A 144,179-nucleotide genomic window follows, 5' to 3' on the forward strand; every position below is an offset into this window, starting at 1 on the left:
ACATCAATGTTTATAGCAGCTCAATTCACAATAGCTAAACTATGGAACCAACCTATGTGCTCTTCAACAGACGAATGGATAAAGAAACTATGGTATATATACATAATGGAATACTACTCAGTCATAAAGAGAAATGAAATTATGGCATTTGCTGGTAAATGGATGGATCTGAAGATTCTTATGCTAAGGGAAATCAGCAAGTCCCCAAAAAACCAGAGGTCAAATATTCTCTGTGATATGTGGATGCTAATACACAATGGGGGCAGAGGAGAATAGAAGTTCAGTGGATTAGACTAAGCATACTAAAGGGAAAGGTGGGAGGATAGGAATAGGAAAGACAGTGAAATGGATCTGATATAAAGTTTCTATGTGTGTATATATGTAGATACACACATGAATATACCACAGTGAATCTCCACTTTATGTACAACCACAAGACTAGATCTTAATGAGAATAAGATGTACTCCATATTTGTATAAATATGTTAACATAAACTCGACTATTATGTATAACTAAATATTGCAAAATATTCTTTTTTCTTTTTGGTGATAGAAGTCAAACACAGAGTCTCATTCATGCTAAACATATGCTCTGCCACTGTACTATATGTCCAGTCCCCTCTTTTTCATTATTTTTAAAATTAAGCCATCCTAGCTTTTACTTTATTTTAAATCAAGTACTACTTAAGAGCTTGTGTCTTTAACTTTTTATGCTAACATATATCCATACTAATATTATTTGAACATAAGGTATACTAAAAAGGGTTCTAAGTGTTTTACATGTGGTGAATAATTTAATACTCAAAAGAGCTCTAAGATGTAGAAACTATTATAATCCTTATGTTACTGATTAACTAGAGAGAAGACAAGTAACTTTTCAAGATCATAAGACTAAGCTAACTCAAGAGTTTAATTCACAACCACTATAATTATTACCTTCATTTATGACTACTGGTATTAAATTATTAAATTGGTTTATAATATCTCTATCTTCATGCCTTTATTATTTATGAGTGGCCAAAAAATTTAGCAATTTTTATAAATGTTCCAACATCTTAAGAAGATAATCATGTTCTTATTTATAGACAACAAAATATTATATACACATGTATGATACAGAAACATGTATATTATTTTGCTTTGATGTTATTTGTGTGCAAATACATTCATGTCAACTGATAATTGGCATTTGATCAAGTTTTTAAATTTCTGTACTGTCTGTATTCTGTTAATAGGATCCCAAGTTCATAAAAGTTTGTGACCATACCCATGGATTGTATTTTCCCTATGTGATGTTTCTCTTTATGAGGTGATCACCTTCAATTTTAGTTTGCCTAATGTTAATATACGCCTTTAGTCCGGGACCAGATGGGTTCTCAGCCGAGTTCTACAAAACCTTTAAAGAAGAGCTCATTCCAATACTTCTCAAAGTATTCCATAAAATAGAAGAGGAGGGAACCCTCCCAAACTCATTCTATGAAGCCAATATCACCCTGATACCTAAACCAGACAGAGACTCATCAAGGAAAGAAAATTTCAGACCAATATCCTTAATGAACATCGATGCAAAAATTCTCAATAAAATTTTAGCAAATCGCATACAAAAACATATTAAAAAGATAGTGCACCATGATCAAGTGGGTTTCATCCCAGGGATGCAAGGTTGGTTCAACATCAGGAAATCAATAAACGTAATTCACCATATTAATAGACTTAAAGTCAAGAATCACATGATTATTTCAATAGATGCAGAAAAAGCATTTGATAAAATACAGCACCCCTTCATGCTCAAAGCACTAGAAAAAATAGGGATAGTGGGAACATTCCTTAACATTGTAAAGGCCACCTATGCTAAGCCCATGGCTAATATCACTCTAAATGGTGAAAAACTGAAAGCATTCCCCCTGAAAACTGGAACAAGTCAGGGATGCCCTCTTTCACCACTTCTATTCAACATCGTTCTTGAGACTCTGGCCAGAGCAATTAGACAAACCAAAGAAATTAAAGGGATACGAATTGGAAAAGAAGAACTCAAACTATCCCTGTTCGCTGATGACATGATTATATATTTAGAGGAACCTGGAAATTCCACCAGAAAACTCTTAGAACTCATAAGTGAATTTAGTAAAGTAGCAGGTTACAAGATCAATGCCCATAAATCCAACGCACTTTTATACATAAGTGATGAATCTTCAGAAAGAGAAATTAGGAAAACTACCCCATTCACAATAGCCTTGAAAAAAAATAAAATACTTGAGAATCAATCTCACAAAAGAGGTGAAAGACCTCTACCATGAGAACTATACAACACTAAAGAAAGAAATTAAAGAACACCTTAGAAGATGGAAAGATCTTCCATGTTCTTGGATAGGAAGAATTAATATTGTCAAAATGGCCATACTACCTAAAGTGCTATACAAATTCAATGCAATTCCAATTAAAATCCCAATGACATACCTTACAGAAATAGAGCAAGCAATTATGAAATTCATCTGGAAGAATAAGAAACCCAGAATAGCTAAAGCAATCCTTAGCAGGAAGAGTGAAACAGGGGGTATTGCAATACCAGATCTTCAACTCTATTACAAAGCAATAGTAACAAAAACGGCATGGTATTGGTACCAAAATAGAAAGGTAGATCAATGGTACAGAATAGAGGACACGGACACAAACTCAAATAAATACAATTTTCTCATACTAGACAGAGGGGCCAAAAATATGCAATGGAGAAAAGATAGCCTCTTCAACAAATGGTGCTGGGAGAATTGGAAATCCATATGCAACAGAATGAAACTAAACCCATATCTCTCACCATGCACGAAACTAAACTCAAAATGGATTAAGGACCTCGGAATCAGACCAGAGACCCTGCATCTTATAGAAGAAAAAGTAGGTCCAAATCTTCACCTTGTTGGTCTAGGATCAGACTTCCTTAACAGGACTCCCATAGCACAAGAAATAAAAGCTAGAATCAACCACTGGGATAGATTCAAACTAAAAAGCTTTCTCTCAGCAAAGGAAACTATCAGCAATGCGAAGAAAGAGCCTACAGAGTGGGAGAATATCTTTGCCAATCATACTTCAGATAGAGCACTAATCTCCAGAATCTATAAAGAACTCAAAAAACTCTACTCCAAGAATTCAAATAGTCCAGTCAACAAATGGGCTAAGGAAATGAATAGACACTTCACAGAAGAAGATCTACAAGCAATCAACAAACATATGGAAAAATGTTCAACATCTCTAGTAATGAGAGAAATGCAAATCAAAACCACCCTAAGATTCCATCTCACCCCAATTAGAATGGCGATTATCAAGAATACGAGCAACAACAGGTGTTGGCGAGGATGTGGGGAGAAAGGTACACTCATACATTGCTGGTGGGGCTGCAAACTAGTGCAGCCACTCTGGAAAGCAGTGTGGAGATTCCTTAGAAAACTTGGAATGGACCCTCCATTTGACCCAGCTATCCCACTCCTTGGCCTATACCCAAAGGACTTAAAATCAGCATACTACAGAGATACAGCCACATCAATGTTCATAGCTGCTCAATTCACAATAGCCAGACTGTGAAACCAACCCAGATGCCCTTCAATTGATGAGTGGATAAAGAAACTGTGGTATATATATACAATGGAATATTACTCAGCCATAAAGAATGATAAAATTATGGCATTTGCAGGCAAATGGATGAAATTGGAGAATATCATGCTAAGTGAGATAAGCCAATCTCAAAAAGCCAAAGGACGAATGATATCGCTAATAAGTGGAGGATGACACATAATGGGGGGGAGGGAAGGGTTAGTGTTAGGGTTAGAGTTAGGGTTAGGGAGGGGGGCAAGTATGGAGGAAGGAAGTACTGCATAGAGGGTAAAGAGGGGTGGGAGGGGTGGGGGGAAGGGAAAAAATAATAGAATGAATCAAACAACATTACTCTATGTAAATTTATGATTACACAAATGGTATGCCTTTATGCCATGTACAAACAGAGAAACAACATGTATCCCATTTGTTTAAAATAAAAAAAAATAAATATATATAAAAAAAATATATGCCTTTATTTTAGTTTGTACTTGCCTGGACTAGCTTTGTTCATAATTTTTGTCTAAAATTCTCCTTATCATTTTAGATGTACTTTAAAATATTTTCTTTTAAATTTTTTAGTTCTGGGGAGATCGAATTCAGGGCCGTATGCATGCTAGACCTGTGTTCCACAACATCTATTCTACATCCCCAGCCTTATCTATACTTCTTATAAGCATTGTATGACCAGAATTTGGTTGAGCAGGGTGGTTCAATCCACTCATTTTTACCATTATTTTCATGCTTTCTAAGTTATTTTGTGATGACAGTTTTCTATCCATTCCCCAACTCCTTATCAACTTTCAGGTTTTTATCTTAAATCATTTAAACTTTTTCAGTTCCAGGCTCCTATGACATTTTTCCTTAATTGTCACTCCTTGCTTTTAAGGTTCTTAACAGCATTTTAATACTTTCATAAATTACATCATTATTGCAGAAGAGACTGCTGATTTCCTCTCAGCTATCTATGTTACTATTTTTCTCCAATTTCATCTACAGTGTCACTGAACTCGGTTAAAATACTTCATATCCTGTCTTCCCTGAAAATAGAAATGGTTATTTGGAGTTTCCAGGAAAGTTCCTGAGGCGGGGAGAGGCTGATGTCATATATGACATGTGCCTTTCTGTCCTTTCTTCCTTTTCTCCTTGCTAAGACTTGGGCATAATAAATGCAGTGTTAGTGGCCACCTTGCCCACAGGGCAACCTGGAGCATGAAGACCTTTTTGAAGGATATGAGCCTGGTGTCCTGAAGGGCCTGCATGCCAGTCCTCCCCTGCCCTGCCTGCTCTGAATTACAAGTAAGTGAAAGACAAGGAAACTTTGGCTTTGAGCCACTCAGTTGAGCTTCTGTGTCTGCAGTTAAAACTTAACCCTATCTAATAAATGATCAGTTTTGATTGGATATTGTAAGCATGTATTCATATATGAATGTTTTTGTTAAGGATTGCTACTCAGCTCATTTCTTGTTGTCTTTATTTTCCCATTTTAAGATCTCATTTTGCCACTTTAGGTGTAAATAGTTTTAAAACTATTTTCTATTCTTTTTGATTCATAAAATGTCCCAAAAATGTCACCCTTTGGTTTGACACATTCTGGATTTGACACCCACAGACCACTGACTTCTCTTCCTGCCTAGACGCAGTCTCCAGAAAGGACTCAAGAATTACAGGGTGGCCCCCTGAGAAACAGTAATCCAAGTGTAAGCTGTACCACTAAAGAGCTTCTAAGTCTTGGACCTAGGACAGGTTTTAATATGAGACATCTCTGTATGTGTATAACATGAGAGAAGAAAATGTGGCTTCCATTCCTTCTATTTAAAGTAGACACACACATATACTTACATACTCAACGAGAGAGAGAGAGAGAGAGAGAGAGAGAGAGAGAGAGAGAGAAAGAGAGAGAGAGAGAAACAGACCCTCACAGCCCACACTCCTATAGCAAGGCCACCATTAGCCAGGGAGCAGCTAGCAGAGCAGGCTGCAGGCCAGGTGGTGGCAGATTCTTGGCTGTAAGACTAGCCGATTGGCAGCAATGTCTGGGTGCCTGAGCAGCAAATGCCAGAAGGAGGGGGTGGGGTTATTCACTGGCGGAAAAGGAAGGAGACACCTCAAGGAGTGAACTTGCACAAGTGGTCACAACTCAGCCTTCCCATCCACACATACAGAATAAAACCATGTTAACAAGGAGGACAAATCTGCAAAAGTATTTAAAATACCTACTACTCTTGAGCTACTGGAACTGTACCTCTGTTAAAATGGGTGATGGCTAGGATCCATTGTAAATAGAATTAAACATTAACGTGATCTCTCTTATTCCCCAAATCTTCATCTAGATATTAAATCTCCTGTTGACTTTCCAGCCTCATTGCCACTGCCTTGGTTTAGATCCAGATTATGCTTCTTGAGAATGAATACTTCTATGAAAACCAATTTAAGATCTAAACTTACAACATCCAGCTCTCAAATTCATTGGCTACAGGGCTATTAATACAGTCTCTAGAACACAAGCTAACCATGTCACTGCTTTGGATAAAATCCTTACATTGTTCCTTATTATGTAACACAAGTTTCAAGTTTCAAGTTTCCTTGAATATAGTAAAAAGTTTTTTACTGTCTACCTCTTCCCATCCATCCCACGCCATTTCCTGCCAGGGCCCCACGTTCCTTTTAAATGATGTGCAGTTCTCTAGAGGGCTCATGCTGCTCCACTCTCCACACAATATAGAGCCATCCCTTCTGTGCATAGTGGTCTTCCTCATTGTGCCTTTAAACTGCAGCAAAACCTTTTAAATGCCACCATCCTCTAAGCAGAATCAGAAGTTTTATCTTGTCTAATCTCTGGCACCTCAAAATTGATTTTTAAATTTTGTTTAACTTCTTCCCAACAAAAGCATTAGCTTAATGTGGGTAGGCATTTAGTTCTTTGATCTGTATATCACTTCTTAGTACAGAGTTCACATAAATAGTAAACATTCAATTTTTGTTCTTTTAAGAGCAGTGTCTCACATTGTTCCTAACACTTTCCAAAAGTAAGTTAAATAAAGCACAACCCTGGACAGGGACTTTCCATTTATTGATTTACTCAGGAAATGTTTATTGTTAATGTGACACTTGATGGCACAGAGGGTTTCTTAATTCCATCTGTGGGTCTTGAGATATGTAACGTAGGGAAACTCTTTGGTTGTGACCTGGGCAGAATAATTTACCCAGTCTTCAGGGAAATTTGGAACCAGAACAATCTCTTACACTGAGGCTATGTTTTGGGAAATTGGGATCAAATTCTGCATTTGTGTCTAACCAGTATTTTTATAGTTCCAACTCTCTCCTTGTGATAAAATTAAGTGATATTGAAAAGAAACATTGTATATATGTAAATGTATCTGGAACTAACTTTCATTTTTGCTTACCTTTCATCTCTTTAAATTTTTCCAAGTACTCTTGGTTCTTGTGCTTTCTAACAGACTTTATTTATATTTATTTTTTCCAAGAATCATTTTAGTGCCAAATACAATTTTAAAAATTAAAATGCAAGGCAATGAAGACAAATAGAGAAGGAAGGTAGGAAAATAAAGTGATACTAGATGGAGATTAGCACATACAGTATTGCCCATGATATCGTTTATATTTGGAAAGGTGGGAATGAGTAGGTTACAGATCTGATCTTTCCAACAGGCAATTTGAAAAGTGAGCACAGTTTGAAAAAACAAGGCATTGTACAATGGTATTAAGATGAAAGCAAGAAAAGTACAAGTACTCTTGGTGCTAAGTCTAGGCAAAATTTCTCCTTACAAACTCCATTATTTCATTATAGGACTTCGGAATGCCATGAGCAAGGTCCACCAACTTTTAGGTAAATGTAGTAATATGTTTTTAGGACTCTTCTTTGGATGTAATGCTTCTCCAGAGTGCTAACATTCTGTAAAAGTACACACACACACACACACACACGGACACAATTCCACCTAAGGTTAATATAAAGATGGTTTTGAAGTAGATGGAGAGACAGGGAAAAGAAAAAATTGATTCCTTGATCTACCACAGAAAATTCTCCAAAGAGTCTTGTCATAGATTTTGTTTCCCGTCATAGATTTTGTTTCCCGTCATAGATTTTGATATGCAAAAGTAAATTCTGTAAGTTCTTTCATTGCCTCCAGTTAGTTTCTGAAAAGTCATAAGGAAGTTTTTTTTTAAGTAAGTTCAAAGTGACACCAACTGGTGGTGGGAGAAAATGTTTTGGTTTTGCTTATAACTCTTTTGGATCAAATATTGCTAGTTGTGCATCTATAACTGGGAAATTGTGAATTATGACAAAACCCTGGGATGCAACTATGTTTCTAAAAAGGAATGGAGACTTACAATTTAGCTCTTATAAAAATAGAATTATGCTGACATTTTCTAAACATTAATAAGCCAAACAAGGACAATGGCTTGAATAGAACACAGCCAACTGGAGTCAGAAGCGGGCAGAGAGGCCCATGGACTGGAGACATCTTCTCCAAGATACAGGAGAATCTTGTCTAAGATAAATGAGTGAATGGTTGACCTCCCTAGAAGCCCAGGTGATAAATAAATGGTTAAATGCCTTACTGTACAATATAAGTCAGAATCAGGGTTTCATCCCAAACCAACAAAACTCATACATCAAGGGAAGGGTGTCAGGGAATCTTCATTTTTAACAAGAATCTCAGGGTATATTGAAGCAAATAAAATTGGTAGTCCCTGCCAGGGACTATCATTCTGTGCTTTGTAATTTAGTCATCCTAAATTCATCTGATTTAAGTATTGAATTAAATTTAAAAAAAATAGTTATTTAAAGAAAGTGACAGAACTCAATGTTTTATCCCAATGGAAAATTCTATTAAAAGAATATCTTAAAAGACCATAGTTCTTAAAATATCAAGTTTTAGAATCAGTATAAGCATTATTAGCGGGCCTTCCCCTCACTTTTTAGCCAATAAACAGCTGGGAAGATGGTTTCAGTTTCTTGAACAAGTTACATTCAGGACTCTTTTTGACTTTCATGTAGCGGTCGAACAAAAAAGTGTGAAAGACTCTGCTATAATACATAGAGTGCTATGAACTTTTGGAACAGAGATTTGTCTTCACAAAACAAGGGAGATATTTCTGTTTTCATTCTTCTGAACTCCACCATCTTGTTTTATTTAGGTTGTGTTCAACATAAGTCATAATAAGAGCACAATCTTGGGGTAAGAAGGTAAGGAACAGTAAGCCCCTTTTAGGAATATGACTCTAACAAACTTGGGGTAGCATTTGAAATCCAATATTCAGCTTCTATTGATAAAACCAAACAAACTTCTTATGGATAATACATCCTAAAGTCCTAGAGTAGATTTTCAGGTGAATAAAGCAGGATTTTTAGAATTGGTGGACTGTGGATACAAGAAATGATACAAACTTTGTCAGGAGAAAGGTAGATTTCTGATACAAATATTTTAATTAATTTAATCAAGTCTTACCAATTTGGAGAAAGTTCCTCCCAGAGGAGGACAAAATATAATATACCCAGTTTAATAGTTAAATGAGGAGAAGTTCTGCTACCTTTTCAAGATGTCAGAGTAGAAGGAGGTAAATTCTACTTTTATAACAGCTCTGGGCAAAAGGAATAAAACCACAGGATTTACAAAGTAAAAGAGTACCTACTGACGATACATTTAAAATGGATACTTCACTATGTAAGAAAGTTGAATAAATGAGGAAATGATTAATAAATACTAAAGAAAAAATGAGGTGAACCTATTCCTGCATCCACACACACCTAGTTAAAAGCAAAGATTGGGAAATAAGTAAAGATTGTAGAGGTTTTTGCAAGATTGATTTATGCATATTTGTGTCGTCTTAAAGAACATTTGCAAATAATAAAATTATTTTCAGGGTAGCTTCTAAAGTAAGAGAAAAAATTGTGTGTGTTCAAGACAGCAGAGATGGGGTGAAGAAAGTGACATGATTCATGTCTCGGTAGACTCCCTTCCGGGAGGTTAGGAATCTGTACACAGGGGAAACTGGCAGTTCTGAGGCCCACCTAACTCCCCAAGGACTTTGTGGCTTGCTTGGACCTTTTAATTTCAGTGCTGTAGAAGAGTGATCTCTGTGTTGTATTAAACTGACATGATCTTCATTAGGAGAAAAAAAGTAACAATTTGTCTGAAGTATACAGTGTCTACAAATTAGTGCAGTACCACTCATGGTCTTGCTTTTCTCTGGGTAGGGAAGGAATTCCAGAATAGACCTTGTTATCAAGGACCTTTGATTCAGAGGTATTATTGACATGTACTTTTAGAGTAGTTAGACTATTCACGGATTTTTCCTTTTCATTTGTTCTAAATTCTATAACCATATGAAAGTTAGTAAAATTAAACTTAACAAAAATCAATACAAAGAAAAAAATCTTGTGGGATAATCTTTTTAGAACAGCAGAGATATGGAACCTGGATATTTGTAAAACAGTGAGGAGAACTAGTTACCAGATTAAAAGAACAGAGAGTGAACTAGATAAAACAGAGAAATTGCCAAAATGCTGAGATATGAAATAAACATACATTGTGAGATATTTGCAGACCAATGAACTGTGTTGAACCATGCACACACACACACACACACACACACATAAAGATTTACAGTTGCAAAAAGTTTACAGTTTTTGAATGTGTGTGTTGGTAATGCTCTAATATGAGTGTTTTTTCCCATTCCATAATGGATGTTGTGCATGATCTGGACACAGTTTAATAGACAAAAGTTCTCCATTTAAGTCTTTTAAATTTGTGCCCTGTAAAAGGGAACATCATGTCTTTTCTGAAGATATCCTCGGCGTCACATTAGTAGTAAATGGAGCTTCGGGTTATTATGCACTATCAGGAGTTTCCCAGTTCCACAAGCACTTCGGTTATTTCACACTTCCCTGGTAATTAATATATTGCCTTAAACATTTTAAAATGCATTATGAATTTATCATGTAATAAATAACATTTTAAAAATAAGTATTATCTGTTACTACATAGGGGCTGGATCTATAAAAAGTAATGTAATTGATGTTTTGATTCTGAAGGTGTTGCAGGCACCTCACACACATATACCCACTGACCTACCATGGCTTTGGATCTAAAACTGGAATCCTTTCCAGTGTGAGGCAGCAAGCTTAGCTGGGACTTGGAAAAGACACTGGATACATCTAAAAGTCCATGATGAACATTATTCTGAGAATCACTGATATTCTGGGAAGGAAATAAATGACTTGACAAAACGTAAAATTGATAACTTTTCTGTTGTAAAACATAGTTGTTTTTCTTTTTTTACTTTTTCCTTGAGTTCTGCTTCATTTGTTCTCAAATTTACTGCTTGCCAATTGTTGTTAAGAAATAGTGAAAGCCTAAGGTCATTGAATGGTGTTGGACTGAAGAAAGGTCCAGGAACTCCGTAGGGCACGAAAAATTGCTAAGAAAGATCTGTCAGTGCTGAGCTTGGGGATCAGCCCTACAGGCAATGAGTGAGAAAGCAGTGAAAGGAGGGTGGGACCAAAGAGGTGCTCACTTCTCCTTCATGGCCATTGCCTGAATCAAGGCCAATTTGCTCCGATCTCTCCTCAGGGCTGGTTCAAGGGAGAGGTGGTTAATACCCGCTGAGTGATCATCCATTGCTCAGAGCAAAACATTCTCACCACTGAAATAGCTTGACTTCACTATGAAAAAGTTCACCTACTCCTGGGGAATAGCCCTAAACTCCAATCATATCTCCCTAGGAGTCAAGTATTTATCTTGCCTGACTACTTTACCTTTGAGAAAGGTTAAAATTAAAAGTGTTGAATAAGAAAGGACCTTTAAAATTAAAATCCTTGGCACTTGACTCTGAAATTTAACAGAATCATTTAAAACTGAAAATAATTTTTTTTCAAAATTCATCATTGAGTTTAAAACAGTCTTACATATAATGGCTTAGAACAATTAATTATGTAAATTGAATACATTTACATAATATGATAATAAATTGAAAATCATGAGGTTGTTTCCTCTAAGACAAAAGCATATTGAACCTCCAACTCAGAATGAAGGCTACAAAATTTAATGCTTTATGTATATAACTTCATATAACTTTTAAGAAATATTTCTGTGTTAATCTTAACCTTTATTATAATACTGCTCTTAGAAACAATATTAAAGATCTTTTATATCATGATTATCCCTGGTTATATAAACTTATTGGGAAAAATATTTTGGTCATTAAGTACTGCACCAGAGGATTTAATTTGATCCTTAACTGCAAAGATTTGACACTAATTATGAGCAAATATCCAATTTATCTAATCAACAACAACAACATTTTCATACACTAGAGAGGGCAGTGTGATGTGATTATAGAATTCTCAATATGATTTTTTTACTTAAAAACCACATCATGAGTACCCTTCACAGCAGCAGATGTGTAATCACCTTGGATTTGATAAGACATTTCTTCATGAAGACAGTACAATCAGGCATAAATAACTCTTAAAAGTATAAGATAATTGTTGAGCAATTGACATGATGTTACACACATGGGACACCATAACTACAGGAACACATTTCATGGAAAACTAAAAAGACATTCTAACTTCAAAGGTTATAAGAAAAAACCTTAAAGAATAAGGATACGTGGCAAACTGGGGGCATCTTTTGCCCCCTATCAATAGCAGTAGTTATCTAGAAGACAAATACTTTTGAATCTTGAGAGTAAGTGTATTTCATGCCTTTGTACTTCATTTTCTGTGGTAAATAAAGTAATAAAATTGACAAATTAACAGTATGTCCCCTGTTTATATATTGGCTCTAAAAATCTATTATTTTGCTTCATGCAATTTGAGAACCATTAGAACATAACCTAATGGAATTATTATGTTTTTGTTTGAGTTTTGACTTGTGACTTGGAGGAAGTAGAAAAGTCATTAGTTGTGAAACTAACTTTCATTTAAAAGCTTTCTAAATTGTAATAACTAGCCAGATATTTTTGAAAAGCAGTTGATTATTATTATGATTTACATAAATATCAAGTGCAAAACATGATATTATTACACTAGTATCAAAATACTAATAACCCTCCTTGCAATTTGGATCAAACAAGTTTGGGGATTTGCCATTTTGAAGTTTCAGATTTAAGCATATTCAGAGTACATTTTATGAGGATTATCTTAATCTTCATTACAACAATGTACACTGGAAGTGAAACTCAATATCATTGTGTCTAACGCTTTGCAATTAACTTATCAATAATTTGTGACAGGTATTTAATATCCAGGAAACTCCATGTTTTGTGAAATTTAGAAGTAATTTTTCTTAAAAACTGGGTATAATCTTTTGCCTTGAATGACTGAATCAAATATCAAGGTTTTCATGGTTTGGTAGAAATTCAGAAATAATGAAGTTCAAACATAATCCATATTAGGTAAAATTATTATCCCTATTGAAAACAAAATTTCAGTGACACAGGTTACCACATTAAGTTTTGGAAATGTAGCAGAAAAAAGAGAGATACATATTCAGTGTATAGCATAAAATGGTCCCAACACAATCTTCATAAGAAATCTTCTCATTTGTGTCATTAGCACATAATGAGGTAAGTAGTTGACCCTTTATTCCATCACATTGGTAAGGTTTAGGAACACCTGTTTCTTTACCATTTGTCCTCTTAAGGTATCCATACAAGTCCAGCTGTCTTAGGAAATTCCAGGGTCCACATGTTGAGAGATACACACATGGTCTATTATTCCTTTCCCAGAGTTTAAGTACTGGCTTTATTTTATGATTTTCCTTCTAGACAATGGTAATTCTAAAAAATCACCTGCTTTCACAAAACTTAAACCTTAATAAGTAAAACAGGGGATTTGAAAGTTTTAGTTAAGAACACAAGTCATCCAGATCACTATAATGCATAAAAGTGCCTGGACACCAGTCTTCTTTCACGTTGCACTTATAACACAGTGGCACTTGTTTTATAAACCATTATCTCTTTGAGTGAGATGACACTGGTGAGGTTCAGCATTGACACTCAGCCTCTTCTTTCAGACCTCCAACCAGGTTGACAGTAGTGACGAAGATGGTCCCTGTTGTAGATACCTGTGCAGTAAGAGACTTTATTTCACATGGGCTAATAAATTGATGCCAAATGGTATCATTTATAGCAGTGGTTCTCAAATCTTAAGGTGCTTGAAAGTCACCTGTCGGTCTTGTTAACACACAGATTCCTGGGTACCACCCCCAAGGTTTCTGGTTCAGTAATTTTGGGTTTTGCATGTTTAGTAAGTTCCTAGGAGGTGCTGATGCTGATGGCTCAGGAACCACACTTTTGAGAATGACTGATTTAGAGCGAAGAAATTCTGATTTCTGATCAGTCATACAAATGCCACCTCTCAGAATTTGTGTTTGTCTCTCTGTCTGACTATCCATCTTTCTTCCTCTCTCATTTTTTAAAAAAATCTCCTTTAAATGGTAAGAACTAGGTAATAGAGTTTAAAATATTCACTCTTATTCTGAGCTTTACTTTGCTATTAAGGCATATTACCAAAGTTATTTGAGATTATTCTCAAACCAAAGTGCTAACTTTTATTACAATCTGAAAATTGCAACTCTCCTTTCATGCAGCATACGTAAGATAAAAAATTCTCACACGTACAAAATACCTGCTTTCACTGTTAATGGGGGGAGGGGTATTTAGCAATGTAACTTCTGTAAATCTGTATAAAAGGGTAGTTTTTGCTTTGAGTAGGAAAAGGCACAAGGTAACAGAATTCTAAATTCAAAAGATTATAAAACAAATCTGGATGCACTGCTTTTCTTTGAAAATGATGAGTAGGGCAAAAAAGAAAAAGAGAGAGAGAGAGAGAAGATAATAAAATACTAATTATCTTCTAAGAAAATATTCTGTCCAAATCTTTCTCAAATATCTTGTTTCAATACAATCAGAAGATCTGCTATGAGATGAAGAACATCATTTCATGAACCCTTCTTCCACTTTTAATGTAATTTCAAGGTGAATATTTGAATCAGAAGATTTTTGAAAAAGAACAAATTTAAAATGAGTATTGCAGGTCTATTATCTATGCTCTACTCCTTTAGTTTGTGTGTGAATTGACAGGAAGGCTCTCTGTTCTCCTAACTACCAGGTTCAGTGGTAAGCACTGACATAGTGTAATTAAATGTATGGCCCATTTTCTGATGAGGACCTCCTCCTTGGTTGTGCCAAACATTGGATAGCATCCCCGTGAGTGATATGTCTGTCCTTTGTACTCTTCAGCATGTCTCCCTGCCTAGACTACAGCTCTGTTGAAGGCACCCACCTCTTCCATATTCCCTGTCACCTAGATTTTAGCTTATGATGAATGTTAAATGAATGTTAAAGTTTTACCTAAGAGATGGAAATTATTATGTATTAGGAGTTACTACAATTTTAAAATATTAATCTATGGTTTTATTGGTCATATGTTGGGGAAGAAATATTTTCAATGGTAAGGTTATAAACCTGAGGAAATTGTATCAATGAGTAGTAAACTAGTAGAAAATAAAATTTAATGGTATTTATTTTATGTGGTTTTGAAAGATATTTTTAAAATTTTAATATAATACTCTATATATTCTTTTAGATGTCACATTGAAGTATTTTGAGTTTTTTTAAAATGAGTTTAACAGTATTTTATGTGATTTTGATAGTTTTAAAGTTTTCTAATGTAATATTCTAGTTTATATATATTCTTTCAGATGACACATTGTATTGATAGTATTTTGTGAGTTTTCAAAAAAATACTTAAAAATATGAAGTCAATTAACATTTGTCAGTTGTTAGTTGAGAGTTAATAATTGCTACTTCTTTAACCAAAAGAAAATCACTGGATAATATTTGGTGATTTATAACAGCCAATCTGAATGTGTGAGATTAAAATAACAAGGGATTATAAAAAGAATTAGAAATGTTAAAACATTTAATTGACTCAAGTTCTAATACATGAAGCTAAAAGTCAAATAACCTGAAATACGTTCAGTAATGTTAAACTGCTAACACGTTCAAGTCAAAAGTTGAGAAATTATTTTAAACTCACTTTTTTTTTATTTCCAAAGAGCAATAAGTTGTTTTTTAAAAAAATGAATCAATGAATAATTTTAGCTTCAGATCATTATGGTAATAAAATTTCTGTTTACAGATATTTTAAAAAAGAATAGTTTGACTCAGGTATCCTCGTCATATGAATAAATATTCTACCAGTTTTGCAGCGGTCCTGCCCCGTTGGCTGCTGGGAGTGTGCTTATACTGGTGAGCACAACTTGCTCTGAGAGTTTTGAAACATTATCAAAGTTGCTGATCTGTGTGGTCAGGGACTTCCGGCTCTCTGTGCTTGTCCGTCCCCTGGTGAGCCGATCCTCCTGGCGATTGTGAACTCCAAGGCAACAGCAAGAAAATGCAGCTTTAAATTCCTCCCGAAATTTTCCTGGCAAATCAGGGAGAATGAAAGAGAAAGGAATTATGCATAAACGTTTCAACAAATAATGCATAAGGTACAACCGAGTGACTCCCCTGAGCCAAACTACCAAACGACGTGCAATGTTCTGCAAAGATGGAGAAAATGGGAAACTTACTATTGCAAGTTTGGTAGACTCTTGTAACAATGAGACTTTTCATATGTGACGCTCACAATTCGTTTCATTCTTTTTACTCCTACCTCATGTATTTGTGAATTTAATTGTATTGAATGATAAAATTATAATAAAAACGATCACCTATAGAGGCATAACCAGATACCTGATAATTTCAAAACTAATGAATGCCATGTCATGTGTTGCCCAAACTATACAGAAATAACCTCTGCAATTATATTCTAAAGAAAATACTACTAACACACAAAAATTCAACAAAATATCCAGAAAATTTTACTAAAACAGTAAGTTTCATAATTTACATTAGACAGAACAAAGTACAAAAGGGGGAAAAATCTTTAGAAGTAGTATCTCCGTATCTAAATTACTGATGGGTAAATGGAAAGTTATGAATGAAACAATCCCTTTTATTAGAGTGAATGATAGTGCTGGGAACCATCATTTCTTCTCTCTGAGCCTGAGTTACTCTGCTAGGTTACCAAGTCGTTACATGAGAAGATGAATGCTAAGGTATCAGGACACCCAAAGTTTTCAGCAATTATTGGCTGTCTTCCCTAACTCAATCTTAAACCCATACCAGGACATTGACATGGCAATAAAATGAATTATTATTCTTCCATGTAAAAAATATCCTATATTTAGACAACAGGGTAGAGAAGAAGACAATGTAACCAATGAAAACACAATTCTAAAAGGTAGGTAAAATAGAAAACGATAGTTATTTAAAATAATTTTTATAATTACATTGATTCTATAGACATAGAGTGAATAATTTATAGATGCGTGTATGTGTGTATTGTTTACCTTATGTGTTATTTATGAAGAATAGTTTTGTGGTCAGTGAGACCAGACATTTCAGCAAAGGAACAATAGGGAAGGTAAAACATACAAAAGTATTTTGTATGGTTGTAAATCAGAAGTTTAAAGTATGACACACAAGATTCTGTGTTATTCATTTTGTAAAAAATTTCACTGCCTTCCCATTTCAACATTTCTTCAAGTTTTACCAAAAAAAAAAAAAAAAAAATCACTCAGATAATTTTATCTGAAACTGAAGCAAATTAGGTCAGAGAAAAATTTGTCTAAAGTAGCAACAAAGCTCTTCATATACTTCAAGATTGTTCCAAACCTTTTGGTTACCAGTCCCTCACCCTCTATCAGAATTATGGTTTATAGAAGAAATAGTTGAAAACTCACCACTGAGAAAATTATAAATAATGGGGTTTGCAGCACTATTGGCATATACAAGCCAGTGTGAGAATGTAAACCAAGCATATACAGTCTCTCTGTCTTCAGAGTGGGCAAACATTCCAAATACTCTGTAGGAAAAGAAAAACAGAAAATCCAGAGTGGTTCTGGCAGGCACATTTTAAATAATCAATTCCAAGTTGAACAGGGCCCTTGGTAGAGGTCTAACTCCTAGTCCTCAGAGCAGGTATTGACCACAGATAGTTTTATGACAGCAGAATCCTTTAGAACAGCGTCAGTACCTGAACAGAGACACCATGGCACAATCAGTAAATGATAAACTGAGTAGAATCAGAGAAAGGGGTCTCTCCTTCCTGCAAATAGCAAATGCAATACATTTTATGGATAAAAATACAGAAGTTAAATATATTTCCCCTTTATTTTATTTTGTTTCTAAATAAGTTGAACAATGTTGTGTTGATATTCACTGTAGTATGATTTAAAAAGCATTCCTTTTAAGTACTACTTTTTATTTGCATTTGTGCCTTGATCAAAGTATTGTATTTCTTCAACTCTGATAATCCAACCCTTGCTGAAATTTGGCTTCTGGGACCTCCTTTTACTCAGAGCAAAAACTATTTTATGGTAGGCAAGATTCTGATAATTTCTTAAGATTCATGAATTTTTATATTTTTTTATGTATTCTAAAACCCTGAAAAATATTTCATTATCATCTCATAAGGGGATATTTTAATATTTGTTCCATTTTTAGAACTATCTCCTCCAACAATTCTATTCACTTGCCTACAACTTTCAGCTACTGTAAATATACAGGTCAAAGATTATGATGTATTTACTGCTGGAGGCACCATTATTAATTTGTGACTTGTGTCCTATCCATGTTTTCTTTTCCATGAGAAGGTGTATGATAGAAATGTGTTTCTAGAACAAAGTGATGCTCTACATTGTATTGGAGTTTTATAAAAACACAATAAAGGGTAAAATAATATGAACGAAAGGAATTCATAACGTATTACAACCCTCTACCTCAAAATCTTTGCAGGATTAGACAAATCAAACTGCTTTAAAGAAGTTGGTTTCGACTTATCAGGCAAAAAGTTAAGTTTCAAGGAAAATAAGCTAGGACTTTTTTGTATGTGAGAGAGAAAGAAAAAAACATTTAATATTCAGGGCAAGCCCAAAGCTAAGTATTTTAAGAAAATGTATGTGGTGAAGAGAAGAACGATTTTCAAGATTCTTTTTAAAACATTTTAACTTTGTGGAAAAGAAAACGCTCGAAAGCTTGAAAATATTTTAAATTGAACTTGGACTTTTTCCTTAGAAAGCTATTTGTTTTCCTTGGATAGGATGATATTTAACTCAGAAGTATAAGATAAATATTACTGACAAGTAAGTATTTGGAAATAATGAAAGGAAAAGGTACAAGTGCTGAGATATAGGAAATTCAAATGAACAACCAAGAGAGCAGTAAATCCACTTTTTGTTGAATTTTGACTGGGTAATAGAGGAGAGGGAGAAAGAGAGAGAGAAACCAATCCATTATTACAGCACATTTGCTTATAACATTCTTAAGAGCAGAACACAACATCTAGCAAAAGTTCAGAATAAATTTGTATGGGATTTCTCTGAGCAAGAAAAATAAGAGGGGGTGGATATGAAAAGATATGGAAGTCAAAACAATTTTCATAAGCTAGCATATGACTCAAGGAAAAGCCACCAAAAGTCTTATACATTTAAGGTTGTGACGGCTGTAAATAATATTATTGAACAAAAGTTTATTTTCCATTTTTTCTCTATTGAAAAAACCATTAGGCAATCAAAAACAAGGGCCAAAGAGAATGAGAAATCTTTGCAGCTGGTTCTACCACCTTCAGTCTGGCTCCAGCCAAAGCTGCTGCTCTCCAGAGTCCCCAGCTGTGAGGAATATGATATTGACCCTGAAGCAGGAAAAAGAGCAGCAATTCAAGGTTAAGTTTGAAGTCTATTATAAACAGAATTAGTATAGCCTTGGGACCTGTCTATTTGCAATAGTTTTGCTAATTCCCAATAAAGTTGACTGGTCATGAAGTTCATAGTAGACCACTGCCTCTGCATTCACTTTTCATGTCATTGGTCCATTATTTCAACTTAATAGTTGTGTTTGCAGTATAACAAATTCTATACTTTTCCCCATTGAAAAATATGTGCTAATTTTTTTATTAATATTCAACTTGAGCAATCGATTTAAATGGATTTTCTCTTCGGAGGTTAAACATGCAGCATATAATATCTGCTTTTACTTTTGTTGTTTAGTGCCTCAAACAAAAGCTTATCTTTTTATACTTGTGAGAGAATTTCATCATGATCATCTATGTCTTTGAGAATAAGGTTTTGCAAAAAACATTTGTTCTCTAAGCTGTAAATGAGTTTTTTGGTTTTTTTTGGCATTAGAACTTTTTCTACATCTAAGGTTTAGCAATTAGCTTGAGGAGGTTAGAGGAAGATCTGTTTTATGTCTGCCATTCAACTGAGAGTCTGCATGAACAAGAGCACATGTCAAAGAACTCTCAAAGGATATTCGCCTTACCTGCTGGTAACAACAACATAATTAAGTCATCTGGCCTGACAAGGTATCTAGGCAGGCAGGTGAGATTTTGGTTTTTGCAAAAAGAAAAAAAAAAAAAAATCTTAATTAAAATGTCAACTTCATTTTCAAATAGTAGATGTCCTTTACCTCTTTAGTACATTAAGGATGCTAATTGGAAGATAGCAAATTGCAAACACCAAAAGCACCACCATCAACATCCTCGCAGTTTTCCTTCTGGCGCGGATCTGCTTGATTTCAGCGGCCACAGCGCTAATCCTGGACTTGGTCTGCTGCCCTGGCCCTCTGGGCTGAGAAACCGGCTGCAGAGGCTTCCATTTTCTCTGAACTACGGATGATGTTCCAGGAATCTGAAAGGAAAGGGAATCCTTTATTGCTACTTGGTTTAGGAAAGTTCCACTATGGAGAAGTCATTAGAAGACACAGGAAAGTGTCCCAGACGTTGGCTGTCTGGGAAGTTTGAGCGCCTATTTCTCCAGAGAATTTGCTAGGTTGAGTATGTTCTTGGCATTCATTTAATCGAATGCCAAATAGGTGTTTGGGTGGGAAAAAAAATTAAAAATAATTTTGTCGAAGTGTACTAAGAACAGCAAATGGAAAACATATCTTTTTGTAAGAGGAAAAATAAAAACTGGGGGTAAGAATGCTAAGGAAAGGGCAACCATATCATCCCACCAGGATTTCTAGATTCAGATGCCTTGCCTAAATTTAAAGAGGAGAAAAACCTAGCAGGTAAAGGAAAAAGTAACCTGAATGGGTTTTTCATGCATCAATACTGCCATCTGCTGCCAGAAAGAGAGAGAGGACTTAATTACCTATTGCTTTTGTTAGATTTTTGTACTTCTCAGGTTTGGACAAAGCAAATCTTTGGGAAAAATGGAAAACAAATTATTCTCTGTTGTTTACTATTTTTAGTTATGGAATTGTTTGAAACCAATTTTTTGGTTCAGCCTTTTAAAATGCACACAAAAAACACTGAGAATCCTTTGTGGTCTTATATTAACATTTGAAACAGCTAGAATTTGAAACAACAGTGACACAACTTGTACTTTTCCATTTCTTTTCAAAGTTATTTGATAATACCAGGGAGTTCTGCCAAGTACAATATTTTCTTAATTATAAGCTCATGAAGATTGATAGGGTTTAGTGAGCAAAACAATAAAATTCAGCATGCATAATTTTTTTTAAAGAGGAAATTGTGCCAACAAGCACACCATACGGCTGTCTTAGTTCTATTAAGATTATTCAGCTGTTGCTTTTATCTCTGTGCTGCACGCCAGGACAGACCAATGTGTCCCTGTGGTCTCTTAGAATGAATGTTAGATGGATTCTGTTGCTTTTTACACCAGAAGATCAAAGTCTGTTAGATAATCTTTAATTGGAGCTCAGAATTTTACTTTGATGTCCACACAGCAGAAATAATACGATGCTCCCTTTGACCATCTTCTCTCTTGAAGAAGAGGCAAATGATGCTAATGAAAATATGAATTTAAATAGAAAACATCTAATAAATGATTTTCTCCTAACCGTGTATGTTCTGTTCTGTAGACTACTCATTTTGCTTTGTGGTGGAACAGCTCAGTCTTTTCTTCCATTGGTTAAAGGAAGATAGCAGTTGAGAATCCTTCCTCTTTTGTGACTCTAAGAATTAACTTTTTAAGCAATTGAAGTGAAGCAGCAATGAAAGTTGGAAAGTTCCAGAACTGTAGCATGAAAGCCCCCAAAATGCCTGCTAAATGGTCTTGAACTATTTTCTAAATGATCTCAGAGAGAGCATTTAAACTTCTGTGATTCTATTATTGAGTGTTCCCCTGAAGGAGAGAACCAACAATCTGCATCTGATGATTTTAGCAACTATCAGAAACAGTTCCCATAAAGAGAAACTACCACTGGGGGCACAGTTATGGTCCCAGCAGTCATTAAAGAAAAGGGTTAGTGATGCCCCTTTCAGATCATAACCTAAATAAAGGACAGAAAAAAATGTTCAATCCTGCAACTCATTTTGAGAACATATACCTTTCTCCATTGATAAGCTGAACAAAGAAATTGAGTATCTAGAGAAACTTGGCATAAAATTAATTAGGAGTTACTGACATTAACTGAGCTTCAGGAACTATGAATAATTGTGGGTAATTCTTAATGCATCCCTAAACCGGATTTTAAATCTCATTTTATAGGTTTTGATTAACCAGATACTGAGAAGGATTATATCCAAGTCCCTATCTTGAATGTGTGAAAGGAGAATTTGCAGTCAAGTCTATCAAACTTCAAAACTCATATTTTTCTATTGTGATGCAAGTTTTCCATCTGTAAACTTGTGCAATGCGATATGGGAATTGGTAAAGTTTTTAATACATGATTAGTTACATGAAAGCAGTAATAATAATACAAAAGTCCTGAAAAGTTCCATCCTGAGAGGCTGCCCTTGTGGGAAGTTCTTTCCCTGTCATGGTGGTGAGGGCTTCATAGTCTTTGGCTGTGGATAGCACATGGACAAACACAACACTTTTGTAGCACTATCATAAACATCACAAATCATCTTTTATGTGAAAATATGTCCTGAAAGAGGAATTCACCATTATGAATTCAAACTATCATGTAAATGATGGACCTTGGATGCTATACCATCATAAGAAGTATTTGTGACCAGAATGAAGTTATAAGAAAAGGGAAAACATGCTACAGACATTAAAAAGGGAATAAGAACTCTTATGAACAACAAGTAAGTTTGCCATGAAACGGGCAGGTTCCTTTTTAAAAGACACAGATTACCAAACTGGACATTGTACAGTACTTCACAAACCTTGCTACAAAAAATGTGCAAGTCCAAATAGGTTCATTGATGAATTCTTTGCAACGAGAAAAAAATAACACATATATTGTTTGATTTTTTACAAAATTCATAGACAAGATAATACTTTGCAGTAAATTTTGTGAGATTGCAGTTACCTTGATAGCCAAAGAAATGATAATAGAGGAAAACTACTAATCAAATATCCTTCCTGAATAGAGACAAAATTCTCCTTAAAAACATTATCAAATCAAAGTCAGCAATGTGTAAATAGGATGATTCCATTTGCTCACCTGGAATGTTTCCATCAGTACAGTTTTGACTTTATATTCAAATATCAGTTAATTAAATTTGTCATATTAATGGCAGAGAAAAGATAAATTCAATAGATAAAAGCACTTGAAAAATTCAACATGGGAATTTGAAAAATTCTTGTTCATGATTTAAAAAACTCTCAGTAACAAATGAAAGGAAACTTTCTCAATCTTATAAAGGATATCTATGAAAAGTCTTTGGCTATCACCCTACTAAATTGAGAAAGATTTATATTTTTATAAAACAGGGACTGGATATGAAGTTTTCTTGTACCATTTCTACTCAACATTGTACAAGAGTTTGGACCAATATAAGAAAACAAGAACAATAAATAAAAGGCAAACACATTGATTCGATTGAGAAGAAATCATTGCTTTCAAAGAAAATCCTAAGTAATGGCCAAAACCACACCAGAACTAATAAATGAATTTAGCAAGACGCAGGACACAAAATCAATACAAAAATCAACCGTTATGTATTTATACTAGTAATAAAAAATGGAAAATTTAATTACCAAATACAAGTTTCAATAGCAAAAGAATGTTTTTACATTTATACATAAAATGTAGAAAAAAAATGTATACTGAAAATATTAAATTTGGTTAGAAGGCCTAATTAAATGAAGACATTTATGTACTAGAAGATTTAGTATTGTTAATATGCAATTTTTCAAAATTGATCCATGTACTTAATGCAAAAATCCCTTTTGAAAATCACGACACTCTTTTATGATTTTTTAGCAATTGAAACACAGATTTTAAGTTTTCTTATAAAAATGCAAAGGACTTAATATGCTTATTTGTCTCATATTATAGAATACAAATAGGAAAAACTATTATTATGTACCCACAGTTTAGGTAAAGGTATTGAAAGCTCCGGAGTCATACTCACTTCACAAAATTATGCATGCTATGTATAATAAATAAAGTTTAATTTTGTGACTGTGCATATAGGTCACTTGACTAACATGCACAGGGCTCTGGGTTGATCCCTACCACCACCAAAAAATACTGTTAAATAAAGTTTAGTTTTGCATAAATAGTAACATTTATGTAACATTAGCCAAATAGTAATTCCTTTTTAGTTTTTTTTTTAAATTTCAAGTAATATTTTAAATTAAATGTTTAAAAAATTTAAATTTTAATTGTGAAGTATATCAATAAAAGACATTTTTAGATTAAAAAATGCAAAGGACCTTTAATAGTCAAAACATTTTTTTTAAAAAAGAACAAAATTGGAAAACTGATATCATCTGATTCCAAAGCTTATAATAAAAGCACAGTGTGTGCTTATGTGTATGTATTAAGTGTGTGTATCCAGAGGAATAGTTTGATCTACACGTTTTCAATTACCTCATTAAGAAAGTGCCTGGGAAAAGAGACATCTTAAAAAGTGCACAAACGAAATACAGTATCATTCAATGGCCAGAAAAGAGAGGATAACCTCTCAAAGGAAAGAGACACAGAAAGAATATAGGAGAGCAGGGTGGGGACTATATGGACAGTAAAATCATGAACATAATTGCTTAATTTTGTAAAAGGAACCAGCAAGAAAATTTTAGAAAATTATTCTGTAGGAATCATTGGTGACTTTAGTGAAAGCTGTTTCACTACAGTGACAGAACTTGAAACTGCAACAAAGGGCCTGAGAAACCAGCGTTGTTGGGAGTTAGAAAAGGAAGACAAGTGGAAAAAAGCAAAGAGTTAAATTTGTAGCTGGAAGGGTCTGAGAATTTGGATGATGCTTTCTCTTCGCATGTAACAAATACCTGCCTTAGGAGGCGGTGTCTCAAGCCACATTTGTCCTTACCCTACTCCCTGATTCATTACCCATTTCATCAGCATAGAGTGCAGCAGACACTTGAGAGGTGCTGGCTGTCTTCCATGAAACAGTAACCACGTAGTTCTCTGTTTGGCAGGGAAAATGGGACTTTTTCTCCTTCCTCACACTCGACAACATTTGAGAATGATTGTGTTCCAATACCCTAGTGACTTTTTCCCATTAAACTCTATTACTTTTTTGTAACTTTTTTTTTAAAAACCTTGCCACTATTGCATTAGCATCAAGATCCATGTGCTAAGTTACAAGGATGGTAATCATTTTTGTTATCCCTTCTCTGTTAACTTTATTCTCTCAGTAATTACCCACTTTTTCAGAGCCTACATCCTTATGGACTACAACTGCTATAACTGATCCTCTCAGCTAACCCCAAACCTGTTTCTGGTCCCCTGATCATCTCTAGATCCATTGGTTCTACATGATCCATCATTCAGGGTACTAGCTCTTCCTTGTAAGAAATGCACTTCCTTTCTCCTTTCTGGCAACTGATGTTTACTTTCTCTTCTTCTGCACTTCCAGGGATAGTCTTTACTCACAAACGAACCTTGAGTAGTTCTCAATTGGACTCTTTCATTACATCTACATGTAAAATTGTATTTAACCCTTTTAATTTCCTTACATTTTTAGCAGAACTTTCTAAAAGAACTTCTCTCCATCTTTTTAATTTTTTATTTAAAAAATCATTTCCCCCTTTCTTTTTATAAAAAGGTTGATGAGATATAATTAATATACGATAAACTGACCCTTTTAAGGAGTGAAGTAGTTTTGCGTATACTTACAGAGTTGTACAACTACTACACTATCACTACCTAATTGCAGAACATTTTCCTCATCCTGAAACACAGCTCTGAACTCATCAGTAATCGTTCCCCATTGTCCCTTCCTGCCAATGTTTGGCAAGCACAAATCGTTTTGTCTCTATAAATTTACCAACTCTCAATACTTCATATGAATGGAAAGAACCATATGGCAGGTGGCCTTTGTGCCTGGTTTCTTCCATTTAGCATCATGTTTCAATAATCACTTATGCTGTAGTATGCATCAGAACTTCATTTCTTTTCATAACTTAAATAATACTCCATTGTGAGTATAGATGAAAATTAGTTTATCCACTCGTTCATTGATGGACATTTGGATTTTTCCCACTTTTTTCTGCAATGATTTCACTGCTGTGAAAATTGTTGTCTAAGTATTTGTGTAGACGTATTTTCAGTTCTCTTGGTTGTGTACGTAGGATTGAATTGGTGGGTCATATAGTAGTTCTTTAAAATTTTGAGGTATTATCAAAATGTTTTTCCAAGTAACTACCTATTTTGCATTCCCAACTGCAATGCACAAAGGGTCTAATCTCTCCACATTTTCACAATCAAAATTATCCTTTAAAAAATTTTTTGGCTATCCCCAATGATTATGACAACATAGCTATTGGGCTTGGCTTGCATTTCTCTAAGACTAATCAAGTTGAACAATTTTTCATTTGTTTATTGTTCATTTGTATATCTTCTATTAAAATTCTTGAGTATATGAAAATTGTATTTAAATTTAAAAAAAATTGTAGTTGTAGATGGACATCATGCCTTTATTTTATTTGTTTATTTTTTTAAGCAGTGCTAAGGATTGAACCCATACGTGCTAGGCAAGCACTCTGTCACTGAGCTTCAGCCCCAGACTCAGTATTTAAATTTTCTTATTCATTCATTAGAATTCTATATGTATGCTAGATACCAATCTCTAAACAGATATATAATTTGCAGATATTTTCTGACATTCTATGGATTTACTTTTTGCTTTCTAATGATATACTTTGAAGAACAGAAGTTTTAATTTTGATGTCTAATTTATTTGTCATTTTTTGACTGTAGTTTTGGTGTCATATTTAAGAACTCATCTCCTGAACCACTGTATGATGATTTACTCCTTTGTTTTCTTCTAAAAGTATTTTAGTGTTAGCTCTTATATTTCAGCCTATGATTCTACTTGAGCTAAATTTTGTATATGGTGTGAGGAGGTTCCAACTCCATTCCTTTGTGCATGGTTATACAGTTGTCCTAGCACCACTTGCTGACAAGACTGATTCCCCTTGGTAAGTTATGTTGTAACTCTTGCTGTCATGGTTTGGATGTGAGGTGTCCCCCAAAAACTCCTGTGTGAGACAGTGCAAGAAAGTTCAAAAGAGAAATGATTGGGTTGTGAGAATCTTAATCCAATCATCAATTTAATCCCCTGATAGGTATTAACTGAATGGTAACCAAAGTGGTACGGTATGGCTAGAGGAGGTGGGAATTGGAGCATGGCTTGGGTTATATATTTGTATCTGGCAAGTGGATTCTCTCTCTGCTTCCTGATCACCATGATGTAAGCTGCTTTCCTCCACCATCCTCTCCCACCATGATGTCCAACTTCACCTTGAGCCCTGAGGAATGGAGCCTGCCTTCTATGGACTAAGACCTCTGAAACCGTGAGCCTTCAAGTAGACTTTTCCTCCTCTGTAATTGTGCTGGTCAGATAATTTAGTCACTGCAGAAAAAAAGCTGACTAAAACACTTGCCAAAAATAAATCGACCATAAATACTCAGGTTTACTTGTAAATGATGAATTCTGTTCTATTGATCTATATGCCTGTCTATGTGTAAGTACTATACTGTCTTGATTACTATAGTGCTATGTTAGGATTTGACATTGGAAAGTGAATTTTTCAGCTTGTTTTTCTTAGGATCATTTTGGCTATTTTCTGTTCCTTGTATTTACATATTAATTTCAGTATTAGCTTGTCCATTTTGTAAATTTAAGAAAGACATCTAGAAATTTATAGGGATTATATTGACTCCATGGGCCAATTTGGTGATAATTTCTATCTTAACCAATATTCAGTCTTTTTGCTCTTTATCATATCCACAACTTTCTTTTAACCTAGTTGTTTGAGAACTTTGATCATGAAAGTTATATTTTGTCAAATGTTTTTACTGCATCTATTGAAATGATTATGTGAGTCTTTCACTTTATTCTATTAATCTAATGTATTATGTTGATTGATTTTTATATATTGGACCCACCTTATATTTTTAAATCACACTTGGTCATCATGTGTAACCCTTTTAATATATTATTGTATTTGGTTTGATAGTATTTTCCTGAGTACTTTCACATCTATGTTAATAATTAATTAATTAGGCTATAGTTTTCTTTGGTGGCAGGGTATGAGTTCCCTCAGCCTTAAGGGATGAGTTTCCTTGTCTTCTACTTTCTGAAAGTTTGTAAAGCATTCATATTAACATTTTAAATGTTTGGCAGAACTCAGTGGAGAAGCCTCCTGGGAATTCCTCTGTAGGAAGTTTCTTGATTAGTAATTTAGTATAAGTCTATTCAGATTTTGTAATTCTCATTGAGTCAGTTTTACATTTGATGCCTTTCTATGAAATTTTCTGTTTCATCTAGGTTTTCTAATTTACTTCATAAAATTGTCTATAATATTCCCTTTTCCTATTTTGATTTCTATAATATCAGTAGAGAGGATCCCTCTTTCACCTTTGATTTTAGGAATTTGAGTTGTCTTTCACTTCTTGACTAATTTAGGTAAAAGGTGGTTATTCTCTCTGATCTTCTAAAAGTATCAACTTTCAGTTTTATTGTTTTTTTCCATTGTATTTTATGCTTCATTTATTTTCATTCTAATTTTTACTGTTTTCTTTAAACTATTTTTTTTTCTTTTTTTTTTCTCTTTCTAGTTTCTTAAGGTGAAATGTTAGGTTATTACTTTGGTGTCTGTCTTCTTTTATAACATAGATGCTTATAGATATAAATTTTTCTCTCAGTACATATTTTATTAAACTCCATATACATATTTGATATATTGTGTTTTAATTTTCATTGATTTCAAAATAACTTCTGGCTTTCCTTTTCATGTCTTAACTAGTGGTTATTTCAAAGTATAACATTTACTGTTGTTATATATGTAACCTTTCCAGATTTTTATTTTTTGGTAGAGCTTGGGATTGAACCCAGGATCTTTCACATGCTAAGCAAGTGCTCTAACCATTGAGCATTATCTTTAGCTCCCAAATTTCTTTTAATGGTTAATTTATAATATAATTCTATTGTGGTAGTACTTGTACTTTTTATTATTTTAGTCTGTTAACATGTACTGAGGCTTGTTTTATGAAGCCCTATCATACGATTTGCTTGAAGCATGTACTATATGCATCTGGGAAAAATGTGTACTGTATTTTATAGATATTTGTTAAGTCTAGCAATTGATAGTCTTGTTCTGATCTTCCAGTTCCAATCTGGTCTTCGGCCTTATTTTTCTATTCATTAGAGTAAGTGGAATAGTGGAATTTTTAACTATAATTGTTGAATTATCTATTTATTCCACCCAAACTATTAGTTTTTGCTTGGTCTATTTGGGTTTCAGTTGTTTGATTCATTTGTGTGGATAATTTTTATATCTTCTTGATGAACTTGTTCATTTATTATCATGAATTGTTTCTCTTTATCCATTGTAATATTTTATAACTTATTTTGGTTAATATTAGTATGATCACTTCAGTTCTCTTTTGCATGGAACATGGTTTTTCCACTATTTTACTTTTAACCTACTCTTACTTTTGAACATGAGATGTATTTGTTCTTGATGCAGAAAGTTGTTTGTTCGTTGGTTGGTTGATTTTATCTACTCTAATATTCTATACCTTTTGATTAGAATATTTTACCCATTTATACTTAATGCAATTATTGAGAAGATGAAATTTATTTTTTTAACCTCTCATTGGCAAACTTATTGGAGTATCTTATGGCTGGCATAATTAGATAATTTTGCTTTCAAAGTAGAGATTAGCAAGATGATTAACTTATTTACTTTCTAAAGAAGGATTTTCTTAATTCTTTTTATTTGTTCTAATTAGTTATACATTAGAGTGTATTTTGACATATACATATGGAGTATAACTTCTCATTCTTGTGGTTGTACTTGATGTAGAATTACATTGGTCATGTAATCATATAAGCACATAGGAAAATAAAAGTCAGATTCATTCTATTATCTTTCCTATTCCCATTCCACTGCCCCTTCCCTTCTTTTCACTTTGTCTAATGCAAGGTACTTCTATTCTTCCTACCCTACCTGATTATTGTGAGTTAGCATTGCATATCAGAAACAATATTTGGCCTTTGTTTTTTGGGACTTACTTACTTCACTTAGCATGATATTCCACAGTTCCATCTATTTGCCTGCAAGTGCAATAATTTCATTTTTCTTTATGACTGAGTAGTATTCCATTGTGTATATATACCACAATTTCTTTATTTATTCATCTGTTCCATAGTTCAGCTATTGTGAATTGAGCTGCTATAAACATTGATGTGGCTGCATCACTCTAGTATGCTGATTTTAAGTCCTTTGGGTATAAACCTAGGAGTGGGATAACTGGGTCAAATGGTGATTCCATCACAAGTTTTCTAAGGAATTTCCATACTGCTTTCCAGAGTGGTTGCACCAATTTGTAGTCCCACCAGCAATGAGTGTACCTTTTCCCCACATTCTTGCCAACATTTATTGTTACTTCTATTCTTGATAATTGCCATTATGACTGGAGTGATATAAAATCTCATTGTAGTTTTGGTTTGCATTTCTCTAATTGCTAGAGATGTTGAACATTTTTTCATATATTTGTTGACCAATCGTATTTCTTCTTCTGTGGAGTGCCTGTTCAGTTCCTTTGTGCGTTTGTTAATTGGGTTATTTGGGGTTTTTTTGGTGTTGACTTTTTCATGTTCTTTGTATATCCTGGAGATTACTGCTCTATCTGAGGTGCAGATGACAGATGTTTTCTCCCATCCCATAGGTTCTCTCTTCACATTCTCAATTGTTTCCTTTTCTGTGAAGAAGTTTTTAGTTTGACTCCATCCTGTTGATGGAATCCTGATTCTTGATTTTACTTCTTGCACTTTAGGAGTCTTGTTAAGGAAGTCTGTTCCTAAACAGACATGATGTACATTTGGGTCTATTTTTTCGAGAAGCTGCAATTTGTATTTACCATTTTGCTACTTGTTTTCTTTTTTGAGGGTTTTATTTATTTTATATATTTTTAATTTTTATTTGTTCTTTTTAGTTATTCATGACAGTAGAGTCAGTTTTGACATATTTATACAAACATAGAGTATGATTTATTCTAATTAGGATCCCAGTGTTGTGGCTGTACATGATATTGAGATTCACAGTGGTGTACTAATAAATGTACATAGGAAGGTTATATCAGATTAATTCTACTCTCTTTCCTATTTCTATCCTTGTTTGCTATATATATCATATCTGTTGTGCTCCTCTATTCCTCCATTAATGCTTTATTTTTTTGTTAAATACATATTTTCTAGTATGCCACTTTAATTGTCCTTTTGTTTATTTCACTAGATTTTTTCAGTTTGCAATCAACAACTTAATCTAAACAAGCAATATGAATGAATTCCAATTTAATTTCAATAATATATACAAAAATCTTTGCTCCAATATAGCTACATTCCTGCTCTTCCTTCCTTTCAATTACATCTTTATACATCATTAATTGAATCTTTATTATTTTATGCACCTGCCTTTAATTTAGATATAAGAAATAATTACAAATAAAAGTACATGTACACAATATTTTATATTTACCTATGTCTTCACCATTACTGGTGCTCTTTATTTCTTTGTGTGGACTTCAGTTACTGCCTTCATGATTCTGCCCTGCAATTGTGATTTATGATTTTCTCACCACTAGACTTATTTGTTATCACTTAGCATTACTGTGTTAATTTTAAATTGTCCAAGAAGAATATTAAAAAATAGGAAGAAACAGAAGAGATTAAGACAGAACTGGGAACTAGATGTTCTTTCAAAGTCTTTTGAAAGTTGAAATATAATCTCAGAACCAAATATACATTATAGTTTATCCCCAATGCCTCTTGCAGTACCAGAAACAGTGTGTGCTTAATAAATATTTATGAGATGATTTAACAGAAGTTCACACAATCGTTAAGATTTAAGTGTTGTTGAACTCTCTGAAGGATCAGAACTGGAAAGAATGCTGACACAATGCACACAGGGCCAAGCAAGCCAAGGTTAAGAAGTTCTTAAAAAGAAGATTTCTAGAGAACAGTCTGTTTAGTTGTCTAAGTCATATTGTGGGGAAAAAAATGTAAGTAATTGATTTCAACAAAGCAATAGCTAATTCTTTTAATGAAACTTAAAGTTCTTGAGAAAGTTGAACAAGGGCACACAGTTCACTTACTAATAATCTTATGCTTACTAATTCAAAAGTATATAACAGATTCCCTGCATCTCCGTAATTTAAAACAAATAGGACAGGCCTTCATTTGATGGCTCACTTGATGTAGCCTATGGCACACATAATGCCTTACAACTCTGTTTATAGACACTAGCAGTTGGAAATTGAGAGTTGCTCAAGCAGAATTCTACGTAATTACCCATTTGGGGTTAATTTACTTTATTGTGGCTGCTAAAGTGAGCTCAGCTGAATTTGCCATTTTCCATTCCAATCTGTTTTGTAAATGTTTTTACTTTCACAGCCCAGGCATTTTACTGCAATCTTCTGAATCACGTGGTTCACACTAACCAGGACAATTCATCAACACGAATGTGGATTATTTCTATACCTATAATACAATCTTGAACTTATTTTAGAGTTTGAGCAATTGAGAACTACAAACTTAATTAAGTTATGAAGACATAAATTGGGATTTGGTAGTCATCCGTCTATTTAAAAATGGTGCTTGAATACTTTCTATGTGAGGTAACACATAAGGGATGGGTATACAATGCTAGCAAGGCAGATCCATGTACCACCCTTAAGGTGTTTTAAAGGAATGTTAATTTACAAATAAATAAACAAATATGAGTTTGTATTATGCATTATGCACACTGATCAGCAAAATGTCGCATGGTATGTTCTTAACACTGAACATTTTCAGAATCTCAATCTAAATAAAAATGTCTTCATCCCTCTGTGCTCACTGAATATTATTTTCTTCCTCAGTGATTTTTTTCAAATTATAGGTTTTCTTAAAACTTCTCTCCGAGTAACTGGGCAATGAATTCTTCTACTTCCTCCTCCATGTAAACTCTCAGTGTTTTCTCATATTCTTTTTCTCATTTTTTAACTAAAGCATTTACTGAACAAGGATTATGTGTTCAGCATGTGTTAATTGTAGTGATACGAACATAAAGGCTAGAGTATATTATCTTAATTTAATACAGTAGAGGAGATAGATAATAAATGACTCATTAAAAAGCAATTTACAAGTGCTATGAAAGAGGTCCTTTAAAAAAGCAGTCATATTCAACAATTCAACACATACTTGTTATTTTGGAAATAGAAGAATTTCTGAAAGCCAAATAACAGCATATACTATTAAGGTATTTTATTTAATGAGCAGTCTCTATGCTTTAGGTCCTTAATTAGTCTAATGCATGTAACCAATATGTGAGGTGGATACTATACAAACCCACTTAGAAGATGAAAGTGAGGCACAAAAATTTAAATCATTGACAAAATTGTGTAACTACTAAGTGACATTGTGAGAGTTTAAGTTCATGCTGTCTGATCCTTGGGTCTGTAATTTTTATTTTTCTATATTGTATTATTCCAGATTATCCATCCCTAGCTTGCAAGAAGATCCCCATAGCACTGTGACCTACTGTATCTTTTTGTCAGGAATGCTTCCATTCATGATCAAGCTTAAAAAGACAACATGTTTAGCTATTGAAAGGTAAGGAGGCATAACATATGCCAGCTCACAGCAGAAATTTCAAGCGACATTCCACATCTTCCAGCTTTCTGCTGGAAGCCGCAGCTGATCCCCAGCACTGACATGTAACATGAGTGATACAGAATTGTTGTTGCAAACCACATAGACCTTTTTTTATAGCACAATAACTGGTGAAAACTGGCCAACACAATTATAGGCACCAGGAAGTGGGATGCTACAGTCACAAAACACCATGAAATATGTGACCTTCACTTCATGGGCCCGTGGAAAATGCTGAGGAAACTCACTGGGATCAAGAAAATCACCACTCATGTTTTACAATGGTTCACATTTGGTTCTTTTAGTTAAAAAGGTTGGGGAATGGAATGCTAATAAACTTTGCTACTGGTTGCACTTGAAGGTCATTAAAAAAAGGGTTTCTTTACCAAAAAAAATTGAGAAAAAGAAAACTCTTTGAAATTATACAACATATTTGTAAAATGCAAGTATTGTTCATATCCAATTAGTAAAAAGATGATCTTGAAAAAAAGACTTTGAATAACAATTGTTGAATTAGACACAAATGAAGACCCAATCCCAATGACCAAATAATAGGTTTGTGAAATCCACTTAACAAATTAAGATGGTCCTGTTAAGTTCTTTCTGTTCAATAAAATATGTCAAATAAAACAGAATAACAGCATGGCTTTCCACTAACCTGATAAACTCCTGATAACCTGATGAAACCTGATTGCAATGACAATCATTTTAGAGAAGGAAAAAATACATCTTCAAGAACTGTGGCATTTTAAGATAAAACTTACAAAAATAAGAGCCTGAGCCATATCCTTTTCCTGTGCCTTTATAAATCACTACAGGTATATGTTAGTGATTTCATTCAAATCATAAACTTAATGCTTCAATACTTATATGTTGCAGGACTTGGATTCCCTCCACTATGCCTTGCTCTGGTTCTCTGTACTTACATAATTAAGGTGATTTTCATCCTGCATCTGACTGTGCCCCTTCTTATGTGTTCCTCAGTGACATAGGATGGAACTTTCTGCTTTTTTGCAAGACAAATGTGGGAAAGATCCGTATGAATGTTTGGTGAGTGAATAAGACAGTGAATGAATACAAGCCTTCATTGACACAGCAGAATTATCTTACAGATTGCAATAACTCAACTGGGAATTATAAAAGTTTTCAAAATTCTAAATTCAACCTGATTCTTCTACCCTTTTAAAAATTAGATCTTTGATGTTGGAGATTTAACCCATATGTTAAAATGTAAATCTTATTTTAAAATTTTACCTTCTAGACTTACAGTCTCAGGAAAATTTAAAGGAATTTTATTTGCTTCTTCTCATAAAGAACAAAATTAATAATGTTGTTCCTAGACAAAAATCAACTCAATCACCGAGGTTAAATTTTGGTCATAAATTTAAATTCCTTAAGGCAAGACTTAAGATATTCTCTAAATATCACTCTAAAATTTGTCAAGACATAGTTTCACAACTAAAATCTCATTATTTTTGAACAAATGATCCTTCGCCCAGCATGTTATACTGACTGTATGCATTCTTAAGTTTTAAGCACATCCTAAAGAAAACTCAAGCAAATTATTTGACATTACATACCTGTCGGCACCAGAGTTTACGGAATATTTGCAGATAAGCCAACACCATGAGACACAGTGGTGCCATGTATGTCACCAGAAAGAAACAGATGTGATACATCTTGGGGTAAATTTCACCTGGGATGGAAATTAAAATAATAAAATCTTATGTTAAAACTGATAAATTTTTAAAAATATAGTTCTGTCAATATTTTTCCTTTAAAGCATACATTTATTCTCCTTATGGTTTCATTAGCACATGGCATACAGATATAGAAAAATAATTGACAATACTTAACTACTTAAATTTACATGCACCAAATGTGAAGTTTTAATTTCATTTTATGTACTCATAGAAAAAGAGCAGTTAGCCATTCTTAATTTGTGCTACAATAATCTATCCAAAATCAAAAGGCCTTTCCTTTATCAAAAGGCCTTTATTTGGCTGACTAATTACTAAAGCATTAATTAGGATTATTATGTTTGCATTTACAAAAATGGACTTGACTCGATCAAAGACTAATAAGGAAATCTTTGGTTAAAGTGGGAAGAGAATAAAAGCTCAATTGATTCCTTCTCATTAGAATATAAATTCCCTGAAAAATCGGGAGGTTGTTTCCCATTTTCCTTTCGAATACAAACATCAAAAATTTTTGGAAAAACAAATACAATGCACATTTGATGATTCTGTTTGTTTACTTACTGCGAAATAGTCAAAACATCTTTTTAAACACAGAACATCTGTCTCTGAGTATAGAAGGGTACATGCATGGACATTGAATGAAAATGAGAATTTTAGGGCTTTTTAGTTAATTTTTAATCCAACATGGGATTTTTCTTTATTATATCCATCTCACTTTATCCTTAATCTATATACACCAATGATGCCTATTACTGATTAGGCACTTCATTGAAGAATTGATTAATTAATTATCTCATGGCATTGTGGTTTACTGTTAATGTTATAGCATTTCTAAAATATATCTATCACTGACATTTTATTTTATTTTATTGTTATTTTGCAGCACTGGGGATCAAACCCAGGGCCTTGCACATGCTGCACAAGCACTTTGCCTTATCACTGATTTTTAAAATGCTGTAGATGATATTTTCCCTACACTAGTATTTGGGCATATCACAGAAGTCCATCTACTTTAACTGTGATGTAAAATGAAATAGTATATTCTATACCGATAAGATTGATATTAAATGTAAAACCTCAATAAAATTGTAACTGGATGCTAACAAAACAAAGTTATTGTTTCTTTCTAAAACCACAGGCCTAATTTTGTCCTTGGTATTGGCAAAGAAGTTAGTTCCATACTATTACGGAGAGGTAATGCTATCACCTCCATGCAATATTTTATTATTTCAGAAAGGGTATGAATGATGAAAGATTAATTATGGAATGAAAATTCTGATAAGGGAAATTTATAGTCAGGATTTGCCAATAATAATTCTGATAATGACCATAATAGTGAATAACATTTACTTGGGAATCATTTTATTCTTACTGAACATATTTTAAATAGTTCTATGAGTTTAATATTCTCCATAGTCTCAGTTCCATAGTTTGTTGTCTCAAGTTGGTTGAATTTGAGTCAAATATTCTCTGTGTTCTTTCTTCTAAAATTGTCTTATTTCTCAATTTTTTTCTTCACTGTAATCATCTCAAGGGACAGCAGGGTGCATGTGCTGCTAGGAGGTCTAAGAGACCAATTTAAGGTGTCATTTGTAGCTTCTGTCTGGCCCAGAAGGCACCCACCTACCTCATCAATTTCTAACTTCCTTTCAAGTTTATCCTGTAAAACAGGCCAGTGACATAAAAAGTGATAGGATTCAAGCAGCCTGACTGGAGGAATAACAAATAGCATTTTCCTTTGAAGTGCTACAGCCTGAGATGCATTTGGTGGGCCAATTTCAAAGGAACTGGAAGGTGACCTCAGTACTTGCCAGGCACCTGAGTGGCTTTGAACTTTTATTTGTTTGGAAGAAAGTGTCACATGAGCTTTCTACATTAAAAAAAAAAAAAAAAAATTACCTTTGAAGCTTACATACCTATGAAGCCCTGATGTCTGTATCAGACTAAATTGAGTGAACTAAGGTAAATAGATTTGATAGGTAACTTTTTTTAATACCATCACTGTGATAACAGTTATGGGTTTTGAACAGATGGGTGCAAAAGCTTATTCTGCAGTTAGTGTATTTATAAATGGTTGGAAAAATATGTAATTGGCTAGTAAATGCATATTATGATAATGGGCACTCATTCGGAGAGCAGTTGATCAAGCAAAATTATATTTCCAGGCAAGGATAGATTGTTTTAATAAGGAGATTATAATAGATAATGGAGGAAACATGATAGTTTTAAATTCCTCATTTCATGCTTTGAGTACAGGCTAATAGAAAACCCAGATAAGCCACTGAAAATTTAAATTATATGCTAAAAGTATCTCTGAAACCTTTCTGCAGTTGATACACAATGACTTCTACATATTTTATGACACTTATATATAACCTAGAATGTAGCTGTATAAAATTTCTTTCACTGAAGGACTATTTTATTTAGAAAACAGCATTTCAAAGACTGATAACCATTAAAAATCTTTGTCTCTACTCAACTGATGGCAGCTAAAATCTAAATAAATTTTTGCATATGCATGTATGTTTTATATACACATATACATATCCAACAAATAAGGAACAAATGAAGATCTTTATGCCATCTTTGAAATCAGAGATTGAAGAGTCGTGTCATATTATTAAATTTGACCATTGTTTCAAAGCTCATGGGTCTATTAAATGTACCTGAATCTTTAATATGCTTTATTATCTTCTCCTCTAATAAATGTTTTTATAAATGTTCCAATTAATACACACATGCACATATTTAAACATTTTCAAAGCCTCATAATAAGCCACCTTTCATAATTACTCTTACAGAAGAGTGCCACCTCAGACAACAGAAGAATAATTTGTAATATTCAAGAGAGGAGATATCACCAATACCCAGTGTTCAGAACCATGTTTGACAAATGGTACATTCCCATTAAACATTTGATAAACGAATAGTGAAATGATTATTTTTCTGACTGTGCAAAAAGAAAGTTACTTTCTTCTCAATGGATTTTATTGTGTGGAGCCATGAATTTACAAATGAAGCATTCCAGAATGTGGGAATATAATTCTGAAACAATTTTTTTTTAATCTTAGAAGTGCGAGTTCATGTGACTGGAGCTGTGAACACATACAAAGACATAATTTAAAGATCATAAAATCAGTAGTATTAACATAATTTATGTGTTTTTAAGTGTTAGATTGTCTACCAGAAGATGTGGTTGGTAGTCAATTTAAAAAAAAAATTATTGGTATGCTATTCTTTATTTCAGAAATCGTTTACCCATAAACAGGTATGTGTTCTGGGTAATATTTCCATTAAGACACAATTCCAAGTTATTTTTTAACACAAGTGAAACAGCATTTGCTGGACTTTCTCAAAAGCAATTTGATGGAAATAAATCAATTGACCACATGGCTTTCCTGACGTTTTCCTCCATTGTGATATTGGTTGTAGGATAATCAAATATCACTGTCTACTCTTATAATTACATTATTTGTTGAATGTAAGAGAAAGACAAGGAAAAAACATGAATCAATCTCAAATAAGATAGTATATTTTACACCAAATGTTTTAAAATTGGATTCAAATGTATTGGACTTTTAGAGATGCTTGAATTCAGAAGAGTGACATTATAAAATATACTTTCTTGTTGGGTGCAGTGGCCCATGCCTGTAATCCCAATGGCTCAGGAGGCTGAGGCAGGAGGATCGTGAGTTCAAAGCCAGCCTCAGCAACAGCAGCCAGGCACTAAGCAACTCAGCGAGACCCTGTCTCTAAATTAAATACAAAAATAGGACTGGGATGGGGGTCTGTGGATGAATGCCCAAGTTCAATCCCCAGTACTGTACCCCCAACCAAAAAATATATGTATACTTTCCTATGATGTTTTTAGGTTATGACTGTCAGGCATATCCCAAATTTAACTTGGACATGGAATTATAAATAGCCTACTTGAACAGGACTCATGCAATATAAGAATCATTATAGTAAAGGATGTATCTAATGAACAATAAGATTAGAACCTTTTGAATTATTTTGTATTCATCTAGAAAAATTAAGTGATTAGCAACTTCATTAAATATTTGAAAAGCTATTTCACCGTTTTAAGTAATTTTTGATATTGTGGATGTTCAACTAAAGTCAATATCATTTAATTTTGACCTTTATAAGCATTTTAAGTAATGTTGGACTCTTTAAAAATCAATTTCAAATAGTTTTCTGAAATGACTACTGAAGGTATTCAATAATGTCTTTTATGAAAGAAAACATTCATTCAAGAGTTAGGTAATACACTATAGAGGTAGAAATGAACTTTTTGTATTTATGTTTATTGCTTAAAGGTAATCAAAAAATAATGTGCCTATTTGTTATATCAATAACAAATTGATAACAAAAGCAATAACTGTCAGAATTTGTAGCTTTATGACCTTTTTGTTAGTAGGAATTAATGCTCCTTCATTACTATAAGACCACATAAGAATTTTACATGATAGACCACATAAACATATAATGAAACTAAGTACCAAAATAGAGAAGACAGTACTCACTATGTTGAATAATAACAGTATTTTATCATAATTTATAATCTTCATAATCTTCAAGTATTCCAAATTTTGAGTTGAAAGCTTTAGATTTACATGCATGTTATTTAATAATCTTGAACAAATAGTTTTATCTTTCTAGCACTCAATTTAGTCATAAATTAACTAAAAGATTCTGAGAAAGTGACTTCAAGCAGTTTTCCAAATGTAACTTATTGTTAAGGAATGGTATAGGAAACACAATGTCACAATCTGTTCTCAACATACCTTGTTTCTAAACTTGGTTCTGTAGCCTACCCACCCCCTGTTTCAGATGCAATAAATTCTGACCTTTCTCTTTCTTCCCTAAGATGCGGCTCCCATTAGGTAGGTTTTTCTGATTCCTGGCACACCCCTTTCCTCTCTTCAAGAATTCCTGCTTATCTTTAATGCTTTGCTGAAATGTTAGCAACTCCTCTGTAAACTTTTGTCCACACAGCTAGGACTAAGTTTGTTCTCTCATTTGTGTTCCTACCACTTTGAATATAACTAGATTAATATAGTGATCACATGATAAACATTTGTTTATTTGCTTTTCAGCCTCACAATATAGAATGTGCTTTATTAGGGAGAGACTATTTCTCTTCATGCTAGCAAAATGCATGGCACACTCTAAATATTCATAACATTGTTTGAACATTAAATAAATGGAAAATGAGACACTTATGAAATATCCCTACCATACTGGAACTTGCCATTCATTTTTTTTTTTTTTTGTCTGTATTATTGCAGGGGAAAGTTGCAAGATGAAGATGATCCAAAAAAAAAAAAAAAAAAAAAAAAAAAAAAAGAATATGGCAAAACAATTGCAATTTTATAAAGGAAGGGTAAATCTAAATTTTAAAAAAGATAAATTTGGGTGAAATTGCTGTTATTGCAGGTCTTATGACAATGTATGAAATAATACCATGTATTTTTTAATTTGATATTACTGTAGTGAAAGCATATTCTAATTTCTCAATTACTGGTTTTTCTCATGTTGTATTCAAAAAAAGCACCAAAGTCAGAATTATCAGAAATTCAAATATTCAAACATTTGAAAATAAAATATTTATAAGCAATCCTAGTGGTACCCTGCCTTTTGATCCATCTTTCTAATAAGCATAACCATGCCTTTATCTCGCAAATAAGCACTCTCAGGTTTCCTAAATATGAGGCATTGCCATACTCTTATCCAAAGGAGGTCACATTGTTTTTTTCAAATTTCACTTGATAGTTTTGTCACTGCTAGATGCTATGCTGAAATGCAGAATTACTTTCTGTCATTCTTTGTTACACCTAGGTTTGTGCCAGCACCAGGTATGGATAAAAGTGTTCCCATTCCTTCTACTTTTGAACCAAAGTAACATAAGGCCTCCAAACTTCTGCCTATTTAAATTTTGCTATGGTACATGTCAGATGGAAAACCAGAAATGATTCCTAATTAGCATAACTCCTTGATCACATAGCAGTTATTCCAGCGATAAAACTCATCAACTGGTGTGCTGAGAAGAGAGAAAGCAAATTGGGATAATATGACTCAGAACAATACAAGTTCACATAGTCTCCTCTGGTCATGTTCCAAGGACATGTTTCCAGGATGTGGTTTTAAAATAAACAGCAGTTACATTTGAGGTCCATGAGGGAATCTGACACTTGAGACAACATGATGTTGAACCACCTTAGAAGATGCTAATCATTCTAGAATATATTTTTAGTTTATATTCTTTAACTGTTTTTTAGGAGAATTTAAGAGAAACTAACATAACCAAATTTGAACTAGAGAATAAGCCTTCTCCTTTCATTTTCTTTCTGAAAAATTTGGACACTGGAAAATAGTGCAAATAACATTTTCAAAGGACTAAGGTGGAATTACTCTGTAAACTTGTTTTGGGTTTCAACTTGGTTTTCACACTCGTGCAAAACCAAATTAACAAATACCAATTAGATGCATAAGCCCAGTTTTATATTGACTATTTTCAGTTTTCAGGTGTAATGTTCATATCAGCTCATGGGCCAAAATGAGCTTACCTCCCCAGCGCTCATCACATACTGTAAATAGAGTGGTTTTATTAGCTAAGCCTGGGAGCATGGTACTGCACTCCATGACAATGGCCTGAGGAATCATTATGATGCAGGAGACAATCCAGATGATGACGATGCTATTCCGGGCCCTCTTGGCTGTGCTCTTGAACATCAAAGGGTGACAGATTGCATACCATCGATCCAAGGCAATGCAGCTCAGTGTTAGGACAGACACAGACACTGACACAGTCTAGAGGAAGAGAACAAAATAGAGGAGAAGCGCCAAGTGTCAAACGCATTGCTCATAGCATATTTACCATATTACAAAGGGAGCACAACCAAGGTTGCCAAAAAGCAGTTCACATAAGTGATTTCTATATAAAGAAAGCTATGTAAAACAGAAAAAAAAATTAGAATTCTGTTACTAACATTACTAGGATGATTATTCTCATGATTCTGTTTTCTCACTTAGCCATCCACAGGAGAAATCACATCCTTGGATGGACAGAAATAGAACACATATATTTGGTTTGAATTGGAAAATTATCTTTCACCTAAAGAAAATAATATAATATGTCTTTCCTTTAAATCATCATGTAGGGGTGCTGGAGTGTGACTCAGTTCAATTGTAGAGTGCTTGCCTAGCATGTGTGAAGCACTGGGTTCAATTTTCAGCACCACATGTAAATAAAATAAAATAAAATAAAATAAAAGTCCATCCAAGATTTAAAAAATTTAAACACAAATCATCATGTAGGGATTTGAATGAAACTACATTCAATTTTCATTCATGAATTCTGGGTCCCTCATTTCACATTTTCAAATAATAAGGGATATTTGTACTTCAGTTGATAGCTAATATGTTGTATCCAAAGAAAGGCAATGAGTCATGTTAAAAGAGAATTCTGTGTATGGATCTCCTTACCATAGTTTGCTCACTGTTAGCATAAACAACTTGTCTCTAAAAATTAGATTAGGTTCGCCCAGTCCAGCAGTTCAGATTTCTAAATACTGCTACCACAATTGATTCTTTATTTTGGAGCTTTAAGGAAATTATAAACATTAAGCCTATTTCTACTTAATCACAAAACATAATTATGTTTAATGGATTCTTCTATATTGAATGAAACATTGATCCTTATATTAGTCTCAAAATTCACCCTTACTATGGAGAGCCCTTCTCATTTCTTATTTTTATTACAGATTTCCATTTATTTTCTTCTTAGCATTTGTCCCATGTTGGATTACTTATTTAATTTGTTACTTTATGTGTTTTCTCTATTGCAACAAAACCCTATGGTAGGAGTTACTTTCGTTTTTTTCACAGCTGTGTCCTGAAAACCTGGCACAGCATTTAAAGTGCTTTATGTACTTAGTGAATATTTTTTACTCAATTAATAGTGAAAAGCCTCAATCTAAAGTAATAGATACAATCCAATCTTCCTTCTCTTTTTTGTCTCAACTGTATTGATCCCACAGTATGTGGCAAGGGTAGGTATAATTGCTTCATACATAAGGACCCTTATTGTTAATGCATTTACTACAGGTACAAATGAATGAAAGGGACCTCAGATTGTGTGCAGAACACAAGAAAGGGCTTTGGGTTTACTGTCAGGGTGGCTGGTCTTTTCTTACTTTCCCACCAGTGAACTGCATAATATCGGGTCACACAATATTCTACACTCTGGGGATGTATATGTGTGCTTCTGTCTGTTAAATGAAGGAAATCTGCAAGATGAGATTTCTATCAACCCTGATTCTTTGGAGTCTTTCTGGGAGAAGCAGAAGGTTGTAATTGGACCAATTCTAGACCTAGGTTTCCTAGGCACAAATCTCATCTACTCACTGGTAATATTGGGTAAGTTACTCAACCTCTCTATTCCTCAGTTTTCTCCTCTATAAAATGTGGATGATTGTAGGAGACAAAAATAGAATTGCAGAGAGAGTTAGTTGAGATATAAAATACTTAGCCCAAGACTGTTACATAAGTGGTATGTGTTTGCTATTACTTATTATGATTATGTCAATGATAATGATGATTATACTATTATTTTTTTTATTCTAGAGCCTGTAATTCTACATTTGAATTGGAACAGACTATGTTTCAGGGAAAACAGTCATAGAAATTACAAATAATATCCTAAGCCTTGCTAAATTTGTAAAGGCTAATTTTATTCTAATTGTAAATTTAATGAGTTGAACTCTACCAGAGTGATCTAAGTTAGCTGATGATTCTTGAGAATTTTTTGTGCTATGTTAGAGTATCTTCAACTCTCTCTCAAACCATTCTCACTCTCTACCCACTCTGAACTCCTCCCCCCTTGACTTACTAAAAATGAATCAAGTACCTAGAGCCTCTCCATTCCATTGCTAACCCAGGAAACCTACTATGGCAGTCTTGATCTGCAGTTGATTTTTTTCACATCTACTGGGTCAGGGCTATATTTATCCTCTCTAGGAATTAGAAGTGTAAAGTGTTCATCAAGGCTTAGTAATTTATTATTCATGAATTTTAATCAACCTGGATGAATGAGATAGAAGTAACATACTTCAAACTCAACTGTCATTTCTAGTATTTATCACTACTATTATATACTAATAATCAATTTGTATCAGTTCACTTGAAAAACTTATGTCCAGTGCCAAGAGTGACCCAGGGTGCAGTGCCATCGGTTTTGTATAGCGAAGGGAGAAAATATGCTAGTGCGATTCTCACAGTAGAATCCATTGAATATACCCTTGACAATCAGTGATTTGATATTCAATCTTTCAACATCTATATTTGCAGGTGTATAAGGCACATCAGTATGCAATTAACATCCAATTTACAAGATTTTCTTGAGGGGATATAAAATTTCATCCTATCCTAAGTGATTATAAATGAGAGTTGTGTTGCTGCTTTTCACTTCTAGGAGTATACTTCTGGGTGCCTTTTTCATTTACATTCTGATAATAGCTTGGGTCATTCTGATAATAAGTCATTTGAGAAATAAGTCCAGTGTGGATTACAAATGTTGTGAACATGAGATGATGGGAGCAGCTTCTGCCTTCAGTTTCTTGGTGTCACTCATGCTAGGGGGCAATGCTTGGGGACTTCCTTTGGTAGAAAAAGATCCTGTTTTATGTTAGCACATAGGTGTGCCAAAAGAATCTCAAAGGTCCATGACAAGTAGGAATGGAAATTTTGCCAAATCATGAATTTGAATGATAGGCACTAATAGATTGGAAGGTAGTAAAATATAATAACTGAGGGAAAAAGAAAGCCTGTTTGACCACCCAGCATGTACCACCTACATCTCACTTGAATTTTGTTCATTTCCTGGCAGGTTCTTTTCTGAGCCTCTTCAGAAGTTTCTTAAAACAAACAAACAAACAAACAAAAATCACTCTGAAAAAGTAACTATCTGTTCCTGTCATTGAGTGAAATGCACAATAATTTTCAGTCAATATCTTACTAAATGTTAATGGTCTTGGAATTATAGAATTATTAAACATCTAAAAGGGTCATTTTAATTATTCAGCTAAGCTTTATTACATTTGTGAGATTATTAAGTTGTTTGAGCCTTTGCCAGGGTGTTGCAGTACATCAACCATAAATCTAAAGGTTGTATTGTATTTAGAAGAAAAAGAACATATAAATCATAGAAAATTAGTAAATGTCCTATATGAATCTAAAGTGCAACGAATAACCTTAAAATGTGGCTGGAAATTATGTAATGTTTTTAAATATTAAATAGGACATAAATAACACTTCAGCAATAAGAGTCATTAGCTTCAGAATATCACAACGAGGAGAAAACTACTCAAGGCTTATTATCCATTACTATTTGTGACGTTCAGAAAAATTCTATAAAAAGGAAGCAATAAATATTGAGAATTCAGACACTAGTTTAGTCAGTGAGTGAAACTCTTTGTGTGCTAAGAAGTGATGCTGAATGAGTTAATGGATGGGCTGAGTCATTTCTATTCTATGGTTGTTCATTCGTTCTTCTCCTTGGCTTGTAGAGAAGAGAATCAACTGTGGAGTTAATAACTGACACTGTTCATGCAGAAGCAGAGCTGAGAATGCTCCTTTAACTGCAGGACTTGCAGTTAAGTGTGTAGTGTGGGTGACCACTGTCAGCGACTTCAGGAGAGACTCCTGCTTGCATCACTTACTGGTTCCACGTTGCCCTCAGTCTGTCCTTTAGTGCTCACAGGACATCTGAAACACCTGCTCCATAGCAGGGCATCACTAGGTATCAGAATAGGGCTGCACCTGCCACAAGGTGATGTACCCCTCCTCATCACTCCACTCCCCACCAAAACTTCTGGTTCACAGAGAAAACACAAAAACACTCTTAGCCAGTTGAAGAATATGGATACCCAGAACCATTTTGAAAATTACAAGGATCCCTAACATTTCCTCCTGGTGGTTATTGGTGCCAAAAGGAATACAAGTTTTCTGGAAGTACCACAGGCAGTGAAATATTGGAATTCTTTGCTCCTTAGAATTTTCCCAGTGCTTCCATGCAAACACTGTCAGAGATATTTGTTTATCTGTTGTTCATTTTACTATGTCTCTCACAAATTTTTCTACAGTTCATTTTTTGTAATCTGCTCATGGTTTTCAGCAGGTTGACCCAAACTAACCTTACAGTTAAACATAAGATGTGCATGAAGCTTACAACTTGTAGGGCATTTTCCATTATTCTGCAAATGATGTCTGACCTTAAAAATTATCACTTCTCTTTGTAAGAGGTCACTGAAGAACTATTGAGCTGAAAATCCCTTTATAACGTTTCAGTTCTAAAAGATCAAACCAAATAATTTCCAGTAATGGGCTCTTTGTAGTCTCCCCCAACTTTCTGTTATCAGAAGCCTATTTTCTCTTCCTGCAAATATTATCCCTGCCTTGGAAACTGGAGAGAATAAGATAAGAGGTGGAGGATAACTATAGAAGACAAGCTGAGTCACCAAGATTTCACTTATGTTCAGTTCCTACAAGGGAATCTATGTCTAAGTAGTGGCCACTATCGTGGGAAACTTTTTCCTGAAGTTCTCAGACCTACAAGTACAATTAGAAGATAATTCTCTGAAAGTATTTATCTTAAGTCCTTATATGACAATTAAATATAGAAAAGTTGCCCTCATTATTGACCAATAAAACACGTAATGATGATTTGATAACTGAGGTTTAATGAGAACATACTATGTTTATAAGATCAGCAGAGGGTAATCACTGTGCCAAGAAATTTATGTAAATTATCTAAGCAAACTGTCACAACAACATATGAGATAGATCTCATTAAAGTTTTTATCCTTTTAAAATGAGTGAATTGCAAACAGTCTTTGACTTGATAGCTTGCCCTCTGTGAACAGAACAGTTTCCAAACCAGGTAGCCTGAGAACAACACCAAAACCTGTTCACTGTAGTGCTTGATCACACAGCTCTTAATTCTTACATGTGAAAAGAACTCACTTTAAAAACAGATATTCTATTGTTTATACTGGAAGAAACTCAAGCATTAATTTTTTTCAAGTTCCTTATTTAATAAGGGTGAGATTAGAAATTAAAGAAGCCAAATACTTGGGTAACACTGTAAGATAATTGAACAGTTTTGCTCCTCTATTCTGTACTCAGACTTTAACTTGTTTTTCTGGAAAAATCTCAAGTATTGTCTTCCTTAAGTCAGGCAGTTCCCAGTAAAGTATATTTCTTTCTTAACCCATTAACTTACCCAAGGACCATGGCTACCTACTATTGAAAATATTTTTTTGGTAGTTTCTGTATTTGAGTTGAAAATAAATATAATAAAAGAATTACCTGTAAATAAGGGATCACTTTACAGAGGGACTGTCCGAAGAACCAGGTCTCCGTGATATCGACAACCAGCGTGGCCGGAAGGCAGGTGATGGTCACCAGCACGTCAGCCAGAGAGAGGTTGACAATGAAGTAGTTGGTCACTGTCCTCATGTGGTGGTTCTTCCACACAGCCACGCAAACTAACATGAGAAGGAGAGGGAACAGTAAGCAAGCAAAGGAAGCAAGGGTTGATGGGGCAATGCTGTCTGTCTGGCTGACACCCCTTAAAGTCCCTACAATGAAAAGGCGAGGTCATTAAACCTGTGTCCTTGTCACTGAACCAGTCAGTCTGTATGGATCCTGAGTTACTTGCTCAAAAATCCATTCATTTGCCTTGCTAGGTTTTTCTCAATGAATCACAAAGCTGTGCTTTTTTTCACTTGAGTTCAAATTGCACCTCCCAGAACTTAAAGGACAATCTTCTCTTTATCCTCTATTCTGTCAGCACTCAGCAATGCAGAAGGGCCTCAAAAAATAGTTGATGAGTTAAGATGAATTAGCAGACAGCGGTTTTTAACTGACTGTTGTGTTTGCAACATCTAAACACAGGTAGTAAACATCCAGATCTTTACCCAAATCTGTTCCCAAAATCTGCATTTGAAACTTCTAAAAGAGGAAGAGTCTTGTCTTTAAAAGTTGAGAGCCAATGATTATTCAACCCCTACTATTGCCAAATACTGAGCTGGACTGTTCATATACTTATGTCGTATAATCCTCACAACAATCCTAAGGGAAGACGTCACCCACATGTAATTGTGAGGTAACTGCGGCATAGTGAATTCATGAGACTTGTCTAAGAACACATGGCTCATAAAATATAAAAGTACAGTTACAATTGGGGTTTAGTTCTAAGTGAAAAGCTGGCCTTTTCACAGAACAGGCTGCCTTCTTTCAAGAAAACGAGGGAGCTGTAACAAAGCACCTATAAATTCTGGAAACTCTATCCCCCCTCCTTATTACTCTTGATGGCCTCCAAACATTACTCTCAAATCAAACATGCTTTTCAATACTCTCACAGTGGGCCTCCCTCATTGCCTTGTAGAACATCCCCAGTTTAAAAGCTGTGCTATCTCATTCAGTTGCTCTTTCCTAAAAGAACATCCAGTGCCCTCATTCTCAGTCTTCTGCTTATCTGGTGTATGCAAAGGTTATAAAACCACTGACTCCAAAATTACATAGGTGTATGAACTGCTGTCCATATCAATTGATGGATTTGCTTTACTAAAAGTAACTGTGATTGTGTCTGGGATATTATTAACCAGTCAGAGATGTCACCAAGTGCCCAAATGATACAGTGATTAGTAAACTTAGTGTAGAAATACAAGCACATTTTGTTAAACCTATGTCATGGAGTAAGATTATCTTTTTGATAATTATGTGCCATTTATTAAGAGTTTCATATGGTAGAAAATCCTTTTATCAGATTCTAAGGTTGAAATTGGCCATCAGCTACCAGTTGATGTCAATTTAATAAACTACTTAGATTTCTGAGGATTTCATTTTGAATACTTCACTTCTTCCTCTTACACCTGCCCAATAATACCCAGAAACACAGCTGAGCCTTAACTAGGTAAGCTATAGTCTTTTATTATTTGAATATGATGCTGTGGAATAATTTATTTCCCATAAACACTTGAAACTTAAAACACATGCACACACACACACACACACACACACACACACACACACATACACCCTACACCCTAGCAACTGACACATTATCAGAGTTTGTAAGGAGAAAATAGGCAAAAACATCATATTGCTGGTATTTGTTCAACATATGGTCTAAATGGTGGAAACTTGGACCTAAAAAAGAATATAGGCCTTAAAAAGTATAACTAGTTTCAGTTTAACTTTCAGCTCTCCTCATTTTGGAGATAAGGAAAGGCAGAGGTTGGAAGACAGGTACTGCATTGCATCTAAACAATATTTAAGGAAATCTCTGTCCCACAAACACTCCTTTGGTACTTACTGTATGCCATACCTGTTCAAGGCACTTTAATTATTAAATAGTTTCACAACAATAAGACCATGAAGTGAATACTATGAACATTCTTTCAACAGTGAGAAACTTAGAGAAGTTCATCTACCTTAGAAAAGATAGTTAATAAGTGCTAGAACTTCTATTTAAATCTCATCCCCCAAGCTTGGTCATTCTTATGTATTCTTTTTTTTTTGGAAGGTAAATATGCAGGTTTTAAAATTGTTTGTTCTATTTAGTTATACATGACAGCAGAATGCATTTGGATTAATTGTACACACATGGAGTACAACTTTCCATTTCTCTGGCTGTACACGATGTAGAGTCACACCATTTGTGTAATCATACATGTAGGTAGAGTCCTGATGTTTGTCTCATTCCACCATCCTTCTTACCCCTCTCATTTCCCTCTACACAATCCAAAGTTCCTCCATTCTTCCCTTACCCCCTGCCCTCCCCCCATAATATATCAGCATCCACTTATCAGAGAAAACATTTGGTCTTTGGGTTTGGGGGATTGGCTTATCTCACTTAGCCTGATATTCTCCAACTCCTTACATTTACCTGCAAATGTCATAATTTTATTCTTCTGCACTAATCTAATGTATTATTGATGGAAGCAGAAAAAGGAAAGGAAGCTATCAGTTTCTATTTGCTAATACTCTAACAAGACTACAGAAATTTTTGGTTAGAGATCACTAGTCTAACCTGCCATCCAATTTTTAAATAATCAGCTCTGTGACACTTCTGATCCATCCCCCAAACGTTTATAAATATAGAGAAGCATCCTGAAACCCTTGAGTTCATGTTTGTTTTAGTCATCTATTCTGCTGCTGTGACTAAATGATCTGACCAGCACAATTGTAGAAGAGAAAAGGTTTATTTGAGGGCTCATGGTTTCAGAGGTGTAGTCCATAGAAGGTTGACTCCATTGCTCGAGGTGATGTTGAACATCATGGCAGGAGAGAGTGACAGAGGGAAGCAGCTCACATCACGGTGGCCAAAAAGCAGAGATTCTCCACTCTCCAAATACAAAATGTATATACCTCAAAGCCATGCCCCAATTCCAATCTCCTCCAGCCACACCCTACTACTTCAATTAATCCCATCAAGGATTAATTCAGTGATTGGGTTAAGACTCTTACAACCCAATTATTTCTCCTCTGAACCTTCCTGTATTGTTTCTCATGAGAGCTTTTGGGGGACACCTCACATCCAAACCATAATGATGTTGAAGTAACTTTAACAGCTCATGAGTTCTTTTTCATGTTCAGTTGAAATCTGCTTCCCTTTTGTTTCTGCTTACTAGTTCTTAATTCTTTCTTAGAACCGAAGGAATAGACTTTACCTAATTTTTAACTTGTACCTGCATTAGTCTTCTAGGGCTACTTCAAAAACTGAGCATTGTAAAACAAGAGAAATTTATTGTCTCACAGTTCTGGAGACTATACTTCAGAAACCAAAGTATCAGCAAGGCTAAGCTCCCTCTGAAATCTGCAGGGAAATCTTTCTTCGCCTCTTCTCAGATTCTTGTGGTTTGCTGGTTACCTTGGCAAATCTGGCATTTTTTACAGTTGCCTAATTGAAGTCTCTACTTTGATGGTCAGTTGTGCATCAGCCTGTGTTTCTATCATCACATGGCCATCTTAGAATAACAGTCATGCTGGATAGGCTCACCCTATATGACTTCATCTTTAAAAATTACACCTATAATGACCCTATTTTCAAATCAGCTCACCATCTGAGTTAATGGAATCAGGACTTCATCATTTTAATGCGGGAAGGGCACAATTCAAATTACAATAATATTTATTCAAATATTTAAAGACCACAGTTATGTCCATTTCCCTAGCCTTCGCTCCACCAGTTTAAAGATCTCCAGAATCATGTGCGCCAGAGGGAGTTTGTATCTCCTATCACCGTGGTCCTTTATTCTGAACATACATCAGAGGATCAGTAATGGCTCTGAATGAAACATCTGTGACTGCACCCGCATTTCCAGATGATATCTATCCAACGCAGCAAGGAGCAGGATGATTTCTTGGGTCACTCCCCATTAAGATGCTGCAGATCTTATCAGCTTTCTTAACAGTCCAGTCACATTTCTTTGGATCATATGTGTTTCTAATTACTAGAAATTGGTTTTCTCTTATAAATCTTAGATTAAATCTTTACCTTTGAATCCTCAGGAGGCAAAAAGGAAAAAAAATCTATAAAGAATATTACTGGAACAATTGGAGAAAACTGAATTTAGATTTTATGTTAGATTATATGACTGTGTCATTTTGAAATAGGTTAGGTGTACTACTTATATTATGTTCCTTCAAATATTTATATATTGTAGCTATGCTTACTTTCCAGGGCTCTGTTACATTGAGAAAAGCAGTCACATATGCAAAGCAGAGTTTTGGCTATTGTCACCTGATCTATCATGAACACATTCCAGATTATGAGTACCTTCTTCTAAATGACATATCCAAAATTGCACACATATCTCCAGGTGCAGATCTCCTAAATTTTTGTTAAGCTAACATTCTAACATTTATTTTTTAACTCACCCATTCAAGTGCAGAAGTTACAAAGTGAATACCTTCTTATTCTGACAGCATATCAAATTGATGCAAAAGTGCAAAATTAAAATCGCCTTTTCCTGAACTTGGAAGTTTAATTTTTTTCCTTTTTCTTTCCATTGGTCAATGTTTAAAATCTTCAAAATATCTCTAACCTCTATCTTCCTTTCCTATTGCAAATACCCTATGTCAGATCCTTGGAACCACTAACTGCAATAGTAGACACCAACTAATATTTTCCTCTTTATTTTATCTACCTTTACTACTGTGTGTCTTATTAAAAAATACCAGTCACTAAAATTATATTATTCTGATAAAATGTTCCTTTTCTTCTGAACAAGGTATAAAACTTTCAGGTTTTTCTACCAATGAGGATCTAGTTGAAACTTCCCTTTGTATCTTGCAGTGCTCCCTATAAAATACTCAGACCACTAGGATAAGTTGGATACCTCACTGTTAATCAGTCATATTCTATGTACAGGTCATTGCCCACAGTCTATTTCAATCCCCTGTATAACTAAATAAGTGCTTCCCCAAACCATCTACAACCAATCAAAGAAGTTTCTGATTCACAAACCATCTCCTAAGTAGCCTAACTCACGAGGCTTTCTTTCTTCTTTGCAACACTCATTCACCTTTTATGGTAATGAATTACATTCTAAAATTATGGATCAGTATGGACCCTTTTGGTATTTTTTTTTCCATCTCCTGACTGGCACAGAGACTTTTTATCATTATAAGCTGTCCATTCGCTTTTCCTTACTTTTAAAATTTTCCACAATCCCTGTCTCCACTCCCAAATGCTGCCCAGAATAAAACTTTGCAATAACTATTAATTAAATTGACTCGTAAAATTATAGTTTGGTACCTTGGTATGGCACATTCTCCCATATGAAAATTCTTTAAAAGGAGAGGAAAACCCAAATGACAGAAAGGAGTATTTACTTTCTCCATTCCTTTCGAGAGAAATTAGAGCTGACAGAGAACTCAGTTGCTTCTCAATATTCTTTTCACATAAGTAAGCTACGTTCCGTAATTCTCCATATACTGCCTTCTGATGAACTTGGGCAAGTCCCAAGATCTGAACTTAATAGTACATTTGCATCAGTTCTGTGAATGACATTATACACCAATATTAAGGTCTGTTTGTAGTTTCTACAATTAAAAACCTGCAGCTCTCAACCAGGAACAGGTGAAAGAAATTGAGACTATAGAGGTGAAAGAAGATAATACGAGGCCAGAATGCCGATCCCATGAAGCTCTGCCTTAAACAAGGACTTTGCTGAAAAGAGATTTCTGAAATGTGGAAGTGCCAGGAAGATACAAATCTACTCTTCCCTGTCTTCTACCCCATTATCTGGCTTACCGTTTCTTTCTTTTTAAGAATATGATTCCTGCTTCTTGTCTGTAAGACAAACAGTTGGAGGTGACTCAAGCTGCATGAAAACTTCCACAGACCGTGATTCAGAGGGATTTTTAAAAGAGCACATAAATATAATCTTTAGAAATGAACTGATCTCTTTGCTTGGTACTGTGTGGGCCTAAAACTAAAGACTAAATTGACATTTACAAGGGAAAACATAATATAAATTTATTAAAGATCTTTACCTCTATAGTCTACATTGGCTTTGTAATAAATTGCCTTTTAAAATCTATCAGATCACATATGGACAAAGTTAATGTTTCAAAACCAATAACTGTATTTAGAAAAACTTAGACTAAGGTGATACACTGTTAATCTACTGGTATTCTGACTTCATTAACAGCATATAAACTGTACAACTAAGATTATATATGTTATTAAACATGTATTTGGACCTTGAAATACCATGTAATAATTAACTATAAAACATGATTTCGAGATGTGACTGTGAATTGTATATAATATATTACTGTATGTTTTCAATGCTCTATACTAAATATATTAGCACTTTTTATTTTTCATTTTTTGATAATAGTCATTCTAACTGGGTAAGACTTTTCCTTAAAAATCTTAAGCAATGAATGGAAATGCTCTGGAATAATCTTAATAGCTAATTTTATGAATGTATGTATTTTGTATATATATAGAAAATAACAAAAAACTTCAAAAATACAGTAGTTCAAATATATTAATGCAGTATCAAGGAAAGCAGTCATCTGATTTTCCCAGAGAAGTTTAGTTATCCATGTGTGAAACCAAAAAATTATTTATACTAAGTAATGATATTGCAGTTTAGTATGCTAATGAAATACTTTGCAATTTCTTGGTTCTTTATTTAATTTGGCTACCTATGTATATATTTTTATGTACCCAGATATGTAAAGTAACAATTTATTGATTGTTATTTGTTAAGTTGTGCACATATAAAATAATACTCATTTCATTTCAGGAAATTTTGCAAAATAAACTGTAGTTCCACCCTTTGCCACAAGGTGTCAGTAAAGCCTTTGAAACCATTTACCTTGTCACTTCAAGGACGTTTCAAGTATTAAATCAATTGTAGTTTTCGTTATAATGTGGAAATTAATATATTTACTTCCAATTGGATTTTATGGACCCAAAAGAATGATCAAGAAAAGATGAAATGCCAATGCCTTCTAAATTAAGTACAAATAAATGAATGTTTGAAAAAGAAAAGAGAGAATGAAACATTTAGAAGACTGTCTATGGTTAACTCCTTTAAAAGCAATCCATTTGAAACAGATCACAGACTGGAGTAATCCAGAATTATTGTGGATATAGACTTCAGACCCTGGGAAGTTCACCATCAGTAAGATTCTGAAAGCATAGAAGGAGCTTCCCTCAATTAACAAGGCATTTTCCTTTGTCTCATCTTCATAGCACCCCATTATGGCATTGGCATTATGGTGTCCTTATTTGTACTGTTAGTTTTACCCCCTCCTCTTCCCAGATCAACATACTGCTCTCAATCTTCTACTCTCCATCTCCCATCTTGGTGAAGTTTTCTATGAATCTCTCTGTCTTGGAAGCATAGCCCATGAATATTCCACTACATGGTTGACAGGCAGGACACTGCCAAGAAATATACCCTTGTCATGAAATGACCCACCCAAGAGCTTATCTGATATTAATTGGCAGAAAAACCTTTAAAAACAAGCTGTTATTATATATGTTTAAAATCTGTTTCAATTTTTATTTGCTCAAGAAAATATGAAAGTCTGTAATTTGATAAATGTCTCTCATGAGCACCCACTCATTATGTGAAAGTGGGCAGGAATTCTTGTGGAATCTAATAGTGTCATTGTGCTATTGAAACCAGTGAGGCAGTATGGGGAGCAATTAAGATTTCACAACTAATAATTTGCCTGGGAAGAGATTTAGAAAGACAGTATCTTTACAAATGCAAATGTCCAGGGAAGAGACGCATAGAGGAATGCTATAAAACTGATACTCAAGGGAGATAATAATCCAGAGGAATCAAGTCCAAAACCAAATTCTTTAGCGAGGAAAAACATACAGCAAAGGAAGTGGGAAAATAGGAGTATCAATGGCCTCTGAGTGGCATGATTCCTCACAGGGACGGTTGGATCAACCTCCTATGCAAGAGCTGCTTGAGAACAAAAAAGCATGGCTATTAATAGGTATCCACAGGCCTGAATTCTGTCCTTAAGGGAAGCTTAGGAAGGTGGAATGCTCCATGGTCTGAGCATCCTTAGTTAATTATGGTTGTATCTAGTACAGAGTTATAATTCCACTTCAATGGAATTTGGTTTTGAGGAAATGTCAACTTCCTGGTTATCTAGGTCTTTTGACTCTTTGCAGGTAAATCACTACAAGTCCCTGTTCTTAATTGGGCCTCTCAGAATTGTACCTGGATTTCTGCCCTCCCCTCAGAGTTATTTGGGGGAATATGGTCATTCCTCATTTTTGACCACTTTGCACTCATTAATACAATTAACTCACCCAAGCAATGGATCCTTCCCATTTTATTTGATTCCTGTTCATCTTACTGCCTCGTGAATTTATTTTGGAGTCTTTTTGCAGAGATACACTTTCTTTTTTTCACCCCATGTATATCTTCAGTTGTCTTTTTTTCTTCCATGTTCTTTCCTGAGTTATTGTTATTAACTCTCAAAACTGCAACCATTATCTTTAGGAGACTAACTCACAGTTATAACCTATAGTTTCAACTCTAGTTCTTGACCCTCTCTCATTTTCCATATCATAATTTCTAACTATCATTAAGATGTTAGAGCTCACATTTTATGGTGCTAGAAAGTGAAAAAATTCAAAAAAAAAATATAATAAGGAGGATAAAATTTGAGGAATTGGAGAGGGGTTAGATATGAGAGTTAGGAAATGAGAAGAATTGAGGTGATCAGCAGGTCTATGGTTGGGGGAGGTTCATAATACTCACATAAAGGAGAAGGAGCTGGCTTTGTTTGGAAGAAGGGATAGAACATGAAGAATTCAATTATGTGTACATGTGTTTGAATCAACTGTGAATTATCTGACTGCAAAATCCAGTTGGTATTTGGATTTATGACTTATATTTCAGGAGACATTTCATTTATAGATAAATACTTGAGATTCATCAGAATAGAGATAGTGATTAAAACCTGTTGACTAGAATCAACCAAGGATGGAATGAAAGTAAGAAGGGACCTAAGCCAGCTTCATAATCTGGGAAGATTCAAACATGTATTCCAGATAGGGAAATATGCCAGAAGTTCCAATTGTCCTCTAAACCACATGCTACAGTATCAAAGCATACATTGGTCCGGTCACAAAATAATTTATACTTCTGGTAATGACAGATAAGATTGTTGCAGAAGAAAAATTTGACCTAAAACAACCAGAACATTGCACATTTCTTTAAGACATGGGAAAGCTATGAAGGCAGCAAAAAACTTCAAGCACCAATATCCTGGAGGAAATGGAACAGGAAAGATGTTCTAGCCTTCAGTACTTCTTTTATTCCGAAGGCTTTGGCAGTTTGCAAGGACTAGTTAATGAACCTAAAAGACAAACAGAGCAGAAACTGAGGCTGTGGTCCAGCAGGAACCTGAGTGGTCCAGAACTGAGAAGAGGACAATTGAGATCAAGTCTATGCATCAGCTGCACATCCAGGAGATGAACTCTAATAGAGATGAATCCGAAATACATCAGCTCTCCTCAAGAGGAAGCACAGGTTTAAATACCTCCCTTGTTGACTGGACAGAGCTTCTGTGTCCCAAGATTAACTCCCTGCCAGAACAAAAGTAAATTTTCTATGAAAGGAGATAACATTATCTAGAGCATCAAATATTTTCTACATTTTTTTTATATAAAATAACATTTATTAAAAACCTATAGGTGTATAAGAAGACAATGCCACATGACCAAAGGAAAAAAATGAAACTTTCAGAAAATAAATGACTAGATTAATGAATTTAAGGTAGATGTTGTTATGGAGAATATCAGACATATAACTGGAAAAAATCAGAGAATTATAGAACTTAATTCTTATTATTAAGAATGATAGAATTTATTCACTGGCAATACAACAAATGGATTTAATATTTGAAATTTTAACCTTAGAAATAACCTTCTAACAGGAAGGTTATTAGTAGAAAATATCCAAGCTAAAGAACCGAGAAAAACATTAAAAATCCAGAAAACAATATGTGTAACATAGTGAAATTTTAATATAATGTAAGTAGATTTTTTTTTTAATTTTTTAAATTTATTTATTTATTTATTTTTACAGACTGCATTTTGATTCATTGTACGCAGATGGGGTACGACTTTTCGTTTCTGTGGTTGTGCACGATGTTCTATATATAGAAGAATAAAACAAGCAATATTTTAGAAAGCTATTAACTAGAAAGAGGTACTACCCTTGAAGTTCCCCAAACTAATTAAAGGTATATAGCCACAGACTTAAAAAGTGCTACAAATCTCAACCATCATAAATGTAAGCGAAAATTATACTGTATTGTACTATATGAAAGTTCTGAAAACCAGTGAAAGAGGAAAGTCTTCAAGCAAGAGAAAAACATGCAACATGTGTCATCTTCAAATTATGATGATGGAATTGACAGTTGAATTCTCAAAACATAATCTACAAATATTTGACTAATTCTCACAAGAAGTCTTCCCCTTAGGGGAAGATCCAGAAATATGTAAACAATGCTGCCTGTAATGGTTTGGAGGTGAGGTGTCCCCCAAAAGCTCACATGTGAGACAATGCAAAAAGGTTCAGAGGAGAAATGATTGACTTGTGAGAGTCTTAACCCAATCAGAGAATTAATCCCCTGATAGAGATTAACTGAGTGGTAACTGAAGTGGTAGGGTGTGGCTGAAGGAAGTGGGAATTGAGATGTGGCTTTGGGTATATATTTGTATCTGGCTAGTGTAGTCTCTCTCTCTAATTCCTGATCACCATGTAAGCTGCTTCCCTCTGTCATACTCTTCCGCCATGTTATTCAGCCTCACCTGGAGCCCCATGGAATGGAGCTGACCTTATATGGACTAAGAATTCTGAAACCGTGAGCCCTAAATAAACATTTCCTCCTCTACAATTTTTCTGGTCAGATCATTTTAGTCACAGCAAGGAAAAAGCTTACCAAGACACTGCCTATGACCATCTCTTTCCAGCATATTAAATTGAGTTGAGGTAATAAAAAGAAATAAAAAGCATTCAGGTTGTAAAGAATTAAATAAAAATCATCATTACCCATATAGAGCATTCTTTTGTGCATGATCTTGGGAGAATCTCTATATAAACTCTGTTCATGAATAAATGTCTCACATTTGCTGAATACAAAGCAACACTGCTGTAGTTTGGGTCTTGGGTCTTGCCTGTCCCCCCCCCCCCATGTGATAAAAGCCTTCCTCCCCATGGTGTCACTGTTGGGAGGTGGTGTCACCTGAGAAGGTTGAGAAGGGGGGACTGGTGGGAGGCTGTTCGGGTACTGATGTAGTGGCCTCAAAGTTAATTCTGATCCCTTCTTTTTCTCTTTCAAGCTGTAACATGAGATGAGTGGTTTTACTCCACTAAGCATTTCCTGCCTTGTTGTGCTACCTTGTCACAGGTCCCAGAGCAAAGAAAGCAATAAATTGCAGACTGGAATCTGAAACTCTGAGCCAAAATAAGCCTTGTGACTTTATAAATTGATTATCTTAAGTATTTCATATAGTAATGGAAAGTTCGGAAAACACAAAAACATACTATAGAAAGTATATAAAATCAATATGTAAAATTTGTATATAAATTAATTTTGTTTTTCTTAAACATTAATGAGAAAATGTTACTTAAAAAGCTGATGTCATTGACAATAACAGAAAGACATTCCATATCTCGGAAAAATTATTTAAAGATGCATCCAAATTCTATCAAACATCATTACCCTGTGTACATGTGTGATTACACAAATGGTGAGACTCTACTTTGTGTACAATCAGAGAAATGAAAGTTGCACCCCATTTGTTTACGATGAATCAAAATAAAAAAATAAAATAAATAAAATGTCATGAATACTAAAAATAACCTTTAGAAAGAGAAATCATAGAACAAAAGAATGAGTATTATAATTATTGAATTATAGATTCAATATAGTCCCAAACAAAATTGAAAGGTGATTTTAAAATTTATGAAAATACATAGGATGAATTTGTCAGTATGATATTGAAAGGACAAATTTAAAAGATTCCCACTATCATCTACAAATATTATAAAGCTTCAGAAAATAAAATGGTATGGTACTGACATGAAGATAGCAAAATTAATCACAGAAACAGAACCACAAGTTGAGAGCCACAGTTACAGGTTTAGGGACTCTTGATGTATGACAGGGCCTTGAACTGCACTATCAAAGGAAACTCTTTTCTATAAATGATACGTGGTAAACTGATTATATGGGATAAAACTAAAATTTAATTTCTTTTTTTGGCACCATCACTGTAATAATATTTATTACATAAATGATCAGTTCAGAAACATCATGATCATCTCCTATTTTTTCCCCCACATTTTTTATTGGTGCATTTTAGTTGCACATAGTTATGGGATTTGTTGTTACATATTCATACATGTCCACACAATATAATTTAACCAAAATCACTCCCCAACACTTCTCCCCTCTCCACACCTACCACACCTTAGTCCCTTTTCTCTATTGATCTCCCTATGATTTTTAGGAAATCTACTCCCACTTACGATTTCTTTATCACATCTTATACAACTATTGATTCTAGGTCAATTACATATCTAAATAAAAAATATAAAAAATAAACTTCTATTTGCTTTGACTTTGTGGTACATAAACATTTCTTGAAGAGATTGCATCAAAAATATTAAACATAAAGAAAATGTTCAACAAATTAAACAACCCTAAAATTACATTATATACAGAGAGTATGAAAATACATGCCATGGAGTGAAAGAAGTTAATTAGGGCATATTTATGTGAAACAGGTCAGTTTGCATATTTTTTCTTGTAACTAATGAACTTTTTTTTTCTGCTATTGATGATGCTTTTAAGATACTTTTTATTATGGGATGATACATGTATAAATACACACAAACTAAATTTGTCACTGGTTCCACGAAATGAACATACCTTTGTTCATACAGTTCATACCTACAAATTGTGTATAATTTGCAGCCAGAAGCTTCCCAATATTTTCTCTCCACCAACATCCCCACTATGGCCAAAAGAAAACCTAAATATTGATTTATACCAACATAGACTAATTTTCTCCTATTTTTTAACTTAATCTAAATGGAACCAAATGTATGTTTTATTCTGTATCTGACTACTTTCACTCACAATTATGTTTGCAAGATCATCAATGTTGCTTTTGCTTGAATAGCTGAAGATTTATCATTTTCATTGCTGTACAGTTTTTCAATGTACAATTAGACTACCACTGATCTGCTCTATGGTTGATGAACATTTTGGTTTATTCTGACTTGGAATGTTGTGAATAGGCTACTACTGACATTCTTGTGTATGTCTTTTGATACACATTATGTGTGGATTTCTATTAGTTATAAATCTAAGAGAAAAACTGTTATCATAGAGTATGAATATGACCACCAATACTACCTAATAGCCAATGAGGTTTACGAAGTGCTTGCTGCAAGTACCAACTTTTATCTTATCAGCAGGTGTGACTGCACTGGTTGCTCTACATTTTTTGCCAAAACTTAGTACTGTCAGGGAATTTTTTTTCCATATTAGATATTCTTTTGTGTTAAGTTTAACATATTGCATATGTTCATTGACTGTTGAAAATTGGAATAGACCATTATTCTCTAGGATTTTTGTTATTTCCAGAAGTATTATTAAAAATACATCAGACAATTTGAGGACAACTTTAGTATGTGATTCTTTCAGAATTAACATGTTTTATTTGGTCTAAATTTGGATCTATTTTAAAACTAAGTATCCTTTAAACTCATCTAGTCATTTCTCTCCCTTCTTCCTATAGTATTTGGCACACTTGTATATTTTTTCTATCTCACATAGTCTATCTTTCCTTAAATTTGATCATTACTTTAAACAATTGATCTCTAAACATTTATTTTCTTTAGTCAAGTTTTCTATTTCTAAATATAGTAGATGCCCAATAAGTGATTGTCAAGTGACTGACATGAAATAAAATTTACATAACTGAAATTAAAAAAGAAAGAAATTTACATGACTGAAATTTTACTTTTGACATTAGGGAATTTATCACAAATATTTAATCCCATATAGAAAAACTATTCACTATAAGTAAAACATAGAACCTACATCGAATTTTGCACCTTATATCATTTTGCTCACATAAGTTCGTGAAATAGTATCTGAAATTGTCTCAGATGAAGGCTGAAAACAACAGAATGACCTTCTAAATAAGGGATAGATAGCATTAAATATTTGCTATTACCTAATCTAGAGACTGAAAGGAAACCTCTCTGTCATGGTACAGATACACTGCAATTAAAAAAGTTCAGTCTCTGCTACAAATCTTATTGATAGAAATTTATATGTAATGAACATATGTGGATTTACTACTCTATTACTACATATTTAATTTTACCAAATAATTTAAAATCATGTTTGGCTTGCTGCCTTTGAATGTAGTAGCAATGACTGAGTAAATAATGTGAAACAAAGACTATATGCATCTCTTTCAGATATTACTAATTTTAAGCTTGTCCAGTATTATGACATTCAATTGAAATTTGATAATAATATATAATGGCTTCTTTCAGAAATAGCTTTATTGATCTTCAAAACTCTGCCTTTATGTCTCATTTTACTTTATAGAATATATTTTACTTTTCTTGGATCCTAAAACATTCATCTTTCCAAACAATTGTTAAAACCCTGGGGGTAAAAAAAAAAAAGACCCTGGAAAGGTACAAAAAACTTCAATTTTTTAATAAGATTTTATTGCTATAAATACATAATAGTGGGATTGATTATGCTGTATTCATACATGCTTATAGCATACTTTTTATAAGAGCACTACAGTTATCCTTACTAGTTGGATACATTTTGACAAAATCATACATGCAAGGAATTTGATTTTAATCCCATTCCCTAACTTGTTCTTCCCCCTCTCTTACTCTATTCTTCCTCTACTGGTTTTCCTTTTGTTCATTTATTTATTTATTTTTGATTGGTACTTTCTACATATACATAAAGAAATTTGGTACATTTATATATGTGTATAGCATGAATTTATTTAAATTTATTCCGTATTTCCTCCTTCTACCATCCTTCCCTCCCTCCCTCTCATTCCCCTTCTTCTCCTCCATTCATCTTCCTTATGTCTTGATGACATTCAATTCCCCCACCTTCTTTCCCTTATTTTGCTCTAGCTTCCACATATGAGAGAAAACATTCCACCTTGATTTCCTGAGACTGGCTTATTTACTTATCATGATGTTCTCCATTTCTGTCCATTTACTGCCAAATGCCATTATTTCATTCTTCTTTATGGCTGAATAAAACTCCATTGTGTATCTATACCACATTTTCTTGATCCATTCATCTGTTGACGGGCATCTGAACTTTGGCTCCTGTGACTTGTGCTGCTATAAAATTGAAAGGACTGTATCATAGTATACTGACTTTAGTTCTTTTGGGTAGATACTAAGGAGTGGGATATCTGGGTCATATGTGGTTCTACTCCTAGCTTTTTGGGAAACCTCCATATTGCTTTCCAGAGTAAGTTGTACTAATTTGCAGTTTCACCAACAATGTATCAGTGTGCCTTTTCTCCCACATTGTCATCGGCACTTATTATTATTGGTGTTCTTGATATGCCATAATCATACATGCTTATAACATAACTTTGAAAAAGAAAAGAATTTAGTCTTTCAACCATCATTCCACTTATATTAAAATCATTCTCTTCAAACCGTGTTTTTTTTTTTTTTTTTTTTTTTTTTTTTTTTTTGGAAAAGTTAAGTTTATGTACTTTGGAAGTAAAAAACAGAATTCATAGTCTACCTTCAATATTCTGTTCACTTTGTGCAAGTTATTTATCCTCTTTCTGTTTCAGTGTTGACATAAGATTGAGATACTTATAGCTCTCATGTAGAATTCTTAATGAATAAAGTACTTGCTATGCTTGGGACATGAAGCCTGATAGATGGGAACTAAATCACATATTTTTCAAAAGAGTAAAATTCAATAAAATTCCTTAAGAGTGATCTATGTCACACAATGTATAAGACTTCTATCAATGAATAATTTTTAAATTTTACTGAAGAAGCTAATCTTTATTCAGTGTCAAAACTTGACCTGCAACTAGATATCAACAAACACTTCCTGGTGTTAGAGTTTGCACTGAGTTTCAATTTCAACTCCAAGCAAGGGGAAAAAATAAAAATAAAAAAAGCGTGTCCACCTGGCTCCATTAAACAACATGAGCAGTGGCATAAACAGCCACAGCTGCTTCAAATTCACATCTCATGGATTCAGTGAGAACTCCCAAGGAATTAGGAATTGTGTGATGCATTTTAATAAGCGAATATGTAAAGATTATATTAATTAATTGTCCATTTGACTAAGTAATATCCATACCCCAGTGAATGGGCATGAAAGTGAATTACATGCAAATTAATGTAAATAGTTGCACATTGACAAAGACAGGATGCTCTTTGAAGCAACTATTAGTATTGTTAAGTTTTTAATTATATGTTCAGGCCAAATGTGTCTGTCAGAATAGATATTTGATATAAAAAAAGGAATCATTTTGTGTACAAAAATGCATTTAGGAAAATGGGTTAGGACACATCTGTTCCATGGAAGATGATGGACAATTATCAAAAATGGAGAAATTAATCACAGTGGGAAGAGCAGAATGGAGGTGAAGAGATCATGAGTTTTATTTTGAACATGTTAAATTTCATTTACTTACAGAACATCCATTAGGATACGTAGTGAGGTGTAGTTAAATTTAGAGCAACAACAAAGTATATGATTAAAGTTAAGCCAAATCCAAGAAAACAAAGTCTGAATGTTTTCTCTGATATGTGGAAGCTAATTCACAATAAGAATGGGGGAGATAGGGAAGAATAGAGTTTCTTTATATCAGGTAGAGGGGAGTGAAAGGAGGGGAAGGGATATGGGGATAGGAGAAGAGTAGAGTGAAACATTATTATCTCATATACATGTATGATTGTATGACTGATGTGATCCTGCAATATGTATAATCAGAAAAATAAGAAATTACACTCTATTTATGTTTGATCTATCAAAATGTATAAATGTATTTTGTTATGTACAACTAATTAGAACAAATGAAATAAAAACATTAAAAATAAAAAAAAATTATAAAAGACTAAATTGGGGCGATGGAGCAATTTATTAAAACAAGGCTCATGAAAGTAGCCTAACACCATACAGTTTTACAAATCTAGAAAATCTTTTTCCTTCATTCTTTTCTTTCATTTGTTTTTCAAGGGTTAAATAAATTTTTATACCAACTGACTCTGCCACATTTGAGTCATTCATTTCTAATTTGAAGAGACACATGAAGTAGAAATTAATTTTTTAAAATCCTTTCTTTCTTTCCTAAAAAAACAATGTATCTACCATTCTTTTATTTCATAAATTAACAACCTGGGCATTTTTAGTTGTTCAGTTAAAATAAAGTGAGTTATTCCTTTTAATTCTGTTCTCTAGTAAAACAAAGAAAATGATTCAATGTGTAATTTTTTGAAGCAAAAGACAATTTTAATTCTAGTAAGTTATTTCAACACATATTTAATTTTTTGTTAAAAAGCACACAAAATTTCCCCAGGAGAAAACTCCAGCTAACAAAGGTTAAAATTATATTTTTGAAACTTTTTAAAATGTTGCTGCCGAGAAAATGAATTTCAGTCATTTTCATATTTATGTAATAAAACTGATGATTCCTTTAATTGACAAAGCTTTGGCTATTTAAAAAAATAAGTTTTTGTGTTACTAAAAGCTATTACTGTTTTAAAGTGTTTTAAAACTTGCCCCAAGTTATTTCTGTAGCTGTATAAACTGTACTTTGACATGGGTATCCAAAAATCTGCTTTATTAAGTGAATTATTACAGTGCACTATGAGATTTAAAGAGTCAATGTTACTACATATGCAATTTATAAATATTAAAGAATAAATTGTGAGATATTTGACAGTCTTTTTTCAAACACTGCATTGAAAGGAAAGCACTCAACTCTCATATCGGAGCTGGGGTTGTACCTCAGTGGTAGAGCGCTTGCCTGGCACGTTTGAGGCACTGGGTTCAATCTTCAGCACCACATGGAATAAATAAATAAATAAAGGTATTGTGTCCATCTACAACTAAAAAAAAAAAAATTGAAAAATAAAAAACTCTTGTGTCCACGTGGAGGCATCTGATTGTCTGAAATGTTTGTCAGCTCACCAAGGTGGTTATTGAACTCCCTATGTTGGCAAAGGAGGCGGAAGGATGGTTTGCTTGCTTGACCAACTTGCTATGGGTACCTTGCAGCCCGTGTGAATGCACTGGCATCTGGAAACTTGGTTTTCCTCATCAATGAGCAGAAGTAAAATTTCCCTGATGTAATCAATATATGATATGTACCCAAAATTCTCTTTCCTTTGGAGTCTGGCGTCCAGAAAGTGTATTTGACTTTCCTCTTGAAAACAGATGTGGATTTTGCAAACTTCATGCAACATCATGAAACATACAAATTGTTATTGTTTTGTAGAGCTGTCTCTAGCTAGGAAAGTGCCATTCTGGTTTATGTGTCAAAGAGCAATTGCTGCGTCTGATCAGGTAACGGAAGAAATGTAGCTGTCCTGTTTAATGAATTCTCTTCATCCCCAGGGCATGACAGCTAAGGTTTGTTTGGAAGAAGCAAGGGAAATTTTTTGCCTTAAGCTTTGAGAGATGATCTGTTGCTAGGGCTTTGAGAAACAGACGGATATTGAGGGGAACTTCTAATTTTTGAGAATGCTCTGGCTGTTGAGATGACAGGAGAAAGAACCTGGGATTTGACTTGGTATATCTTGAAAGGAAAAGTATGAGAGCTCATGGAAAGTAACACTGACTGATTCAAAGTTCTCATCTCATGCACATCATCTCCATCTTCTCTCTTCTGTCTTATCTCCATTCATGCTTTGACATGGCTGGATTTCTTTGGTAGGGGGCTATTTCTTTAATGCCCCTCTGTGATTGGAGGTTATGGAGGTTTTGGCATCTTGGATAAATGCTTCATGAGAGACCTCCGTGCTGGAGTGCAGAACCTGTCAGAAAACATTGTGTATGACCTGTGAAAGGCATTCTGTCACATGAACTAATGAGTGGCAGAGGGGAGGTGGTATACCTCTCTCTGCTAAAGAAGCAGGGAGCTTTGCTTTTGGTGGGTTTTACTTTTGTTAGGCTCTGCATGGTGACACTGAATAGAAGTGGTGGATTCGGGACAGACAGGGAGGGCAGCCATCCATCTTTGAGGAGCCAGGAGGCTGGGGGATTTTTGTGGAGGAAGGTTGATTGGAGAACATGGGATTTGGTTGGGACAAGGCAGGATGGGGTTCCGGGAGCTTCGTCTTGGTGGGAGGATGGCTGTTAGTAATCAGCTTTTTCTGGGCCTCCACTCTCTCCTGGTTGGGGGCTCACATTCTCCATCACCCTCCCCATCCTGTCACTGAGACTTTCACAGTGATCTTTTTCAAAGGATGCCCAGCCCTTTTGTTTGCTTTGTGGCGTTCTGTCTTCAGGAAGCTGCTGGACTTGGGGTTGGCTTGAAAATGCTCCTGCTTTCCTCATACTTATTGATCTCTTCACTTAATATAATTCCTGTCCCCAACAAGTCCCCCTACTCCTGCTGGTGATCCTTTAGTGTTTGATTATATCTGGGTATTTTATTCTTGCTCACCTTAAAAGAGAGTATGATTCTTTCCATGCATGTCTACTTTTGTAACAATAACAAAAAAATAATGAAAATGGATATTGAAATTTTTGTGGTTCAAAGTTAAAAAGAAACTTTAATAGAAAATCCAAGTCTGTGCCCATTGTAAATATATGAGTACTCTTTACAAATTTCATTCATTTTTGCTTAACTACTGAAATGTCTGCAGATGACAAGTATAAGCTTGATATTATTTGAACCTTGATTTTTAGAAACACAGCATGTATTTCCTAGTGCTTGCCCAAACCATATCTTTGAATGACACACTGGTCTAAAACTGGCAAGAGCACAGGGACCTAGAGCTACAGGGAATAGTAATTACCTGGGCTCGGTATGGAGATGATTAAATGAACTAATCCTTCTCACTGTCTCCCAGTTCCCCATAAAGTACTCCATGCAGAGGTGAAGCGAATGGGTCTTGGCCTTGTTAGCTAGAAACAAACTGGAAAAGGAATCTTTGAACTGTTTCCTTGGACCATGACATTCAGATGACTGAGCCACACTTTTTGAGTTTTTGCCTGAATTCTTCTTTAATCCACCCTTTCAACAGATATTTACTGAAGAGACTATTTCAAGTTTACAATCAAGCAGGTTTTGAATACCACAATTTTCTTGTGTGTGAAAAGTATACACTGTACTGTGACTTGAACCCTTCTGATCTGTTTTTCACCAAAGCATATAAAATACACCAATGCATATAAAATGGAAATTTATATAGTAATTAATACATGTCAGTCACTAGGTTAGGTCATAGTGAAAAATTTTGGGGTGTATTTTTTAATACACCCCAGAATTGTTTATTTCAGGAGAAATATGTTTCTACTCATGTTTTCTTTAATTTCTGTTAAATATTTTAAAAAACAATATTGAAAGGAGAGAAGTCTCTCAGGCAGGTGATGGCTATGGTGGCTTCATGAACTATATTTTTGAACAATGAATCTCGAAGCATCCTGTTGTATTAAACATTTTGTTAATTTGATTTTTTTTTTTACTTTTGACATTACTACTATTTCAGATTTTAGAATCATACTACCCTTAAAACAAACCATTTATTAAGTGCATATTTGTTAGTCAAATCTTAGTAGTTTGTCATATCTAGATCTATAATTAATAATTTAAAACAGAACAAATAATTTTTGGTGGGATTAAAAGAAAGTTATTTATATCCTTGGTTCAGCTATATCCTGGCTAGTAGATATGCACTTTCCCTTCTAATCATCACTCCAGTAAACTATAATTAAAGGACATGAGTGTTATTTGGGTTGGTGCCTTACTAGCCAGAGAACTACAGTTGCTGTCATTTGACTCCCTGTGACACCCTGCTTCCCTCATGGAACTCTAGAGACTCCAGTTCTGTTCCCACTTAGCTCTCCTCTGTGAAGCAGCATATGTAAGTGCTGCTATATTTTATTTTATTTTTATTATGGTAAGGACACTTCTACATCTACCCTCTTGTTGAATTTTGAGTACATATTATAGTATCATTAATTATAGGTACAACATGGTAGAGAAGATACCTAGAACTTACTCATTTTTGTACGATTGAAACCATATAATCATTGGATAGCGAATCTCCATTTCTCCCCTGGTCCTCTGGAAAACACTATTCTATTCTGCTTCTATGAGTGTTGGATTATTTTAGATGCCACATAAAAGTAAGATAAAATCAGTATCTTCTGTGTCTGGCTTGTTTTACTGATCATAATATCCTTTAGGTTCATCCTTGTCATTGTACATGGTAGGATTCTCTTCTTTTTCAAGACCGAGTAATATTCCATTGCACATACACACAATATTTTCTTTACTCATTTATCCATATAGACATTTAAGTTGTTTTACAAACAACAATATGATACAAATAGGAATACAGATATCTCTTTGAAATTCTGATTTCAATTCTTTTAGCTATATACTCCCAAAACAGATTTGCTAGATCAGATTTGCTAGATTTCCTGAAAATATTAAAAATATAGCTTCATCATTTTATATTCCTACAATGGTGTACAAAACTTATAACTTATCTACATCCTTTGCTCCTTGTTATCTTTTGGGTTATATATTTTGTTTTAATCATAGCAGTCCTCATATGTGTGAGGTGATATCTCATTGTGGTTTTTTTTTTTTTTTCCTTTTAAAAATTTTATTTCCTCAGGTTACAGAAATAGTGTGAATTTAGATTGTAAAAATGTTTTAGGGATGGCTTATAGTCAGGAATTATCAGGGCAAATATATCTTTTCTTTTTTCTAAGAACACTTAGATGGGGCAGGGGAGTCTCTGTTTTGTTCTGTGCAATGAGGTTTATGTCTCACTTGCCCTTACATAGTGAGAACAGTAGGGACCACTGACTAGATTACTCCTTTTTTTTTTAAATTTTAATTTATTTTTATAGTAAACAAATGGGATACATGTTGATTCTGTTTGTACATGGAGTAAAGGCAAACCATATGTGTAATCATACATTTACATATGGTAATGATATTTGATTCATTCTGTTATTTTTTCCTTCCCCCCACCCCTCCCACCCCTCTTTTCCCTCTATACAGTCCTTCCTTCCTCCATTCTTGCCTCCTTCCCACCCCCCATTATGTGTCATCATTCGCTTATCAGCGAGATCCATTCGTCCTTTGGTTTTTTGAGATTGGCTTATCTCATTTAGCATGATATTCTCCAATTTCATCCATTTGCGTGCAAATGCCATAATTTTATTATTATTTATAGCTGAGTAATATTCCATTGTATATATATACCACAGTTTCTTTATCCACTCATTAATTGAAGGACATCTAGGTTGGTTCCACAATCTGGCTATTGTGAATTGAGCAGCTGTGAACATTGATGTGGCTGTATCTCTGTAGTATGTTGATTTTAAGTCCTTTGGGTATAGGCCAAGGAGTGGGATAGCTGGGTCAAATGGTGGGTCCATTCCAAGTGTTCTAAGGAATCTCCACATGCTTTCCAGAGAGGCTGCACTAATTTGTAGTCCCACCAGCAATGTATGAGTGTACCTTTCTCCGCACATCCTCTCCAACACCTATTGTTGCTTGTATTCTTGATAATCACCATTCTAATTGGGGTGAGATGGAATCTTAGTGTAGTTTTGATTTTCATTTCTCTTATTACTAAAGATGATGAACATTTTTTCATGTTTGTTGATTGCTTGTAGATCTTCTTCTGTGAAGTGTCTGTTCATATCCTTAGCCCATTTGTTGATTGGGTTATTTGTATTCTTAGTGTAGAATTTTTTCAGTTCTTTATGTATTCTGCAAATTAGTGCTGTATCTGAAGTATGAGTGGCAAAGATTTTCTCCCACTCTGTAGGCTCTCTCTTCGCATTGCTGATAGTTTCCTTTGCTGAGAGAAAGCTATTTAGTTTGAATCTATCCCAGTTATTGATTCTTGCTTTTTATTTATTTATTTATTTTTTTATTGTAAACAAATGGGATACATGTTGTTTCTCTGTTTGTACATGGCATAAAGGCATACCATTTGTGTAATCATAAATTTACATAGAGTAATGTTGTTTGATTCATTCTGTTATTTTTTCCCTTCCCCCCACCCCTCCCACCCCTCTTTACCCTCTATGCAGTACTTCCTTCCTCCATACTTGCCCCCCTCCCTAACCCTAACTCTAACCCTAACACTAACCCTTCCCTCCCCCCCATTATGTGTCATCCTCCACTTATTAGCGATATCATTCGTCCTTTGGCTTTTTGAGATTGGCTTATCTCACTTAGCATGATATTCTCCAATTTCATCCATTTGCCTGCAAATGCCATAATTTTATCATTCTTTATGGCTGAGTAATATTCTGACTGTGATTCTTGCTTTTATTTCTTGTGCTATGGGAGTCCTGTTAAGGAAGTCTGATCCTAAGCCAACAAGTTGAAGATGTGGACCTACTTTATCTTCTATAAGATGCAGTGTCTCTGGTCTGATTTCAAGGTCCTTGATCCATTTGGAGTTGAGTTTTTGTGCAGGGTGAGATGGGTTTAGTTTCATTCCATTGCATATGGATTTCCAGTTTTCCCAGCACCATTTGTTGAAGAGGCTATCTTTTCTCCATTGCATATTTTTAGCACCTTTGTCTAGTATGAGAAAATTGTATTTATTTGGGTTTGTGTCCGTGTCCTCTATTCTGTACCATTGATCTACCTGTCTATTTTGGTGCCAATACCATGCCACTTTTTTTACTATTGCTTTGTAGTATAGTTGAATTTCTGGTATTTGATACCCCCTGTTTCACTCTTCCTGCTAAGGATTGCTTTAGCTATTCTGGGTTTCTTATTCTTCCAGATGAATTTCATGATTGCTTGCTCTATTTCTGACAATGAGCTTCAAGTCTCCAGTAGGCATCTCAGGATGGGATTTGCCCCACCTAAAGATCGGAGCTAAGGCTTCCAGGGTTATCCCTGACGGCTGCTCTGGCTTCCAAATGTGTTGGCAAATGGGGAGCTACAGCTCGGGGTAGCTGGAGGTCCTGGAGGCAGGGTGCAATTGGTCAGGCAGGGGTCCTGGATGTTGGGTGTGTTTGGTGTGGTTGTGGGATCCTGGAGGCCGGGTGCAATCAGTTAGTCTGGGGTCCCAGTGATAGGGTACAGTCAGTTGGTTGGGGGTCCTGGCAGCAGGGAGCAGTCAGTCGATGTGAGGGCCCCAGAGGCAGGGATGATCGGTCAGGCTGAGGGATCCTGGAGATGGAGGCTCCGTCAGTCCATCCATGGGTCCTATGGGGCCTGCCTGTTGTCTCAAAATGGCGGCAGCCACGTGTAATCAAACCTGCAGGTACTGTAACAGAGAACTTCGAGGCAACAGCAGGCAGCTGGTGCTCCACTGGTGGTCAGCTATCAGTTTGCTGACTGTTGTTGGACGATCAGGAGGTGAACCTCGTGCGTTGGGTGATGGATAGGTGTAAGGCAGGTGATGGACAGGCGAGGGGCAGGCAAATGGCAGATGATAGGTGCCTGACAGTGAGCAATCTGCACTCAAAAAAGGCATCGATATGCTGGCAGACAGCAGGTGATCCCAGCAGACAAAGGGGATAAACAGCAGGGGATCGATAAGCAGCAAAATCTCCCTCACCAAAAAACAGATATCCTGTGCTTGAAACCGGAATTACAGAGCGACAAGGAACACAGCCTCCTTCTAGTCAGCCATCTTGGATCTCCTCATTGTGGTTTTGATTTGCAAAAATTCTTTCCTTGACAACCCCACCATGAAAATCAACCTCATCACACACACAGTGACCAAAGTTGTGAAGTGTGCCTACGCGGTGGATTAAAATGAATAGGGAATTGTTTCTGTCTCCAAAACAAATGCTAAAAATCTGTGAATAGAATTTTAGTAAATTGTTTCTATATTCTCAGCTTACTTTCATTGACATGTTAGTTATTTTGTCCAAAAAAAAAAAATTACAGGTACCTTGAAAATGTTATGCAAGAAGACATTTAAGAAAAAAAAAAGTAAAGAAATTAAATTGTTCACTCTAAAATGCTAGGAGAATACAAGAGAGCTTACTAATTGTCTAAGGAATTTCATATAGAAAGTCAGATGAGAACTCTAAAGCAAAATGGAATGTGTTGTGATCTTAGAGGCTATTTGATTACTATAAAATGTCAGTGCGTGTTTTTGGAAATTTTTGGTTTATTCATAATGTCTGTCAGCATGCTCCCTGGAGAAGCCCCGGTGGTTCCAATGAGAGAGTGAATGTGCATGGCAGGTATTGTGGCCCCCACTTAACCAGGAGTCATGGCCTGTAACATGCAGAGATTTATACTCCAAACCACCTTTCCAGCCAAAGGGGCTATGAAGCAGCATCAGACACTGAATTCACAGGCTCTGGGGGTCAAACTACAATATTACACACTAAACTTTAATGTTTTGATTTCTTATTAAACTCTTATTTTCTTTTCAGTTTACAAGTAAACATTCTTTGTTCTCCAGATTTTAACTTTCTTGTTCAACTCTTACGCACAGTATTCAAACCTCTTCTCTGCCTCCATTCTGCTTAACTGATTTTCTCCAGTCCCGTCATTATTCATGTTAGGCTCTGAGTCCTCATGCTCTTTCTGCTGAGATTCTGCAGAATCAAGTCTTAATTAACTCCTCCTTCACTGTCTGTCTCCATGTTTTAAGGCCAAATAAACCAACCTACTGAATCATCTTCCAGACTCTGATCAGGTCCTCATAATCTCCTGTCTCCTGACCACCAAGATAGCAGTTATGGGGATAAATAATAATTGTTATTATTATCACTCTTGTCCCAGGATATCAGTATCTTCATTAGCTAGATTTTTCTGTATTCTCGAACCTCCATTTCATTTTAATTCCATTTCTTTTCTCTTTCTCTTGTATTCATTTACAAGAGAAGTTGACTCTCCAGGTTTGGTGGCCCCTATTCTCCTCACCAAGTATAACCAAAAGCATCCACTTTAAATCAAGTACTATGCACAATGTAGGAAATAGAGATGCATCTGATACTGTACTTACCCTTATAATAATAGTATTTTTTGTGGGGACAGAATAAAATTGGAACAGATGAGGACTGCCAAGAGTCAAATATTTAACTGTGCATGATCTATAGAAACAATTTTTATGTGATACTGAATTACCCAGTAAAACACACATCTTAAAATATTAATAATCTTCATTAGGACAGAATTTTTTGTTGGTGACATTTAATGCCTGCTGCTCTTATAAATCTCCCAAAGATTCTGCAACACGATGCTGCTGAACTTTTTGCCCCTCTCATAGCACAGGGATGCCCAACTAGGAAAGATGCTCCAAACAGCCTGGACTGTCTTTCCTACAGAACTGTGGTGAGGACCAAATGGAAAGATCTTGAAAATGTCTTATCAGTGATAAGCATATGAAACAAGACTTACCAAACATTTAAGAATGAAAATCCTTATACAAAGCAAAGAGTATCAAAGGCATTTAATAGCAGTTATACTTAAAAGAAGTTATATTTAACTGAAATCATACTTTTGGTTTCTGCTGATTAAGATAATACTAAATTACAATTTCAATTGGATCAGAGTCAATCTTTGAAAAGCATTTATGATGTATTAATTGCAACACTGCTTTTCATGTGCTTAAAATTATTAGCCTATGCTTGTGGAATTATATTACACTGTATTACCACTTCATGTGCTTGAACATTGCCAAATGAATGACTTGGGGATGACTTGCTGTGTGCACATTTGCCTTACACATATATTGTAGTGGAATATTCAAGAATCACTTGTGGGGCTATTTTCTTGGCACACGCAGAGCCATGTTCAGCAAAGCATAGGCCTTTCCCACACCACTTGGCACCAGAGCTCTCCACCACTATTCTAGAACAGTCAGTAACCCAACTCCCAGAAGAGAGGGTCTGTGTGAGCAGAACATGCTTTGTTTTCCAAAAAATGATGGGGATAAAAATCATAAGTAGGGATAAAAAGCCCATATATACCATTCCCAAAGCCATCTTTCTATTAGATATCTGAGTAATGCCATCATGAAAAGAACACTTATGTGAACCTAGGCCAATAATATAAACTATGAATAAAATTTTATCTCCTAATTCCTAATTTTATTTCATCTACCTATATTAAAATTGTATTCTTATTTGTATTTGTTCTTAATTGACATAAAAATTTTATATACTTATTGTGTACAACATGATTTTGAACTATATACATAAACTGTATATATATATATGAACTACATATGTATGCGTATATATGGACACATACACGGTGAGATGGTTTAATTGAGCTAGTTAATATATGCATTACTTCTTATCACTTTTTGTAGTGAGAACACTTGCAATTTACTCTTAGAAATTTTCAAGGATACAATGCATTGCTTTGACTGTTGTCTGCTATTGTTAACTACAGTCACCAAGTTACAATACCTCTCTTGAACCTATTCCACACATCTAACTACAATTTTGTATCCTTTGAAAACTTCTCCCCAGCCCCACATAACCATACCCCTCAGCCTCTAACCAATAATGTGTTTTCTATTTCTGTGATTTTTAACTTCTTAAAATTTCATGTGGAAGATCATAAAGTATTTTGTCTTTTTGTGTCTGATTTATTCCAATTAATTTAATATCTTCCAAGTCCACCCATGTTGTTGCAAAAGACAGGATTTTCTTCCTTTTAAAGGCTGAATAATATTTCACTGTGTGCGTGTGTGCATCTTTTTTTTTTTTTTTTTTTCCTGCCATTCTATACTATTTTGATTACTATAGCACTGGGATATGTTTTGGAACTTATAAGGGCTCTTGCTTATATTTTGCTCTCAAGATTGTGTTGGTATTTGGTATACTTTTTGGTTCCATATGAATTTTAGGATTTTTAAATAAATTTCTGCAAAAAAAAAAAAAAAAGACATTAGGATTTTGATAAGGACTGCACATAATCTACAGATTGCTTTGGGTAATTTGAGCATTATCACAGCCTTCAGTCTTCCACTCCATGAAATGGAATGCCTTTTCATATATTTGTGTCTTTCAGCAATGTTTTGTAGTTTTTAGTATATTAACTCTTTAGTATATTTTAGTCAGCATTTTTGCTGCTGTGGCTAAAGGACCTGACCAGAACAACTGTAGAGGAGGAAAAGCTTATTTGAGGGTGCACAGAGGTCTTAATCCATAGAAGGCCAGCTCCATTTCTTGGGGCTGTAGGTGAGGTGGAATATCATCGTAGCAGAAGAGTGTGGCAGAGGGAAGTAGCTCACATGGTGATCAGGAAGTAGAGATTGACTCCACCGGCCAAATATAAACATATACCCAAAGCTATGCCCCCAATTCCCACCACCTCAGTCACATCCTACCACTTCAGTTACCACTCGGTTAATCCCTATGAGGGAATAAAATCACTGATTGAGTTAAGACTCTTACAACCCAATCATTTCTCCTCTGACCCTTCTTGCATTGTCTCACATGGGTGCTTTTGGGGGACACCTCACTTCCAAACCATAACACTTTACCTCCTTGTTTGACTTTATTCCTCACCATTCTTTTTTAAAATTTTGTGACAGTATCGTAAAGGGGATTCTTTTCTGAATTTCTTTTTCAAATAGTTTGTTATCATTGTATAGAGAAACAGCAGACTTTCCTGTTGATTTTACATTCTACAAACTTTGCTGAACGTATTGGTTCTAAGAGTTTCCTTGCGTAAATTCTAGGTCTTTCTGAATGTAAGGTCATTTCATCTGCAGGCAGAGGCACTTTTACTTCTTTCCTGATTTCAGTGCCTTTTATTTCTTTTGCTTGCCAAATTTCTCTAGCAGGTACTTTAGTATATTGGTTAGAAGTGGCAAGAGTAAGAGTCCTTACCTGGTCCCTGAATTTAGCAGAAAAGCTTTCTGTTTTTTATCTTTTAACATGATGTTAGTTATGGGTGCTACATTTATAGTTTTTATGATGTCAAGGTACAACCCTTATTTGTTTGTTTTACTGAGTGTTTCAGCATGAGAGTGTTAGGTTTTGTCGGTGCTTTATCAGCATCTATAGAGATCACCATGTAACTTTTGTCCTTTACTCGGTTAATGCAGTGTATCACATGGATTGATTAGCCTATTTTAAACCATCCTTGCATCCCTGAAATAAATCCCACTTGGCCATGGTGTATGATCCTTTTAATGTTTTATTGAATTCAGCTTGCTATTATTTTGCTGAGGATTTTTGCATTCATGTGCATCAGAAATATTGGCTTATAGTTTTCCTTTCTTGCAGTAACTCTGTTTGATTTTGATATCAGGGTAATGATGGCCTCATAAAACGAGTTTAGAAATACTCCCTCTTCAGTGTTCTGAATTCCACAAGCACTCTGAGACAAGTGAGGTAGAAAACCGACCCTCCAGTAGCCTTCCCCAAAAGCTGTAATGCTGGGTGTGTGCTCAGGTTCTTTCTCTCACTAGAACAAGATGGAAGCTGAGGGTTTCTTCCTGCATATTCTGTGCTGAGCTGGGGAAGGAACTATGGCAAACAAAGGCATCCTGGTTCACTCTGCTGTTTTTGTTTTCCATAGCCCAAGAACTGGCTCCCTTTTCTGCTTGCACTCACATCAAGCAAAACCAATGCTATCCCTTGTGTATTCCCCAGAAAGGTCACATTATCGGTCATATGAACAGTATTCTCTTTTATTCCCTAGAGAGGAGCCAGTAGCCAGGAGGTTTCCTTTTTCCAGATAACATTGTGCTATGCCAGGAGGAGTGACTGGTGAGCAATTGCCCAAGCTTCCTTCTGTCTTCAATGCAGCTGATTCTATACTCACCACGGATGCAAGACCCTCTTACCTGCTCTCTTAAATTATTACAAAAGGAATTCATCTGTTCATTATTTTTGAATTGGTGTCTCCATGGGGAGAAGATTCTGGGGGCTTCCATTTCTCCATCTTGCTGATACATATTCTTTTAGTTCTCCCCAAAATTTTTAATAAATGGAAGAAATCATAGCAAATCATTCAAATAGCAATTGTTCACTTTATATGTTGGTTATTTTAAGATGTCACAAAGTGGATTGTCACTTATTGAAACCTGTTTTTTTAATAAACACCAAGTGTTTTCTGCACCCCTAAGATGCTACTTACTGTCATTGGTGTTCTTTTCTTTTCATTCCATTCTTTTTTTCCTTTTTTTTTTTTTCAAAACCTCACACATTTATTTTCTGTGTTAGCTCATTCTTACTCCTACCCAGGGTTTGACCTTGTCCTGTTATTCTTCCCTCTTATCTTCCCTCTCTCATCCTACTTCTCTTTTATATCTTATACTTTAATTTCCTTTTCTGCCTTAAGAGTCACCCTGCCACTATCTGGTACATACCAAAATGAAAATCAACAATCACAGCTACAGTGCCCATGAAATAGCCTAGGAAGCTCTCCCAGTCGAACACATTAGCTCTTTTATACCTTCTCTTTTTCTTTGGGGAAGCATAGTTAGAAGTTTAAACAAACTAAGTGGTCATTGATCAGGTGCATTTTTTATTGGATCAAAGGAAGATTGCATTACTCATGAGGTATTCATCTGCAAAGAACAGCTTAAGACAAAAGGGTGCTTATTATTTAACAAGAATCCAGATAAAAATCCTTTCTCAGGGTTGGTTCAGCATTTTATGAAGTAAAGGGCAGGATCTTTCTCCACTCTTCCATGTGGCCCCTCATTCTCCCTTTTCTCATCACATGATTACAAAATATCTCCTCTCCAGGTACCACACTCGTTCATAACTGCATCCAAGCCAGGAAGAGGGGAAAGAGGCCTAAAGGGAGCTCCACCTGGTGCTGCTTTTGCTTTATATTAGAGAATTTTTTTTTTTTTTTTTTTTTTTTTAATCTGAGGCTCCAAAGTTGGATTCTCTTTAAATCCCTTCGGCTAGAACTTGTTGACATGTCCTATTCCATACCAGACATGGGAAAGGGTGGAGGATCAATATGGTCTCTTTAGAGTAAACATGAGGGCTGGGGATATAGCTCAGTTGGTAGAGTGCTTGCCTTGCAAGCACAAGGCCCTGGGTTCAAATCCCTAGCACTGCAAAAAAAAAAAATAATAATAATAAATAAATAGAGTAAACATGACTTCTCCTTGAATTTAGGCATGTTTCCACTTGAAAAAAGTTGGGATTCCTATAGTAAGGAGAAAAGGAGGAATGACTTATACAGTTTTCTAGTCGCATCTGCCTTAGTCATTTCCAAATGGATGGAGTCTGAAGGAGCCAAACTCTTCCTTTCACCCCAGCAGCAAGCCTGACTCTCAGGAAAGAACCCCAGCCATGGTGGGGTTCTTAGGAAGCACAGTATTTGTTTACATCCTCATCCTGGACCAGGAATTTATTAATGAATGCTGAGCATTCAGCATATTCTTGGGTTATCAATCAAGACAAGTGTTTCTTTCTATGTGTGTCCCTGTGTGCATGTCTTTCAATGTAATGCTTTTTTTTGTTTGTTTGTTTTTGAGCACTTACTTATAGAGAGGACGTGTGTTAAACAGGGGACAAGAATGCCATGACTTTTACTCATTCAGTGTTTATGGGATACCTGAAAAGATGCCATTGAACAAATAATAATAAAGCGAGGTATCACAGTCCAGTAAAGTTGTGGGAGAATACATTCTCCCTAGTACCTTGAGAATGATAGAAAGCCTCTTGGAGTAAGTGATGTTCAAATCGAAGCATTAAGGAAAAAAGTAAGGGTCAAGCAGGTCGTTCCATATCAGGAACAGTGCAGGCCAATGCCCCAAGTTCAGATGCATGGTCTGTTTAGGGATACAAGAGAAAACCAATAGCACTGGAACATTCAGTTGGAAAGGAAAAGTCATGAAAGATGAGCCAGATCATGAGGGGCTTTTCTTAAAAACAAATGTACCTATTCCACACAAATAGGCATAGACAGCAAATATCCCTGGACTAAATGACTTATTAAAATGGGAATCGTAAGAATAGTGAAAAAGTCTGTATTCTCCCATCAATATTTAGACAACCTGCCTTTTCCAGAACTAAGAGGTATATTAATTATAGATTTTTTAATGGTGATTTGAATTATACCATTTGATGTTTTGTAAAATACATGTGAAATACTTAAAACTGAGGGTCCAGGATGCTTGTGGTTTGAAATTTACTATACTTTTAAGTATTTTTATTTATTTTTGTATATCTTGTTATATAATGATAAAGAATAAATAGACTTGATAATACTTTTCAGAACTGGAGGCAATGCCAATCAAGTTCAGAAGGGCTTTTATATGCAGGGGAAGGTAGCAAAATTAGGTTGTGCCCACTAAGGTTGTTTTGTTGCAAGTAAAAGAAACCAGCTCTAACTTATGAAAAGATACAGACATACTTTGTAAGGATGCACACATATTTTATAGAGCCAAGATAGGACTATATTTGGCCACAGGAAGAGACACTAAGTAGGAAATAGAAAACCATCCAGGCTATCTCTGTGTGTCTTGATCTTTTTCCTGCCCTTGATTATTTATTTTATTTTCCACCTTTGTTCTTCAGTGGACTGAGTTTCTCACTGTTGCTGTGGAGTATGAATATCCATCCTATTTTAATCTAAGTTATGGCAGAAAAGTGCTGCAGTTTCTAAGTTCATAGTATAAATTTTAAGAAAAAATCTGAGTGGTTCCAGAGCAGTTGTCCACTCCTGCTGTAGTCAGTAAAGGTAAAAATGGCAGCAGCACACAGTCTGGCTATTCAGTCCTCTGTGTTCACAGAGCCAGCTCCCAGCTTTAAGAGTGTCACTCTGAGGTAGGAAAATCCCCAAAAGTCCATTACATTATTAACAAACTAAAACGTAATGCTAGTAATTATGTTTTAGTAATTTCAAATATTTTATCTCATTATACCTTCTTTGAAATTGACACATTTCTAATAAGCCTCTTTATATTTGTGGCTTATTATTTATGTAAGAGTGTCATGTTCAGTGAAATAGTTTTGGAATGGTGACATTTTGAAAGAGAAATCAGAGGACATCTTGTGGGAGAACTGTTCCATTCAATGGGGTTCTCTATAACATTTTCCCATGTTATCTTTTTTATCAATAAAACTTCTTCTGTGATATTTAAGTAGCCTGATAAAGCTTCCATTATTAAATGACTCACTAGTGTTCAGATAGCCTAGAGATTAAATCATATTTCCTGAAGCATGCTGATAATGTACACTAGGTAGAACATAATTGTTTACAACTTCCTCAGGGGTTTCTACTATAATGGATTTAGAAAACTCTAGTTTACTTTGTAATTATACTATCATAGCCCATAGTGGTATGAAACTGTTAAATAACAAAACATTTATAAGAAAAGAAATGTTATAAGTAAAAAATAAATTTTAAATTTGTACATATTTTTAGTACTTCACATCTCTTTACTAAGAGCTGCCTCAGCAACAGTATCTACATCTAGACCTTGATTTAAGGCCCTGAAGTCATGATTAAACCACAATGCAATTCAAAATAGTCCTTGATTTCAAGTCCTCTGCTCAGCCCTGTGTGAACTCTAATAAATAATGCTTTTAAGCAAATGTCATTTCAATGCATGTTTCTTTATTTATGTAGTTCATCTAAGTCCAATGCTGATTAAAACATAACTCATCATGGAGTCAATCTAAGTGTACCTAAAATATTCATCATGGCTGCATCCCATTATAGATTTAATCTGAAGGAGATCTTGAATGTCATCACATCAGAAAATGGGAAGACGGACACCAGCTCAGAGTGAGGTTCAACTTCATCCATATGAATCAGAGCAGAAATCAATACATGACTGGGGTGACACCCTGGGTAAACATTCCTCAAAACATATGTCATCACATGATTAGATTTACACATAGATAAGACAAATTTGAGAGTCACAGATTCTTAACAGAGTGGTCTACAGGTAAAATTTAGAATTCTGCTTATTTTGTTAAACAAAGAAATAGTTCATTTTATAAAGGTTGAACATGTTCTTATTAGGGTGAAATCCATGCTCGTTCAAAGACCATCCAAATATAAGTAAAAGCCATATCACATGATAATGTCATTAAAGTACAGCTAGTTCCAAGGAAGGTATATTAAGACATGAAAGGTTGACCTAACTTTAAAAGCCAAATTGCTTCTAGGATCACAGATACTACAAACTGTTTCAATATGTGTTGTTACAGCAGGATTTTTAATGAACTTAGATTATATTTTGACGTGCAACAGATGATTACATGTTGGTTTTTAATAATATATACTCTCAAAAGATAGGAAAAGGTGAATTGTGCTATTTTCATATTAGGAGAAACTATATAGCTGTTGGAAGAATATCTGTGGTATAATGGCAAGTTGCACAGTGAATTGCTTGAACATTTGATGTGTTTAGAAGCTTGTATCATTATTTCAACCTGTTCTATCACTTTACAATATTCTTACAAGTTGTTCCCTATTTTTCACATCAATTTCTCCCTATTATTTCAACACTTTTGCTCCAATGCAACCCCACAAAAGTATGAATGTGGTTCTTGTATCCTGTATGCTCATAATCAAATCAAATTTTTATATTCATTTCAAATGCCAAAGTTTAAAACAAATCAAATCACAGACTTCATATGAACATGATTGAAAAGACATATACTAATTACTAAGTGCACAGAAAGGGCAAATTATTCAACCTATCCATTTTTATGTTTGACTGAGTTCATGGCAAAGAAAACATTCTGTTACACGTTACATATTCCATTCAGAATTCCAGCAAATGCTTTCATTATTCAATGTCTTTATTTTACAAACTAGGAATGCATTCATATAAAATATTTTTTTTACCTTATTGGTAAAATGTATTAAATTATTGATAAGTATCAATTCATTAAAATACATAATTTATTTCTAGTTCTATCATGAATCATAACAAGGGGGCTCAACCTCAAAAGTCTATTAATTCTATCTCTAAATGCACAGGCATTTAGACTTGTAAGATAATTCAAAAGTTATCTCAATCCTCCCACTTTATAGAAAAGTATACCAATGCCAAATGGTTAAGCTTATTTTATATGGTCACATATCAATTAATTGTAAAGGCAGGAATATAATGAACTCTCCTGTCCTCTCAATGAGTGTTTTATTTTAACTGCATAATAAATCCTAAAATTTGAAGTCAACACAGTCAATAATAATAATCCCCCAAATTATTCTACAATAGTCATTTAATTATTTTTGTTTATTTTTCTCATGTGATCTCTTCAAGAGAAACAGGTCATGTTAAGAAGTTTCTAATTAAATGATAAAAATTTCCTATCAATATTAATACATCTAAAATTTCTTGTGTTTTCAATGAATGTCATGTTTAAATTTTGCTTTCATTGTTTTTGAGCTAGATAGGATAAACTAAGGATATGGGACCTTCATTTGAGTTATGCTAATAATTTTTACAAATCTGATTTTTTCAAGTCCTGATAGGTAGATCCTGACTTTCAACATATTTCTTGCACTTATTTTTTAAAGCAATCAAATACTTATTAAACTCGTAATAGCCTCGTGCAGTTTCCATTAACTTTACATTGACATTTCTCGAGTATGTATCTCCACTCTGGATTTCCCTATTAGTACCCCCTCACATATTAAGATTCTGTTTGTAGACTTCATTTGGACATATATATATATATATATATATATATATATATATAAAATAAACTTATCAACTCAAATATTTGAAAATATAATTTTGATATTCTTGGATTTGAATTCTCTCAAATTCAGGTTTCCACTTAATTACTTAGGAAAAGAGTTTTGGGGACATCCTTGACCTCTCTTCCTCTCATCACAATCACAATCTACTTGTCAATAAATCATGTTGACTTTCCCCTTAATATGTCCAGATCATGATAGTTCTCATGACCTCCATTGCTACCATCTTTGTCCAAGCTTCCAGACTCTCTCCTTTACTTTACTACTGCAGTAGTCTCCAAAGTACTTCCACATTTCTATTCGTATCGTCTTAACTCTAGTTCCTATAGAAGCAGATTCTCAGATTAAAAAAAAAAAAACAAGTAAATGTAGTTTATTTGGGAAGAAACACCTGCTGGGAAGTTGAGAAGTGAGGTCAAAGGGAGAGAAAATTAATAACAGCTTGGAGAAGGCCCTCTAGGTGACAGCACAGAACTCATAGCTCAGAGCTCCCTCACCTGTGGAGTGTGACAGCTGGAGCATTTGTCCACTAACTCCCATCAATCACATTAGCGTGGGTGCTCCTGGTGAGTGCTCTGTGTCTCAGTCTGCTGAACATGTGGGCTGTTTAGGCTCTCACAGCCTTCATGAAAAAGCAAAGAGAAGGCTTTTGTGCAGAGTCACAGGATTTGGCAATTAGAAGTTAGGTTGTCCTGTGATAAAGGTAGGGTCATCACAGGATCTGACACACATTTTTTGCTCCATTTTTTACCCAGCAAAAGAGTAGTCCTGTGAACTGTAAACCAGATCAGGCCACATTTTTGCTCAGATGCTTCAAATAGATCCATGTCTCCCTTGGAGAAAAAGTATTAGGTCCTTACAAAGGCTCACAAGTTCCTATCAGATATTCTGTTTGGCTTCCAACTGTGCCTGTTCTACATGCCACTAATTCCTCCCTGTCCTTTTGGACTCATGGTGTGCTTTTACACCAGGGCTGCTGCACTGGCCATTTCCTTGGCTAGGAATGTTCTTCCTTAAGATAGCTGCCTGGCATTCTCCTTTATTCAAATGCCACCTTCTCAGAATTCCTGTGACCATCCACTTGTAAAGTAAACACATTTCGAAAGGCATTCCAAAGTGCCTGTCGCATTGACTGTTTCCCATAGAATCTAATTTCACCTAACATTTTAATGAATATATTTTATTTTTGTTTATGTTTATTGTCCCGCTGCCTTCAACAGAAATTAGCTCCAGAAGAGTAGGGATTTGTTTCTATATTTTTATTTCTCTCTCCCTTATACTCTTAACAAAACTGGGTATGTAATAGGCCCACATTATAAACAACGCACAATAAAAAAAAACAAAAACTCCCAAACAATGACTACAATGCTGAATATCATTGTTTAGTAAGAAAGATAGAAAATAATCAGGAAAAAACTAAACCATTTCTTTAAGCTATGCATGTTATTTTTCAAATGAAATTTTGTGTATAAGACTAAGGACAAATTCCTGTACTGCAGAGAACTTTATTTTAGGCATGCATATACAGTTATTTTTAGTTGAGTTTTAATGAAGTTTAGGGCACATACTTGAACTTAGAGGGAGTTCCTAATTATGTAGTAGTTTCTGGTTCTGACTTTAATATAACAATAACATAAGGAAAATTGTGAATAATAAACAGTGAATATTCTTTCTGAATCAGAGTTTTTCACATTTTTAAGGCACTGCAAATATATTTAACAACTTTGATGTGAAATTAAATATTATGTCTTGCTGGATATAGCGCTGGGCTGGTTATAGTTCACTGGTGGAGTGCTTGCCTAGCATGTGGGAGGCCCTGGGTTACACACACACACACACACACACACACACACACACACAATGAGAAACTGAGGATCACATGGAACGTGTGCCTGTGTGTGTGTGTTCTTGTGTGTATTTGCATATTTGTTGCTTTCTTGTGTTTTACAGCATTTATCCCTACCATGCTTTTCACAAATTCTATATTGAGTAAAGTAATTCCACAGGTTACATCCTGATGTTAGGTACCACTCTAGTCTGAAATTTTATTACTCCCAAAATTCGTGTTGACAAAATGATGGTAATTAACGATAGACACTATAAAGGTGATTAAGTCACAAGGGTGCACCCCTCCATTTGCATTACTAGGGTCCTTAAAAGAGACCTCAAGGAGTTCTGCCATGTGAGGACACAGTAAGACTGCTCTATGAACCAGGAAATGTCTCTCACCAGATGCCAGATTGAAACTTGTACTTCTCAGCTTCTAGAATAGTCATAAATAAATTGCTGTTATTTATAAGCCACCTAGTCTATAGCATTTTCTTGTAGCAGTCCAAACTGCTTGTCTTAATAAGTTAAATGCTAGGTCTGCATATCTCTCTTCCAGTTAAAAATGAATAATGGAAATGGTAAGAATCTACATCATTCATAACCATAGAAATGAAAAGTTGTACCCTATTTGCATACAATGAATCAAAATGCAGTCTGTAAAAATAAAAGACTAAATGAATAATTCTTAAAAGTGATGTTTATCAATATTAGTTATGATCATTCATCTTAATTTAAGTAGAATAAAAATTTTAGAAATAAAAAATATGAATGATGGGGCAAAGGGAAGACACATGAGTAAACATAAAAGAAATCTGGGCTGAAGACAAAGATAGCACATAGTCAAAACTTATTCTAAGAAACAGATAAAAATTTTAGGATTTTGCTTAAGTTTCTCAAAAATGAAAGGGTGTGGTAGTCTCATTCATGAATGAGCTAAGATAAAAGCAGATCACAAAAGGCAGATGAATTAAAAATAAAACAGTACCACAAGGCTTACAATTCAAGGTAGGAATTAAAAGAGACATTAGAGGTAACAGGCACTGGAACCAACAGTGTGCAGAGAAGCATTCCAGAATTCATAAGAAAAAAGGAAATGTAACTACATCAGAGAATAAATAGACCAGACCAAAAAACACTGTAAGAATTATATGTAATATTGAAGAAATTTCAGCACTAAGCAAAGAATAGAAATATTTTTTAAATGTAAGACTCAAAATCAGATAAAATGAATACTCACAACTCTAGATACTAAAAGTGATTAAGGAGGGAGAAACACAAATTAATTCTTCTCTAAGAGCAAAAGCATCAGGTTTGATTAAAATTATCTCCCCACTGTATTAAAATGCAAACACTTTGGGACAAATGTGTACAGAATAAAATTTAAAATTTTTATGAGCAAGGAATTTCATGTCCAATCAACCTTAAGTCTGCTTGCAAAACTAGTGAATCTAATTATCTGATAGGAAAGGCCAATTTGGATCCACAAAAATCAATGCAGCTATCAAAATCAAAGACAACACTGGGAAACAAAGTATGAATGAACTGCAATCAGAACCAATTATATTAAAGAATAACAAAATAATTGGTAAATATGTATACAGAATACAAAGGAAATGCTGAAAGCTGTTGTAGAAAATAACACTTATAGAATATGTAACAATATTGTATAAAATGCATTGTCAAAAATAAGATGAAATTATACTAAATGTCTCATGAATAGCAAAAATCCACAATTGTAGTTTTAAATTTTAAGAATAAAGACCAAGGAAATTATAAAGAGAAATATGAAACCATGGAAAATGATAAGCAAGGCCAAAGCCAAAAGAGAAAGAACAGTGGATGTTTTCACTGGGAAATTGATAGACTTCAAGGCAACAATTAGTAGAATGAACATGAGTCCTATCTTACAAATCACAACAAAGTGCTTTTAAAATACCTAACAAAATGGGCTCTCATTTATGTACTGCTAATAATCTGTAATAGTAAAATTGTATATATATATATAATATATATATAATATATATATATATATACACACACACTACATTATATATAATAAAAATTTTAAAAACACATTTTAAGGATTGAGGAAATATACAGTCAAAAAAGTCTAGATTCATCTAGGAATTTTTTAGAAGATTTTAAAATGTGCATTTTCACCTTGATTGCTACAACATGTATTGCCTTTCAAATGGAGAAATCTGATGGATGGGAAAATTCCCTTAGGCAGGGTGTGGTGGAGCCCAGATTGACCATCAGATACCCAAGACCAACCTTTAATTATTATGCTCTTACTCAATCGCATTCAGAACACAAGAGGTAGATTTCTTTAATGTATTCATTTGAGTACTGAGCACATTGATAGTATGCAGTGAATAATGTTTTGATGGATTTAGATTTTTGACTGACTGATTAAATCCTTCCCTTATGAATTTTTCATTTCATTCATGCAAACAGGGGATAAATGTAGAATTTTAATATAATATTGTTCTCAAATCATCCATTATAGTGAAGGGTATTTTTTTCCCTTCAGCTTTAAATTAACCCCAAATTACATCACTTGTTATTTTTTAAAATAAAACAAATGCAATTATTTTGAAATGCACATGAGGGAAGTTGAACACTATTATCCCTAAATACATAATTGTATTGTGTATTTACCTCCCATTGCTGTTTTTTTAATACACAGAACGTATTGTCAAAAAAATCAGTAAAATACATGAATTGTATATTTGTACTCTGGGTAGATAGTCTAGGAAAAGACAGGAGATAACTTTACAGATTGCAATAATTCACATTAATGAAATAGAAAGAAAATAATGTCATGAGTAAGTTTTTTTTTTTTCCTAGCAAGCACTTACATTGCCTGAATCAAAAGCTCACTGTTTACATTCTCTCAAGTATTTAGTCCTTCCCTTTGTAGAAATCTTTATTAAGTAATCTCTAAATTTTCAAAGACAAAAATGTGAAGACATCTCCACCTTTGTGACATGTTTCCTTTAAAGAAATGGCTGGAATTGGGTTATAATTAGAGTTAGAGTTAGTTCAAGGTTAGGATTAGAGTTAGGATTAGAGTTAATGTCAGAGATAGTTTAGGAGTTAATGTTAATATTAGGGTTAGAGACAAGGTTAGAGAGGTTTGGCATTAGTTTTGTGGTTGGATACAGAGATAGGATTGTGGTTAATTTTAGGATTAGGTTTAGAGGAAGGGTTGCTTTCAGGGTTCTTAGGATTAAAATTAGTATTAGAGTCAGTTTAGGGGGGGAAATTTAGGTTCAGAGTTAAGTTTAAAGGTCGTGTTGCTAATGTTAGGGTGTGGTTAGGGCTATAGGTAGGATGGAGTTTAGTGTTACTGTTACAGTTTTGATTGGATCAAAGGTAAATTGGAGATTACTGAGGCAGTAACACACTCCAGTAACACTTACTTAGTTGGAGTTCCCTGAAAGATCAACCAGGCTACCAGTGCATATGTTATCTTCGCCTCTTCATCAACATAGGGAACAATCTCAAAGGAGAATAACATATGTCAGGGAAGAATGAGTGAGAGCTAATCTTCCTTCTAATCTACCTTCTCCTTCCTTTTTCCCTTTTATCCTCATTTTCTTTTCCCTCCTTCCTTCTCACTACAGGTTGGACCTTGTTTTATTTGGTGCTCTGAAATACAACCCTTTGAATCTAATAAATGTAAACTAAATAATGGACATGCAACTCGGAAAAGGGGAAGAAATTTTTGGCCTTACTAGGTCTAGGAATTCAAACAATATCATTAGGGTTCTCTCCATCTCTTTCTTTATAGGTCTGGAAGTTGGTTTCAAATGCCCCTACTTTATAATAGTTCCCACTCATCCAATGTTTTTCACTTTTCAGGTTTTACTTACCTGAAGTCAACTGCCAGTCAAAAGTTTTGAATGGAAAATTCCAGAAATGCACAATTTGTAAGTTTTAAATCACCTCATTCTCAGTAGCAAGGTATAATCTCACACCATCCTGCTCTGTCCCACCTGGGACATGAATTACCCCTTTGTCCAGTGCACACAGGTTGTATATGCTACCCACTCATTAGTCATTTGGTAGCCACCTTGGTTATCAGAGTAATTGTGGCAGTATCTTAGCACTCATTGTCAAGTAACCATTACTTAATTATGGCTCCAAGATGCAATAGTATTTATTTGGCAAATACAATATGCCAAATAGAAGTCACAAAGTGCTTGCTTTAAGTAAATAGATGAAAGTTCTTGATGTAATAAGCAAAAAAAAAATAAAAAAAAGAATCATATGCTGAGGTTGCCAAGGTCTGTGGTAAGTTATCATTGTCAGGCTTTCGCCTAATTTATAAATCTTATCATAGGTATGTATGTATAGGAAGAAACAGTATATACCTATTGATATACATCTATATATTCAATGTAGACATATATATCTGATACTATTTGTCTGTCTGTGGTTTCAGTCATCTATGGGGGTCTTGAAATAATACCCCTGCACTTAAGGGAAGGACAACCATAGATTTTTTTTCAATATGGAAAAGGGAAAGATCTTAATCATCTTTGGGTCTAGTCAAGTGCAAAATCTTAGGGGGAAAACATTCATTTGTCTGTCATAAGATATCTGAAAAGCCAAGCAAACTAAGTAGTTCCTTTTAGGTTATTGCCCCCTGGATGGAAGATGATCAGGCATTTCTGCCTCTGGTCTCAACAGCTGGAGCATTGTGATTCAAAATTTCTCTTCCCCTCCAGTCTACATGGAATGGCAAATGAATAGTCTCCTAAAAGAAAAGGATGTGCTGTTAGAAGAAGGGTGTTATGGTTTAGAGGTGAGGTGTTCCCCGGAAACTCCTGTGTGAGACGATGCAAGAAAGTTTAGAGGTAAAATGGTTGGGTCATGAGAGTCTTAACTTAATCAGTGCAGGTAATGCCCTGATAGGGATTAACTGGGTGGTGACTATAGGCAAGTAGGGTGGGTTAGAGGAGGTGGGTCCCTGGGGCTATGCCTTGAGGATTATATTTCACCCTCCTTGAGCAAAGCTCTCTCACTCTGCATCCTTGTGCCACGTTCCCAGCTGCTTTCTTCCACCACTCACTTCTACAATGATGTTCTACCTCATCTTGGGTCCTGAGGAATGGGGTTGGCCATTGATGGACTGAGACCTCTGAAACTATGAACCCCAAAATAAATTTTCCTCCTCTAATTGCTCTGGTCAAGTCTTTTGGTCACAGCAACAAAAAAAGCTGAATAAAACAAAGAGGGGGAATGTAAAAAAAGGGAGTTTGTAGAGAAGACAAAGATAATAAGCATCAATTACAGATCCCTATGCTAGAGTGACATTTTTAATGATTGACATTTTAATCAATACTGAGGTATACAGGGCTGTGTTCCATTCATCATCTGTATTTTTTCTAAGATTATTTCAGTTATTCTCTCTCTCTGATTTTCATTGATTCCCTCTGGTTTTATCTTTAGGGTTGCCTAGGATGACGTGATACGTTGTTTCTTATCATATCTCTCTCTAAATGCAGTTTAAAAGTTTGAGTCAATTCTCAAGTCATTCTGATATGCTTTCCCTTTAATTTTGTTATTTTTATGTTTTCCTCCCTGAGGTATTTTATTTTGTAATGTTTCTGTCGTTTTTAAAAAGTCAATATCCTATTGACTTTTCATTACATCTTTATTCACTTTTTCTATTCTCTTTTGTTACTGAGTTTCCTCTTTATTCATTCTTTCCTCTTCCTGCCCTTTATTCTGACAGCAAATGATTTGAAATTTTCAATATCATAGTGGTTTTAGTAATAATTGGACTGGAAGACATTGTATATAGAGGAAGCAATGTGTCTTTGTAATTTTAGTTTCTAATATATTGTGTATGAATCATTCCATGTTTGTCTTTTAATCTTATTTTGTCTTTTCATATGATTGCATTGTATTTAAAAGTCATTCTATATTATATTATATTATATTATATTATATTATATTATATTATATTATATTATATTATAGAAATCCAAGAGGTTTACAGCTCTTATATTTGAAAGGTACCAGATTCAGTGATAAAGAGCTGTCACTAATATCCCATTATTTTGGTGTTCTACAGGAGCCATAATCCCAACCCACTCAGTGACACAGATACATCATTAAATATCAAACTTACAGAAACTGAATATTGTGAAACCAAACAGAACACAACATCCTGAAATAAATCTAAATTTTTGTATGAATTTGTTCATGTTTATTATAAAATTAAACTCTAATATTAATATTTGAGAATATTTCCTAAATTTCACTAAATTGTCAGAGTTTTTAGATGACCCTTTTTTTTTTTTTTTTTTAAACTGAATGGGTTATAGTATGAAAATACATGCTTAAAATGAACTCTATTCTTTTACCGTTAATTCAGAGTAAATTATCATGTTCTTTTAAAGTAAATGAATGGTTACTTAGCAACATAAAATATTTTCTCCTAATAGGATTTTAAATAGATAGAACTTGCAAATAATCGATGTTCCCAATAATATCATATACATCCTAAAGGTGATTATATCTTTTGGTTTGTGAATTTGGAGTGAGGGGAAAAATCTCTCAAATACAAATGTTTGTGTCATTCTCTAAAGTAGCAAAAGTCTGACTTTTTAATGTCCTGCCTCTATAAAACCTTTTGCCTTTTCAAATATTTTGCCTTCTCCTGTCATTCATTTATTAACATCCTGATCTCCTGTGTTAATGTTTCCTTGTCATTCATTGAATAAATTAGAAAGATAGATATACATATCCAAATGAACATATACACATGTATGTGCATGTATATGATCCCACATCTCAGTTCTGTGTTCATGTCTCTTTAATAGTAGACATTGAGTTTTACTTCAGTATATTGTATTTCTGTCCTTTCCATAAGACTGGTAACTACTTGAGGTCAATGTTGACATATTTATGATCTTTGATCCTTCCAGAGTCAGGAAAGAGTGCCTGGCAATTAATAGATTTTTCATATTCGTTTCAAGAATGAATGAATGAATGAATGAATGTTCTCTCATTATGTATATTTAAATTATACCTGTTCAATAGTGGCACACAACCCAGATTAGATTTCAGCAGAACATCGGGATGCAGACTGAAGGATGTTACCTTTTTCTCTCGAGAAAATGGTCTCGAAAGTTCTGAAAGAATCGGTCCCTCTGATCCTGCAGTCATTATCCAAGAGACTTCTGCGAATCTGAGCACTTCTTAAATTTGAGCACAGATCATGTGTGCTTGTATTAATGCTCAGTGCTAAAGATAGAATGTTAAGTGAGTAATCATAATATTGAACAGAAAATGAACAATAAAAATATAATATCTATCCAGTTCCTCTATTGTATTCTGAGTATGTAGATTAACACATGAAGAAGGCAATTAGAATTAGGGAAGAATGAGTTTAAAATGTTTTACAAGTCAGCAGTTATCTTACTTATCAATACTGATAAGTAAACACAAAGCAGTAACTTGGGATCCATGTGTTTGAAATGAATATTCCCAGTGTTTAAAATAATGACTTTCTTAATAAAAGCCAAAATAGATCCAAAATATTTTTATTGGAATGAAAATGGGAAATTTAAATTCAAATAGCTTGAAATAAACATAAAAGAGATGCAAATCTCTTTACAAATCCATTGATAAAGCATATGAAATACAAGAGTATACATAAGATTGCACACATGCACATACACAAACACCACTTAAGCAATGTATACAAAAATTTAGGTTTACATAGTCAGAATTTGAATTAAGTTTTAGTTTGAAATGAAAATGTCTCTTCTCTAACCTGCTATAGCCAAATATATCTCAAGTCTTATAAATTTTTCACAATATTTTGGTAACCCTACTCTTTGGGGCTAAAATATTTACAACCTTCAAAATTTTGAAGAAAAAAGGTAGAAAACCATCTGTCTGCAATGGATTAGATGAAGCTTGCTAAAGTCTTATGTTTCTTCCTTTTTTTTTTTCATACAGAGGATTAAGGATTCTTCAGTGAAAATTGCATTTCTAAAATCAGTATAGGCAAGTCCTTAGAGGAGAGTTTTATTCCTTGCTGTAACCCTATTCATTCAGTATTTTCCTATCTACCATATTATTGCTAAAGTTTTTGATTTTTTTCAACTTTCATGTAATCCTCATATCTACTTTATGACCAACAACTTCTGATGTATATGATTTAATAAACCAGAACTACTAGGTCTGAATCTGAGTCAGACTTTCACAACGTTTTTGAGTGATGGTGAAACTCCTTTAATTTTCATACCACCTCTTCACTTCTTTCCTTGACGTAATTAACTGCATTTATTATATATAAAAAAGTGTGCATGGATTTTGTTTGATGGTTCAAGGAACACGTAGTAAAAAGAAGTGATTTCATTTTAATCTTGAAAGACTGACTTCTTATATGGAAAATCATGAACTAGAAAATATAGAACAAGATTTTGCATCACTAATTCTATTATGTAGTCAGTTCTACTTATCATACCAGACTTCCGAGATGTTCTCTTTTTCGGAGGGGGGGTGCTAAAAATGTATTATTTAAAAGCATATTGTTCGCCTAATACAATAATGAAGTGCACTTGTGTAATCACAGATAAAAAAAGGTCTTAGAGAAGCACATTAATTTGAATGGCATGTGGGAGGGCTGTAGGGAGCAGTACTGTTGGACATGAATACCACTACAGCAATTCCAGTTCAACTCATCTTTGCTAAATTCAATGTGATCCCTCTACCACACTTGATTTTCTTTCCATATTTACTGTCAATGTTAAGAAAAAGACAAATAAATCATTGTAGTTTCTTTGGCCAAAAGCTTCTATTAACCATCAGGTGCTTTCTGTTCTTTTTAATTAGCCACCTCTGATGAATTGCCAATCTCCATTTCCAGAGTTTCTATCCTATTTGTTGAATTTTTATCCATATTCAATTCTATTATTAACTTTACCTAATAATCACTGTATTGAAGAGTCTCAATAAGCTTCTGCTTTTTCAGTGTCTGTACTTATAACTTCAACCCATTCTTACCATTGCCCCAGACTAGTCTTCCTTTTGAAAGCTCTAAGATATCAGAATAAAGTCACTGAGAAACAATTCCAGGAATTTCAAATTTTGTTAATTCAAGTCACCATGAAATGACAAGATAGAGAAGACGGGGCCAGGCACCCACGAAATAAGGAGGTCATAGAATTCATGCAAATCCTCAGAGAAGCTTAGGTTGTTCTTTCTTGAAATTCCTCAGAAAAGCTTATTGGAATGAAAATTGGATCTTTAAATTTTAATAGCTTGATATAAACATAAAAGCCTATGTTTTACTGGAATTTCCTGAGTAACTTTTTTGGTATGGTTTGTATACAATTATTTCTGTATTTTTAAACTATCATAAAGTTGATACTTTATCAATTTAGGTGGAAATTATTTTCATTCTCTGGAACTTTTCAAAATTATACTCACATGTGAGCAAATGCAACCCCAAGTCTTACTTCCTTGATAAAGGAATATTTCTTACCCCAAGTCAGATCTAATTCATATTTTGATGATCTAGTACTTAACACATGCCTCTTCAATGTCCTCCATACTGTTACCTATTGTTTACATGTTAGTCCAGCTCACAAGATCAGCAATTCTTTGTAGGTAAAGACCATGCTTCATTCACTTCTGTATTTCCTCCACAGAATGCAATAGAACAGATTACATGTTGTGGGTGTTCAATAAATATTGGCTGAATGAAATAAGAAAAGGAAATGGTTCCAAATTAGATAAGCCCTAGAAAGTCAGTGTGTTGGCTCAAGATGCCTTATTTTTCTGTATCCTTTTTGTTGTTATAGTTAATACTGAGCCCTCTGCTATTCTGTTGCTTTTGCCTCCATTTAGATGGGAAAGATGAGTTTGCATACCTTCAAATCAACAATCTTCATGTAGATCCATTGTTACTGAAGGTAACTCAGCACTCAGAGCCATGTGTTTGAGTCCTATTTACCAAGTGAAAAACTTCTATGCTTGACTTGACCCTTGCTCTTGAATTCCTCACTCTTCACTGCTTCTGTACCTGTGACCAGCTACCTACAATGAGTTATAGATTACTGAGGCAGTGGTGATTCATCAGGGAACTCAAGTCCCTTTCAGTTGAATTTATCAGATATCAGGTAGGAGAATTTGCGTTTTCCTACAATTTCCCAATTTTTAACTTGTTATAGACTAGCATAGATACACCATCAAAAGAAGAATGGAAATGGGAACAGAACATTACATTTATCTACTGCTTAGAATGGGAAAGCTGACAAATAAATAAGCTTTTGACCTACCTCACGGATTTAGAAAAGGAAAAACAAACTAATTCCAAAATCAGTAGAAGATGAGAGATAATTAAGATCAGAGTTGAATGAAACTAAGAATAAAAGTACAATACACAGGATGAGTGCAAAAGAGAGTTGGATCTTCGAAAAGACAAATAAGATTGATAAATCATTAGCCAAACCAATCAAATGGGGGAGAGTGGGAAGGGAAGAGAGAGAGAGAAAGAGAGAGAGAGTGAGAGAGAGAGAGAGAACTAAACAAAATTAGAGGTGAAAAAGGAGGTATCATCACAGACTCTTCCAAAATTCAGTGGATCATTAGAAACTATTTTGAAAGTTTATACTTCCATAAATTGGAAAATCTAGAAGACATTGACAAATTTATATATACATATGACCTCCCAAAATGAACCAGGATGATATAGAAAATCTAAACGGACCAATATCAAAGTATGAAATTGAAACAGCAATTAAAAGTCTTCCAACAAAATATAGCTCAGGATTAGATGGATTCTCTGCTGAGTTATGCCAGACCTCAAAGAAGAATTAGCACCAGTCTTTCTCAAATTATTTCATGAAATTTAAAGAGAGGAAACATTCTCAAATACATTCTATGAATCCAGTATAATCCTGATACCAAAAAGACACAAAGACACCTCAAGGAAAGAGAACAATACACCAATATCCCTGATGAACACAGATGCAAAAATCCTTAACAAAATATTAGCAAACCATATTTAAAAACACATCAAGAAGATAATACAACATGATCAAATAGGTTTCAATCAAGGGATACAAAGTTAGTTCAGCATAAGCAAATCAATAAATGTAATTCACCCCTTAAATATAATTAAGAACAAAAATCCTATCATCATCTCAAGAGATGCAGAATAGGCCGTTTTGATGTAATCCAGCAACCATTCATGTTAAAAACACTGGAGAAACTAGGGATAAAAGGAACTTAACTCAAAATTATAAAGGTTTTATATGATAAACTCAAAGCCAACATCATACTAAATGGAGAAAAACTGAAAGAAAAAAATTTAAAGAAATAAGGAACAATACAAGATGTCCACTATCACTACTTGTATTCAATATTACAAATCTTGTCAGAGAAACCAGGCAAGAGAAGAAAATTAAAGGAATACAAATAGGAAAAGAATAAGTCAGTCTCTGCTTGCTGATGACATGATCCTTTGTCCTGAAGATGCAAAACACTCCATCAGAGGACTTCTAAAGCTGATAAATGAATTCAGCAAAGTAGCAGGATACAAAATCAACACTCATATATCAATAATTTTACTATACTCCAAAACCAATTCTACTGAGAAGGAAATGAGGTAATAAGCCATCCCTTTAATAATACCCTCAAAAAATTAAAATATTTGGAATTAATCTAAGGACATGATAAATCTCTAAAATGAAACTTATAGAACACTGAAGAAAGAAATTGAAAAAGACATTAGAAGATGGAAAGACCCCCATGTTCTTGGATAGGCAGAATTAATATTGTCAAAATTGCCATACTACCAAAAGCAATATATATATTAAATGCAATCCCATCAAAATACCAAAGACAATCTTCATAGAACTAGAAAAAACAGTCCTTAAATTAATTTGGAAGACTAAAATAACTTGAAGATTTCGCTTTCTGTGAAATGCATACTCAGCTTCTTCCCCCATTTATTGATTGGATTACTTCTTTTTTTTATGTTAAGTTTTTTTGAGTTCTTTATATATCCTAGAGATAAATGTTCTAGTTGTGATACAGGTGGTAAAGATTTTCTCCCATTCTGGAGTCTCTCTCTTCACATTCTTGATTGTTTCCTTTGCTGTGAAGAAGCTTTTTAGTTTGATACCATTCCATTTACTGATTCTTGATTTTACTTCTGGCACTTTAGGAGTCTCTTTGAGGAAGTTGGTTCTCAAACTAACATGATGAAAAATTGGGCCTACATTTTCTTCTAGTAGATACAGGGTCTCTGATCTAATGCCTAGGTCCTTGATCCACTTTGAGTTGAGTTTTAGGCAGAGTGAGAGATAGTGATTAAATTTCATTCTATTACAAATGAATTTCCAGTTTTCCCAGTTGAAGAGGCTATCTTTTCTCCAATGGATGTTTTTGGAGACTTTGTCTAGTATAGGTTAACTGTATTTATGTGGGTTTGCCTCTGTGTCTTCTATTTTGTACCCTTGGTCTTCACGTCTGTTTCTGTTCCAATACCATGCTGTTTCTGTTACTATAGCTCTGTAGTATAATTTAAGATGTGGTATTGTTATGGGTCCACCTTCACTTTTTTCTCTGAGGATTACTTTGGCTATTTTGGGCCTCTTTTTTTCCAAATGAATTTCACAACTGCTTTCTCTATTTCTATGAGTAATATTACTGGGTTTTAATAGGAATTGTATTAAGTCTGTACAAGCACTTTTGGTAGTATGGTCATTTTTGACAATAATTTATTCTGACTATCCAAGAATATGGGAGATCTTTCCATCTTCTAAGGTCTTCTTCAATTTCTTTCTTTACAGTTTTTATTGTAGAAGTCTTTCACCTCTTTTATTAGATTGATTCTAAAATATTTATTTATTTATTTTACAGGCTATTGTGAATGGGATAGTTTTCCTAATTCTCTTTTAGCTAAATCATTTGTGTAGAAGAATACAATTGATTTATCAGTGTTAATTTTATATCTTGCTACTTTGCTGAATTTGTTTATGAATTCTAGATGTTTTCTAGTGGAGTTGTTGGGGGTCTTCTAAATATAGAATCATGTCATGGGCATATAGGGGTAGTTTGAGCTCTCCTTTATTAAAATTGTTTTTTAGTTGTCAGTGGACCTTTATTTTTTTATTTATTTATATGTGGTGCTGAGGATCAAACCCAGTGCTTCACACATGATAGGCAAGTGCTCTACCACTGAGCTACAACCTCAGCCCTTAAGGTCTTCTTTTCCTATTCATTTTATCCCTTTAATTTCTTTCTTTTGTCTTATTGCTTTGGCTAGAGCTTGAGAACTATGTTGAACAAGAGTAGTGAATGAGGACAACCCGCTCTTGTTTCAGTTTTAAGAGGGAACACTTTCAATTTTTCTCCATTTGGAATAATGTTGGCCTTGGGCTTAATGTATATAGCTCTTATAAATGGCCAAAGGAACTTAACAGGCACTTCACAGAAGAAGAAACACAATTGACCAATAAATAAATGAAAAAATGTTCAACATCTCTAGTAATTAGAGAAATGCAAATTAAAACTAAGATTTCATCTCATTCTAATCAGAATGGCAATTACCAAGAATACAAGCAAAAATAAATGTTGGCAAGGATATGGGGAATAAGGTACACTTGTACATTGCTGATGGGTCGGCAAATTGGTGCAATCACTGTGCAAAGCAGTTTGGAGATTCCTCAGAAAACTTGAAATGGAACTGCCATTTGACCAGCTATCCCACTCCTCGGCCTGTACCCAAAGGACTTAAAATCAGCATACTACAGTGACACATCCACATTGATGTTTATGGAAGCTCAATTCACAATAGCTAAGCTATAGAACCAACCTAGGTGCCCTTCAAGAGATTAATGGATAAAGAAATCATGGTATATATACACAATGGATTATTAGTCATAAAAAAGAATGACTTTTGCCAGTAAAAAGATGAACCTAGAGACTATAATGCTAAGTGAAATAAGCCAGTCCCCTAAAACCAAAGATCAAATATTCTCTCTGATATGTGGATGCTAATACACAATAAGGGAGGGGAGGGGAAGATAGAAGTTCAGTGGATAAGATAAAGGGGAATAAGGGAAGGGTGTATGGATAGGAATAGAAAAGACAGTGGAATTAATCAGATATAACTTTCTTATATTCATATATGAATACACCACCAGTAAAACTCTACATCATGTACAACCACAAGAATGGAATCCTAATTAGAATAAGTTATGCTCCATATATGTATAACACGTCAAAATACACTCTACTATCATATATATTTAAGAACAACAACAACAAAGACCTAGAATAGCCAAACAATCCTGAGCAAGAAAAACAATGCAAGAGGCATTGCATCATCCCATCTCAAATTGTACAGCACAGCTATAATAAACAAAACAGCAAGGCATTGACATCAAAACAGACACAAAGACCAAATAATACAACAGTATACACAGAGAAAAAAAACCACATAATTAAAGCCATTTGATATGTGACAAAGGTGCCAGAAATGTATGTTTGAGAGAAGATAGACTTTTTAACAAATGGTGCTGTATGTATCTGTATGTAGAAGAATGAAACTAGATACGTATCTCTCACCAAATCAAAATCAATCAAATGCTTAGGAATTAGACTTAGAAATTCTAAGAACTGCTAAAGAAAACAGGTCAACCTTGCATCACCCCTGCAGCAACTTCCTCAATAAGGCCCCTACATTTCAAGAAATATTACCAAGAATCAATGAAGTGAGATACCATTAAATTAAAAAGCTTCAGCACAGTAAAAAGAATGATTAAGAGCATGAAGAGAGAGTCTACAGAGTGGGAGAAAAATCTTTGCCAACTGCTATTCTGACAGGGAATTAATGTCCAGAATATATAAAGAACCAAAAAAAAAAAAAAAAAAACACAAAAAAAGTAAATTATCCAATCAGTAAATGGGCAAAAGAACTAAACAGATATTTCTCCAAAGAAAAACCATAAAGGACCAATAAATATATGAAAAAATGCTCAACATCTCTCACCATAAGGGAAATGCAAATCAAAACTACCCTCAGATTTCATCTCACTCTAGTCAAAATGGCAATTATCAAGAACACAAATAATACATTCTGTTGAAGATGTAGGGAAAAAGATACACTCATACAATTTTTGTGGGACTGCAATATAGTACAACCACTCTGAAAAGCAGTATGTAAATTCCTCCAAAAAACGGAACAACTGTGTGACCCAGCTATTCCACACTTTGATATTTGTCCAAAAGGACAAAAATCAGCATAGTATACTGATAAAGCCTTTTTAACGTTTATAGCAGCACAATTCACAATAGCCAAATTATGGAATCAGTGTAATTTCCCATCAATATTTGAATGGATCAAGAAAATATGGTATATGGATACAATGGAATTTTACTTGGTCGTAAAGAAAAATGAAATCATGGCATTTGCCAGTAAATGGATGGAAATGGAAATCATGCTAAGTGAAATAAACCAGGTGCAGAAAATCAAGAATTGAATGTTTTCTCTCATATGTGGAAGCTAGCTCAAATAAAAGAAAAAAGATTGGGGAATCAGATATTATAAAGATATAGGAATAATTACTGGAATAGAATCAGAAGATTGAGAGGGAAGAAGGAGGGATGGGAAAGAGGAGGAAACATGAAATGAATTTAACAAAATCATGTTATATGCGTGTATAAATTGAACTTTTATATATAGGTACAAAGCATCAATCAAAAGGAAATAAAAGAACAAAAGGAAGATCCGTAGAGTAGAGGAAGGAGACTGAGGGGAGGAAGGGGTAAGGAAAAGGGGAGGCAATTGGGATTTAAATCAAATTCCATGTATGAGCTTGTCAAAATGAACCCACCTACTATATATATCTATCATTCAATAATGATAAAATTACAATAATGATAATAATAAAAGAATAGGAATGCCAAATGACACATATAAAGCTATACAGACAACTAATACAATATCAGCTCTCTAATTAATACAAAATTTCACTACCTTGGAAAAGGAGTAAATAATATCCCTATCACAACAGTTATTGTAGATTAACTAGGACAGTCTACGAGAAAGACTTTTGTTGATGTGTTTATCCCGTAAATTCTACTGCAATTCACTGACTCACAGTAATAACAAATATTGATAAACTTGGTTTGATTGTTCCAAGTTCTGCCAAAATTCACAATGCGACCCTTATCTGAGTAAGATTGCTCCTTGGATTTTTAAAAATTATGATTTGCTTGACATTTGAGGAAACTGAGGGCCAGAGTCAGTCAGAGGGTAATTGTTTCCTTTATTCCCTATTAAATAAATTTTCACAATTATTCAGCTTTTAGCAACATTGCTCTTGAACTCTGCTTGAAGGGTGATCGTTTTATTTTGTTTTTTGACAGTGCTGGGGATCAAACAAATCTAGGGCCTTGTGCATGGCAGGCAAGTGCTTTAACACCGAACTTTACTGGTGTTAAATAAAGCTTTATTTTTTTCAACCGTCTACACAGTCCAGAGCCAGAGTAAGAGAATTGGTATAAGTCACTGGTAAAATTGGAAAATGACAGAGGAATCTTAAATCTGGGGCTCTTTGGGCAGACTGGATTCCCTGGACTTAAGTGGGTACATGTGACAATTTTTTTTTTTTTTTTTTTTTTTTTGTGTGTGGTGTTGGGGATCGAACCCAGGGCCTTGTGCTTGCCAGGCAAGCACTCTACCATCTGAGCTATCTCCCCAGCCCACATGTGACAATTTTTACTGAAAAAAATATATTTTTTCACAGCTCTTACCTCATTGAGGACATGAATGGTCAAGTGTTTCCTTAGACTTTTATGAAAGTGACCAAGAATTATTTTAAAACAAATAGTTAAAGTAGGGGTTTTGCACCTTACATGTTCTTCTCCATTATTGCAGAAATACAGTATATTATTTGGAAGAATCTTGGTGTACTTTCCTTGAAGAAACAAAAGCAAAATATCATAGTCTATAAATCACATTTGCTTCATGAGAAAAGCAAATTAGTTTCATGCTATAAGTCACTAAGTAATATCAAAGAGATCACAGCACTGATGAGGGATTTTTGGAGTCATATCTCATAATCAATATTTTAACAACTTAAAACACTTATTTTAACATATATGCGTCTTAAGGTACAGACCAAAATGGGCCTGGGATATAGCTCAGTGGTAGAGCATGGGCCTAACATGCATGTCCCTAAGTTAAACTCCCAGGACCCAAAAAATAAGTAAATAGGTAAAGATATAGGCCAAAATAATCACAAATATAATTCAAATCATTGAAATTTTATTTTTAAATATTTACACAGAAACTTAAAGCAATATCAAATATTAAAAGTGTACTTCTATCTAAGATATTTCTCCTAGTGGAAGTCAAGCAATGAATTTGGTAGTTTCAAAATATTCTGTGTTCCTGTTACTGTCATAGGCCCTGAAGACACATCTGCAAAGAAGGAAACTAAAGAAATGGCTCTTAAAGAACTTACCTTTTGTTTCAGGGAGACAGCAAAAAATGAACAAACAAACCAATAATATAATTTTAAAAAGTAATAAGTCCCATGATGAAAAAAAAAAAAAAAAAAAAAAAACAGGAATGCTCTCAGCTCTCATTGTACAGGAAGGGGTAATGATGCAGACTTTGGAGTCTGAAAGATTTTCTGTGAAAATGTGACATGAACAGGAGGCGGCATGGGAATGTCAGAGGGCAGCAACTGGGACAACGCTAAAGCACAAATATTTGGGGATTTTAGAGGAGAAGAAATGATGCTACAATGATCAATCACCCAAGGGTGCTCCTTCTTTGGATGTTAGTTCATGGACTTATCCATCTCCAATGTATTTAACTTTTCTACTACCCCAAAGTCTATAGTTCATTTACACAATGGATAGTTCAAAAAAATCCCTTCGATTTTGGGAAGATCGAGGTCTTAAGTCCAGTTTTTGGCATATTTAACATTTGAAAAATAATTTCTTAATTCTGCATGAAAAACTAGGGTCTATTAATCATATTACTCATATTATTAAGTCCCCCAATTTTAATTTATGTGCATAATATGCAGATGTATGTTTGTGTTTGCATTTTTAAGTTCTTAAATGTTTAATTTCCTCTTTCCTCAAAAAATGGTTCAGTTTCCTGTCAGTGACCAGTCACAAATACTAGTATGCCCGGGGAGAAAAACATAAATTTATAAATTAAGGATAAACCAAGGTAATCTAGAAATATTTCAGAAATCTCTGAGTCACCAAAATCACCTCCAATGCCTTCAAAGAACAATGACTTTCTAAGCTTTCCTGTGTCCAAAGTATAAATCAAGCCCACATACATAAATATTCCAATAATTAAGATCGTTTTCTATATCAGCTTATAAAATTTGTAAATACATTTTTCTAGGCTTTCTGACATTGATAACTTATGTATAAAAATATTATAGTTAAGGATATTACATTTTTAGTTATTTTTTCATAATGAAAATTGACTCAGTTTCACATAATAATAATATGCTTGCTTAAGCACTTAGCCATACATTCCTGCCCCTGCCTCAGGAAAGATTAGCACAACCTTTCCATTTTCAGAAAGACAGATTTCCTTCAAAATGGTATTTGTAAGCATATTGGTTGTCCACCAAAGTGGATGACTCATCAAATTCATTCTGAATTGATGAAATAAATTATTAGAGTCAGTGTTTTTCTGACCCCATTTCTAGCAATATAGTAAGATCAAGGCCTCACATGGTTACAAACCATGTGCTTTATAATGTCATTTTAGAGTCACTAAGTAGTGATAAAAGTTCATTGAGAATCAAGAAAAGGATACTACAGTTTTCAATCACTGCTGTATTCTCATTGTGAATTAGAAATAGTATATAAAATTTTTAAACTATCTTCAAAATTTTTGAAGCATATTCTTATGCCAACCTATAGAGAAATACTCACTGAAATTCCTTAAGAATTGATTATAATCAATCAATATAACAACTTTAATGATGATTTTAATGGTATAAACATCAATTAAAACCAATTTTCTAAGGAGATTTTTTTCCCCTGTGGTCCTAGGGATCAAATCCAGGGAGTTGCCCATATTAGGCAAGCACTCTACAAGTAACCATATCCACAGCCCCCAGAAAACTGAAGGTAATTAAGAAAACAAAAATTTAAATTTGATTGGATTTCAAAATTTTAATCTTTTAGTTTCAGTGTGAGGCCCAGACTTGAGTTAAAGTCCAAAATAAGGGATGACCCAAAGAACTAAGTTATTATAAAAATATGTTAGTGCGAACCGGTATAGAATATTGGAACATATTAATAGAGCTATGTCATGCAAGATTCATAAGCATATCTTCCAGGAAAGAAATAATAAAAAATGTTTCAAAGAAATATTACTTTTCAAATTTAAAAGTTTGCTTTGCCTTCTTTCCTTCTGTATTCCTTCTTATTCTTTTCCCATTTTCTATCTCCTTTCCTCTCTTCTTTCCTTATGTAGCATGTAGAAAGCCTCCCAGAAATAATTATCTAGAGAATTTATATTATGACTTCTACTGTCAGGTGTTTTCTATTTCTTTTTCATTAAGGAAATCTTCATTAAATGAGCCAAAACAAGACACCAATATCAGTATGAAAACTTTCACTGTCTTCCTTTATTTGGATTTATTTTCTACATCTTCAGAATGTTCTCATGGGAAATCAAACTAATGAAGTCATTTTCTTTAAAACTCTTTCATGACTCCCCCTTAAACCAGTGTCCAAGCCTCTATTTTAAGCATGGTACACAAGGTTATTCATGGTCCAACACTTATCTCCAGACTCTCCTCATCTCTACTCACACTGGAGTTACCCAGTTGTTTAATATTCTCTTTATAATTCCTGCAATTTCATGCCTTTTTGATTTTCCTCATGTTGTTTCCTCTGCTTAGAACATCCTTACACAATTTTCTTCACCTGGAGAACTTGAATGCATCCATTAAAACTCAGTTTGTCATTCCTTCGTGTCTTTTCTCTAATCCCTTAGATGGAGCTAAGTGTCCTTCTTATATGCTTCCACTACATTTGGTGCCACCCTCTATCACAGCACTGGCCCCATTATACTGAGATTATCTGTTTACATGACTGTCTCTTCAACTGAACAGCATTTCCCTTGGATTCTATTATCTTAGTGCTCTTGGTTCAGTACAGTATTTGGCACAAAGTCCCTCTATATTAACAGTTATTTCCATTTTCAGAGATAATGTGAATGATGTATCCATCAGTTTATCTTTGTGGTATACCATTAAATACTGAATTCCTTGATTCTTTGTTCTAAGTTTATGCAAATTAACAATAGTTTTGACTACCTTTTGATTTCCCTTGAGTTAAGTTGGTATGATATGATTGGATTTGGCCAAATGAAATGAGCATGATTGACTTTTTTTTTTTTTTTTAAGCATTACTGATACATTATATTTTGGAAAAAGTAGTTAAGAGTCAGTATGTATTCCAGCTCACTCCTCTTCTTTAGAGTCTATACACTAAATTATTCTAAAACTTAACAGCTTAAAACAACAAAAAAATGCATTGTTAAAGCTTTGGAATGGTCAGGAAACTGTGAGAAGCTTAGCTGGATGTTTTGACTCAGAGTCGGTCATTAAGTTTGCAGAATGAGTGGGCTTGGTGGTGCTGTTGTGGTCATCTCAAGACTCAACCTGAATTGGAGGATTTGCTTCTAAACTCACACATGAAGTTGTTGACAGACTGCATTTCCTCTATGATTTTGGCTGCAAAGTTCAAGTCCTTGCAAAGTGGGCTGCTTGCAATAAGGCAGCTCACCTTGTCTAGAGGAATATATCCAAGAGCAAGACAGTGGACACTTAAGGCAGAAGTTGTGATCATTCATAATGTAATCTTTGAAGTGACATCCTCTTACCTCTTTTGTATGCTTTTGTCACCCAGACCAATTCTGGCATAATGTGGAAGGGAACAAACAATGGTGTGAATATCAGGAGGCCTGGAGGGGGCATCATTGGAAGCTTTCTTGGGAGCTGGTTACCAGAGCTCTAGTGGTGAGAGGTGCATAAAACATGGAGGATGCTCAGTATGCATCATTAGCTGAAACACACTTTGGCTCACATTAGGTGTTAAAATGAGCAAGAAATAAACTTCTGTGGTGCTAAGCTGATGACAATTCAGAGTTAATGCTACTATGGCACAGCCTAGCTATTCAGACCAATATAGTCTTCATGTGTTAGTGACATGTGTGTCATATGACATATGTGTTGGCCATGCTCATAATCATTTGACCAAACCCAATCTTGTCATATTAACCTAACTGCAAGGGAAGTGCAGTCTCTTAAAAAGACTGATGACGAAAATGCCATTGGTTTCCCAATGTCCTTATAAGATTTCCTTCTAACATAAATGAAAATATTAGAATTATTATTTCATTTTATTTTGACAAATTAGTGACTTTGATTAATGTGAATCTGTTCCCTGAATATTAATAAAATTAGGTAGAAAAATTGTTCTCTTGAAATACAAGGAAATCAGCAAGCTTTTCCCACACTAAACACACAAACATCTGATATTCGTGTGCGCCCATGCTTTTCTTTCATTGTGACTTTAAACATCACTTCAACTACTTGAGTTCTTCATAAAGAACTACCTCATAAGGTCATTGTGAGGCAAAGAAATGTAACGATATCATCTGAAGGTTAAAAGATTATAGAAATATTAAGTGTTATTTCTATGTGTCTAATGTTGAAAGTAAATTACTAATAAACACACAGTGATAATGATCTCTAAATATATTTTAGGATAAAGTAGTTACTTATTTTGAGCAATTTGATTAAAAAAATCACCTGCTATGGAGAACCAGGACAAAATGAACAAATTCAGTCATCAGTATCAGCTATTTAAGGACTGGTCATATATGTCATGCATTTCATTTCATTGCATCTCAAGTTTTCTACAGTCAGTGTCTAAAGTTTATTTCATATGTAGTGTAATAGGTGATGCCTCTTTGTATATATGTAAAAACATTCTGGTCTAGGAACACTATTATGTGATATAAAAGCTGGCCTATTTAACAAAAGGAATATAAACTTGTGATGTGTTTAAGCAAATACTTTTTAAAGACAATTTAGAAATACATGACTTTTTGAAAACAAAAGGAAAAAAAAAAGATCTTTAGATTATGTGAAGTCTTAAGTGCTTAAGCCCTTGTCTTAATTTATGTCTGTCAAAAGCACTTTTGATAACAAAATAATTCCTGACCACAGCTATCTTTCTTTTTTCCAGAGAGTCACCCAACCCCACCCAGAAAGGCAAAAGTATTTTTGGCAGCACCCATCTTACCTTAGAATTTTCCCTCTTACAATAACCCTAAAATGACCTTGATTAGCTTATCAAATGAGCTCATCCTAGGAGCTGAACTGTAGTCTATCAGAAAAATAGCATGGCAAAACGCCAGAAAAACTGTAAATCGTCTAGAGGGCACATCAGAGTGTCATTTTCTCCACCCTTTCTTCTGTGTGCTTCCAGTTGGGGTGAGAAGCTGGAGAAAGAGGAAGAATGAAGTAATAAAGCAACCATGGAACACGGAATCTGATAAATTCGTGTTTGAAACTTAGTGCTGCAACTTACTGTCTGAACTTGGGAATATATTAAAATTACTCTTTGCATTTCATCTTTCTCACTTATAAAACAAAGTTAGTAATCTCATGGCAAGTTGACTATGAAGCAAAAATGAAACACATATGAGTGAAGTCTGGCATATAGGACCTGATACACAGAACTCTACTGAGTTCTTCACTTTCTTTTGCAGTGAGAAGAGAAAATGGAGACAAACACCCTCTGTTTTACCTCTCGCATGTGACTGGCTGAACCATGCCAGTGAGCCATTAATTATTAAAGAGAGCATCCCTCAGTGTGAGAAACATCAAGATTCCACAGGAAGGAAGGTGGAGGGATTTTCTTTCACTAGTGGATTAACATCAACAATGGATATTTCTAAAATTTGAGGAGTTCAGTGAGAATTCAGGGGCTTTGGAATACTAACATAGCCACAGTGCATGAGAGTTTTCAAATATAACTAAAATACAAAATAATGAAAACTCATACAGACAGATACATGATATAATGTAGTATGTGTGTCCTACTAAAATGAGAACAAAATGTTAAAAACTAAAGAATTACCTTTGTATTCGATTTTCATATTTTTACTCCTTTAAAAATGCTTATTATTCCATTATTTCGCTTTCAAATATGGAATAAATCTGTTACATTCTAATTATCAGTAGCACATTATTCTCATTATTATCTGCTCATGATAAATGTTGCTGTTATCTATGAGACAGCCATTTGAAAAGTTATCATTGAGATTCTGTTCAAGTCAGACATAATTTGTTTTACCAGTTAATCTAAGTGGCTATGGTTTTAGCAAAAAATGCAGGTGTACCAGTTTAATTCTTATTTAGAGAAGCATTTTTTGAAAGTTTGTAACTAAAAACACACAACAGGCCTATATTACCTTTTACATTCATGATTCCTGATTTCTACTGTATTGGCAGACTTGAGTAGTGTATCTGATCTCCCTCTTGGTTTTGTGTAGGAAAGGATGGGTTTACAGACATCCATGCTGCTGAACTAGATAGGAAGAGAAGTAGAAGAGCACTCTCTCCTAGGCTTAGAAGTGGCAGTGGTCACCTCTGCTACTTCCACTTCAGGACATAAACCTGACTCTAGAAATTCTGCAGAAAGCAATACTATTACAGATATTTACCCTCTTCCACACATACAGGTTAATTTTTACTGGATGAATTCTTTAATTTATAATGTGCTTAAAGTGAGTTGAAGCCACATATTATGTGTATGTTATTTAAAACATTGATAGTGATAGATAAAATGATAGCAACAATAGCACTAAATAAACTTTCAGTGAAAGATACCCAGTGCTAGCAGTTTAAACTGAGAGAAAAAGGAAAAGAACCCAGTAGTTAGGAATGACTTTCAGAGAGAGACAGAAGGCAATATTGAGCCATCAGTATGAAGAGGGTGGATGGATGGAGCTGGGAAGTAAAAGGAGAGTATTGTGCCAACTCCAGCTTATGTACACAATTGAGAAAGGAGGGAGGGCAGGGGACATAAAGAGCTACCGAGATTCCGTGTGGTCATGGAGGCAGAAGCTGGCTACAAACCACATCAAGAAGAGACTACAATAATGGAAATGAAGGGATAAAAATTGACATAAATCAATAGTGTTACAAGGAAAGTGTGTGTGTGTGTGGGTGTGGGTGTGTGTGTGTGGGTGTGTATTCTTCTATATACAGTCATAGAGGATATCTATTATATTCTGATATGATTTCTATAAGGCAAGCATTATCAATTTTAATGTTCAATTAGAAAAAAAAAATAGACCTGAAGAGTTCAAAACTTGCTAATGGTCACACAAGAAACAAGAAACATACCACTAGACTAGTCTACATTTTCCATTTTTCATATGGAGACAGTGATAACTAATATACAAGCATACCAACTGAATGTTAGGGTATTTGAATGCAAAAGAGAGGCAGCATGCTGATCATTTTCCTAGGTGTTTAATGTTTGAACTGACTAAAATCATTCTCTCTCTCTCTCTCTCTCTCTCTCTCTCTCTCTCTCTCTCTCTCTCTCTCTCTCTCTCTCTCTCTCATTTCCACTCAAGGAATTAAGGGTAAAATTTACATCTAATATATTTCTTCAAGTTTCCCCAATATTCCTCACTCACATACACATTAATTTTAAAAACAAAACATTGAGCTGGGTGTGGTGGCACATTCCTGTAATCCCAGAAGCTTGGGAAGTTGAGGTAGGAGGATTTTGAGTTCAAAGCCAGCCTCAGCAACTTAGCAAGGCCCTAAGCAACTCAGCAAAACCCTGTCTCTAAAACAAACACAAAAACAAAACATTGCCCAAAATATACTGTTGAATAATTAGCTCTATCTACTTGACCAGCATATCAGATAAATTTATGAATAGGTTATATGTGCCATCATTTTGCAGATAATGAAACAACACTCCTTCCCCTAAGAGTTTTTACTCATGTTCTTTCCTAACAACCCGCAATTAGACATGAAAATGGCTTTTTACCAAATTCAAATTTTCATGCCATTCTATTTATAGTAACTTGTTTCTTCATGTAAATAACTTTGTCATGTTTTTCAGGAAACTTCTTTCTATCTCTGGAAGCATCTGATAATGAAGAGTAGATTTAATGATAGAGAGATACTGTGGGGAGAAGAGAAAGAGATGGGGGTGACCAAGACTTCATTATTCTGCACAGTGTTACATCACTTCAACAAAGGACACTGTGGGAGAAATTACTTCTAACTGGTGACATTATATTTATAAGTTCAACAAGGTTGATATTTCCCAAGCAGTTACATGAAAGCTCAAATGGTGAGTGAACTCACTGGGTCAGTGTTTACATCTACTGCCTACACTGTTATTTCACCTTCATACCTCACATTGTCTCTTTATCTTGCATGAATAATGTGACTTCTTGTTCTGGTATTCTCTATAAAATTAGTTATACCAGAGGGGCAAAAGGCATTTCTAAGTCTAATCCATTTTGTGTATTTGACAGTGACATCAAAGAGCAAGAAGTTGTGTATGAGTAATGACACTGCTCATTTGTTTAAATGTCAAACCTGAACCTCATCAATTTTCAGGGAATATGTCAGTAAGGAATGAGTTTCAGTTCAGCTGCAGACGGTTTCAGTGTTACTCAATTCTGAGGAAAATAGCTGTCAGTATTTTCAGAGCGAGTGCTTTGAGTAAATATTTCTTTTTAAGCTGAATGAAATTGGCTCTTTCAGCACTAGGAGCTGTGGACAGTGCTCTTTTCCTTGATGTTATGAAACAGGTAGCTTTATTGTAGAGATGTTTCCTTTTAGAAATTAAAATTCCCCAGGATAGTAAACATATATCTCCAAACTATGCTATTAGGATATGAAGAGCATTGGGCACAAAGTATGTGCAAAGAAAACATGAAATAGCATCCAAGCAGAGTTCATTTTATCACAAAGATTAAGCCTGAAATAAAAACAGGTAAAGAAAATAGTTATGGTTTGTAGCTATTCCTGCAGGAAAATAATGTTATTTTGCATTGCACAGCAATCACATTCCTCCTAGACAGTTTTTTGGTGGAGGGAATGACAGTGCCCTTAATCTCTTTTGGTATTTATTGGCTGAGGACATGGATACAGGGGAGAAGAAACCCATCCAATCGGCTTGCAGACAATCAGTAATACAGAATTCATTCTCTATATGCTTTCTAGATCTAGAGTGGAATAACAATGGAGAATTCTAAATCTGAGGTCAGAAGAAATGGAAATGAATTTCAATCGTGACCTTTAATAAGTCATTTAATTCCTTTAAGTCTTGTTTCTTCTTCTAACACAGGCTATTTTGCATTTTAAGTGAGAGCATAAGTGAATGAATCTGGTACATAGTAGGTACTCAATATATGTTCAGTTTTGGTTATCCACCTTTCAGTAAGTGTTGGCATAATGCAGTAAAATGTTGCTATGCTGGTAGTCATGTGTCTTAACAGTTGTAATCTAAAGATGGATGACAAGAAGGAAAGCAATAAAGGCATTTTTATTAAAGATATCCTTAAATAAGACCCTTAATCATGCAAATTATACTTTTATCCACTTCGTTTGAATCCCAAGAAGATTCCCTTTTTTGTTACCTTTAACAGAAATGAACAAAAAGCAAAACAATCTAAAAATAATATAGAAAGCAAACTAAAGTTCTCCAAGTGTTCTTATCTCACCAAATAATATTCTATCAACTCTCCAGAGAATCCTTCTCAGTCTCAAACTGTGAGCTAGTCTGCCTGCTGAATTGATGAGAGACTACTTTGGATGTTTCCTACCCAGACCAACACACTAGGGAGAAAAGGTAAAAAGGCAGGTGAGTGCTGAAAGCCTGGTAAGTTCCTTATCATCCTCCATCGCAGTCACAAATCTTTTGTTTTTAACTTCCAAACCTCCCATCCTATCTCACCTCACTCCCCTTCGCCCCCTCTTATAAATGAAAATCAACAGCATCTTCTGCTAGCCTCCCCCACCTCCTCCTGTGATTTCCAGCGGAGACTTTCTCCACACTGCCCTCTGCATTTGAAATGCCTTCTAGCCTCCCACCTCCATTCATCAAGGTGCATGCTCCTTCCATTCACAATTTTAAATTGTCCTTCCCTTTTAATGCTCCTCTTCTTGAAGTAGATTCCCCTACTGCTCTAGCAAACTGCATAACCACCGCTTCATATGGCCCCCTCCCCAACCCTCATAAATTATAGTGGCGGGGTAGTGGGGTTATAGGGAGGGCGCAAGAAAACCTGTGTTTGCATACAAACCTACACAGGGACAAATGGGGTAAGTCTAGTATTAAGTTTAGCCTCCTCTTTGAAAAAAAAAATCAGTTCATACAAAAATTTCATGAGTCTGGCAACAAGCGCCCTCTGGAGAAAAAAACATATTGGTTGAATGGATGAATGAATGAATGAGTGAATGGATGGATGAACGATTGAGGTCTCTGTGGTACTTTCCTTGGATGCTCCTCCTCCTTCTTGCTCCCTGCATGATTCCTGTTTAATTCAGTTTTGTAGAGTGAGTGCGCTTCCCTGCTTTGCCTCTCTTTCTGCTCCCTGCCCTTTCATTACCATTTCTTGATGGTAGCCTACGCCTCCTTGCCAGAGGGCAAGCTACCTAGCTCACAAACGCTTTGTGACTTCAACAGCCAAAGAAAGCTTACTCCTTAGGGGCGCAGCATTGCATCCTGCAAGCTCTGTCTCCCCCCAAAACCTCCTAAAGCACCCAGCCAGGTTACACAAAAGCATGACTGATTCCCCTACACTCAACAAAATCCACCTGGAAATGTCTGTCACTGTCCCTATCCCTGTATTTGTAACCTAAGTGCTCAGAAGAATAAAACAAAAACAAAAACAACCACGGTTTCTTTTTCAGGATCCTTGCAGAAAAAAGAATAATCATCTCAGGGCTTAGTCCCCATTCGTAAAATCAGAAAACTTTAAAAATTTTTTTTTCTTTGTATCAGAAAACCCCACTGAGAGCAGCAACCTCTTTGTTTGCATCCCAAGGGAAGGGAGGGGTCTTCAGAGTCTTTGCAGCCTGGGGCGAGGGGAGAAGTGACAGCCCTTTGGAGGTCTGCCCGGGGGAGACTCACCCAGGACGTTCCCAATGAGAGCCACCACGAACACGATGATGTACCCGGCGATCAGGACCCACTCATATTCTTTCGGGTGTAGGTATTCCCTCCACAGGTACCGCAGGAATTCCTCGTCGTCATAGTCGGTGGGATTTAAAAACGGCTCTTGAGTTTCATTCAGTTCCGAAGCGGATGACCAGTTGCGACGAGGGAGGGAGTCCTCCAATTTGGTGCCGGACATCACGGGCTCGAGTCCGGTTCAGCTCAGTGCTGCAAGCTCCTCTTCGCCTGCCCCATGAGCACTGGTGATTTGCGGTGGGAAAGGCTGCGTGGAGAAGCGAGAAGGGGATCCAGAGCAGAAAATGACGTGAAAAGTTATTGAGCCAATGCCTCCAGAGTCTTACACCGGGCAACTTCTGCGGCGGCTTTGCTGTCTTTGTAGGCGATTTTACACCAGGAAGAGAGGCAGCTGAGGAACTAGGGACCCGGCAGCGGAGGCTGCAGCAATGACACCGGCAGGAGAAAGCTACCTCGGGCTCAGTTCAAGCTCATTACTCCTCATTCCAGCACTGAGTCCGCAGCCTCTAGCCTCCTCCCGCTTTGAGCTAAAGCAGAAAAAAAAAAAAAAAAAAAGCAATGAAATTTTAACTTGCTTCTCTGTGGGTTAAATGTCCTTCTTTCCTACTCTTTTCTCCATTTTTTACATGCATTTATCTCTAAATAGAGAGATGTAGGTATATGGACACGAGGGAAAGGTCATCACATGGTTAATAAAGGATGTGTTGATACACTTGTCTTTGTAATGACAATATAAAAGTAATGAGGAGGAGCCTCTGTGGTCCTCAAGCCGAACAATGCAAAAGTCACTTAAGGCAAATAGTTTAACATTTAATAAAAACATATGTTAACACTTATTATTTGCCAAATTGGCACTGAGTCTTAAGGCATCTTCCTCCTCCTCCTCAAGACTGGAGGATGAGAGAGACCATTTTTTAATTGAAGGGTATATTTAGCAGGAATTTATATTGGCAACAGCAAGTTTCCTACAAAATACAACAGCGAATCCTTGAAGGATATCAAGAGTCATAAATGTGACCATTTATGTTGTCAATAGACCACTGTAACAATACTAAACAATATTAAACTGAGTCTCAATAGGATGACCAGTGCACACAGCAGGATCTCTCTGGCTGAATAACACACCCCATTGGTCTTATTGATTCAGGGCTGATGTCATCTGTCATTCTCTCATAAATATTCTTGTTTTATTTTCAGCACGTGAATTCATGATCCTTTCATTCTTAATAACTATGTTAGGAATACTGCATTTGCTTATAATATGGGACTTGGAAAGGGGTTTGGAATCACCTAGCCTCAACTTCATAGTTAAAGTTCAACTTGATAGTAGAAGCTTTTGATAACATTGCTAATTATGTCCCTCTCTACATTGGGTGTGATTACCCAATTTTCTACCCCCACCATTATGAAATTGCTATAAAGCTTAGAGTACTGTTCCTTACATTGACCAAGGTCTTAATCTTCTCTTTGACTTTTTAATTTCCCTCCAACTCCTAGTTTGCATCTTGGTACTACACATAATGAATCTTCTAAATGAAATTATTCACGTATTCAAAGTAAGCAGCGTAGCCCTCACTTTCTTTTCCATGTTCCTTATGTTCATACCCTTCTCAATTTTTTCATTGTTTTTCACATTTCCAAACTTGTGTAGGTTTTTGGTCTCTTTGTACCCAATTATCAGTATCTTGTAAAATATGCAACTGGGAGGAAATACAGTAACTTGGATTGAGTCCAATCAGCACACAAAATATCCTATTCTTTGGATGCAACATATGTTTGTATCTATTTTTTTTTTTTTTTTTTTTTTTTTTTTTTTTAGGTAATCATGAAACAGTAATAGTTTACAGTGAGTTTTTGGTCAACTACCCTTAATTCTACCATCTATCATAAATGTTCTTATTTGTTTTGTACTTTATAGTTAAAAGTTCTTTCCTATGAATTTTTTTAAAAACTACTGAGAGGGGCTATGATTAGCCCTGTTTGACAAATGGGGAAACCATTTCTGAAGAAATTAAATGATTCACTAAAGACCAAGTGAGTGACCAGTAGCAAATTCTAACCCAGTGATTAAATAATGTACATATATCATATTTCACATGAAATTCTACTGTTGTGTCTTTTCAATCTATGTATTTAAATTTACTTTTAAGAGAAGGCTTGAATGGGCATTGATTTTTCACTAAATAATGATTTTATCCCACTCTTAGTGATATAAGTCAAACAGGTTGCTATTCACCTGTATTTTACGGTGCCGTGAAGTTAGAGAAGAAACAAATCAACATATAGATATATATATGGAAAACACTAGGAAGAATAAATGCTATGGTGAAAAACAAACGGTGAAGTAATGCAGAGTGGAGAATCCCCAAGGTCACATTAGAAATGAGTGGTCAAAAGGCCTCTATCAGGTGACATATGAGTAGGAGACTCAAATGACATATGCATATATTAATTTAATGTTGTTAATCTGAGGTTTAAGCAGATCTTCTTAAATGGTAATGTCATTATCAGAGGTGTTAGCCATCCCCCGAGAGCTGCTATTCATTGATTAAAAGCCTGTTATCTTTCTGCTGTGGTACGATATCTTCCTCTTACTTATTAATTCTGTATTTTCCTCTTCCACTGATGATTTCTTTAAAGCTTGTTGCAACTTTAGTTTAATTCCATATTCATTAATGTTTGCAGATTTTTTTTGTCATTAATGATCTACATATGATCCCAGTCTGCTATTTCCCAAGTAGCCAGTGCCATTAGCTTCCATTTTGTGACATTTCAACCTATTTGTAGTTCACCCTTCTCTTTTGAAATCTCCTACTGTAATTCAACATCACTGTTTATTAAAGTCATAAATGAGGAGAAATGAGAATATTTTCAAGATTTTATTCTGCTATCTGCTTTATGTTGTAACAAACCTGGATTTATTTTGAGCCTAAAAATATTCCATTTCCTTCTATCCATGATTAATCAGATGCTCTACTTGATGTTGATACTTCAATGTCAGACAAAATTTCCCTCAAATATTCAATTATTTCCTTTCTTTTCACAAGCAAAATATATATGACAAATATTGCAATACTCTTCACTGATAGTTTCTGTCTTAGAAACTTTAAAATCTTTCAGAACATTTTAAAATAATTTGTTGTTATTAGATATTATTACTTAATTCAAAATCTTTCTGCTATATATAGGGAAAAGGAGTCAACCCACTATCACAAAACTCTAAAGAAAGCTTTAAATTTGCCCCATGATTTCTTCTTAAAGTTGTTATGAGAAATAAATTACTAGATATTTTTAAAACAGTGCCTTTGTACATGGAAAGTAATCTGAAATATTTATTAAATAATATTTTAACATGATCTCCTTGTGTGAACACTATTTGCTATACATGATGTTTCTATGTTAAAATTTTTAAAAAAGAGTAGCTTACAATATTCTGAATAATTCAGTTGAACTACATAACTTAAGTTTCCCGTAACTGTCAGACACAGTGATGCATGCCAGTAATTCCAGCTACTCAGGAGTCTGAGGCAGGAGGATCACAGTTCAAGGCCAGCTTGGGCAACCTAGGAAGACCCTGTTGCAAAAGTTTAACAAAATAAAAATAAAAATCAGTCAGTGGTAAAGTTCAGTCTCCAGTACTTTTAGCTCTCCTACTAACTTAATACATTAAAAATGAGTGTGTATGTATGAGGTGAAAAACAAACAGAAAGAATGGGAAGGAAGGAAGGAAGGAAGGAAGGAAGGAAGGAAGGAAGGAAGGAAGGAAGGAAGGAAGGAAGGAAGGAAGGAAGGGAGGAAGGAAGGACAACCAAAAATTAAATTTCTTTTCTGTCTTAATGGTTGTAGTTAGGTTGTTCAGAGATCTCAGATTGTATGAACTGTTTCAGATTTTATTTTCTTATTCCTGGCAAGAGATCATTCTTTTTTCAGGTCTATTATAACTTTCTAGATCCATTCCAATAAATATTTCTGAGTGTTTACTACATACTCTGGAGTAAAGATCAATAAGTCTAGCCTCAATGATCATTCATTCCTCTGGTGAATTAAAAATGTCACGATTTTCTAAAAAATCTGAGTTTTTAGGGTGGAGAGATGCACAAAACATCATGAAAGCATGAAAGAGTTCTCATTCAGTGTGGAGAAATCCAGAAGGGATGGCTTCCCCACAGGGAGAGTCACTCAGGCTGACTCCTCAGGGAGAAGGTGGAGATTCCTGAGTGGTTAAGGAGAGGAAGCATTCAATCAGGGGCAACTGCACTTTGTGAAAACTTGGCAGCAGGGGAAAACATGGAGCAAAAGCAAGGTGCAGTGAAGCAAGATCAAGTTTTAGATCAAACTCTAGCAGAAGCATGGAGAATGCATTATATCAAGACAGAGGTAAGGTGACCACGAAGAACCTAAGGGAATGGACTTGCAGTCAAGAATGCCTGTGATTGTGAGGACAGGGTGGAGTTGGGCATTATTCACAAGCCTGAGTGTCTGGACAAATATCCTCCAGAAGGTAGAAGCCTTATTAGCACTTCCTTAAGGAAGATTGACCTCACGGTAATAGAATATTTGAAGCTTGTTTACCTGTTCCTCTTTGTAATTTTTATGACTGCAGTTTTAATTTCTAATTGACACATCGTAGTTGTACATATTCATGAAGTATACTGTGATGTTTTGATAAATGTATATAATCTCTAATGATCAAATCAGGGTCATGAGCAAATTCATCATCCAAAATATTCATCATTTCTTTGTGGCAAGAGTATTTGGAATCCTCTTTTCTAGTCATTTCTTTAAGCTCAGGTTTTTTAAAAACTTCATTTTATTTACTTTTTTATGTGGTGCTGAGGATCAAACCCAGTGCCTCACATTTGCTAGGCAAGCACCCTACCACTGAGCCACAACCCCAGCCCATTTTCTAGCTCTTTCGAAATGTACAGTGATTCTTGTTAGCTATGACCACTGTGGTGTGCTTAAAGCCTGGAAATCATTCCCTCTATTTCTTACCTCACAGTAACTCATTAATCAATCTCTCATTGTCCTTTCCTGCCCTCTGCCCTTTCCAGCCTCTGGAAATCACTCCTTTACTCTCTACTTCTGTAAGACTGTATTCTGAGGAAAGTGTCCCATTGTCGACTTCCTGGAATTTGAAAAAAGTCACTTTCCTTTTTTGCTCCCTGTTGGAATGAAAACAAAATCAAGCCTGAGCACTCCTGTTAAGGACTGTACTGGGAGTGTGTGTTCCCAAATAACTGTATTCATCTCACGGGAAGTCATCTGACATCTCCAGGCTTCAAACACCACGTATTTTTTACAGAATGACCTTGAGCTAAATCATTCTGAAAAAGTCCTGAATTATAGCAGGTCTAGAAACCAATTTAGAGGGAGAGGCATACCCCTGATAACATGGGTTACTATCAGAATAGTACTGAGAATCATACTAATGCATGCCTTAAAAGATGAGGCCATGAACAATCAAAGCCACTTGTTACAAATTGCTATAAAACATTTCTATCTATCATTCCTCCCCTACATCCTTTTAATTATGTCTCATCTCAAGCAATTTTCCCTTTGCTCTTTCCTGCATCCTGATCCTGCATTATCCAGGCCTGATGATTTCCCCTCATGATTCTGTCATTTATATATTTATAAATGTAGTGGTATATATATAAATGCGGTATCATGATATTATATAGATAGATGAATATCACACTATCTTTTATATTGAGCATAGAAAGACACTGTTCTTGTTTTTTAGTCTCTATTGCATGAAAAACACAGAAGAACAGGGAAATAATTTCATTCAGTAAAACAAATGTTCTTAGAAGTACACCTAAAAAATAGTCTGAAAGTGCAAAAAGAAGAGATGTCTATTCCTCCATTGTGGGATGGAAAAGGCTATCTGAAGGACATATTGTCAAACTGAGAAACAAAGAAGAGGGAGTAGTAACCAGATTATGGAAGGGGTGGGAGAAGACTGTGGGTGCCAGAAGGGAAGAAGCGAGTTGTTTGTAGCAAGAAGAGTGAATGTTCATTAAGTCCCTGCACAGGCCAAGGTCTGTGCCAACAACAATATACACATTAATTCAGTTAACAACTCAACTCCAGGAGGTAGATCTTATGAATTTTTATTCCAAGTTTGCAGATGAAGACTTTGAGATTCAGAGAAGTTAAGTAACTTGCTCTAAGAAAGATGCAGAATTTTGAGAAAAGTTATTAAGGTCCAATTGCAGAAATCAGCTTTTTGCCATTACCCTGAATGGTTTCCACTGTAAAGAATCAAAAAGTTTTCAGTATAAGTAGCTATTTCCATTACAATAATAACAATAATAATACAATAATAATAACAGTAATAATAATGAAAGATTTTGATTTTTACCAAACACATTTATAAGATCACATTTTTAAATATATTTTAAATACTACTATACTTTAGTGTTGGAGTGCAGAATTGTGGGGGAAATAGCTACTCTTTAAGATGATGTCTCCTCTAAAACAAATCAATCTCCTCCTATGTTCGCTTGGATATAAAAGTTTATTTTTCATAGCATTATACATGTAAGGTCTTAAATACTGTCTAATTCATTTTTATATCTGCAAATTCAGCACAGCACTTTACAGGTAGCTGTTGGTTAGTCACTGCTTATTGACCAGGTCTTAACAGAAGGGAGGAATCCCTTTTTCAAAAAGGAAATATTTTGTAAAAAATTACAAATGTGTAACCTAGGTTTATGTAACACCAAAGAAATTCCTGGATATATAACTATTGCTGCCTGTTATTGAATTTTCAGCCTGGGAAGGACTGGCTGTCTTTCTGTCTTACATGCTACTCTACTAATTTATTTCTTCTTTGAGTAATACAAAGTTCATTCTTCCTAGTCACTGTGACAAATGTTTTTTTAAACATTTTAATGACAAATTATTATTATTTAAAAATCATAATAGAGAGTAGAAAGAATGTGTTTTAAAATATTCCTGGAGTGCAGACTCCCTTTGGGGATGCTTGTCGTTTGAAGTCCCCTTCAATAAGCCCAACTGGCTACCTCCGCACTCTGAAGGTGGAACTCCTGGTATGGTGGGACTGTGAGCAGGAAGCCTACATCTCCAAACACCATCCCTGGGACCCAGAAAAGCCTGCCGGAATCTTGTACATTGAAATACCTCTGTGTTCTTTCAATATATGTTGGGTTTTCTTTTTTTGAGTTCATGTCTCTGATCTTCTCTTGCTTAAAAATAATATTTGTCTGAGTTAGGTAAGCAGCAGGTTTGGCATGTAAACATTAAGGCACATGCTCTAATTTTTCATATTAGAAATTATCCATTTTATTGTGTCAGTGAAATTCACCTTAATTCTATTTTAACAAGTATACATGCTGGGTGTTCCAAATAGTTAAAGTGAAAATGAGTCCTGTATTGAATTCTAACATGAAAATGAAGGTGACAAATGCCAAATGCCATTATCAGTACTACTTAGTTGCAAAAACCCTGTAACTCCTCTTTCCCCTCTCATCTCATATATAAGCAACTATTAACCTACTTTCTGCTTCTAGGAGGAATATAACTGATGGGGTATGTTCAAGTGTCTTTCACTTAGCACAGTATTTTCAGGATTCATCCGTGTTTTAGTATGTATCAGTATTTCAGTTTTGTGACTGAATAATATTCTATCACATAGGTATAACACATTTTTATTTATAGCTCAACAAACTTTTTATATATTTCTACTTTTTTGTCTACTATAAATAATATTGACATGGAAGTTCATATTCAAGTTTTGTGCAAACTTACATTTTCAATTAGCTTGGATATGTATTTATCCAGGAACAGATTTACTATGTCATGTAATAACTATGTTTAACTATGTTTTAACTGTTTAATTAACTGCTCTTCATGGTAACTATCTGCTTTAATAAGCAATGTATGAGGGTTTCAATTTCACCACATTCTTATCAAAACTTGTTACTTTCCTTTTTTTATTATAATTATCCTAGTGAGTGTGAAAGAGTATTTTGTTGAGGTTTTAATTTTCATTTTCCTACTGACTAAAGATACTGTATCTTTCCATGGGCTCGTTTATCATTTGTGTATCCATGTTGGACAAATAGGTATTCAAATTCTTTGCCTATTTTTAAAAATCAGAGCATTCATCTTTATTTCTGTTGTTGAGTTTTAAGAGTTCTTCTGTAATCTGAATGCTTGACCTTCCTTATTAAATACATAATTTGCAAATATTTTCTACCATTCTGTGGGTTATCTTTTCACACCCTTGTAACATCCTTTGGAATGAATAAGTTTTCAATTTTGATGAGGTCTGTATCTCCACATTTTCCTCTATTGCTGTTGTTTGTGGTGTCATCTTTAATAAATCATCACCTACTATAAATCATGAAGATTTATGTCTGTTTCTTTCTAAAATTTTATAGTTTCAACTCTTTAGGTATTTGACTTATTTGAGGTTAATATTTGCATATGGTGTGAGAAAGGGATTCAAATTATTGGCTTCCATGTCAAGATGTTCAAACCACCTTCTATGGAAAGAACTCTGCATTTCACACTGAATGATCTTGGTACTCTTGTTGAAAATGAATTAACTGTAGATGTATGTATGGGTTTATTTCTGTCCCTTCAACTCGTTTCTGTGGAACTATGTCTAGTTTTATGTCAGTACCACAATGCTTGAATCATTGTATCTTTGCATGTTTTATGATCAGTAAATCTGTTTACCAATTGAGTTTTCCTTTTTAAGAATTTTAGTTGTTCAGAATTCCTGTCAGTTCCATATGAATTCTAGGATCAGCTTGTCCACATCAGCAAAAAAGGAAGCTCTAGACCTTATAGGATTTGCATTGAATTTGTCAATTTGCAGCATATTTCTATATTAAAAACATTAAATCTTCCAATCCACAAACATAGGAGAGGTTTCAATCCATTCAGGGGATTTCAACAACATATTTTTCAGAGCCTACATGTGTAAATTTTGATTAAATGCATTCTTAATCATTTTATTCTGTCTCATACTACTTAAATGGTACTATTTTGCTATTTTTATACTCAGATTATTCATTGCTACTATATAAAAGTGCAAGTGTCTTTGTGTATTGATCTTATATCCCATAACTCTATAGAACTCATTTATCAACTCCAGTAATTTTTCTGGGGGGGCGGGTGCGTCTGATTATGTGTGTGTGTGTGTGTGTCTGTAATCTTTAGTTTTCTATATGTAATATAGCATCTTCCAGAGATAATTTTACTTCTTCCTTTCTAATCTGGATGCCTTTAAACTACTTTATCATGCCTAATTGGCTTGCATTCCTGTGCAGTGTTGAATAGTATTTGTGGGCCTCTTGTCTTGTCCTGATCTTAGGGAAAAGCTTTCAGTCTTTTACCATGAAGTATGATGTTTATTGGGGAATTTCTGTAGATGCCCTTAGTCATATTGAGGAAGTTTCCTTCTATCCTGGTTTGTGGAATGTTTTCATTTTAAAAAAATATTAAACTTTATCAATACTTTTCTCTATGATAATCTTGTGTGCTTTTTCTCCCTTTTTTTTTGGTATCTTATATTGGTTGATTTTTTTTTTCTTTTTCAGCTTTAATCAGTCTTGTATTCCTGGGATAAATTCCATTTGTCCATGCTGTGTAATCCTTTTAATATGCTGCTAGATTCAGTTTGCTAGTAATTTTTTCAGTTGTTTTGCATCTATATTCATAAGAGATACTGGTTAGTAGTTTGCCTTTCTTAAAATATATTTGTTTGTTTTGGGCATCAGAGTAACACTGGCTTCATAGAAGGACTCTTTGGTTTTGATTACAGTTTACTGTTGACTAGATATTTTAAGATGGAACAGTCACTTAATAAGTTAGAACTTTATGTTCTTCATTTCTGGATTAATATCTCCATACAAATTGTGGTAATGATTAAATAATATTATCATGTGTGCTTCATCAACTTTAAATTACAGTATTTATATCAAATTATGAGAAGGATTGGTGTGGGTGGTAGGACTAACAGCAGCAAATAATGAAGAAACAGCTGTCCCTTAACTTGAATTATTACACTTAATTTTCCTTGTTTCCCATTATAGCATCTACAAAATTAGTCACAACTATTCCTGTTGTGTTACAATAACCCTGGTAATAATGCAAATTTAATGATATAATTGATATTTCCAATACTATATATACAGAGTGCACAGGGCCCAAACACTTGATATATACTAACTTATTTTATGTTCATAGCACCATAATGAAAGTGCTGATATTATCCTGCATGTTCCAAGTGATGATGGCAACTGAACTTTGGATAACTTTTCCCAGGTTACACAACTTTGAAGTTTCAAAGAACCAGCTACTTACATGACATGGAAATACTCACAAAATTTGTCATTTTTCACTCATATACAGGAATACCTCACTTATTTATGTAGCTAAGATGCATCAAACTTTGTTCATATATTTTTTAGCAACCATATGTATATCCTGAAATAATCAATGTGTTTAAATTAAAATAAGAATGAATCAATATATCTTTTTTTCTATCACCTTGGAAATTAACTTCTTTTAAAACTTTTTTCCTTTAATGCCTGAGTGAATCAACAGTGTGCATGTTGACAATATCTAACCACCACCCCCGCATACTCTTCAATGAATAGCACCTAGGCCTTGGCAATCCAGACAAGTGTTTCTGAAATAAAATACCATTCACTTACATAAAACATTTATGAATAATGGTTGAATATCTTCCCTGAAAGACAGAAACAAAGTTTATCTGATTGTTTAGATTGCTAGTAAGGATATGAATTGGGGCTGATTTAGAAATCCTTGGCTATTTTCTGTGCTAGCACAAAATATTATTTAAATACATTTGGCTATTGTAAACAGTGAAGAACTCATTAATTGCTTTCAGTAAGTTGATACTTAAGGTACAATTAAGGACCAACTTTTGAACTCAGAGGAAAATTCAGAAATATAAAAGGAAACCCATTATAATCTGGCTGTAAAATCATGGATTTGTTTAATTGGTTTAAACATACAGTGTTACGACTGTGCTTTCTATTTCCATAAAAAAAAAAAAAACAAAAAAAAAAAAACTTTTTTCCATGAAAATTGTTGGTATTTTGACAGGAATTGCAACAAATCTGAAGACATTTTTTGGTAGTATGCACATTTTAACCATGTAAGTTCTTCCAATCTATGAACTTGGATGTCTTTTTGTTTATGCGTCTTTAATTTTTTTCATCAGTGTCCTAGTCTTTCAAAGCCTGCTAAAATCTATTCTTTTTTAAGAAAATACTTTATTTTCTATGTTATTGTGAATTGGATTTTCTTAATTTTCTTTTCAGTTTGTTGTTATTATGTAGAAATGAAAATAATTTCTGTGTGTTGATTTTGTATTCTGTAAATTTATTGAATTTATTTGTTAATTGTAATTATTTTTGTGGAGGCTTTAGTTTTCTACATATAAGACCTTATCATCTGTAAACATAGGTGGTTTTATTTCTTCTTTTACAATCTGGATACTTTTTTTTTTATCCTCTGGTCTACTTGCTCTGTCTAGGACTTCATATGTGTTACTGGATAGACATATCAAGACTGAGCATCCTTGCTTTGTTACTGACCTTAGAGAAAAACTCAGTTTTCCTGTCTCGAGCCTGACTTTAGCTGTCTACTTTTAGTATGTGTATTTAACTGTGTTGAGGCAAGTTCCATCTAGGCTTATGTTTTTCAGAGTTTATATCATGAAATGATATTGAATATTGTCAAATACTTTTTATGAGTTTGTTAAGATAATCAAATGGTTTTTTCCTTTGCTCTGTTGATGTGTAATGCCACATCAATTTTGGCATGTTGTCTAAGACATGAAAGCATAAAATTTCTGGAAGAAAACAGGAAAAAAACCTTAATATTGACTTTGGAGATTATTTCTTGAATGTAAGACCAAAATCACAGGTAACAAGAGCAAAAACAGACAAGTAAGATTATATCAAACTAAAAGCTTCTAGGCTGGGAATGTGGCTTAGTGGTATAGTGCTTCCCTAGCATGCATGAAGTCCTGGATTCATTCAGTCTTTAATACCACCAGAAAACAAAACAAAAACTCTGAACTGCTAAGAAAAGAATCAATAAAATGAAAAGCTAACCTATGAAGCATGAGAAAATATTTTCAAGTCATATGCAAATGTTTATGAGTCCTCAAAATTAATTTGTTGAAATGCTATACTCCAAAGTAATGGTCTTAAGACCAGGCCCTTTGGAAGTAATTAGGTCATTTGGGTTGATGTCCTCATGAATTGGATTGGTTTGTTCTTGAAGGGACGGGGGAGAGTTGTCTTACTAACTCTTTCCACCATATAAAGATACAACCCAGAAGAACATCATCACCAGAATCGCCGATGCTGGCATTCTAATGTCAAACTCCCTGTCTCCAGAACTATGAAAAATAGATCTTTGTTGTTTATCATCCATCCAGTCCATTGTACTTTGTTATATCAGCAAAATTTTACTGAGACACTATGTGTTAGGAAAAGAAATTAATATCCAGAGTATATAAGACAACATTACAACTCCCTTCCCCCAAAATACAAGCTCAATCAAAAAACAGAAAAAGGACCTAAATAGACAATTTTTCAAGAAGACATATGAATGACCAACCAGTGTTCAACATCACTAATAATCAGGGAAATTCAAATCAAACCACAATAAAATATCACCTCATACCAATTAAGATGGCTATTCTAAACTAAAAGAAAAACAAATAAACACTCAGAAAATAACAAGTGTTGGTGAGAATGTAGGGAAAAGAAAACCTTTGTACACTATCAGTGAAAATATAAACTGGTGTGATATGATTTTTATAGAAAATAATATGGATTCTCCATGCCATTAAAACTTAAAAATAAAACTACAATATAATCCAGCAACTCTAATTATGACTATATATCCAAAGGAATTAAAATGAGGATCTTGAAGAGACACGTGCAATCTATGTTCACTGTAGCATTATTCACAATAACCAAGATATTGAGGGAACCTAGATGTTCATCAGCAGATGGATATATAAAGAAAATGTTTCATGTAAATACAATGGAAAATCATTCCACCCTAAATTATAAAATGCTGTCATTCGCAATAATGAATGGGTCTGGATGAATCTGGAGTATCCTAAGTGAAAAAACTCTGAAAGACAGAAGGACAAATGCCACATAATCCTATTTATATGAGCAACTTGAAAATAGGAAGACTCATAAGTAGAGAAAAGAACTGTGACTGCTGGGAGCTGGGAGTTTTGGTGGGGGGAGACAAAAATGGGAGGTGTAGTCAAAGGGCACAAAATCTTAGAAAAAGTTCCAGAGAAACACTTTATAGCATAGTACCTATAGTTAACAATACTGGAAAATGAGATTATCTCATGTTGTGTGTGTGTATGTATAAAAACAAGGCATAATTAATCCTGCCATTTTGAATAATTGTAATGCACTGATAAAAAATAAATAAATAATACTGTATAGTATACTTCAAATTTTTCCAAGAGGGTAGCTATTTGGAAATGTTCTTACCACGTAATTATAATACTAGTGATGATGATGATGATAATAAAGAGATCAGGAAGAAAGTTTTGGAGTCCATGGATATGTTTTTGGCATTGATTGTGGTGCTGCTTTTACAGATATATATTTTCCTTCAAATTCATCAGGTAAAATGCATTATATATGTACAGTTTATTAAAAGTTAATCAAATTTTAAGTTTAGTGAAGTGCAACATTGATGTGGTTTAACCTGATCAGATATTCTAAATGATTTCCAATCAGAAGTTCTGAAAGTCAAATGCATCTGTCTTGTTTAAGTAATATATTCCAAACATTTTCTGAAAATAGAACTTGAATTTTATGTAGATAGAATTAAGGATAAGTCCGAATTTGAGATAAGTATATTCCCGCTTAAGTATGTTTAAATTCATTTTATTATTGGAATACTTTTAAAATATTTAAATGGTTGAAGAACTGATTTCAGAATGTTGGTATATGATACAAATATTACCTGGCACATGATTTAAAACCTGCATTAAAAGACTTACATTTAATTTTTAATTTGCAGTTCATTTTTGGATAACCTGTTTGCCTTTGCCAAGATGTTCTGATATATCCTCAGTTGGCCTTTCTTGTATTCATGCTTGATAGAATAAAAAGAACAGAAAGCACAGCTAACTTAATCATAATAGCGATTTGCCCATCTCACTATTTACCTGTAATTCTGTCCACTTGCACTTGTGGTAAGATCTTGAAAATGAGTGATCACATCTGTACTATCTCAGAGAAAATTCCTGCTGTGTAATATTAAAGTCTGTTGGAAGTTCATCCTGATAAAATATTATAAGCATTGATGATTTCTTTTGAAATACAGTAACAATTATGAGCTAACAAATTTCGAACAAGTAGCATTAACATAATATTTTCTTACAAAATAAAATTGTATTTGTTTGAAATGAAACAAATAATAATTTTACAAGAATTACAAACCTAAGAAATGACAAGGAATGAAATATTTGAAGGTTCTCTGTGACAGGGAAGTTACCTTTTCTATGAGGTCCTCTGGCTATGATCACATTAGAGTAACCCAACAGACAATTGCTCTAAGGTTATATGCACCCATGCAAGTCTTTTCATTGTAAGATATTAACTTCTCCACTTCATGAAAATATCTAGGTTTATAACTAAAGCATAAAATAGGGAAAGAAATGTATCTACCAGCAATGGCCATTTTAATTTCTTATAATTCAAGTACTTTGTAAAATTGCATCGCAATTCAGTTATTTCTCTAAGTGGTAGTTCTTAAACTTTGGTAGTTCCCATATGTGTTCAGGCATTGAATGAAATGCAGTGGAGCCTATCCATGTGGAAATGTTCAAACAAACATGCATGTTCTATTTGAAACACATCCATGAACTTTACAGTTCAAATTTCCAGTGTGTAGGCATGCAATTAGAAGCATCTCGGAGATACAGGATTTTCTTGTCATAAATTAAGAAGAATTCATAAAACTTCATAGAAGGAGGGGATTGTCTTCTATTGTATCCCCAGAGGTAGATTTTTCTAGCAACGGATAGGGTACACTAGACACTTGCTTCTGGACAATCAGTACATGCGAGTTTGAAATGAGCACCTGTAGAAAAGAGTGGAGGACAGGTAAGGCGGTCACTTCCTGACAGTGAATTGATAGAGGAGCAAAAAATACCCACCTCTATAACTGCCAATCAAAAATTTATTTTTATTTCAGAGCCTTAGATGAATAGTGTGGGAAGAATGAGTTCTTCTGAAGACAGGGGACATAGAATTTGAAGATAAGGTAAATTTCTATGCTCCTCAGAGTTTATTTTCATTTAATATTTTGGAGGACAGAAATTAAGAGTGTTTCCCAAGGTTTACTAGAACAGGTCTCCCAGAATTCTTTTGGTCAGTATTTTTTAAGTGATTTATTTGGCATTCCTCACAAAATAATGATTACAGATAGATAAATACAATAGAAGGCTAATTGATAAAAAGACTAAACAAGAATATTTCTTTTTGAGTATTTTTATAGTTGAAATTAATTTTGTCTTTTGCTGTTAAGTTTTTTTGGTACTGGGGATTAAACTCAGGGCCTGGCAAATTCTAGGCAAGCAATCTACCACGGAGCTACACATCAGATCATTTGCTGCCATTTAAAATCAGTTCTATAGTATTAGAGGATTTTGCTACCTTAAACGAAAGTATTCTAAACTTTGGTTTGCCACTGTTGGAAACATTCATGACTTATTTCCATTAAAAAAAAAAAAGAATACTCTCTAACAAAGATTTCTAACAATGCCATTCTCACAGCCTGTAGGTTCATTGTACCATCCATCATAATTTTAATAAAACACCTTTGCCAGAACTCAACTGATTGCATCCAGATCAGGTACAAAGTCATGCGAAGTACAATCAGATCTTTTCTTATTGCACATGAATGTATATCATCATCTTTAGGTACTAATTTCAGAGAGATGCTCTGTTAAAATGAAGAAGTATCAAACTCACTAGATAGAGTCTGAAAATGCATTATTAAAAAATAGTGTAATGTAGCAGATTGTTGGCCTTGAGAGTTTTCTGGGTTAAAAATCTTAGTTTGGCTTCTAGCTACTTATGTCACCTAGGAAAAGTAAATAACTTCTCTGTGCCCCACTTTCAATCTCAAAAATGGAAATAATAATAATACCTATACGATAAGGTTGTATTAATTTATATGTAAAGCACTTAAGACATCACTCAATACCATATATATATTAATAAATATATATGCATCTGTATGTATATGCAACTTATAGTAGTCTTACTAAGCTTGTTTTTGCTGGCATCTACTCCCCCTGTATATTCACTGGAAGAAAACCACAATATAGTACATATTTATTTGGTTTTTGTGATATTTCATTGTTACCTCATATTCTATACTTTTATACAAATACTGATTCATGTATAAACTGCAGGTGTAACTAATAAAAATGTTTTTATCCATGATTTTTTTAATTAATTTTTAAATTTGTTCTAATTGGTTATACATGACAGTAGGATGCATTTTGACACATTGTACACAAATGGAGCATAACTTCTCATTCCTCTGGCTGTACATGGTGCTGAGTCACACCAGTAGTGTAATCATACATGTATATAGGGTAATAATCTCTGTTTCATTCCATCACCCTTCTCAACCTCAGACGCCCTCCCCTCCCCTCATTCCCCTCTGCCCAATCTAAAGTGCATTTGTTCTTTCCTAACTCCCACCAACTATGGATCAGCATCCTTTTATCAGAGAAAACACTGAAACTTTGGATTTGAGGGATTGGCTAATTTCACTTAGCATGATATTCTCCAGTTCCATCCATTTACCTGCAAGTGCCATAATTTCATTCTTCTTTAAGGATGAGTAATATTCCATTGTGTATATGTATCACATTTTCTGTATCCATTATCTGTTGAAGGACCATCTACATTGGTTCCAGAATTTAGCTATTGTGAATTGAATTGCTATAAACATTGATGTGATCACATCATTGTAGTATGATAATTTTTAAGTCCTTTGGGTATAAACTGAGCACTGGGATAGCTGAGTCAAATGATGGTTCCATTCCAAGTTTCTGAGCAATCTCCAAATTGCTTTCTAGAGTGGCGGTATTAATTTTCAGTCCCACCAGCAATGTATGAGTGTGCCTTTCTCCCCATATCCTCATCAACATTTATTATTGCTTATCTTCTTCATAATTACCATTCTGACTAGAGTGAGATGAAATCTTAGAGTACTTTGATTTGCCTTTCTCTAATTGCTGAAGATCATGAACATTTTTTTCACATTTGTTGATCAATTGTATATCTTCTTCTTTGAAGTGTATGTTCAGTTCCTTAGCCCATTTATTGACTGGGTTTTTTTTTTTTATGTTAAGATTTTTGAGTTCTTATATATCCTGGAGATTAATGCTCTATCTGAGGTGTAGTTGGCAAAATTTTTTTCCCATTCTTGTAGGCTCTCTCTTCATGTTATCGATTGTTTATTTTGCTAAGAAGAAGTTTTTTAGTTGAATCCATCCCATCTATTGATTCTTAATTTTACTTCTTGTGCTTTAGGAGTCTTGTTAAGGAAATCAGATCCTAGACTGATATAAAGATTGGGGCCTACTTTTTCTTCTATTAGGCTCAGGTTCTCTGTTCTAGTGCCTAATCTTTGATTCACTTTGAGTTGATTTTTATGCCGGGTGACAGAGATTTAATTTTATTTTGTTACATATGGATTTCCAGTTTTTCCAGCACCATTTGTTGAAGAGGTTATTTTTTCTCCAATGCATGTTTTTGGTACTTTGTCTAGTATTAGATAACTGTATTTATGTGGGTCCATCTCTGTGTCCTCTATTCTGCACCATTGTCTACATATCTATTTCAGTGCCAATACCATGCTCTTTTTGTTACTATAGCTCTGTAGTATAGTTTTAGGTCTGGTATAGTGACGCCTCCTGCTTCACTCTTGCTAAGGATTGCTTTAGCTATTCTGGGTCTCTTATTTTTTTTTAATGAATTTCTTGATTGTTCTTTCTAGTTCTATGTCATTGGGATATTAATAGAAATTGCATTAACTCTGTATAAAACTTTTGGTAGTATGGCCATTTTTATAATATTAATTCTGCCTATCCAAAAACATGGGGGTCTTTCCATCTCTAATGTCTTCTTCAATTTCTTTCTTCAGTGCAGCAGAAATCAGATTGTACTGAGCCCACTTTATTCACTGTATGGTGCACAGACCAAAAGCATTGGAGTCATCAGGAAGCAACTAGAAATGTAAAAGTAGTGGCCTAACTCAGACGCACTAAATTTGAATCTATGTTACTAGCAAGATTCCCAACAGATTAATATTCATGATTAAGTTTGAAAAACATTGCCTGACATCTGAAAGAGATATTAAACAAAACTCCTAAGCAGAATAACATATAGAAACAAGTTTTGGCAAATCTATTAGAATCAAAAGTGGCTTAATAGTAATCTTAAGGAGAAAAGAAAAGCTTTTGTTTTTTCCACTAACCTTTGCCCTAAATGATATTCTGATTTTATTAATCAAACATAAGTTGCTTTATCTGTAATGTTAATTATTCCAACTTCATTCCAATAAAGCATCTTGCATTGCCCAAGACTCAATTACCATTTTCAACCTTGAAATGTCAGTTTGTTATAGATCTGTCCTGTGAAAATTAATGTTCACAAGTCTTTTTCAGTACAGTAATAAGAATTTTATAACGATTTGACATTTTTGCTATCATATGAATAGATTATTACTTTTGCATTAATGTCGGTGTACTTTTATCAGGTACTATGGGATTCAAACTAGTATCTTACATTGACATCTTTCTTTCTTGAGATAAACATAGAATATGTGTCAATTCCATACAAATCTTATAATTATTCTCCACTCTTTGACCTTTTATGACTGTGGTAATATTTACTGCATATTCACTATTTACCAAACAGTTTTACAGAGGAAGGTTTTACAAAGTCTGAACCATACATTGTTCAATTTGAAATTTAGGGTTGGAAAAATAAATTAATTAAAAAATAATATTGGGACTCCCCCCAAAAAGCAATGTTAGATGCAAAACAAAATGCTATCAGACAAAAAAGAGGATTTTTCCTATTGCTGGTCACTCTTCTGTGGAGGGTTTATGATTAATATGATGAATGAAAATAGAGGATTACTCTGTTTAAGTAAACAGGAAGAGAGTTTTGATAGAATAGATAGTTTCTTTTAAGAATAAATAGCAAGTTGGGGATATACCAAGCTCAGTGATGGAGCACATGCCAGTCACTTTTTAAAGCACTAGATTTCAGCACTGTCAAGGAGGGAAAAATTAAGATGTGTCATGTCATTATGGCATTGCAAGAGAAAAAGGTGAGTTGCTGTAGTTACAGGATGGTCTAAGGGTAAAGAAGGTGAGAAAAGAGGTTGGTCAAAATTATTGTAAGATAACTTTAGAAAACCATGTCAGAAAACCCTGGCATTTTCCATGGGTGTACCAAATTGTTAGATGGTAACATATAAACAACATCAGGAAAGTTGTTTTTTGTTTGCTTGCTTCGGAAAGGGACAGTTGATTTTGAAACAGAACACAAAATAGGTTAAAGCAAAATATAAAAAAACAGGATTATGTGGAAGGAAATGAGAGGGAGGGGCTATGAAAAATGGTGGAATGAGACAGACATCATTACCCTATGTACATGTATGATTACATGAATGGTATGAATCTACATCGTGTACAATCATGGAAACAAAATGATATACCCCATTTGTATACAATGAATTAAAATGTAAAAAAAATAAAAATAAATACAAAAATAAATTTGGCATTTGTTACAACAGTGTACATTTCAGAATATAAGAATGCAAAGTACATCAGCAACATATGGAGGGATAGTCCGCAGGTGCAGGACCTGGTGTCTTGAAAAATACCAGGAACAGGGGAATGAGTTAGACAACAAAGTGTACAGGTAGTTTTCTTTGTGGTAATATGCTAAGGTGAAACCAAGAAATAGGGAGAAAAGGCAATTTGGAGAACATTGGTAAGTTAAATTCTGTCATTTTATCCCTGTGGAAGATCATAGTATAACTTTAAAAGAGACAATGATATATCCTAATTCAGAGAAAAGCATTGTCTGGACAAGAAATTTCGAAGTCACTAAAGCAGGCAGGTGATTGTTGAGTCTAACTGATCCATATCACTTGGACATTGATGGAGAAAGATTTTCAGCCTAAGGTCCTATAGACCACTAATGTTTGAAAGGTACCTGGAAGATAACTCTGCAAATGACACTGAGAAAGTGCTGTGGTGGAGCGTAGGCAGGACAAGAACAGTGGTGACATTTGACAATTTTTATAAGAGAACTGAGATAAAACATGTGCCTGTAAATGTCTTTTGTGGTTCAGTTTCCTCAAACATAATGCATGACTAATATGTAAACTTAATTGCTTTGGGAATGCTCTGAGGATTACCTAAAACAAAAACAAAACCTAGATATGGAAAGAAAAGCTGATAATGATTAACTTGATGCTTCTTAAAACTTGGCTTCAACCCTTATTATTGAACAATTAGAGTGAGACTATTAGGCAAGAAGATCCTGGCACCAGGCTACTTGGATTCTTTTCTTGGTCTTTCTCACAGAACATAAGTGATCCTGAACTTGGTAATTTTCTCCTATATATCTTGTTTCACCATGTATTAAATGAAGCTCACTGTTACCCTCTTGCCATAGAATTACTGTATAAATTAAAGGAAAGGCTAAAGGTCAAGCTTTTGGAAAAAGTTGGCCCAAAGAACGATTCTAAATAAATGTTAGCTATTATTACAATAATTTTTTTTTAACTTGGCTAGGATCATGTAAGGTTATATGGGACACACCTACAATTCCAAATAAGATACCATCTAAAAAGAAAAAGAAAGCATTTGCTAAGCAAGTCAGCAGGTTTCTAGTCTTAGGAAAACTCTCCTTTAGAATTATTATTACTTTTAACTTTGCCTTAAAAATAGCTGGGGATATAACTTAGAGGTAGAATGTTTGTTTGGGATGTGCAAGGTTTGACCTCCTGCTCTGCCCTCCTTCAAAAAAAGGAGAGATATTTGGAACAAAAATTTTTAATAGCAAGACCCAAATAGTGGGTGTGTGGTGTCCATTATATTGAAAAAATTACAGAAACTGGAGGAAAGCATTTTATTCTGATTTCTAGGGGAAAATATATTAGAAGATATTTTAAATAAGGATGACAGAGTCCTTTAACTAAAAAGTCAAATATCTAGAACATACTGTAAAAAGTCAGGAGAATTCAAGGACTGAGCTTCAAAGCTCTTCAGAATAGTACTTAATGATGAGATAGTTTGTAAGTATTGAAACTGCCATTCTATTAACTTAAAAATATATGTATATTTATAAGGTGTCATATTTAGTCCAATAGTTTGAAACCTCCTCTAATTATCTAGAAATGTCATTTTTATGGATAATATTTTATGTATACTGTAAGGGTCATTCTGTCCACCAATCTCAATCTACCTCTATCTATCTATTTATTTGAAGATTGTCTCTAAATTCTGGAATGTATACAAACAGAAGTACATGCATTTCAAAAATATTATAACCTTGTCCCAAAATATTCATTCTATCTGTTGACCACATTTAATGAACTTGAGTAGTAGATGTTTCCTTCAATATAAATAGTGTGGATGACTCAGAATTATGGCTCTAAACATACACAGCTGGAAAACAATACATTATTATTATATCTTGGTATGTGCCTTTTATCTTAGTAATACTTTATTTTAAAAATAATAAATCAAGTAATCATACAACTATGCTATAAAAATGGAAAAATGACATTTTCTGCCAACTACTTATATGTTCTTACATATTAATGTTTAAAGTACTTAACACACAGGTTTGTATTCAAGAACACTAGACATGCTATTAACATAAAATGTTATGAAATGTTCAGTTGAAATGACTCTACTTAATGCCATCATTTGTGTTAAGGACTTTTAAACTAATTTTCTTTATTAAATTGTTTAAATATAGGTGAAGGTAAATATCAATATTTAATTTACTTTACATACTCTTTAACATCTATCATGTCCTGATTTTACTATTTAATTAACCACATTGGATTTTTCTCTCCTTTTTTTATGGTTTTAATATGAAATATTTCACTGACATAAATTTTAAAATAAATTTTCCATTTCTTGGTGTTCTGTGTCCTGTAAGTTAGGGAAAAAAAAAAATCTTACATGTATTTTACATGGACTTTAGTAGATTTTACTCTCTTTTAGTACTAATTTCTTTTAATATGGTTCATATTTATGATGTTCTGAAAGTGTATGTACAAATGGAGTCACCACTAATTTGTTATGTTAAAATTTTTCTTATATTCTACCTATTTCTTCTGTTTTGTCTTCCAGTGGTTATTTGTTCACTGTGTTTCTTGGAGAATTGATATTATGGATCCTTAAATATACAATAGCTGGATTCCAAGTTTCCATAACCAATTTCAACCATTTGAAATACAATTTCTTTTAAAGAAATAAGTTCTTCTACAAAAATAATATTTTATAAAAGTAGTGTTCTTAAAACCATTAAAATCAGTGCATAGGAGTACCGCATGACAATAGAGAGAGAATTTAAGTGGGATTCAGGACTTCCTTCTCCTGACTTGTCTTTATACATTTAGGTAATTTGCTTCTCTTTCCTCGTTTTCTCATCTAGAAAATGAGAATCTTAGCTGTTGGTACAGGTTTCTAGCACAACACGTGTCACCTGACATGTGATCAATAAGTATTTTGGGATAAATGGCCCTCATTGGAAAGATCTTAGGTGAAAGAGCAGGAATTCAACCCAGGCACAGTCACCTTCTAAAACTCTCTACTAAGTTTCTAATCTCCTTCTAAGCAGATATGCCTACATATAAAATATTAAATTCTTATCCGTATACAAGACTGTCGAACAGACTTTCCTAGGCAGTTATGAATCTGTAGAAGAAAATAGAATTAAAGTTGAAAAGTTAATTTCGATGTCAACAAATACCTTTGTATATCTGTTTCTGTATCACAAAATAATGTGAGATCTTTCACATGTGTGTACTGTTTTGTCTTCCTTTTTGTCTTTATTTGTGTGTCTAGGTTTTGAAAAAAGAAATATTAAAAAGTGTTTTATAAAATCTAAATATCTATAAATGCTGGGATTATACTAATGAGTCTTTATGTTAGTCAAAAATATTTGATGAACAAAATTTTTTGTCTTTTAGATAGGGTCTTCCTACCTTGCTGATCTCAAAATACTGGGCCCAAGTGATCATTATGCCTTAGCTTCCCAGAATAGCTGGAACTGAAGGTGACAAGCCCAGTGCCAAGCTAAGAGCAATATTTTAAAAGTTATTTTCTCTTTCCTATCTTCCTCACTTCTATCTGCTCCTGAAAAAAAAAGGCTTTGGTTGTGCACTAACCTTCAAGAAAACTTGACAAAAACTAAGCAAGGAGCTTGGAGAACTAAGGAAAAATATAGTTAATGACAAAGCATAGGACCTCTAACAGACTAGAACTCTTCAAAAACAGTTTGGACCTCTCTTACCAATCATGTCAACCATAGGCCATTGTGTTTTCAATATAATGAGAGGGGGAAAAGAAGAGACAGAACAGTGAGATGGGACATCAGTGGAGGCATCCTGTTGGTTTTTCTTTTCACTCAGAATGGATTAGATTAAATTCTACAAAAAAAAAAAAAAAAAATCAGAAGCACCATTTCATTTCACTTTTTGGTCTGTCCCAATAGGAGGTCCAGGTAACCAGGCATAGACAGGTGTGTCAATGTCCTGAGATATGACTATAATCTTCAGTATAGTCAGACAAATCACTATGGCTCACTTTCACAACTATAACAGTAACATTTTACAGAGACATTTTTAAAAAGTTACTCCAACATCTGTAAGTATTTCAAATTGGTCAATTTTATGCCTCCTGAATTTCAAGGCAAAAATCCCTTTCTAAAGAATAAATGATTATCTTCAGACTCTACCTACTTTACTTGGAGTAGTAGGCATGATTTCTTGTAGTCTGGGATGTTGCTTGGTTCTTTTTTGACCAATCCAGAGAAAACAGTTTTTTGCTGAAAATCAGATCAGCAATAATCATGCATAATCATGCCTTCCTTTTGTAGAGCATCATGATTTGAAGCTTGGTTTATCCAGTACTTTTATTGCACATTGTAATGTGTAATCCTGCCACCTTTGATCCTGTCACCATTACATGAAGAAGAAAAGACAGGAATCATTGGATTTCAGTGATAAGCAAAACTGAGTCTTTAAAGATTTTGAAATTTGTCAACTTCTTCAAGGAGTAGTCAACAACCAGAGTCACAAAGTTCAGTCAAATCAAGATACTCATATTCTTAAGTGTGCTGGAGATATAAGTAACTGCCTGCTTTTGTAAGCACTGTTTTTCCAGGAAATCTCTAACTCTGTGTTTTTCATTTTCATATTAAAATGTTGGCTCTAACGAAAATTTAAAGATGAAAGCTGTATTCCAGAAGGAGTTAGTTCATGCAAAGCAGCAATTATAACAGTACACCCCCGCCCAGAAAAAGGAGTTTTTCAACATCTGTTTCTCAACTCACTGAACTACTTGAACTGAAAGTCCAGCTCCATACAAGGCAGCATAAGCATGCTGTTTTGCAACACTGGCCTCACATACAATACAGGTACAAATTTAACAAACTATTAGTCTTTGTTTATTTCATCAAGTTACTCATTTAATTGATCAAGTCCAGTTTATCATTTAAAATTACAGAATCTCACAAAATCACATTCTTCTGTACAAAGGAGCTCATGTCACATGCTAGAGGCAGATACACAAACTACTTCTTCCTTAAAAATAGATGAAATCTCATCATATGGATCATATGTAATATATTTACAGACAAATCTTTCTGGACCAAAAAAACACAAATATAATCATTCCATCTTTTCAGCATGATTGAAAACCTAAAATTTCTTTTTAGTTTCTTTTTTCTGTGTACATTGTATTTTCACTGATATGGAAAATAGTTTTAGAAAAACATTTCTAAGTGTAATTAGCTCCTAGACATAAGATGAAGTCTAGGTTTCTTGTACCTGTATCAAGGAAGGAAGAACAGAATATAATTCATTTAAAATAAATGCCAGCAGTAAGACATAGGAAATGAAGCAACTTGAGGGTAGAAGTTCTTCTGATAACATTTCTAATGGTAATACCCTGGTTCTGATGTGTCACAGAATTTGGTCCTTCTTTTCCTTCTTATCAACCCAACAAAGTAAATTTTTTTTAAATATTGGTGCTTTACAGTTTAGAGAGCACTTTCACTGAAAATTATCCCATTGGTTCTTCACAATTACCCACTAAAACAGGTGTTAATATTTGTGTTACTTTATAGTCAGCCTGCCTGAGGCTTATCAAGATCCAGATCAAGGACACCTGATTCTGTAGCTCATCCTTTTCCCATTAAATTATTCTATCTCATTGATTTCCAAGATATAAAATTGTTTAGGCCATTTAACTAGCTACTCTCTCAAGTTTCCTGAATTCAGGAAAATACTGGACGATAATCCTTCTTTATCCTTATCCACAACTTCTAATTACAAAATATTTAATTTTGTTTTTTAAATCACAGCTTTACCTGTCCAAAGTATTGTGATGGATCTTGGGAGTTTTTAATGCAGTACTATTAGGGGAAATAATTAATTAGTTAATTAATAAGCAAACTTGCTGCTATATTTATTCCTTCTCTCTGTTCCGATATCAAGGACTTCAGTTCTTATCTCTGAAGCACCTAAAAGCTCAATCTCTAACGAAGACCTTTCAATCATCTTAGCAATACAGGCTGATATTTTCAGGGTATAAGAAAGGATTTCTTTGACTGCCTTTCAGGTCATTGGCCCTTTGAATGTGGCTAGCATGCATGATGTGTTTTGGAGTTATTCTAAAGGGTTTTTCTTTTTATTATTCCTTCTGTCATGAGAACAGAAATTAATTTTAGAAAGTCAAGCTATGGGGAATTACTTAATAAATGTTGTTAGTGCTCATTTTTATACCTTTGATTATTTGTCATCCAAGGTCATTATGACTGAAAACTTACCTAGTGCTTACCCACATCCAATTTTTCTCAAATTCTGGACTCAAAGAAGGGTGAGATTTTCCACTATGTGAGTATCTCAGAAATATGGTTTGTGAGCAGAAATGATAAAGCATTCAATTACTGGAATGAGACCCTTTGGTGCTCTCTTCCCCTGACTCAGCAACTGAGGAGACATCACCTTCCAGATGGCATATCTGCAAGAGGGAGAAGAGCCATCAGCTAGGGTCTCCATGTGGAGTAGGACATCCTGCCAACCCAGTAAGCATGAATCAGAAAGGAGCTTTATTGGCATAAACTACTGAGATTTGGAAGTTATTTTGTTACTGCCTATGCCAATTAAAAATCCTAAGGGACACAGGAATTAAATTTAGAAGATCTGGATAATTTGCAACTTAATAGGCTCATCAACTTGGGTAAGTCACTTATTTGGTGAGTTTCATTTTCTTCCTTTCTGGAATAGAAGTGATACAAATATTCCCTATGCTTTTAAAAGAGTGATTATAAAAATCAAATTACATAGTGTAAGTTGAGTTACCCTGCAATTTATATTTGTAAATGTGGTGACATATTTTTTATTCCTTTATAATCGTGACTTCCTGATTGAGGGAATTTCTCTTCTCAAAGTCTTAAATTCTATCCCCACAGACAAAATAGATACTAATAATACTAGAGTGTGTGAGTGCAAAGAATTGTGTTCTTTATTTGTTTTTGTAACCCACATTATGATCATACTGTGGCTCTAGTAATTAAATTCAAGATTTCATAGATCAGGCATTCCAGAGTCAAGTTCAATTCCATGACAACCAGCTGTTTCAAATTCACCTATATAAGTTTCCTGAAACTGGCTTTGCACCTCAGAGAATCAAGACATTCCTTATATTTCTTTCAGTACAATGTGAAGAACAAAGTTAACTACGTGTTAAGAGAGCATGACATCCTTTCTATTACTCCTGGGATTCTTGGTTTGGATTCCCCAGTTCAGCAGAACAAAAAGGCCAGCAAAGCTGGGGCACTCGTTGGATATCTTTGTTAGTTGGATGAGCACAACTAGGAAGGAAACAGACATGTAATTAACATTCTACATTTTAGGGCCTTGGCAAGTAAACATGTCTTGTTTTCTTCCAACCTGAAGATGCAAGGGATGTGGTGTGATTCCTTAAATTGACAGGCAAATTCTCTCTCCACTGAAGAAAAGACAGTGCAGTCATGAGAGAGACATTCTAGACAGTGGCTAAATGTAGACTCTCCAAGGCCAAAATGAATGCTTGCTCCATCACTTATTGCATTACCTTGAGCATCAAATTTCTCTATGCCTGTTTTCTCTCTGTAAAGCGGGTACAATAACTTAAACAGTTGTTTAGAAAAGAAGGGTGTTCATACATATAAAATGTTTAGAAGGACCGAGATATAGTAAGCACATAAGCATACTATTTCTTCCTTTTAATCAAACTCCAAGCTGTAATAGCAAAGCTGAGAGAACCAGTGCTATAAAAACTGGAGGAGTTTGTGGGAGGAAAGAGAAATGAGTTGTTGAGCTGGTTTCATGAACATGTTAAAGTGATAGCAGCTGAGCAAAAATATTATGAAACTTTATAGCTTTATTATTAACTAGAGGTCTATAAGACTATTGCTTCTGGGCCCAGATTTCTGTGTGTGTGTGTGTGTGTGTGTGTGTGTGTTTGTGTGTGTGTGTTTCATGAAGACCACACTTAGAAGGACAAATTATGTTTTATGTCTAAACCAAGATCAAAGTCTCCAGAATATTATCTCTTATTATTTTTGATAAAATTCTAAGCATTTTTCTGGCCACTGTAGTATAAGACCTCAGGGTCATTTTCATCCTGCATGCCTCCAGCTTTCAAATCCAACCAGTGAACAAAACTGATTAAATTTTCTTAGTAGTTTTTGCCACTCCTTTTCTGTGACCATTTCACAAATTCCTTATCTTCCCACTGTCTTATGGCTCGGGTTGTTTTTTACATTCTTTCCTACCAGTGAGGCTCACAAGCCTACAGTTACCACTCAGTTAATCCGAATCAGTGGATTCATCCATTGATTAGGTTACCACTCCCATACCTAAACATGTCACCCCTGAACATTCTTGCCTGTCTTAAACATGAGCTTTTGGGTGATACCTCATATCTGAACCATGACAACCCCGTTGGACACATATACACCCAAAGGAGTAGTATTAGTGATGAAGAAGAAAAACGTGCCCTTTACAATAATACGGAAGAAGCCAGCAGATGTTATTCTAAGTCAAATAATCTAGATGCAGAAATACAGATACTGATGACAACACTTTATTTGGAAGTTAAAAATATTGAACCCATAGGCACTGAGAGTAAAATGTGGGTACTGGGCTCTCTGTCAGGGGAGGGTGGGTGGACAATGGGGATGTTGATCAAAAGAATCAAATTTTCAGTTATAAGATAAATTAGTTTTTGGGATTGAATATACAAAATGGTGACTAGAGTTAATAATACTTCATTCTATTTTCTGAAATTTGCTGAGAATAAATAAATTTGCTTGTATTATCACTCTTCCCACACACAAAAATAGTGACTGTGTGAGGTGATGTGTTAACTTTATTGTGGTAATCATTTCACATTGTACATATACATCAAAGCATCATATTGTACACCTTAAATGTACAATTTTTATCAATTACACTTCTGTGCAACTGAAAAAACATAAAAGATTTTTTATAAAATTGACAAACATAAAATTGCTTATCAAAGTCCTATTGGACTTTGCAGTATTCTAATTTTTATCAAAATTCATGACAAAATCTTTCTCTGTTTTGCTTGATAAATGTTGTCAGAAAACTACAGTGAATTGAATTAAATGTCATAATACATGCTTTTCAATTTAGAAACTGTGAAACGTTGTGTCATAGTACAAATTGTTTTTCTCTTAGTTCTCTTATATAGGCAAAATAATATGTGGTATAATTTTCAATCAAAAAATTATTGTGAGATGGAGAAAATAGACTTGTACCTATCACCTCTCTAAGTTAAGGGGAGTATATTTTGATGACCAGAGGACATAAAATAAATTACATTACTGACATTAATGAATTTTTACATCCTTCATTGAAGATAGTAGTGAATTTGGCTCCCATTAGGTGAAGAAAGAAAATTGGAGGATGTGGCATTAAAAGAATTGCCAGACATATAAATATATAGATATCCCTTCCTTCTTAGAAAATACAATGATTCATCCTCACCAATAGACATTCATACATGGAGACATTTAGTTTTGTTGCTAAATTAATTAAAATACAAAGTATGCAAATGTCTTCAAAGAGATTTAAGTATTCTTTGTGAATGTGTACTTTCTACATATGGAAAACCTTACTTCTGGTATGGGGTTTCTTAATGTCATACAGAAATGATAAAGACAGGATGGTTACAGGAAAAATAGAAAAAAAATAGCAGTATAATCAATCTCACACTAAAATATCTGTTGTTCAACTTGTGAAATCCACTGAATATCTATCAAAATAAAATGGTTAGTTTGTTCTGCTGCAATTTTAGTGGAGAAATAAGGACTTGTATAAAAAGTGGTGGGGTCAAAGTAAAAAGAAAGGAGCTACCTATTCCCAAGAGACCTGGATTTTCATTAGGACAATCACATTTACTCAGCAACATTAGCAAATTAACTAAATTGGAATTTTTCTTGTTTGCTGAATAAAGGAAGATATTTGTAATTCTGACTTTTCTGCTATGTTCCTGGTAAGGGAATAAAATCAAGTAATGTTTTTAAAAAGGGAAAACAGCTATTTGTGTCCACTTCTCCCACTCAATTATTACAGTATTTAGGAAAGAAATATTTAAAGTAGCCAAATGATATTTTTATTCATATTACAATAAACCATGTTTGAGTTTAGAAGAATTGCCAGACAGATAAATATATAGATATCCCTTCCTTCTTAGAAAATACAATGACTCATCGTCACCAATAGACATTCATACTAGCATGAAAAT

The 144,179-nt window shown here is 34.4% G+C and overlaps 1 protein-coding gene across 1 annotated transcript; it reads right to left on the minus strand.

Annotated features, from left to right (window-relative positions):
- Positions 1–13,627: 13,627 nt before the first annotated feature.
- HCRTR2 (hypocretin receptor 2) lies at positions 13,628–114,399 on the minus strand (the record flags this gene model as incomplete). The annotated part of the gene is made up of 8 exons (XM_079147645.1): positions 113,954–114,399; positions 47,821–47,999; positions 42,021–42,264; positions 35,332–35,447; positions 20,134–20,354; positions 17,409–17,530; positions 15,820–16,045; positions 13,628–13,682 (listed from the first exon to the last, which is right to left on the minus strand). The coding sequence occupies exons 1-8, from the start codon at positions 114,174–114,176 to the stop codon at positions 13,628–13,630; spliced, it is 1,386 nt and encodes a 461-aa protein (XP_079003771.1). The 5' UTR covers positions 114,177–114,399.
- Positions 114,400–144,179: the final 29,780 nt, after the last annotated feature.

This window comes from Sciurus vulgaris, assembly GCF_902686455.1.
Source record: "Sciurus vulgaris genome assembly, chromosome: 7".
In the NCBI taxonomy this organism is placed as follows: Eukaryota; Metazoa; Chordata; class Mammalia; order Rodentia; family Sciuridae; genus Sciurus; species Sciurus vulgaris.